This window comes from Bombina bombina, chromosome 3 (genome assembly GCF_027579735.1).
Source record: "Bombina bombina isolate aBomBom1 chromosome 3, aBomBom1.pri, whole genome shotgun sequence".
NCBI lineage: Eukaryota > Metazoa > Chordata > Amphibia > Anura > Bombinatoridae > Bombina > Bombina bombina.
In genome coordinates, this window is record NC_069501.1 from 1,027,016,086 (window position 1) to 1,027,160,264 (window position 144,179).

Sequence of the window (144,179 nt, forward strand, 5' to 3'; positions counted from 1 at the left end):
ACTTACTCGGGCCACACACTACGTGCAGATCTTGACATTGCTACGTTTGTTGTTTGTCAATTGTATCGAGTGTATTTTAATGTTATATTGTTTGGCAACACTAATCATTTCTTTGCAAATCATGCCAGTTTGCCACCCCTGCTTTAAAGGTCACATTTGAGCATATGGAAAGCATAAAAGAAGGTATATGATATATATTAAACAGTAAAAGGATGAGCCATATGGGACACTATTCTCTGCACAGGATGTTGCTTAGCCTACAACCAGCTCTGTGCAAGGAGAAAGCTCAGTTCTTCATATTTGCCATTGAGGGTCTCGGGAAAGCAGCAGATGTCATTTCCACTGCAAAACCTCATAACTATGGAATACATTTGGTTTTGAAAATAAATGCTACAAATGTTCCTTAGTAAATATGCACACAATCTGCTGCTTATACAGCAGTGGGCATAGTGCAGGGGCCACATCACCAGCAAATAGAACCTGCAGAGTTGGTTAATATTGGCACATGTTTACCTCTGAAACAGCTCTGTGTATGTCAATGCTATCACTCGAGCAGTTATTATTTGTAACTGAAGCAAAATCCTTCTCATGCCATTTGCAATGTACTGCTGTGCAATTCAAATACAAACTTTATGTCCCTTTATTATTAAAGGACAACAGTATACTCCCCAGTGTCATAGAGAGGTACAACAAAAACAAAATACAATAAATAAACCCAAACAGAAAGAGCTGATGGTACTAATGCTGTGGCAGTTTACAACAGTTCTATTAAAACAATCACTGCAGTAACATTTACTTGAAGAAATAAAGGACATTTGCAATTAACCTACCCGATCATAGGACATCCCTGAAACACATTTCTACTATTGATTTAACAAAGTAAATCAATAAGAGCACAGTGTTGCAGGTGCAAATTTAGCCTCATGTGATGCATTCAGTCCCCTCCCAATTAGGGAGGAATGCACAGAACAGGATTAAAGAACATTTATCACGTATAGGGGTGGATCACAGTCTTTACAAAAGTGTATGTAATGATTTTCTACAGAAAACAATTATATTGCTATAAACATGCTTGCAAACACTGCTGCCAGATGGCTAAATACATGTGCACGCTCCTGAGCTCACCTAGGATTACTCTTTAATAAAGAATACCAAGGGCACTAAGCAACAATTAAAGCATAAACTGGAAAGTTGTTTAATATGCCATACCCTATCTAATCCATTAATTTTAACTTTACAATTTTTCTTCGTTCTCTTGCTATCTTTATTTGAAAAAAGCAAGAATGTAAGCTTAAGAGCCGGCCCATTTTTTAGTTCAGCACCCTGGATACCGCTTGCTGATTGGTGGCTACATTTAGACACCAATCAGCAAGCGCTACCCAGGTACTGAACCAAAAATGGGCCGGCTCCTATGCGAACATTCTTGCTTTTTCAAATAAAGATACCAAGACAACGAAGAAAAATTGATAATAGGAGTAAATTAGAAAAATGCTTAAAATTGCATGCTCTATCCCACTGTTTTCAAACCTGTCCTCAGGCCCCCTAACACACATGAGGCCATTAACACACATGATTCAGATAGAGCATCATGTAGACAAATCAGTTGATAAACTTTTCTACAGGAACGTGATTGACCCCATCTTGAGATCAGGGGTGTCCAAACATTTAATGTGAAAGTACACAATTAATTTGTATCAAGCTCACAGAGCTGATTAAAATTATTTATAAAACATTATGCTTTAACACAAAAGTATATATTTAAATGAACCAAACTGTAACATGGACATTTGTAGCTACAAAAAGTATGTATATGATATACAAAAAAACAAACTAAAATAAAGCAGTTGCAGAACACAAAAATACTGTGTGTGTTGCCAATATGGAACTGCAGAGGAGGTGCAAACAACGGGTCAACGTTGAGGGCAAATAAAAAAACACTGGTGGTGCACAATGGCCCTGTGTCTTAGAAGGGATGACCCTAGTCCTCATGTTTCCCCAACAGGCCAGGTTTTCTGGATTATCTTGGATGAGAGCAGGTAAAATAACCATGGTTACTAATCAGCACACTATGTAACAGAGCTAAATAGTGCTGGAGGCAGCATATACTTGAATAATTATATACTAATTCTTAATAATGTTTAAGAGGATTAGTGCAAGTTTATTTGAGGTGAATGGAAATTTATATGAGACAAATGTTAGGTAAATTCATTCGTATGAAAGATCAGCATTTACACGTGTCCAGCATACGTTTTACTTGAACAAAAGTCTATTAAAATCTATTTTTTACTTCTTACCCTTACTGGCTGATAAAGACATCACTGGTGAAGAGGGACACCTCTGCAAGAATACAATGATTATTCAGGACAGGAACAGGAGTTTTTAAAAAAAGATAAGGCAAAGAGAAAAATGCTACAATATTGAGAAAGGTATTGTTTTTATTTAGAACTATTTGACTGTATTCAGATTTTAAAAGGTATTTAATTGTGGTTTTGTTGTTATCTATCATAAATAAATTGGATTCTACGCATATATATATATTTCAATTTTTTTATGATACATCACAAATTTTATAAAGTCTCAAACTCTTATTGTGTCAACCTTTAACCTGCAAATCATGCAGCAGCTAGCTACTCTATCCCCAGCAGTTTTTAATAAACCTCTGTTAAAGATAACCTAAAGAGGCCGAGTCTTCATCAATTAATGAAGAGCAGTGTTTCTCAATCGCGGTCCTCAAGTACCCCCCACAGGCCAGGTTTTCATTATAGCTGAACCAGTGCACAGGTAAAGCAATCAGCTGGTCAGTAACACCATGGTTACTAAACTGCTCTCACCCATAAGCTGATTATTTCACCTGTGCACTGGTTCAGCTATAATGAAAACCTGGACTGTGGGGGGTACTTGATGATCGTGGTTGAGAAACAATTATGTAGAGGGCTAGAAATTAGACGGATAAGCGAAAACAGACACCTCTTCTGTTTTTGTGCTATTTTTTCTTTCCAACCTTTATTTATAGAGATGGCATGACAAAATAAAAAAAAAAAAGGAATAGAAGACTTTGCATAACGTCAATCCAGTTTTACCATTAGAATATATACTATTGAGGATAACATAAGTTTTCATAGTCCACCTAAAAGTTATTGTGCAAAAGTCTCTTTGAATCAGTCTTACACTTGTAAATATGAGTCCATATTACAGGAAAATGGAACAAAGGTAACTGTACCATCAGTTTTAACATACTGTATATACACCCACCAGCCACTTTATTAGGTACACCTGTTCAATTGCTTGGCATCACAAATTGCTAATCAGCCAATCAAATGGCAGCAACTCAATGCATTTAGGCATCTAGACATGGTGAAGATGACTTGCTGAAGTTCAAACTGAGCATCAGAATGGGGAAGAAAGAAGATTTAAGTGACTTTGAGTGTGGCATGGTTGTTGGTGCCAGGCAGGCTGGTCTGAGTATTTAAAAAACTGCTGATCTACTGGGATTTTCACACCCAACCATCTCTAGTGTTTACAGAGAATGGTCCGAAAAAGAAAATATCCAGTGAGCGGCAGTGGTGTGGACGAAAATGCCTTATAGATGTCAGAGGTCAGCGGAGAATGGGCAGGCTGGTTTGAGATGATAGAAAGGCAACAGTAACTCAAATAACCACTCGTTACAACCAGGGTATGCAGAATACCATCTCTGAATGCACAACACGTCGTACCTTGATGCAGATTGGCTACAGCAGCAGAAGACCATACCGGGTGCCACTCCTGTCTGCTAAGAACAGGAAACTGAGGCTACAATTCGCACAGGATCACCAAACTACACCAAACAATAGAAGATTGGAAAAACCTTGCTTGGTCTGATGAGTCTCGATTTCATCTGCGACATTCAGATGGTAGGGTCAGAATTTGGCATAAGCAACATGAAAGCATGGATCCATCTTGCCTTGTATCAATGGTTCAGGCTGCTGGTGGTGGTGTAATGGTGTGGGAGATATTTTCTTGGCACAAGTTGGGCCCCTTAGTACCAACTGAGCATTGTTTAAACGCCACGGCCTACCTGAGTATTGTTGCTGACCATGTCCATCCCTTTATGACTACAGTGTACCCATCTTCTGATGGCTACTTCCAGCAGGATAATGCACCATGTCACAAAGCTCAAATTATCTCAAACTGGTTTCTTGAACATGACAATGAGTTCACTGTACTCCAATGCCCTCCACAGTCACCAGATCTCAATCCAATAGAGCACCTTTGGGATGTGTTGGAACGGGAGATTTGCATCATGAATATGCAGCCGACAAATCTCCAACTGCGTGATGCTATCATGTCAATATGAACCAAAATCTCGGAGGAATTTTTCCAACGCCTTGTTGAATCTATGCCACGAAGAATTTAGGCAGTTCTGACGGCAAAAGGGGGTCCAACCCGGTACTAGCACGGTGTACCTAATAAAGTGACCGGTGAGTGTATAAGGAACCTTGAATTTCATTTAAACACATAACTCACTTACATAGAAATTGCAGTAAATTTAAGGAATCACTGATATCCATTCCAGGGTGCCATCCATTTGCATATAAACTATATCTTAAAGTTATTGACATATTATCAGAGAAATCAAGTTGCAATTCACCTCTTAATTGTGTGTTCAGGAGATACATTTTTGTTGCTTCTTTGTTTAATGTACTACTCTACATTCTAGTCTGTTGATAGAATGTGATATTGGAAATGAGTTGGGCAGTTCTTGTCTGGTACTGTCAGGGACTTACCTGGAGCTCCTGGGTTGGGCCCTCCGGTCTCGGCAAACACCAAGAATAGCTTACTTTTCATCTTGGCATCCCAAGTGAAGACATGCCGTGACTCCAGCCTTTTTACAGCTGCTGCAGCCCTCTAGGCACAAGCATTGCATATATTAGGTGCCACACCTCATTTCAGGAACTCCCACCTCGAGGACTCAAGTGTGGGAGTTCCTATAAAAGCACACCCAACCCATCACTCTTGTTTGAGATATTGCCTTACCTACCTTGTTTCCAGGTCCAGAGACCAAACATACTTATCTGATACCTGTATATGCTCACCTTGCTCCAGAGACCAAGCATACTTACCTTGTAACTGCATATGTTCACCTTGTTCCAGAGACCAAGCATACTTACCTTGCACCTGCATATGTTCACCTTGTTCCTGAAAGCCAAGCAGACTAACCAGATACCTGTGTATGCTCATCTTGTTCTTGAAGCTATACCTATCTGGTATCCCGTGACAGTCTCACCAACAGTACCTGCTGGGTATCCTGTACTGCTGAGAAACCTGTGTCTACCATACTATTGACAGTCTTCTTCAAACCAGCATTCTTCTTTAGCCGCTTTCATTTCCTCATTACATATAGACCTTTAGCCAGGAATGGCAAACGGATGCCTTATGCCGTATTGGAGAAAATGAAAAGACTGAATCCGAGCCAAATACTATTCTGCAACCAGAATATTTTCTAGCTAACAAAGCTTCCTTATTGGACACTATTTATCTAAAGACTCTAAACCCTGAAGATACTCCTAGTTCCTCGGAAACTATTCAGCTTTCAGAGTTCCACATTCAAGACAGCAAGGTGGAAGTACCATTCTCTGTAATTCCCGAAGGTTCTATATTATTTCTATGACACCCCTCTGGGAGGACATGGGGGTATCCAGACTCAAACAGTTCTGGTGGCCTGGCATGCAAAAAGGTATTAAATCTTATGTACAATCTTCTCCTGTGTGTATAGTTAACAAAGACTCATGACATCCTCCTTCGGGTCTCTTACAACCTCTTTCTGTGCCAAGCATACCGTGGGCTGATATTGCCATGGACTTTATAGTTGATTTACCCTCTGTTCAAGGATACACTTCAGTTTTAGAGGTAGTAGATCGCTTTTCTAAAATGGCCCATTTTGTTGTCACCAAGGGTGTACCTGATGCAGCGTATACTGTGCTTTCTGAGAAACCTGTGTCTACTATACCAGTGATAGCCTTATTCAAACCAGCTGTGCCTGCTGTACCTATCTGGTATCCTGTGACAGTCTCACCAACAGTACCCGCTGGGTATCCTGTGCCTGCTGAGAAACTTGTATCTACTTTATCAGTAACAGCCTTCCTTAAACCAGCTGTACATGCTGCACCTATCTTGTATTCGGTGACAGTCTCACCAACAGTACCCACTGGATATTCTGTGCCTGCTGAGAAACTTGTATCTACTTTACCAGTGACAGCCTTTCTTAAACCAGCTGTACATGCTGCACCTATCTTGTATTCTGTAACAGTCTCACCAACAGTACCTGCTGGATATTCTGTGCCTCCTGAGAAACTTGTGTCTGCTTTCCTCTCACTAACCATGTCTTGTGTACCTATCATGTATCCTGTGACAACCTAACCCTTTACTGTTCAATTTAAGCACCAAGTGTGTATTCGATGTTGCTGTAGCTTATTTAAGGGCCACTCTTGTCTATTTATAAGTGACCATTCTAGCTCACTTGAGTCAAGTTGATTAATTTAATGATGTGTTTATACAAATTGTTTTACTGTCTTAGTATAAAAACAAATGTTTTTATTCGTCATTTATAAACATATATATTATAATCCATGTTTTATATTTAGCATGTATTTAGCAAGCATTTCCATTTTGTGACCCATTACCTAAGCACCACAACAAGTTGAAATGTATAAAGGATTGAAACATTATTTATAAACAAGTGCTATGTACACAGACAATTGTTTACTAAGTTTTCTGTTCTATTATGTTTTCTGCTGCCCAGGATCAATATAACAAGCTAGGGTGTAGTTATTCAATTACCAATCTAAGAAAGACGTTTCTTACCTAAACAGTTAACACCTAACTCGTCTTGATTGGTCATTCACACCTTTATAGGGATCCTGACCAGCAGAGACTGATATCTCTGATGAAGCGCATGTGCCCATGCGCAAAACGCGTAAGATAGGAGCGTACCTTGTGTCCTGAAGCCTGCTCCTAATAAACTTGTTTATCGACTCCAAGACTCAGCTTTCCTTTTTCCTCATTTGTATGCATCCAGCGGTAGGAGGATCCGCTGTCAGCAAAGTCTTTTCCTGAAGCTGCATACCGCACCAATCGAGATCTTCCAGGAGTACTCACTTTTCCGCCCCGCTGTCGTCATTCTAAGGTCAGCTTATTTTCCATTCTACAGGGACCCGTAGAGCCACGCAATATCTGACCGACACGCTCACACACACTAACGCAAGGAGAGCCCTTTTCCAGTGAGGTCATCGAGACCCGACATGCACTGACGCTTAGGACTGGCAAGCAAGCGAACATTCGCTCACGGAGAACAGACGGCCTTGGGATTATACAGGAGGACCTACTCCGGATCGCAGGTACACTCTGTTTTCTCCCATCTCGATAATATTACATAAGAACTTAGGCTCCAGAATCGGGTTCCCTTGTCACGTCCTACTTTACTGACAGCTAGTGAGCAGCCTGGGACAGAGACTGTCACTTGTGAGTACTTCTGATTTGGCACATACAATAGTACCACATTTAACTCTGCTCTGATGTTGGTGAATTCCACCACTTAATGATACTTCCAAAACAACTTTGTCATCCACTGACTCTCTAGTCAACAGTAATACTGAACTGATACTTACATCGAATCAGTCATCACAGCACATGGACTTGCTCTTTATATTCATCTCAGTTGTGAACTTGGGCTTTTACACCGGCTCATAAAAACGGACTGTGCACCATTATCTAAGAGGAGTATCTATATCTGGCAGAATTCATTTGATTAAAATCTCTATTACAACTATATATTGTCATAGTGTTACTAGTGAAATGGTGAACTATAGGTTCATTAATTATTGAGCAGGTTTGTCTATTACAATTAACAACTGTCTAACAATACTGCATCTTTTATAGGTGTTAATGAAGGGGAAGACTATTTTGAGGCAGTTTTGCATAGATTATTGTTCAAAACCTTAACCAAATAGTCCAGCCTCATAGTCAAAACCCTTTTTAGTCACCATTTGTTTTGATCATTTCTCTAATTGACTATTACCACCACCATTATAAACTATACAAGTCTTATACTAATGAGGGTGGGATCCTGCTATTTTACTCATTAATGCATTATACTAACACACTAGTAACTTTTTCCGAATTACATATTTGAGCTTCTAATCTCATTTGATTAATTATTAATCTTAATCACTTGTATTATTTGTATATTACCACTTGAGTTGCCAACATAACTTTATATATATTGTGCTAGCTTCCAGTTAAGAAACTACATTCTAAGATCCCTGTTTAAGGATCTCTAACCTCTTTAGTTTCTTATATATATTTCTCAGGCTTATTCTAAACACACTGTTTTTCATTAATACTTATACACTGGTATATAAGATATATAGACACATTAGCTTACCATTATGGCTGAAAGTAACATTCTCACAGGAGTAGTAGATATAGATAGAAGAAAGCTCATAATGAGTACAGCATTGAAAGGTAACTCCGCTAGAACAGACGAACCTTTGGAGGGGGAATATCCCTCTTTCGCCCTACACAACCCAATTTTTATGGAGGAATGGAACAACAATTTGACCAACTGCTCCATCATTTTGATGAAGCAGTTGCTCAAACATAAGAAAGAAGAGAGGGATTCCCTATTAATACAGATTGAAGAGATTGTAGAGTCTCTAAAACCATTCGAACAGACCAAGAAATATATAGATTACAAAACACAATTAGATTCTACTATGCAACAATTAGATTCCACACTATCAGAAAGAAAAGTTAGCAAATACCAAAGAGATGTAAAGGATTACGAATTAGATATCGTATATTCCTGGCAAAAAGATAAACCTAATAGACAAAAAAACCACTCCCAACACAATAACCACAAAAACAAGAACAAAAATAAAAGAAAGGGCACCTTTAATCATACACCCAATGCTAAGCGAGTTACATTCTCAAGCATAGATACAGACAATACAGAGGGTTCACAGACCATAGAAGATACTCAAGCACATACTTCTAATGAAGAAATAGTTAGTCACAGTACCCCTGGAGGCAGAACCAAATTATCAACACTAGTACAAACACCTATCACCAGTAGTACACCAAAAAAGGATTTACCCCTACGTTATCCAAGCAGGATAAAAAAGACAACACAGAAGAAGTAGGATCAGTAATAAATCTATCTAACACTTCCCTCACTTGTTCTCAAATCAGTTTGTTAAATAAAGGGTTATCTTTTGCACCTTCCACCCACTTTGATTTGTTTTCCACTATATTGGATGTAAATGCTTTGGTTAGGAAAATAACTTTATACAAACATTTTTCACAAATAACGCACACAACTAATGAACAAGAGAATAGCTCTCTGCTAGTAAATACAGCACAAAAAGAGGAAAACTCCATAGGTTTACAATTCAGAGACTTATGTGACCTGAATACACTTACTTCACTTTAAGCCATAACACTTAGAGAAGCTAGTATCTATGACACAGTTCCTAAACCCAAAACTTTACCACATACTAAATCTTATTTCTACCCAGTGCACAGTAGAAGTGAAGCAATAGAAATGTTCCAGAATCTAGTAGAGCTAGAACTCACTAGTTTGCACTCCACTTTAGAAACTGCCTCTAGTACAACTACCAATCCCACGAGTAAACACAACCTATCTATTAGTGAACAACAAGCACTTAGATCACTCAGTAACAATCAGGATATAGTAGTCACCCCAGCGGATAAAGGGGGAGCAGTAGTAATCCTCAACACTGAAGACTATAAAAGGGAAGCAAACAGACAACTCAATGATAGGGAGACTTATCTAAAATTGACCTATAACCCAACTAATAAATATAAACAAGAACTCCATACTCTATTAGATTCTGCAGTGGAAGAAGGATTTCTAACTCAGGAAACAGCAGACTATTGTCTAGTAGAATATCCTACCATCCCTACCTTTCGCACAGTACCTAAAATACATAAATCACTTATTGACACTCCCGGCAGGCCTATACAGGGAGTGCAGAATTATTAGGCAAGTTGTATTTTTGAGGATTAATTTTATTATTGAACAACAACCATGTTCTCAATGAACCCAAAAAACTCATTAATATCAAAGCTGAATAGTTTTGGAAGTAGTTTTTAGTTTGTTTTTAGTTATAGCTATTTTAGGGGGATATCTGTGTGTGCAGGTGACTATTACTGTGCATAATTATTAGGCAACTTAACAAAAAACAAATATATACCCATTTCAATTATTTATTTTTACCAGTGAAACCAATATAACATCTCAACATTCACAAATATACATTTCTGACATTCAAAAACAAAACAAAAACAAATCAGTGACCAATATAGCCACCTTTCTTTGCAAGGACACTCAAAAGCCTGCCATCCATGGATTCTGTCAGTGTTTTGATCTGTTCACCATCAACATTGCGTGCAGCAGCAACCACAGCCTCCCAGACACTGTTCAGAGAGGTGTACTGTTTTCCCTCCTTGTAAATCTCACATTTGATGATGGACCACAGGTTCTCAATGGGGTTCAGATCAGGTGAACAAGGAGGCCATGTCATTAGATTTTCTTCTTTTATACCCTTTCTTGCCAGCCACGCTGTGGAGTACTTGGACGCGTGTGATGGAGCATTGTCCTGCATGAAAATCATGTTTTTCTTGAAGGATGCAGACTTCTTCCTGTACCACTGCTTGAAGAAGGTGTCTTCCAGAAACTGGCAGTAGGACTGGGAGTTGAGCTTGACTCCATCCTCAACCCGAAAAGGCCCCACAAGCTCATCTTTGATGATACCAGCCCAAACCAGTACTCCACCTCCACCTTGCTGGCGTCTGAGTCGGACTGGAGCTCTCTGCCCTTTACCAATCCAGCCACGGCCCATCCATCCGGCCCATCAAGACTCACTCTCAATTCATCAGTCCATAAAACCTTAGAAAAATCAGTCTTGAGATATTTCTTGGCCCAGTCTTGACGTTTCAGCATGTGTGTCTTGTTCAGTGGTGGTCGTCTTTCAGCCTTTCTTACCTTGGCCATGTCTCTGAGTATTGCACACCTTGTGCTTTTGGGCACTCCAGTGATGTTGCAGCTCTGAAATATGGCCAAACTGGTGGCAAGTGGCATCTTGGCAGCTGCACGCTTGACTTTTCTCAGTTCATGGGCAGTTATTTTGCACCTTGGTTTTTCCACACGCTTCTTGCGACCCTGTTGACTATTTTGAATGAAACGCTTGATTGTTCGATGATCACGCTTCAGAAGCTTTGCAATTTTATGAGTGCTGCATCCCTCTGCAAGATATCTCACTATGTTTGACTTTTCTGAGCCTGTCAAGTCCTTCTTTTGACCCATTTTGCCAAAGGAAAGGAAGTTGCCTAATAATTATGCACACCTGATATAGGGTGTTGATGTCATTAGACCACACCCCTTCTCATTACAGAGATGCACATCACCTAATATGCTTAATTGGTAGTAGGCTTTCAAGCCTATACAGCTTGGAGTAAGACAACATGCATAAAGAGGATGATGTGGTCAAAATACTCATTTGCCTAATAATTCTGCACTCCCTGTAGTAGCCAGCAGAGGTTCACTGTGCGAGAGGGTAGGGAACTGGCTCGATAATATGTTACAACCTATAGTCAAGTCTTTACCCGGGTACATACGTGACAGCACACATTTGATACAACAAATCCAATCAATAACATGGCAGGACAACTATACTTGGTTATCCATAGATGTATCAGCCCTTTACTCTAGTATTCCCCATGAGGCAGGTCTAAAAGCTCTAACATACATGCTAAAGAGACACACTAGTTATCCAGAAGAATGTATCACATTTCTTGAAGAACTCACAAGATTCCTTCTCACACACAACTACTTTGTCTTCGAGGGCCACTACTACCTCCAAAAATGTGGCACAGCCATGGGGGCTAAGTTCACCCCCTCATATGCAAATCTGTATATGGGGTATTTTGAACATCTTTATCTTTTTGGGGATGGACTGGCCCTCAACGACAAAGTAGTTGTATACGGCAGATTTGTAGATGATCTCATCCTAATCTATATGAAAAACACTGAACTCACCATCCAGGAAATCATTAACTATTTCAACAATAACACATTAAATCTGACATTCACGTACCAAAACAATGACCATATTATTAATTTCTTAGACCTTACATTAGAACATAATAGTGAGGCAGAAATAATAACCAGTACTTTTAGAAAACCTCTATCAAGAAATACGATACTTAGAGCAGATTCTTGTCATGCTCCACATATGCAAAGAGGCATTCCTAAGGGCCAGTATCTCAGACTGCGGAGAAACTGCAGTTCCCTCCAATTATACATTAAACAAGCAGATGAACTTACCAACAGACTAATAGCCAGAGGCTACAAAAAAAGTCTCCTTCTTAAAATTAAATCTCAAGTATCAAGAATGGATAGGACAACACTACTAAACAAAAAAGCAGCAACAAGAACATCCATCAGTAATCACAATGACACAAAAAATTCCACATTTAAAGAAGACATATGTTTTGTAACTAAATATAGTAATCAATTTTACACCATCACAAAGATTATTAAGAAATATCTACCAGTTCTCAATAGTGACATCACTTTGAGAAACAAATTACAGAAACACATAAGATTTGAAGCCAAAAAAGCACCAACAATACGTGACAAGATTACACACAAGTTTCATAATAAAATCTCACCGACCATCAGTTAGCTAACTCCCTTAAAAGGGAATTACAGATGTGGTCATGTACCATGCAAAAGTTGCAAATACACTGATAAGTGTCTTACCTTTACTTCCTCACAAACTAACAAATTATATCCAATAACCACTAGAATGGATTGTACATCCACCTACATAATATACCTAATTACATGCTCATATTGCCTACAGCAATATGTAGGCATCACGACACGCTTATTAAAGGACCGTATAAGAGAACATCTCTTGTCTATAGAAGAGGAATTCCCTAGAACACCTGTGGCCAAACACTTTCATACACATGAACAAAAACTTACTCATTTTACATTTAAAGCCATAGAACAAATAACAAGCAATCCATTAGGGGGAGATAGAAACAAGACACTATCCAAAAGAGAAGTATACTGGATATTCTTGTTACAAACTAGGGTACCACAAGGCATGAACAAAAGATATGATGTTAATCTATATATAGAGTAAATAAGGTCTATTCTATCTGTATATTTAAGTTGCTTTCACATTAAAATTCTCATAACATACACACATCAATAGTAATATCAAGCTAAATTTTACATAAACTTAAGTTAGATTTATCCCTCCCTAAAAATTAAACTTCTCATTGGCTCAATATAAAAAAATGTTTTTAACATATTTATTTATTAGTTATAATTTCTTACCCAGCATTGTTATCTCTACCATATAGCTGGCATATTAGTCAATATACTCCAGCTTTCCCCTATAGTATTAGACATTTAGAGTTTACTTCTGTTTTTTTATAATAAACCACACTAACGATGATTACCATACTGTTGTTCACCTATTGCACCTATATAATAAGGTGACTTATACTCATCTGCCTTATACTATTAAAGGGGTTACAAGTACATAGAAGAGTACTTTCTGTAGACTTACAATGCTGGTTACATTTCTATATATACTCTTACAGAATGTTATTAATAATTTTAACTAATAATTATGTATTGTATGTTGCTGTAGCTTGGTTAAGGGCCACTCTTGTCTTTTTATAAGTGACCATTCTAGCTCACTTGAGTCAAGTGGATTAATTTAATGATGTGTTTATGCAAATTGTTTTACTGTCTTAGTATAAAAACAAATGTTTTTATTCGTCATTTATAAACATATATATTATAATCCATGTTTTATATTTAGCATGTATTTAGCAAGCATTTCCATTTTGTGACCCATTACCTAAGCACCACAACAAGTTGAAATGTATAAAGGATTGAAACATTATTTATAAACAAGTGCTATGTACACAGACAATTGTTTACTAAGTTTTCTGTTCTATTATGTTTTCTGCTGCCCAGGATCAATATAACAAGCTAGGGTGTAGTTATTCAATTACCAATCTAAGAAAGACGTTTCTTACCTAAACAGTTAATACCTAACTCGTCTTGATTGGTCATTCACACCTTTATAGGGATCCTGACCAGCAGAGACTGATATCTCTGATGAAGCGCATGTGCCCATGCGCGAAACGCTTAAGATAGGAGCTTACCTTGTGTCCTGAAGCCTGCTCCTAATAAACTTGTTTATCGACTCCAAGACTCAGCTTTCCTTTTTCCTCATTTGTATACCAGTGATAGCCTTATTCAAACCAGCTGTGCCTGCTGTACCTATCTGGTATCCTGGGACAGTCTCACCAACAGTACCCGCTGGGTATCCTGTGCCTGCTGAGAAACTTGTATCTACTTTACCAGTAACAGCCTTCCTTAAACCAGCTGTACATGCTGCACCTATCTTGTATTCGGTGACAGTCTCACCAACAGTACCCACTGGATATTCTGTGCCTGCTGAGAAACTTGTGTCTACTTTACCAGTGACAGCCTTTCTTAAACCAGCTGTACATGCTGCACCTATCTTGTATTCTGTGACAGTCTCACCAACAGTACCCGCTGGATATTCTGTGCCTCCTGAGAAACTTGTGTCTGCTTTCCTCTCACTAACCATGTCTTGTGTACCTATCATGTATCCTGTGACAACCTAACCCTTTACTGTTCAATTTAAGCACCAAGTGTGTATTCGACTGCAAATTACTTAAAGTATTCTGAAACTTGCATTGGACTTTAGTGTTTTGTATAAGGTTTATGTTCAAACTTGCACAGAAAATTAGGGGCACTTTCACTGTGGGCATAGCTACTCCTTTTTAATTGCTTCCCAGGATGGCATTATTCCAATGAATGATTACAATTAGATTTAAATTAATTTGAACTCCCGCTATAGAAGGAGTTTTTTTGAGACAGAGGTGTTTGTGTGTTTGAGCGTGCTTTGCAATAGTAACGTCCTGATATCTTGGTACTTGTGAGTATCAGCAATTTCTACCCGGTTGCATTATTGTTATCAGACTGTGGAGATTAACTCCTTTCTGTCCATCCTAGCTTTAAGCTATTTTTAACTTGTGTGTGTGTGCGTGTGTACAGTCTACCTGGTTTTGCTATATTATTTAATAAAGTTATCTGTATGTATGAAAAACATGCTAATGTGTTATATTGAATTTTTCCCTATTATTTATTTACAAGAATGAGATTCTGTTTCTTGTGTGCAACATCTGTTGCATTTGTGGAAAAGTTGCTATGTTGAAACTTGCTTTTTCTGTGATCTTCAATCTGAACTACTAACTGTTCTTTTTGTTTATCAATTAGTAAAGCTTTCAAAAAGCCTTTTATTGTTCTGTGTATCTTTTCCTGCATTATGAGTTCCACATACCCTAACCTCCTCGCAGGTACAAACCAAAGCAAATAAATAAATAAAACAGTAAAAGATGGCAGAGTCCCATAATTAGAGTGCAAATGAGGAATTGATGGGAAATGTCTCAGTTTATAAATCAGAACATTCCAAGGCTGTATAATATAAATATGTGCCATTAAAATGTATCTCACTGAAAAATCAAAAGCTCCCAAGCATGGAGAGAAATGTTTTTGATTTTTTATTGAGCATTAGATTGTAATGTATGTGTCTCTCCTTCACTCCCTAGAACCCTGCATAGTGAGATAAACAGCTCACAAGCTAAAATTTGCCTTTATGAAATTGTTTGAGGGACCTCGCAGTACTGATGAGACTTCTTAGATAATGTCGCTAGAGTGGAGAGCTTAGATCATCAGGCTCTAAAAGAGAAAGGAAGGTTTCCAAATAAAAGTGGCAAAAGCCAAATGGAAAGCGAAACAATATGGCTGCTGCTGGTGTTTTGTGCTAAACTACTTTATGAATGGAACAAACTGCAAGTGAAAGATGAAGTACTCTCCTGGAAAACAGGATCATACAAGCAGTTAGTATTCCCTCAGAAGCTAAAGCAGAACGGGCTAAAGCATTTCAATGATGGCGTAGGGCAAGTGGGAGCAGATAAATGATCCATCTTGCCTGAGGAAGAGTTCACTGGCCCTTTATGCAGAAAGAAATAAAGGAGTATGTGACAACAAAGTGTACCTGTGTAAAAAAAAAAAGAAGAACGTTAATGTCAAATGAGTTCAGATAGTTTCTTTTTAAACTGCTGCACTGTGTAAGCTTGTGTGAGGACTATCTGTATTGTGGAAAGAAAGCCACAAATATATTTTAGCTTTAACAAATCATTTCACACACTCTGCCCAAGCATACTCAACAAAGTATGAAACAATTTTGTCCCTCACCTATGCTTACCCTGAAAAAATGTTACCATGATCCCACAGGGTGTCTGTTTCCAAAAGATCCAACTCATGAATCACCTATATGCCAGATTTCATGATGATTGGTACTGTACAGTAATTCAGACAGGAATAAATCAAGGTTAAAGGGTAGAAGTCTACATATTTTTAAGCAGTTGGCATATCTTTAAGCTTTCCTGTAATCATCTTGGTGTAGGTCATAGCACAGCATGAAAATACAGCGCATAAGATGCTCATAACCCTTCTAATGCTTAACGGGTGGTGCTGAAGGCTTCTCATGAGGGTTGCTGTAGGCCCCAATGCTTCGGATTGGTTACCTGACGTAGAATTCAGCACAATCTGACATCTGCAGACTCAGCTTAATCTATATATCTCAGAAACCTTGGTTTAAAGCAGCGTTTCTACCGTGTTCCTCAAGTACCCCTAACAGGCCAGATTTTTCTTATAGCTGAACTGGAGCACATGTGAAATAATCAGCTTATGGGTGAGAGCACGTTAGTAACCATTGTTATTACTGATCTGCTGATTATTTAACCTGTGCACTTGATCAGCTATAATAAAAAACATGGTCTATAGGGGGGGGGGGGGGGGGCTTGAGGACCACTGATAAACACTGGTTTAAAGGATAGATGGCTTCACAAACTTCAGATAATTGACAAATTATAGGCAGTCCACACACAGCAACTAATATTGCTACCATTTAAGGTGCTGCCCAGAGACACACCCGAGTAACGAGTATACCATACCCCCCAACTGTCCCGATTTTCGCAAGACAGTCCCGATTTTAGGGGTCTATCCCCCTGTCCCGGGTTGCTAGCCATCTGTCCAGATTTGCCCCAGGCATTAAAAAAATAAATAAATATATATATATATATTTTTTTTTAAATTCTATTGGGCCCATACTCAGAAGCAGCTGGCTTTGCTCTCACAGGGTTAGATACCTGTTAGATTCCCTGTGGAAAAGGAATGGTGTGTGGGTTAAGCAGGAGTAAGAAGGCTGTATACACCCTGACCACGGGTAATGGTGACCTCTCTAACCTACCTCTGGTAGTGATGATGTCTAACCCCTGGGGATAATAGTAGCATGCCTTCAGTTTTATACAATGAGCAGTGCTAATACCAGGGTAACGAACAGTGGCAGCCGCAGACTGCCAGCTAATGTGCTTGCCAACCCCAGGACCCCATACAATGAATTACAGATACCCATATATGATGTAGTGTGTGTGTCTATCTGTATCCATAACTGTGTGTGTGTATCTGTATGTAGAAGTGTGTATCTGCATGTATACGTGTATACTATGTAGTGTCTGTGTATCTGCATGTATAAGTGTATGCTGCATGTATAAGTGTATGCTATGTAATGTGTGTGTGTGTGTATCTGCATGTATAAGTGTATACTATGTAGTGTCTGTGTATCTGCCTGTATAAGTGTATGCTATGTAGTGTGTGTGTATCTGCATGTGTAAGTGTATGCTATGTAGTGTGTGTGTATCTGCATGTATAAGTGTATGCTGCATGTATAAGTGTATGCTGCATGTATAAGTGTATGCTATGTAGTGTGTGTGTATCTGCATGTGTAAGTGTATGCTATGTAGTGTGTGTGTATCTGCATGTGTAAGTGTATGCTATGTAGTGTGTGTGTATCTGCATGATTAAGTGTATGCTGCATGTATAAGTGTATGCTATGTAGTGTGTGTATCTGCATGTATAAGTGTATGCTATGTAGTGTGTGTATCTGCATGTGTAAGTGTATGCTATGTAGTGTGCTACTGTGCATTTTTGCTGACTTTAAAGGCCAGAATCTAGAATATTAATGGTGAATGCAGAGAGCAGTTTTAAAGAATTTATTATTAAATGTCCAATTAAGATAAAAATATTTAGCAATGTCTTTGCAAAGGCTAATTAAATACATAGCTCACATAGCCATACCAGTGGTTTGAGCTTGTGTTTGATTTGCGGCCTAAGTATATTAAAATATATGACTTTATTTAGAATTTTATTTATATTACTTTGGGCTTATGATTTTTTAAGCCCCGCCCACCACATTTCAATTTTTTTGCCCGGGGTGGGGGGGTCCCGTCCCTCTTTTGAATTTTGAAATGTTGGGAGGTATGGTATACTCATTTTATATACAGTATACATATATGAAAAATTAAGCAAGATAAATGCAACTTTTAATTATTTTGAATGTATTAAGAATGATGGAACTTCAAAACATACTGTTAACAAAAGGGGTGATAAACTACTAAAAATATTCAGCTATTTACAGCTCATGTTTAAAATATTTAAAAGATCAATTAACATGGACTCTGTACTAACTGGATTTAATTATGATACTTCCGCATCTAGCTGTTGAGCGGTATACTGAAGCTGCACTATTATAAATAATATGACATTGTACAGTATTTGTAATATAAAATATTATGCACTTTCTCACTTGGATCAGGCGGTGGCGCCCGCATTCAAACCAGGTAAAACTTTCACAATATGAAACTCGAATAGACATGCCTTTAACAAAGATGGCCACCAAGACATCAACGCCATGACGAACTGGGCATGCGCTCTGTGTCGTGGTGACCTTGCTGTAGTGTCACTGTCTCTAGTCTCCTGAAACATGGCGTTGTACAGGACTAAGATGTGCCGGTGTATCCTGGAGGGAGGTAGCCGACGCTTCAAGCCATGTGTTATACTGCTGTGAGTGGACACTATGGTCATTTTGTATACACTGCAAGAGCCAGCGGCACTCATGTTCCTTAAATTGTATTGTGGCATGTTATTATAGATAGACATGGATATCTGGGCTCTTGTTGGTTAACGGTAAATCTATGGATTCACTTCCCTGAGCCGGTTTATAATGCTGCCATGAACCGTAATACTTTTTTGAAGATATACGAAACTTCTAAAGGATCTATAACACTATTAAAATAGCTTGTTTTAAACACTACATTGTTTATTAAAACGTATATAATAATTTTAGCCCAGTCATGCTTGTGCGCAGATATCTTTTGTAATAGTAAAGTGTCACTGTCTAAATTGGCAGATCTTGCAGCCCACAATAACCCACTACAAAATGTTGTCTTCCACCCACCTCAATGACAGATAAGCGGTGACGTGGATTTTAGGTAAAGGATTAATCAGAGTTTCACTGTCACCATGACAATAGAAGCTAAGATATTGTGACAGCCTCGATATTGCATGCTAGACAAAAAAAAATGGTAATGAAGTTCTCTGTAGCAGTTTGCTTATATTTGTATTATCAAAAATATTCTTTGTTTCATTATTGTATAACATACACATTCAGATGTCATATTTGAATTGTTTATGTTTGACTGTAAAGTGGTTTACAGCAACTTTTTAAATGTTCTGAAATTAGAACATCCTAAATATTTTGCTTTATAAAAGGCAATATTTTCTTATTCTTAGCTGCAATGGGATAATAACCTGGGTACTTAAAGGGACAGTCAACACCCAGGAAAACGTTATCCCGTATCTTAGATCCACAGAAAAAGATGCACCGTATCCCATCTTCAATACCACTAACGTTTTTTATTATTATCAGGTATTTGTAGAGCGCCAACAGGTTCCGCAGCGCTATGAACATAGGTGGTATATATAAAACTATTACAGGGATCAAATGGGGAGAGAGAGGGTCCTGCCGAGAGTTGCACTGTTGTAGTCGGCTCTTATGAAGGTGAACTTTTTACTTCAAAAAGGGAAGTAGGGATGATCCAGGAAGCTATAGACCAGTTAGTCTGACATCGATGGTGGGGAAGATATTTTAAGGGATTATATTGATGAGCATATTCGTGTAATCAAGATTATGAGTTCTAATCAGCATGGTTTTATGAGAAATAGATCATGTCAAACTAATCTAATTAGATTCTATGAGGAAGTAAGTAAAAATATAGATAAAGGGGAATCAGTTGATGTGATATACTTAGATTTTGCAAAGGCGTTTCATACAGTGCCACATGAGAGATTAATGCACAAAATTAAGGGACTGGGAATAGCTGAAAATGTTAGTTTATGGATAAATAACTGGATAAAAGATAGGGAGCAACGAGTAGTAGTAAATGGATCATACTCAGATTAGACAAAGGTAATCAGTGGAGTACCCCAGGGATCAGTGCTGGGCCCTATTCTTTTTAATATTTTTATAAATGACTTGGAGCTAGGATTAAATAGCGATATCTCTATTTTTGCAGATGATACTAAGTTAAGTAAGGTCATTAGGTCAGTGCAGGATGAACTTTCGTTACAAAGGGATCTGCAAAAATTAGAAGTATGGGCAGGTAAATGGAAAATGAGATTTAATACGGGAAAATGCAAGGTTCTACATTTTGGAAGTAAAAATAAGCAGGCAACGTATTATTTAAATGGGACAAGACTAAGCCAAACACAGGAGGAAAGGGATTTGGGGGTAGTAATAGATAACAAGCTAAAGATGGGTGCACAATGCAGGGCAGCAGCTTCAAAGGCTAATAAGATACTAGCTTGTATTAAAAGAGGCATTGACTCAAGGGAGGAAAGCATAATTCTGTCACTATATAAAGCCCTGGTAAGACCTCACCTTGAGTATGGAGTGCAGTTCTGGGGACCAATCGCAAAAAAAGATATTGCAGAACTAGAAAAAGTTCAGAGAAGGGCCACAAAGCTAATAAGGGGATTGGAGAATTTAACCTATGAGGAGAGGCTAGCCAAACTGGGTCTGTTTTCTTTAGGAAAAAGGCGCTTAAGAGGTGACATGATTACTTTATATAAATATATTCAAGGCCCATATACAGAGATGGCAGAAGCTCTGTTTATTCCAAGAAAATTGTTTGTGACCAGAGGTCACAATTTAAGGTTGGAGGAAAGGAAATTTACTCTCCTGCAACGGAAACGTTTTTTCACTGTAAGAGCAATAAAATTGTGGAACTCATTACCAAAGGGGAGGTAGTGAATGCCAATACCCTAGATACATTTAAAAAATATTTGGATACATTTCTGTCTATAAACAAAATTCATGGATATGATTGCTAGTATTAAATGGGTCACCTTTTAGTGGGATTATTTAAGCTTAACTGGAGCTTTTTGTATATATTTTAGATTTGTATAGGTTGAACTCGATGGACTTCGGTATTTTTTCAACCTTATCTACTATGTAACTACAAACAGCTGGCCTCATAGGCTTACATGCTATGGGGTTGTAGGGGATAGCAGTGGAGATAGGAAGGTTAGTGTAGGTTGTAAGCGTCCCTGAATAGTAGAGTCTTCAGGGAGTACTTGGAGCTTTTAAAACTAGGGGAGATTCTTGTGGAGCGAGGCAGAGAGTTCCATAAAATGGGAGCCAGTTTGGAGAAATCTTGTAGACGGGAATGTGAGGAGGTAACAAGAGAGGAGGAGAGTAGGAGATCATGAGCGAAGGGGACAGGATGGAGAGTATCTGGAGACAAGGTCTGAGATGTAGGGAGGAGCAATGCAATTGAGGGCTTTGTGTGTCAGAGTGAGAATTTTGTGTTTAATTCTGGAGGCAAGAGGAAGCCAGTGAAGGGATTGGCAGAGAGATGCGCGGCAGATGAAGAGCGATGTGCAAGGAAGATGAGCCTGGCAGAGGCATTCATTATGGATTGTAAAGGAGCTAGGCGGCAGCTAGGGAGACCAGAGAGGATAGAGTTGCAGTAGTTGAGGCGGGAAAGGATGAGAGAGTGGATTAAAATCTTTGTTGTGTCTTGTGTAAGGAAATGTCTAATTTTAGCAATGTTTTTAAGGTGGAAGTGGCAGACTTTAGCCAAGGACTGAATGTGATGAGTGAAAGAAAGATCTAAGTCAAGTGTGACCTCAAGACATCAGGCATGTGAGGTTGGGGTAATGATGGAGTTATCAACAGTTATAGAGACATGGGGGGGTGGAGATTTTGGAAAAAGGGGGGAAAATAAGGAGCACAGTTTTGGAGAGATTAAGCTTGAGGTAGTGAGAGGATATCCAAGATGAGATATGAGAGAGACAGTTAGTGACACGGGTTAGCAAGGAAGGAGATAGTTCTGGTGCTGAGAGTTAGATTTGGGTATCGTCAGCATACAAATGTTAATGAAACCCGTGGGACTTTATTAAGGAACCTAGTGAGGACGTGTAGATTGAGAAGAGAAGGGGAGAGAGGACAGAGCCTTGCGGTACCCCAACAGAAAGAAGTAACGGGGCAGAGGATACCCCAGAGAAGGCTACACTAAAGGTACGGTTAGACAGATAGGAAGAGAACCAAGAGAGAGCTTTGTCACAGATGCCGAAGGATTGGAGGGTATATAGCAAAAGAGGGTGGTCGACAGTATCAAAGGCTGCAGATAGGTCAAGGAGGATAAGTAGAGAGAAGTGGCCTTTTGATTTTGCTGTAAGTAGGTCGTTGGTAACCTTAACAATTGCTATCTCTGAGTGAAGGGGGCGAAATCCAGATTGCAGTGGGTCAAGGAGGGAGTTTAATGTAAGGAAATGGGATAGATGTGCATATACTAGCTTTTCAAGAAGCTTTGAGGCAAGAGGTAGTAGGGAAATAGGGCGGTAGTTGGAAGGGGAGGTTGGATCAAGAGAAGGTTTTTTGAGGATAGGTGTGACTAGTGCATGTTTAAGAGATGTGGGAACTATACCAGTGCTGAGGGAGAGGTTGAAGATGTGTGTTAGTATAGGGGTAAGGTTAGAAGAGAGGGAGGGGAGTAGTTGTGAGAGGATGGGGTCGAGGGGACAGGTAGTGAGGTGAGAGGATAGTATAAGGGCAGAAACGTCATCCTCTGTAACAGGGGAAAAGAGCTGAATGTACGGCTTTGTGGGTTTTGGATGATTGTGAGCTTTTGAGGGGGTGGGAGACCGGTAGTATTTTGAGAGCTGACTTAATTTCTGATGGAGTCGATTTTGTTGTTGAAGTAGCTGGCAAAATCTTGGGCTGAGAGAAAAGTTGAGGTGGGGGTGGGCGGAGAAGAGTATTGAATGTGGAGAACAGACGTTTTGGGTTTGAAGAAAGAGTAGAGATAAGAGTAGAGAAGTAATGTTGCTTATATAGCTTAAGGGCAGAATAGTAAGAGTTCATGATGAACTTATAGTGAATAAAGTCAGCAGAACTCCGAGATTTCCTCCAGTGTCGCTCAGCAGTACGGGAACATCTACGTAGGTACCGTGTCAGAGGAGTATGCCAGGGCTGAGTGTATGTTTTCCGAGCTATGGTAGGTGGGGCCAGGTTATCAAGGACTGATGTAAGGGTGGAGTTATAGTGGCAGATGGATTCATCAGGACAGGAAAAGGAGGGGATGGAAGAGAGAATAGGTTCGAGAGAGCTAGCGAGCTGTTGCTGATCTAATTACTTGATTCTTCTGTGAAGTTTAGTGTGAGGGGTAGAAGGCGTAAGAGTTGTAGGGAGGGAGGTGGTGGTCAGAAAGAGGAAAAGGTGAGTTTGTGAAGTTTGAGAGAGTGCATCAATAACTGAAAATCAGATCAAGGGAGTGACCATTTTTGTGAGTGGGAGAGTCAGTCCATTGTGACAGGCCGAAAGAGGATGTGAGTTGCAGAAGTTGTTTTGCAGAGGAGGCAGTGGGATTATCAACAGGGAGGTTGAAGTCACTGAGGATGAGGGCAGGGGTATCTGAGGAAAGGAAGTAAGGTAGCCCGGCAGCAAAGTGATCTAAAAATAGAGTTTTGGAGTCAGGGGGGCAGTATATGACTGCAACGCTTATAGAGAGGGGAGAGAATAAGTTAATCGTGTGTTTCAAATCAAGAAAAATGTGAGGGAAGAGAAGGGATGTAATTGTTGAAAGGTGCAACAAGAGGAAAGTAAAATACCAACACCACCTCCTTGTCTATTGTCAGACCTAGGAGTGTGGCTGAAGTGGAGACCCCCATGTGACAGTGCAGCAGAGGAAGCAGTGTCTGAAGGAGAGAGCCAGGTTTCTGTGAGAGCCAGAAGACAGAGAGTGGGAGATAAAGAGGTCATGGATAGAAGTGAGTTTGTTGCAATCAGAGCGAGAGTTCCATAGTGCACAAGTGAACGGGGTGGTGGCTTTAGATGCAAGAAGAATAAGATTAAGGTTACCAGAGTTTTGTTTTTGAAGTCTATTGAAGGGCACACATGTATGTGCAAGGCTAGGAAGTTGTGGGGGACCAGGATTAGGGGAGATGTCGCCAGCAGCTAGTATGAGCAAGAGGGAGTGTGACAGGAGATGCGGATTTGCAGTAGTGAGACTTTTTGTGATGAGTTGCAAGGGGGAGAGAGAGTCTTTAGGAATGTGTGTTCATGAGTACAAAAGTAAGGTGAGGTTAAGAGAGATGGGCTAATGAGCAGTGCAGGTCGTGAGGGGTAAGGAGTAATTGAGTAAAGTAGTTTGTTAAACAGACAAAAGGTGGCAAAAAGGGATATTAAGATATTGTGCATTTTTTACAAAATAGTCAAACAGTGGGTAAAATATAGTATTAAAACAGAGCAAAAGGGATCTAAAGTCCCTATAGGAGGCGCTAAAAGCAGTGATAGTTTCCTAAGAAATACAATAACTCTAATATCACAAAACAGATAAGATAATCCTAGTAAACAATAGACAAGCTCTTGTTGATATTAACACCACAAAACCTAGGACCACCTAGTAAGCTAAACGCAGCAAAATGCTATAAATGGTATATACCGTGTATACATGCACAAGTGATACTAGGAAAAAAAAGGTTAATAAATGTTATAGTGGGGTCAAAATGGCTGTAAATCTCTTAAAAATGAAAGTAAATTACTCATACAGAACCAGTCCCTTGAAGGGACAATGTAAACAGTCAATCCCAAAGAAAGTCTTTTTGGTGTGGTATGGATCCTGGGTGATGATGAAAACTTGTATGATGTCCGTTTCAGAACAGGCAGCACTCTAACGTCACCGTAAGTGATGAGGCAATACTAATATGTAGTAAAGGAAAGAGGCGCCGTATGTGTGAATCAGTATAACAAACTGGATGAAAGCACACAGAAGACACAGGGTACTCACATGGTATGAAGGCACCCTCTTGTGCCAATAGGAGCAGGCTGGGGGTGACTGCACCATCGTATCCAGTACATTGCCCTGGTTCAGCTAGCTGGTCTGCTGTTGAAAACCAGCCTGCTTCTATTGGCACAAGAGGGTGCCTTCATACCATGTGAGTACCCTGTGTCTTCTGTGTGCTTTCATCCCGTTTGTTATACTGATTCACACATACAGCGCCTCTTTCCTTTCCTTTGTTATATATACTATTAAAACAGAACTTGCCTTACCCCTTGTCCAATCTTTCTTGAATTCTTGTATAATTCGTTGTGCCTCACTTATAAATGTTCACTTAAGAGATGTGAACAGATGATCTTACACTATTGCTATCGAACCTGCATTGCTAACCCCTGCATTGCTTTCCTCATAGCAGTGTTAAATTTATAGGCCAGAGCATTCAGCAGAATGCAATAAATTAAGTAATGACCTGATCGAAGACAGTCAAAGGCCAATTGGGAAAATTTGATTCAGGGTGAGATAAGTTAAAAATAACAGACAATAGAATTTGGGGGAGGCTGTGGTTAAACCATTCGTAAAATTTATAAATTTAGGAATTAAAACAAGTATTTGCAAGGTTTGAACATCACATAGATAAAGACAAGATATCAGCAGGGTAAATACATAATGAATTTTACAGACAAATGCAAAAAGAGAGGCTTGCATTACAGATGACACAAAAAAACAGGGAAATTGGCAGGATTTGAATGCACGGACCAATTCACATACCAAAGAGAGACTTGTAGTACAAATGACACAAAAAACAGGAAAATTAGCAGGATTTGAATACAGGGACCAATTCACATACCAAAGAGAGACTTGTAGTATAAATGACACAAAAAACAGGGAAATTGGCAGGATTTGAATGCAGAAAAACAGGGAGTTTGGCAGGATTTGAATGCAGGGACCAATTCACATACCAAAGAGAGACTTGTAGTACAAATGACACAAAAGACAGGGAAATTGGCAGGATTTGAATGCAGGGACCAATTCACATACCTGAAAGCAGAAGAGAGAGTCAGTTAACTCCGCATTCCTTAGTAGATGTCAATAGGCAGTTTGTTAGTTAGTAAACAGCAGTGTGGTGAGTATTGTGTAATTCTTGTATAATTCATTGTGCCTCACTTATAAATGTTCACTTAAGAGATGTGAACAGATGATCTTACAACTTTATATGTCTAATCATCGAAAGCCCATACAGTTTTCAGAGGTAGATATGGCCACCAAACTCCTCCCCCTCCTCAGTCCCCTTTTTTTTAAATTCAATCCTCGTTCACAGGGACGCATGCGCAATATAATTTTAGTCCGCTCGTTATTAGAAATAGAAAGTGTCGCTGTGAACGCGTGTAAAGAATCTAGCCAAGGATTTGATTCTGATTGGCGGATGACTTTAAGAAGAAGCCTCCTACGTAACGGTGGGGGGAGTTTGGCGGCCATATCTACCGCTGAAAACTGTATGTTCTTTCGAAGATTAGACACATAACGTTAGTGGTATTGAAGATGGGATGCGACGCAGGCGCATTTTTTTTTTTTTTTTTTTTTTGTGGATCTAAGGTATGGGATAAAGTTTTCCTGGGTGTTGACTGTCCCTTTAACTGTAGGTTTATTCTATGACTTCTAATATTATTTGAATTATTAAACATACCGGAGATGATTATAATATGAAGCATACAACATATAGTCATCACTTGCTTGCCACGCTGTTTATTTTGGCATGCCTAGTATTGCTTGCTTCTAAACCCCCTGGGGCAGGAAACTCAAGTAAATATATCTGACAATTACAACAGCTAGATAGCAAAAACAGATGCAGGAACTACAAATTCAATGCTGTATCTTCAATTTAATTAATACATGGCAGTAGTACCATAATAGCAAAGTTTTGGAGCTCCCGCCCCTTCCTCATTCTCAGTCAACAGCTAGAAACTGGCTTATTTTTTTTAGCACTCACTGATAAAATATAGAACATTACACTCAAAATGTATATAAAAAAATATCTCTGCTGCACCTGCTGACGGATTTTTTTTTTTTTATATACCTAATAATTTAATATAACATAGTGTGCAGTACAACTGCCTTTAAAGTGATTGTAAAGTTTAATGAATAAGTGCCGGTATCTAAAACTAATCTTAAAAACAGGGACACTTTCATTCATTAAACTTTAGAATAAATCAATAAAGCTTCTTTTTTAAAATACTTACTTTTCTTTATGGTAAACAGACCGGCTATCCGCTGCCCGCATCTCCTGCTGTAGTTAGCACAGCGATGACGAATCCGGCCTCCTCCAATCGTTGCTTGCCTCCTTTGGCGTCCAGCTTGCGGGGCCAGGCAACGAATGGAGGAAGCCAGATTCCTCATCGCTGTGCTAATTACAACAGGAGATGTAGACGGAGGATAGCCGGTCTGTTTACCATAAAGAAAGGTAAGTATTTTAAAAATGAGGCTTCATTGTAAAGTTTAATGAATGAAAGTGCCCTTTTTTAACATTAGTTTTAGATACAGGGCACTTATTCATTAAACTTTTAGACGTTTTATTTGCTAGCCTTTTCCAGCATTATTATTGAAGCCACAGGTACATAATGCTTTCTTTATAAGACGGGAAAAAAATACAGACTATTTTTTTTTTTTTTTGGTTTAGAACAATTTTACAGAAATATCTATATAGATAAGAAACTATACTATGCTGTTAGTGGCAGAGGCATAGTATGTGTGTGTGTGTGTGTATGTATGCGTATGTTTGTGTGTGTATATATATATATATACACACACACACACACACACACACATATATATATATATATATATATATATATATATATATGTGTGTGTATGTGTATATATATATATATATATATATACACACACATACATACATACATACACACACACACACACACACACACACACACACACACACACACTTGTTTGCAAATGTTTAGGCACCCCTGACAATTTCCATGATTTTTTAATTTATAAATAATTGGGTATTTGGATCAGCAATTTCATTTTGATCTATCAATTAACTGAAGGACACAGTAATATTTCAGTAGTGAAATTAGGTTTATTGGATTAACAGAAAATGTGCAATATGCATCCAAACGAAATTAGACAGGTGCATAAATTTGGGCACCCTTGTCATTTTGTTGATTTGAATACCTGTAACTACCTAGCACTGATTAATTGGAACATGCAATTGGTTTGGTGAGCCCATTAAGCCTTGAACTTCATAGACAGGTGCATCCAATCATGAGAAAAGGCATTTAAGGTGGCCAATTGCAAGTTGTTGTTATCTTTGACTCTCCTCTGAAGAGTGGCAACATGGGGGCCTCAAAACAACTCTCAAATGACCTGAAAACAAAGATTGTTCAACATTATGGTTTAGGGGAAGGCTACAAAAAGCTATTGCAGAGATTTAAGCTGTCAATGTCCTTTGTGAGGAACCACAGGCACAGTTCTTGTTAAGGCCAGAAGTGGCAGGCCAAGTAAAATATCGGAGAGGCAAAGGCAAAAGATGGTGAGAACGGTCAAAAACAGCCCACAGACCAGCTCCAAAGACCTACATCGTCATCTTGCTGCAGATGGTGTCACTGTGCATCGTTCAACAATTCAGCGCACTTTGCACAAGTTGAAGCTGTATGAGAGAGTGATGCGGAAGACGCATTTTCTGCACACATGCCACAAACAGTCGCTTGAGGTATGCAAACGCACATTTGGACAAGCGAGCTTCATTTTGGAAGAAGGTGCTGTGGACTGATAAAACAAAGATTGAGTTATTTGATCATAACATGGGGCGTTATACATGGCGGCAAAAGAACACAGCGTTCCAAGACAAACACTTATTACCCACAGTAAAATTTGGTGGATGTTCAATCATGCTGTGGGGCTGTGTGGGCAGTGCCGGTACTGGGAATCTTGTTAAAGTTAAGGGTCGCATGGATTCCACTTAATAGCAGCAGATACTTGAGAAAAATGTTGAGGAATCAGTCACAAAGTTAAAGTTATGCCGGGGCTGGATATTTCAACAAGACAACGACCCAAAACACTGCTCAAAATCTACTCTGGCATTTATGCAGAGGAACAAGTACAATGTTCCATCCCAGACCTGAATATCATTGAAAATCTGGGGGGTGATTTGAAGCAGGCTGCCCATGCCCGGCAACTATCAACCCTAACTGAACTGGAGATGTTTTGCAAGGATGAATGGTCCAAAATACCTTCATCCAGAATCCAGACACTCATTACAGGCTATAGAAAGCGCCTAGAGGCTGTTATTTCTGCTAAAGGAGGCTCTACTAAATATTGATGCAACATTTTTGTTGGGGTGCCCAAATTTATGCATCTGTCTAATTTCGTTTGGATGCATATTGCACATTGCACACTTTCTGTTAATCCAATAAACCTCATTTTACTACTGAGATATTATTGTGTCCTTCAGTTATTTGATAGATCAAAATGAAATTGCTGATCCAAACACCCAATTATTTATAAATGAAAATCATGGAAATTGTCAGGGGTACCTAAACTTTTGCATACAACTATATATATATATATATATATATATATATATATATATATATATATATATATACAGTATATAATCTCGAAATTTCAGTTCATAAGCTCCATAATGTTACTCGCCACTTCTGATCCTGCCCACACCACACCCACTACTCCACCCACTCTTTGCATATTTTTAGCTATTGTGAAACACATTATTGTGCATTTAATTTTTTTTTTTTTTATAACTTAAATTAAATAATGCTACATACAGTAATAGATTAACAAAAATAAGTTCATAGCAGATAGCAACATCAACTTGGTGGTTCTGGTTAAAGGGACACTGTACCCAAAATATTTCTTTTGTGATTCAGATTGAGCATGAAATTTTAAGCAACTTTTCTAATTTTACTCCTATTATCAATTTTTCTTCGTTCTCTTGCTATCATTATTTGAAAAAGAAGGCATCTAAGCTTTTTTTTGGTTTCAGTACTCTGGACAGCACTTTTTTAGGACAAGGACAACCCAGGTTGTTCACCAAAAATGGGCCGGCATTGAAACTTACATTCTTGCATTTCAAATAAAGATACCAAGAAAATGAAGACAATTTGATAATAGGAGTAAATTAGAAAGTTGCTTAAAATTTCATGCTCAATCTGAATCACGATAGAAAAAATGTGGGTACAGTTTCCCTTTAAGACAACAGCTGGATAGAAATAGGAAGTTGTTGAAGTGAGAGGGAGTGGAAAAAGAGAGTGCTGACATTCATGGAAGGTCATAGCAGACCTGGAGATTTTCTTTTAATAATTACAATCTCTCCCTTCTCTCTCTTTCTTTCTCCCCTCACTTCTCTCTTCAATCTCTTTTTACCCTCTACCTTATCTCTCAGACCATATCTTCTTGTTACACTCTTTCTTATATCTTTTTACTTTCTTTTTATTCTCTCCACTCTCTAGTAAAGCTATCTTCTCCACTTTTTCTCTCTCTCTTTCTCTCTCTCTCTTTCTCCCTCTTTCTCTTTCTCTTTCTCCCTCTTTCTCTTTCTCTCTTTCTTTCTCTCTTTCTTTCTCTTTCTCTCTCTTTTTCTTTCTCTCTCTTTTTCTTTCTCTCTTTCTCTTTCTCTCTCTCTCTCTCTCTCTCTCTCTCTCTCTCTCTCTCTCTCTCTCTCTCTCTCTCTCTCTCTCTCTCTCTCTCTCTCTCTCTCTCTCTCTCTCTCTCTCTCTCTCTCTCTCTCTCTCTCTCTCTCTCTCTCTCTCTCTCTCTCTCTCTCTCTCTCTCTCTCTCTCATATTAGGGGTGCAATAGTGCTACGTTTAGTTTAACACTAGCATAGTATTCAATAAATACTGTACCTGTAAAATAATGACACTTACTGTAGTACAATTTGCCAGACTATAACACAGAGACACAGATTGCACTGTAATGCTGTAAACAGAGTGAACTAAGCATAACAAAATGGTACCAGTCACTTTTCTCACAGTCTCACAAAGATTACAGCACTGTTTCAAAATCCTTGGAGATGAACTTCTGCTCCACAAAGCGCTGTATTAGCGGAGCGCTGTAAAGTGAAGGGCTGAGAAGTGAGGTATACCTGTATCCCAAAATGTGTGTTTGTCAATACTGCAATAGGAGTGTACATTTTGCATATGTGCTAACTTTGCTACTTACAACACGCCACCAGACTTTGGATCGTGAGTGAATGTTGATTCAACATTCACTCACTAACTTTCACTCGCCACCATTAAATTTCCACTCGCCAATAGCTAGTAAAGAGTTGAAATTTTTATATATATATGTTCCCTGTATTATAGGATCATCTGCGGTAAGAAAGGCGTGACTGTCATTTGTTTATGGTAGGTGACTGAGTTTGTAAATAGTCAGTTTGTAGTGGTACTGTGCAATGTATATTCTTGATTACACATTCTAATTGCACATGCATCTATTATAATACAAAAAAAGGAAATTTTAAACGTTCTCAGTATACTCCATACATTTTATGTTCACAGGTATCAACCTTGCCATTTATCTACAAGTACGAAACCAAAAAACATGTTCTCCTTGATTGCTTCAAAAGCCAAGTATGCCAATGAAAAATACGAGCAGTTTTTGGAAAGAAAGTTTCCAAACTTTTTTTTATTGTATTCAACCTTTATGAAAGGTAAGTGTTATTGAATGTGTTACTTAAGACAATATGCTAATTTTGTAGACCAGGAGTTTTGCATGCTATTAGTGTTTTGCCACTTACAGAGCTATTTAAATATACTTTTTTATTAAAGGGACAGTGTACTGTAAAATGTCCAATGACTTGTTAAACCAGCTGCAGAGTATAAAATTTATGGGGAATGGTTTCTTTAGGTATATTTTTGTATATGACTGTCATGTCATGCAGTGCTATATTGTGCTAGGCTTGTCTCCCCACATACAGAAATGCAGAGAACGCACTTTTTAGAAGAATAGCAAAAAAATCTCCCATTTTATAAAATTGACTAGATATTTTGCAGCGCTTGAAGATCATTTTAGATGATCTCACCTTAGTGGAGATCTTTAGTTTATCAGGGCCTTGGAGAGAACAATTGGAAATTTACATTTTATTACTTATCTCTTCTACCGGGAGTGTAATTTCTTCTACTATCTATAATCAAAAAGCTTTTCTATAGCCAATACTTAAGTATAGAAACTTTCAGTATGGGTAGGGATACAACAGGCAAAATCATCTACATCAAATGCTGATATAAACATAAATGATCTATTTGTACATAATTGAATATACTCCTGGGGTAAACTGTCCCTTTATGGGACCAAAAATCCATATGTATATAAATCTATATATCTTGCTTTGCTTTATCATTCCAAGTAATGTACGCTCATCAAACAATATAAACAAAATACATTTATTGATAAGGTAACATTTCTGGGCCATTCACCCCTTCCTCAGACATTATTGAATAAGAAAGACGTGGAATATAAAGATAATAAACACACTACTCCCAGAATACAGAAAAATTACTATTTAGTTGCTAAGCTAACGGCCAATGTAAATTAACATATAAATGGAACCTGCAAAATAAAGTATTTAGAATACAGCATTAGTCAAAAATCAGAATATAGGAGACTGTAGATCCAATATACAAAGACTGTAATAGTACTAAACGCTGAACATTCATTATGGCCCTTTTTTTATAAAAAAAAAAAAAAGTTTTATTTAAAATATATTATAAGAAGAGGTTTCATGTTACCAAAATAAAAAAAGTCCGATATCTTCATTAAAACTACTTACCAGGATTTCGAATGTTGTTGTCCGAGGCAAAGGAGGTAGGACTTATCAAGAGAAAAATGAAGTACCAAGGACTACAATTTCACCAGCTGCCTTACAGGGAAATGGAGAAACTAAGACAGGTATGTGTTGTATGTAATGTGGGTGGGTGATTTTTATTTAGCTTGGTATGCAGATATAAGTGAATGCATTTTAAGACAGTTTTTTTAGACATTTTGTTTTTAACCCTAATGTAGAACAATTGAGTAAGGTGGAGTAGTTTATTCTTACAATAAGGGGCTTAATTGTGAAGCTGCATTACGAGCTCTTCTGGTGCCACGGAGGCGGCGGATTATAATCACCCGAGACTGATCAGATTGGGGTAATTAATAACCCCTGCTTTCACTTAATTGGTTGCTTTGGGGATGCGGGCGGGATTGCACAAAAGAGTTCTTGTGCAATATTAAAGATCATACTTTGTATATTTCTGTGTATCTTTTACATCTTAAATTGCACATTTTATTTTCTCTTTTGTAAAATAAAATGCAGCTTCAGAAAGTTGGAGGGACAGGGCAGGGTGTGTTCCCTGGGCTGAGCAGGGGAGTAAACAGGGTATGTCTGAAACTTCTTCTGAAATGTTGTAAGCATTTTAAACAAGCTGGTCTTACTGATTTTTCTCGCCAGCTGTATGCAGGTGAAGTTTGTCAAAAATTTACTATACACTTATTTAACTGATGAAAAGGTAATATATACTAAACTAAGTTAAATTATAGTGAAAGCACTTCAGTTTAATATGTAACTGGGGCAAACTGAGCCTTTATATCAACTCCAGGTGTTCTTCAGTTACTGTCTCTCTCCCCTGTAAAATTTTGTATTGCAGAGAGCTTTATTACTTTCTATGGAAGGCATCTCTCATCTTTCTGGGACTCTCTGGGACCAGTTTCCTGCCATTTTTCTTCTAGAATTCATCGAGTTCAGCCCCTGTGGAGTCTGCACTATATAATTTTTTCCCCCAAACTATAGAATCTGCTTATCGGGCCTGTAGAAAGTAATGAAGCTCTCTTCATTACTTTCAGTTTTATTTTAAAAAGAAGAAATACAAAGTAATTTGTAAAATATACACATAAATATACAAAGTATGATCCTAATTAGTTACACAGAAACTGTGAAAGCATAATCTGATTTTGTAAAATTACAATTCAAAATACACTGCTGTATACTAAATAAAATACAAAATCTGAAATGTAAAGTAATATAAAATACAAAACACGAAGTAAATGCAGCAGAACTGTCATGTCAAGCAATGCTATATTGCACAGGGAATGCCCCTTGGAAAAGTATAGCAAAATCTGCATTTTAAGCATTTCACTAGGGATCTTGCAGTGCTGGAGGATCATTTAGATCTCACCTGAGATCTTTAGGCTCTAAGAAAAAACATTAACTGTAAAGGGACATATTAGTCAAAACTGAAGAGTGCATGCGTGCGTTTCAGTTTTGAATGGAGACATTTCTGCAATTCTTCTAGTTAAACTTTCACTGTTTCAGTGGTATACGACCTGTACACCAGCATTCAAACGCCATGTCTGCTTATTGAGTAGGTTGAAGCTTGTATAACATATTAAAGGGACATTACACTGCTGTGTACAACTACAGTAGTATGGTTACTACTCACCATGCTACTGTTTTCCCTCCTGCACCTGCAGCTCTATTTAAAGTTGTTCTCCTATTTTAACTTATTACAGAATCCAGCTGGTAAACTTTAGTATTTTATACTGGATGCCGCCATCTTGTATCATGTCACAGAAGCAGTGCGCTTTTACACATCTGTGATGTCGCTGGGTTTTTCACAGCTTCCCTCACAATAGAGAGCAGAAGTATTTTTGCTCAGTTTAAAAGTTGCGTAACGAATATAAGCTCCAAGATGGCGGCTCCCAGTGTGAAGATCTTCACTGACTAAGATAAGAGATTTACTTTGAAAAGAGCTGCAGGCACAGGAGGAAAAACAATAGCATGGCGAGTAGTAACCATATTACTGTAATTGTACCCAACAGTTTAATATCCCTTTAAGTCCTCAATAACACAACACATGCCACAGCTAGCTCTCTGTGCAGGCGCCTGGGCTTTGCACAGCATGTGTGCATATGGCACTGGAACAGGTAGCCTTTACAGGAGGCATGCTTGGTAATGCAAGTATATTGAAAAATGCTTTGAAGAAGAACATTTCAATTTTGACTATTACGTTTCTTTAATAAAAGATCAATTATAGAGACATTTGTACATCTTATACTTTCTCTTACTGGTTGTTGTCTGTATGTCTCTAGAACATTCTCTTATTTTCTTTTACGTCACCCATTGCGTTCATTAATTTGTTTCTATTTTGTTTGTCTCCTTTTTCACATTTAGTTTCGAAGAGATATTATAAAAGCTGCACCTGTGGTTATCATTTCCATTCCTCCTTTTGCTAACTACCTTGTGTTCCTCCTGATGTAAGTATATGCGCAGAGCTGATTCTGAAAGTGCTCAATTAAAGGGGCTGTCTTCTTGATTTTTTTTATTGTTTAAAAAGATAGATAATGTCTTTGCTACCCATTCCTCAGCTTTTCACAACCAACATTGTTAAATTAATATACTTTATAACGTCTAAACCTCTAAATGTCTGACTGTTTCTAAACCTTTGCAGGCAACCTCTTATCTCTGTGCATTTTATAAGCTTTTTACAACCAAACAGTGCTAGTTCATGTATGTCATATAGATAACATTGTGCTCACTCCCATGGATTTATGCATGAACCAGCACTAATTGAGCTAAAATGCAAGTTTGTAAATAGCAATAAGATAAGGGGGCAGTCTGCAGAGGTAAAAAGTATATTAAAGGGACTTGAAACCCAAACATTTTCTTTAATGATTCAGATGAAGAATTTAAAAAAAGTTTCCAATTTACTTTTATTATCAGATTTGCTTTGTTCTCTTGTTCTTTGTTGAAGAGATATCTAGACAGGTAGCGTGCACATGCTTGGAGCACTACAATGTTTATCAACCTGCGGTCCTCAAGTACCCCCAACAGGTCAGGTTTTGATTATAGCTAAACTAGAGCACAGGTGAAATCATCAGCTGATCAGTAACCATGGTAACTAACCTGCTTTCAACAATCAGCTGATTATTTCACCTGTGCTCTAGTTCAGCTATAATAAAAACCTGGCCTGTTTGGGGGTACTTGAGGACTGCGGTTAACAAACACTGCACTACATGACAGGAAATAGTGCTGCCATATAGTACTGCAGACACGTGTACACTCCTGAACTTACCTTCTTGCTTTTCAACAAAGGATAACAAGAAAACTAAGAACATTTTGATAATATAAGGAACATTTTTCAAAAAAATGAATGCGCCTCCCTAATATCACTAAACAGTGGGAATACTGAAGTGAAATAGCATGTAAACGTGATATTCTATAATCAAAATTACATACAGAATATAAACAGCAATATCAACAAGAATGGATTAGTGTCAGTCACAGGTATCCAATGGCAGGAGCCAGGGATGTAGTAGATGACAATCCAAATTAATTACAATCCAAATAGAATCCCCAAAAAATCAGATAGATGTGCGGTGTCTTCCCCAGACCACAACAGGATAGGAGCCAAAAGCACTGTAATAGCAAAAAAAGAAGAACAAGAGAAGGCGCCACAATGGTGCAATATCATACGGCTGTGTGAAAGGTATATGCAAGATTAATCACATTATACTCACTTAAAAGGTGCCAGATAGGCGCGCTGAACTATCACAAGCTGTTCAGAAAGCTCTCACAGGCGTGTATGCTGCTCCCACGTCTCAGGCAAAATCTCAGCAAATGGGTAACAAATAACGCTGCTAACACAGCTAAGGATCCCCAAATCGTCCGATGCCAAATGAGATTGTAGCAGATAAAGAAATAAGCGTGTCACTTATGTGTCAAAATACAATAAACTTTCTTAAAAGTTTCAAGCAATTGATCAGTTCACAATGCGTTTCCCAGTCTCACCTGAGGAAGCAGTCCATGTGTAGAGTGGGAAACACGTTGTTTAAAATTGTATTTTCTACCTAAACCATGAAAGAAAAATGTTGGGGTTCATGTCCCTTTAATGCTATAATAAAAACAGGTGGGCTCTTTTAACCCTCATTTAACTTATTATAACTGAATCGTTTAAAGTAAATGTAAACTTGAATGCACCGATCCTCCCCCACAGCTCCTGCTTTCTATAGCAAATCGATTACGAATCCGGCTTCCTCCAATCGTGTACCCCCTTTGGCGTCCAGCTCATGGGGCAACGCAACGATTAGAGGATGCAGGATTCGTTCTTACATAAATGATGTCGTCTTTTATATAGGTGGCGAGAGTCCACAAGCTAGTTACTGATGGGATGTAATAGCCAAGATGTGGAAGTCCACGAGTAACTATAGGGGGAGGGATAAAGTAAAAAAGTAAGCATTGAAATAAGCAGAGATATAACGAATGCTGCATATAGCTTTCTAACAAAAAATGAAAAACACAGGGCGATTTTGGGGTGGAGTTTTATCCCCAAACATGTAAAGACATGCCTTTTTTTTTTTTCTTTTTCTTTTTCAGACATGCTAAGACATAGAAAGATATATTTAAAACTCAAACAAACCTGTTTTGCAGCTATAATATATAAGGAGCACTAAACAACCGATTAAAGGTGAATATATATATATATAGAGCCAAGAGAGAGTAAAATATAGGGGCGCTTAGTGAGAAGAGCTAATTATACGTGCATATGGAGAGAAGCTATAGTGATTAAAAAGGTCACAATATAGGACCGCTAGACAATGTATTAGGGAAGGAAAAATATTTAAAAAACAAATGCATATATAGAGCTCTCACTGTATACAGAAAAATATATCAAATATCAAAAGCTATCTATAGCATAGATGCACTAATCTAGCAGATAGTTATATTGTGCTAAAACACCACCGGTGACAGTAATAGTTCACAATGCATACAATCAATACATGCAAATACAAAAGAAAATCCACAAAAGATACATGCAAATAGAGTCCATAAATGATACTATGTGCAAAAAGGGTGGAAATCCCAAAGTGGCGGATCACACTGTCCCCTCAGGGGGTTCTACTTACTCTCCTTAACCTCAATCTGTATGAGGTAAGTGTCGCGTAGGGTAAGTAGAGTGTCCTTCTTTGTAGTGGCGAGTATCCTTAGGCTTGTTGCTGTCTCCCAGAACTTTCACTCACATGGATGGAATGAGAAGAGCAGAAAGACAATAATAGTGCAACCCCGTTTTTATGGTCTAAATGCACAATATTATATAGAATAACACTCACACTAGGCAACCTCAAATCTATATGAGGTATTTTATTGGCATAATACGATAAAACCAGGTAATGGCAAGACCATAGTAGTAAGCAATTGCAGTATCCGCTTTTTGAGGACGGTTTTAACATACATACAAATGCGATACAGATCATAAGCCAGAAAATGGCATCAATAACATAGTACATAAAAGTCCTAGAAGTCCTATATATATATATAAGCTTTACTTAAAAAGTGCCTAATCCATAGCTGAGAGTGTCTTTGTTAAAATAGATACATTTTCATACTTACCTTTAAGACGCCCATCAACATATAGCAGACAGCTAAACCAGTACTGAAACATATCAGCAGAGGTAATGGTACAAGACTATATTTTCAATCTATAAAGGGAGGCAGCAGATGAATCCCTGCAACCGATTTACAGAGAGCCTTATGAAAAGTTTTCCCATAGGCAAAAACATGTTATCATCAAGCAATACTTCCTTCACATCCCTCAAGACAAATACTGCACTTAGAGAGGAACTGGGCTTCAATATGCTTAGAAGCACCTTTCACTGAAGAAATCAAGCACATCATGCTTCACCACCTCCTAAGGAGGCAAAGTTTGTTAAAGTGAGGTATGAGTGAGGTGTATTTATATGCAATTGAGGTTTGGGAAACTTTGCCCCCTCCTGGTAGGAATTTATATCTCATCAGTAAATAGCTTGTGGACTCTCGCCACCTATATGAAATAAATGGGCTGACTCTTCAGCTTTACATTCCTGCTTTTTTAAATAAAGATAGCAAGAGAACGAAGAAAAAATAATAGGAGTAAATTAGAAAGTTGCTTAAAATTGCATGCTCTATCTGAATCATTAAAGAAAAAATTTGGGTTTAGTGTGCCTTTCAGATTATTATTATTTGATACTGGTCTTTAACTCATTAAAGTTTACAATCACTTTAAATTTGCCTGTCTAATGTATGATTATGCAAACACATTTCTTTATAATTTGGCAGTTTTACAGGTACAATCAGTGACTGTAAGTGTTGGAAATTTTAAGTAACTTTACTGAATATTTTAGTTAATTGTTGGGGAAAAGGGTCTATTTCTCCAACATAGGTGTGTCCGGTCCACGGCGTCATCCTTACTTGTGGGATATTCTCTTCCCCAACAGGAAATGGCAAAGAGCCCAGCAAAGCTGGTCACATGATCCCTCCTAGGCTCCGCCTACCCCAGTCATTCTCTTTGCCGTTGTACAGGCAACATCTCCACGGAGATGGCTTAGAGTTTTTTAGTGTTTAACAGGAAGGTCAATTCATGACCACGGTGGATTTAAAGGATGCGTATCTACATATTCCTATCCACAAGGAACATCATCGGTTCCTGAGGTTCGCATTCCTGGACAAACATTACCAGTTCGTGGCGCTTCCTTTCGGATTAGCCACTGCTCCAAGGATTTTCACAAAGGTACTAGGGTCCCTTCTAGCTGTGCTAAGACCAAGGGGCATTGCTGTAGTACCTTACTTGGACGACATTCTGATTCAAGCGTCGTCCCTTCCTCAAGCAAAGGCTCACACGGACATTGTCCTGGCCTTTCTCAGATCTCACGGATGGAAAGTGAACGTGGAAAAGAGTTCTCTATCTCCGTCAACAAGGGTTCCCTTCTTGGGAACAATAATAGACTCCTTAGAAATGAGGATTTTTCTGACAGAGGCCAGAAAAACAAAACTTCTAGACTCTTGTCGGATACTTCATTCCGTTCCTCTTCCTTCCATAGCTCAGTGCATGGAAGTGATCGGGTTGATGGTAGCGGCAATGGACATAGTTCCTTTTGCACGCATTCATCTAAGACCATTACAACTGTGCATGCTCAGTCAGTGGAATGGGGACTATACAGACTTGTCTCCGAAGATACAAGTAAATCAGAGGACCAGAGACTCACTCCGTTGGTGGCTGTCCCTGGACAACCTGTCACGAGGGATGACATTCCGCAGACCAGAGTGGGTCATTGTCACGACCGACGCCAGTCTGATGGGCTGGGGCGCGGTCTGGGGATCCCTGAAAGCTCAGGGTCTTTGGTCTCGGGAAGAATCTCTTCTACCGATAAATATTCTGGAACTGAGAGCGATATTCAATGCTCTCAAGGCTTGACCTCAGCTAGCGAGGGCCAAGTTCATACGGTTTCAATCAGACAACATGACAACTGTTGCGTACATCAACCATCAGGGGGGAACAAGGAGTTCCCTGGCGATGGAAGAAGTGACCAAAATCATTCTATGGGCGGAGTCTCACTCCTGCCACCTGTCTGCTATCCACATCCCAGGAGTGGAAAATTGGGAAGCGGATTTTCTGAGTCGTCAGACATTGCATCCGGGGGAGTGGGAACTCCATCCGGAAATCTTTGCCCAAGTCACTCAGCTGTGGGGCATTCCAGACATGGATCTGATGGCCTCTCGTCAGAACTTCAAAGTTCCTTGCTACGGGTCCAGATCCAGGGATCCCAAGGCGGCTCTAGTGGATGCACTAGTAGCACCTTGGACCTTCAAACTAGCTTATGTGTTCCCCAGGCTGGTAGCCAGGATCAATCAGGAGAGGGCGTCGGTGATCTTGATAGCTCCTGCGTGGCCACGCAGGACTTGGTACGCAGATCTGGTGAATATGTCATCGGCGCCTCCTTGGAAGCTACCTTTGAGACGAGACCTTCTTGTTCAGGGTCCGTTCGAACATCCGAATCTGGTTTCACTCCAGCTGACTGCTTGGAGATTGAACGCTTGATCTTATCGAAGCGAGGATTCTCAGATTCTGTTATCGATACTCTTGTTCAGGCCAGAAAGCCTGTAACTAGAAAGATTTACCACAAAATTTGGAAAAAATATTTCTGTTGGTGTGAATCTAAAGGATTCCCTTGGGACAAGGTTAAGATTCCTAGGATTCTATCCTTCCTTCAAGAAGGATTGGAAAAAGGATTATCTGCAAGTTCCCTGAAGGGACAGATTTCTGCCTTGTCTGTGTTACTTCACAAAAAGCTGGCCGCTGTGCCAGATGTTCAAGCCTTTGTTCAGGCTCTGGTTAGAATTAAGCCTGTTTACAAACCTTTGACTCCTCCTTGGAGTCTCAATTTAGTTCTTTCAGTTCTTCAGGGGGTTCCGTTTGAACCCTTGCATTCCGTTGATATTAAGTTATTATCTTGGAAAGTTTTGTTTTTAGTTGCAATTTCTTCTGCTAGAAGAGTTTCAGAATTATCTGCTCTGCAGTGTTCTCCTCCTTATCTGGTGTTCCATGCAGATAAGGTGGTTTTACGTACTAAACCTGGTTTTCTTCCAAAAGTTGTTTCTAACAAAAACATTAACCAGGAGATTATCGTACCTTCTCTGTGTCCGAAACCAGTTTCGAAGAAGGAACGTTTGTTGCACAATTTGGATGTTGTTCGCGCTCTAAAATTCTATTTAGATGCTACAAAGGATTTTAGACAAACATCTTCCTTGTTTGTTGTTTATTCCGGTAAAAGGAGAGGTCAAAAAGCAACTTCTACCTCTCTCTCTCTTTTTGGATTAAAAGCATCATCAGATTGGCTTACGAGACTGCCGGACGGCAGCCTCCCGAAAGAATCACAGCTCATTCCACTAGGGCTGTGGCTTCCACATGGGCCTTCAAGAACGAGGCTTCTGTTGATCAGATATGTAGGGCAGCGACTTGGTCTTCACTGCACACTTTTACCAAATTTTACAAGTTTGATACTTTTGCTTCTTCTGAGGCTATTTTTGGGAGAAAGGTTTTGCAAGCCGTGGTGCCTTCCATTTAGGTGACCTGATTTGCTCCCTCCCTTCATCCGTGTCCTAAAGCTTTGGTATTGGTTCCCACAAGTAAGGATGACGCCGTGGACCGGACACACCTATGTTGGAGAAAACAGAATTTATGTTTACCTGATAAATTACTTTCTCCAACGGTGTGTCCGGTCCACGGCCCGCCCTGGTTTTTTAATCAGGTCTGATAATTTATTTTCTTTAACTACAGTCACCACGGTACCATATGGTTTCTCCTATGCAAATATTCCTCCTTAACGTCGGTCGAATGACTGGGGTAGGCGGAGCCTAGGAGGGATCATGTGACCAGCTTTGCTGGGCTCTTTGCCATTTCCTGTTGGGGAAGAGAATATCCCACAAGTAAGGATGACGCCGTGGACCGGACACACCGTTGGAGAAAGTAATTTATCAGGTAAACATAAATTCTGTTTTTCCCATCTCTTAATAAAAATGGTTTGCCAAAGCTACAGTACAAAGCTTTATGAAATGTGGCTTGTTGATAGATTTTGTATAATTGGATTTTTTTGCTAAGATATAGTGGTTAAAAAGTCACCTGTTTTGATACATTGCAACACGTTAAGCAAAAAGCTGAAATAACTCATGAAGATGTGATCTATAACAGCATTTTATGTTTGTGGGACTGTTAGTCCAAGTCTTTGTGGTGCTGTAATCTGTAAAGGCTAGTGAACATATGCAGCACTTTGCTTAAGCATGTATGTAATAAAGCAAAACATATATAATATTGTCAGGGCTGAAAAATCAAAGCAACGCCAGAATGTCACTTCTGATCCCACCCATCACCTGCTCACACCCACTGCCCCACCCCCTCTTTGCATATGTTAAGCCATTGTAAAACACCTTTTTGTGCAGTCATTTTATTTATTTTTTATTTTAAACCATAACAAATGAAGTCATTTTAATACAATTTTTACAAATATATACATTTGCTGGTCATTTTGCAGTGTATAGACAGCATTTATCTCCCTCACTCCTTACCCCAGCATAATTTCTACTTGCCCAGGGCAAGTGGAAACTTTAAGCCCTAATATTGGTGGAAGTCACATTATACAAACTTTACAATGGGGCTGCTGCTGTTCATGGGTGACAGTGGTCATTTTTAGAAATCAGTGTTTAACCCCCATTTTAGAGAGCAAAAGTGTTGGATCGGTGATCACATGATGATGTATGTGTAGGAGCCCCTACCCTTGTCTGCATAGGGAAATTGTGTATCAATGAATCTGTTCTGTAACAGTGATTACCTGCAATCTACTAAATTGTTCCCTGCCAAGAAAATTAAAATATTTGCCAGCCAGTTCCTGTGCCTTGATAACAAGTTCTGAAGATAATACATTTATGCATTTTGTATGTAACTTTTTCCTGTCAGAATAAGGAATGTTCTAGAAATAAACTATCTTCTCAAAAGTATTTGGTTGAACAAAGCACTTTGTCATTTCATGTATATAAAGAGGGAAACATTGCAATCACTAAAGGACATTTATTTAACAGAAGTGCATAGCCCACAAAGTACATAGACACATGTAAAAAAAACTCTGGTATTTTCATTCTTTTTAATGTTTGATAAGAAAAAAGTTATTTGCCACTTCAAATTATAAACTCCCATACCTCATATAATTTAATAATGTAATATAGTATATTCTTTTTTAGGAACATTGGCAATGTATTTTTTTTTTTTTTTAATAAAACCATGTTCAGTTTTAACTATGATGATATGTTTGTCCCTCAGAGTAGTAAATAAATTTGATGTGTCCCCTTATGTTTAAGGGACATTAATTAAACTCAATTTATTTACATGTCAGAAATTATTCTTTGCATTGCAAAAAGTTCTTTCTGCAAAATAAATGTATTTAAAACTTGTAAAAAAAAACAAAAAAAAAAACCTTTGCTGTGGGACAGTTATAAATAGTTAAATATATACATGTGAAGCACGAAGAATAAGTGTTGTACAAATATAAACACATACTAAAGTAGGACACGGCAGCACTGAATATAAAAATATTGCTTTAATGAGAACAACCAACCTAAAATCCACCTATCCCTTTACATAAAGACCACGGTACCGAAGTACCTTCCCAGACAGATCAAACACACAGAAATGCATATTCAATTATCCCCACATGCTAGCATGTCCCAAAGCCTGATATAGCAACAGTCAGTGAGTGCACAGTCCGGGCACTCAAGTGTAAAATACGCTCTGGTGACTATCAGCAAGCAGCTTGTGTGTCTAATGGGGCAGCTGTATGACAGATACTAGAACAAATGTCCATATTCCCTGTTAGCCTTTCACCGTGACCTTTCTGATCCAGTGCCCGATGGGCCTCTGCTTTACTCACGGCTCATGTATGATGGTTCCTACGGTGCTTCACTTGCGAATCCACAATGCAAGACTCCAAGCCGCACAACTAACTCACTCGTTGTGATTACAGGTTCCGGTGCCCGATAGGGCCTCCTTTCACTCACGTGGTAGCTGGTGCGGGACTTCACTTGCCTCGTTTGTGGGTAGGGAGCCCATGAAATCCGTGTGAGGAACTGCTGGGCAGCAATAGTAACTTGTTACTGAAAGTAAACTTCCACCATTACGCGTTTCGCCCCTCCTCAAGGGCTGGAATAGAGGCTTTATCAGATGTGTGTAATTACTGTTGGTAATGCACCTTAAATACCTGTTGTGGTGACGTTTCATTATACGCCCCTTATTTCTTAAAGGGCTATACTGCAGCTTTTGGTCTGTTGATAACATATTAATACATTTTCTATTTACATATTGGCATATATTGATTGACGAACAGCGACTGTGGACGGTCGCATCTTCTTGGTGCTCCAGCTGAATATCCAGCAAACCGCCGGTGTAGGATAACTAACACAGTGACTTAATGCATAAAATGACCAGTACTGCTGGATCAGAGATTGGAATATAACAATTTCAGCCAGTAGCTGTATTTTTTAAGCCGGAGCACAGGAACGGGCAGTAAAGGTCTGGAGCAGCGGCTCACGACAGACATCGCTACCCACTCGGTTACCTGTCAGGACTGGACATAGAAAATTAACCCACACTCTCACGGATCTACAAAGCAAGCAGACTCTTCCTGACATAGAGAGCTCAAGCTTACCAGGACAATTGCCACTACGCAACAAACATGGCCGCCGAGAAGTAATCTAGCTACGCATCTCGTATAGACGGCATCCTGGAAACGATAGAACTTCGCTTTCGAGACCTAATGCAAAGGGCTCCATGGGACTATCTCATAAATTTACAACAGTTCAAGCCCAATACAGGGACCAAGCCAGAAGAGACAAAGGTAATATGTGTGGTGGATGGGGCCATGGCAAAGGGCGCCCCCGTCGTCTCCCCTCACATAAGCAGCAAAGAGATTAACCCTGATAAAGCAACACCTTCACTAGTCATGCCACGAGTGAAGTCGTCTCGAATGAAGTCTAGACCACAACCGATCGAAATACAACAAATTACCAATCCGACACTGCAGGCTGTTCCGTTGTCTAAGCGAAAGCAGGCTGATGGTGCGTGTCACACAGCGGCTCCAGCATATCCTAGGAAGCTCAATATCTCAACTCGTGCAATGCTGATGCCTGGCACGCTCTATATGGAGGAAAGATCTACCCAAAAGAACAAAAGAAACTCATGGTACGCTTTGCCTGCAGATAACACTCGCTATAAAACACTAAAGAGTTTGCAACTTCAGACAGACGGGCTTATCTGCCCAGAGGAAGGGAACTCCAATAAACACTCTAACACGGATCCTTGCTGGGACTTCCTAAAACCAGCCTGAGTAATGCTTGATACTGTTATATATATATTTCATCACTGTTAACTTAAGTATGGTAATTGTTTTTTGTTTTAATAGGTGTTCTTCTTATAAAGAGCCTGTACGTTTAAAAGATTTTGGAGTATGCTTAGGAGTTAGTATTCCTCTACTTGTATAATGTCCTGAATCACCTGGTTTCAAGCCCTCCTGTTGTTGCATTAATAGGGTGTAGATAAGCTTTAGAAGTACACGCACACGGATATCTTAAAAGAGGCACAGTAATAGCATCAATACCCTTTTATAATTTTATATGTTTCCTGCGGGGTTTAGGGGGTGGCTCCTAGGGGGACATAACCTTACATCTGAAAAAGGAAAATTTATTATGCACCTAGCCTCAGTTCTTGAAAGAAAAAAGATAGCAAAGTGGGTCACCCATGCGTGGTCTGCGGCCGGGACCGGAGATGGGGAGCCCAGTATATTCCATAAAAAGGCAATACCAAGAACTTAACTCTAACAGAAGGTTTTTAATTGTGTGTTGTGTGCTTTACGTATCAGGGTTTGTACCATATTTTTACGACCAAGAGAGGGATGTATAACAACATATTAAGAGTATATGTTTACAGCCGCCTAAGACATAAAAAAAAACCAAAACATGTTTATCCGCTTTGCCAAGTTGTACAAGTTTATAAAAGATAGTTGCTTGCCTTTGTGAGAGTTGTACAAATATAGTAACCAGTCCTGACTCCTGCATCCATTTTGTATCTATTAAAAATGAGTAGTTTCTTCATATTTTGTTTATATTTTCATGTGATGCAGTTTATTCCTATGTAAACTTTTATTTTTGTTTTATGCTGCACATTAACCCCTTTGGTTTTTCTTAAGCTCCAGAACAGATCCAAGAGTGATCTGCATCACTGTTTTTGGGGACTAAAAAAGGAGGATTTTCAATATTGATGCATAACTATAATCAGATATGATATGTTTAACTGTTCTATTGCATTTACTATATAAAGTGTATGTATCCCATTTCCTCAATAAAATTATTTAAAATAAAAATAGATACTACAACAGAATTGTTACATTTTGACTGAAAGAAAGTGAATACATAAATCCATTCCTTTTTACATCTTTACAGGCAATTGGTTTTCTATGAAATTGTAGGCATATTAATATCTCTCATTGTTTAAACTCTTATATTGTTAAGGCCATTCTTATAACATAGACAAGATATTACAAGAAACAAGAGTGTCTAATTTTTTCATTTAGTCCGTTTGGTGCTTAAGTGTTTAACCTATGCATCCACCTGGATTCATGTTGCAGCAATATTTTATCAATATTACCCCCTCTTCTTTTGGGTTTGATATGTTCAATACCTAGAACTTTTAAAAGAGAGAAGTCTGATCTATGTTTTTTCTGAAAATGTCTAGCTACAGGGCTATCTTGATTATGTTCTTTATCATCCCTCTGTTCCCTAATTCTGTTCTTAAATTCACGTGTCGTTTTCCCAACATAAAAGCTGGGGCACGGGCAGTGTAAAAGATAAATAACATTCATAGTGTTACATGTGATCCTTTCATTGATGAAATATTTGAAACCTTCAGTATTAGTTCCAAATCTTGTAGACTTTTTTACAAAGCCACAGTATACACAATGGCCACATGGATGGCATCCTTTTTGTGGTTGCGATTGTGTTAACCAATTGGTATGAGGTTCTTTCCTGAATTCACTATGGACTAATTTATCCCTAATACTAGGGGTTCTCCTTGCAGAAGGAGAGGGTAATCAGATATATGTTCTCTCAAGGTGTTATCATTAGTTAGTATATGCCAATGCTTTTGCAGGATACCATGTAGCTTACCCCAACGTGAATTATAAAAGTCTTGTATAGGTCTGGTCTTTTTGTGAGTCCCTCTTTGCATATAGCAGTTGATTTCTGGGTGTGCGTCTAGTCCTGACCCAGGCTTTTTTAATCTGATTCTTGGAGTACCCAACGATTTATTCAGAGAGGGTACTCCAAGAATCAGATTAAAAAAGCCTAGATCAGGGCTAGACGCACACCCAGAAATCAATTGCTATATGCAAAGGGGGACTCACAAAAAGACCAGACATATACAAGACTTATAACTAGTTATAATTCACATTGGGATAAGCTACATGGTATCCTGCAAAAGCATCGGCATATACTAACTAATGATAACACCTTGAGAGAACATGTATCTGATTACCCTCTCCTGCAAGGAGAGCATTAGGGATAAATTAGTCCATAGTGAATTCAGGAAAGTACCTCATACCAATTGGTTAACAAAATTGCAACCACAAAAAGGATGCCATTCATGTGGCCATTGTGTATACTGTGGCTTCGTAGAAAAGTCCACATAATTTGGAACTAATACTGAAGGTTTCAAATATTTAATCAATGAAAGGATCACGTGTTACACTATGAATGTTATTCATCTTTTACACTGCCCGTGCCCCAGCTTTTATTTTGGGAAACCGACACGTGAATTTAAGAACAGGATTAGGGAACAGAGGGATGATAAAGAAAATAATCAAGATAACCCTGTAGCTAGACATTTTCAGAAATACCATAGATCATAGACTTCTCTCTTTTAAAAGCTCTAGGTATTGAACATATCAAACCCAAAAGAAGAGGGGGTAATATTGATAAAATATTGCTGCAACATGAATCCAAGTGGATGCAAAGGTTAAACACTTTAGCACTCAACGGACTAAATGAAAAAATTAGATACTCTTGTTTTTTTGTAATATCTTGTCTATGTTATAAGAATGGCCTTAACAATATAAGAGTTTAAACAATGAGAGATATTAATATGCCTACAATTTCATTTAAATCTAATTGCCTGTAAAGATGTAAAAAGGAATGGATTTATGTATTCACTGTCAATATGTAACAATTCTGTTGTATCTATTTTTAACATGCCATTGGATACATTTGTATAATAGGTACTTGTCACTCAATATATGTAAATAGAAAATGTATTAATATGTTATGAACAGACCAAAAGCAGCAGTATAGCCCTTTAACAAATAAGGGGCGTATAACGAAACGTTACCGCAACAGGTATTTAAGGTGCATTAGCAAATGTAATTACACACATCTGACAAAGCCTCTATTCCAGCCTTTGAGGGGGAGGGGAGAAACGCGTAATAGTAGAAGTTTAATTTCAGTAAGTTATGATTGCTGCCCAGCAGTTCTTCACACAGATTTTGTGAGCTCCCTACCCACAAACGAGGCAAGTGAAGTCCCACACCAGCTACTACGTAAGTCTGTGAGTGAAAGGAGGCCCTATCCGGCACCGGAACCTGTAATCACGAGTGAGTTAGTTGTGCGGCTTGGAGTCTTGCATTGTGGATTCACAAGTGAAGCACCGCAGTAACCATCATACATGAGCCGTGAGTAAAGCAGAGGCCCATCGGGCACTGGATCAGAAAAGTCACGGTGAAAGGTAAGCGGAGCTGCTCCCAAGTCTTGCAGTGTGGTTGTAGGAAGCGAAGAGGAAGGAGATTTCTCATCACCCACTAACAGGGAATATGGACATTTGTTCTTGTATCTGTCATATAGCTGAGCTGGCCCATTAGATACACAAGCTGCTTGCTGATAGTCACCAGAGCGTGTTTTACATTTTATTGCCCGGACTGTGATCTCACTGGCTGTTGCTATATCCGGGACATGCTAGCATGTGGGGTTAATTGAATGTGCATTTCCGTGTGTTTGATCTGTCTGGGAAGGTAATTCGGTACCGTGGATTTTAGGTTGGTTGTTCTCATTAAATTCAAATACTATACAGATATGTTCGATGTTAACAACAAAATGTAGAATAGAGCACAATACTCCCCTCTTAGGTGACCGCAGCCTTCTAACAGTCTCTCCCAACAGGACTGTGAGTAGAATATGGAATATGTATATAGAGGCGCTGGTCTTGAATCCTTCTGTGTGTTGTAGTGCACACTGAAGAAAGAAACTTGACTTGTGATTCGCAGGAGTTAACAACAAAATAATGTGCAGTATACTTACTCCGAAAATTTCAGAGTTCAGCTTCTTCATAAGGATCTATATCCTGATTTTCCCATATTGTGCTTTAGTATCTGCAGACAATGGAAATTACACTGCAAGTGATTGTATCTCCACTTCCAATTGTTTTTACTGCTCTTGAAAAAGACGATTTAGTCGTTAAAACGAGTAGAGCCAAAAGAAGAGCTTTTTTAAAATGTTTTAATAAATATTTGTTTGTTACAACAAGTATTTTCTGCTGCCTTTTTTGGAAGTATTTCAAAGTTACCAACCACTTTTGAAGAGCCGGATTCCGAATTATTCGGAGTGAGTATAATGCACTTTATATCATTTTAAGAGATAAAATCACCTGCAGTGTAATTTCCATTGTCTGCAGATACTAAAGCACAATATGGGAAAATCAGGATATAGATCCTTATGAAGAAGCTGAACTCTGAAATTTTCGGAGTAAGTATACTGCACATTATTTTGTTGTTAACTCCTGCGAATCACAAGTCAAGTTTCTTTCTTCAGCGTGCACTACAACACACAGAAGGATTCAAGACCAGCGCCTCTATATACATATTCCATTGTTCTCATTAAAGCAATATTTTTATATTCAGTGCTGCCGTGTCCTACTTTAATAAGTGTTTATATTTGTACAACACTTATTCTTCCTGCTTCATATGTATATATTATTCTTTATTGGGGCTGTAGCACATATATTAATTGCTAAATTCATACATTTTGACTGCGTATACCCTTCATATAGAAATTCAGTTATAAAAGTTATTACACATCAGCCAATCACTGTGCAGCATGTATGAATGTTAGGGTTCTACATTTCACAGCCTCTTTGGGGGATTGTAAATACTGTAATTTTTTAGTTTAATTACAATAAAAGCAGGCAAAATCAAAAATATACTGTGATTATTTATGATGTTTTCTTTATATAGGATTGATACCAATATGTGATATAGAAACAGTCTATTTTTGGTCATTTTCTGTTTGTAATATCATAGCATAGTGTGATAAACAGCAAGGCACTGACTGCACTTCTATAGGTTTCATAGGACTGTAAATACAGACTTGTTTCTGGTTTTCCCTATTTAAGGTATCTCTTTCCCCGGCAGCTGTTAATACGGCATTTTTGGACCTCGAAACAGCAGGAAGAATTTTTGGACATTTACCATGGCATGAGGACAGAGGTCTATGCAGACATATTAGACAACTTGTCAAAAGCAGTTCCCAGAGTACCTGAACAGTTGCTTAGGGAAAAGATGTTCCAGCTGTGTACACAGGTGCTGAATCTTATCCAGCTAGTTTGTTCTGCTGCTGCTTTCTGTGTGATTATAGCAAATACAATACATATAATCCATCAAATGATTTGCTCTGCTCTACTCATACTTGGAGTGCATTTTTTTTTACTGTTGGTCATCTGAGGAGTGTATCCAAAATCTCCCAGTAGGATCTGGAGCACAGAACACAGTATTTATCTGGTAGAAATGTGACATATATTTATTTTAAAAGTCTAATTTGTTAGTGCATATAATTTTAAGACGATCAAACTACCCTACTGTGTGTTTTATCACCGCAAAGGGTTTAAACACATAGAAGTGCCATTTGGACCTGTGGAGCACTGCTGGTCTTAAGCAGAAACTGCCTCTGATTCAATCATCAGCGCCAGTTGCACATCTTAGTCATGCGACTGGTGCTGCTCATTTGATCAGTGCTGGTTTCCACTCTGGACCACCAGTGCTCCACAATAATTTGTTTTGCAAAGGACATGCACACAATCTTTTAAATGCATTTAAAACTGTCCATTTGTCAGCAGAAATTGCATTGTTTTGCAGTCCAGGGACATAGTCTTTGCCATTGTTTATCTTATGTGCTTTGCTGTTGCCATTTAGGGTCAGATATTAGTGAGCTCCTATGGTCCTTGGTCAACCAATTACTGTGTAGAATATTCAGAATCCTGCAAGGTGCAATTAGAGTTAAACTGTGGGTAAAATAATGAATATAATAGTTTATAAAGGGAGTTTTACTATACATAAGTGTTCTATGGGGGGGGGGGTGTACATTTTGAGTTTAATGTCCATTTAATTATTAGTAATTGAAAAAGGATAAAAAATCCAAAGCGCCTATAAGGCCGGGTCTAAAGCTAGTTAAAACAGATTAACAACTATATATAAAAATAACACTTTAATATTTCAAGCATGGATCCATGTTACAATTGATAAACATAAATTAAAATAGATTAAAAAGAATTGAATTAAAACCAAAGGTTGCGCCTTATCAGACCGATCCCCCTATTATGGGATCTTAATCTTCTATCACCTTGCTACAGGTGGGGGTCGCCTTGTTAGGGGCTGGTAGAATACCTTGTATGTTCCTCGGTAACGACCACCCAGAGACTACTTTGAGAATATGATGTGCAGTGGTGATGCAGCAAAAAAAAATTTTTTCTTTTTTCTCAACCTTGCTAAAGGTAGTATTGGATATAATGAACCTAGGTGGCCGTAATGTGAAAAGAAATTTGCAAGTGTGTCCTACATATACATTAGTGTTACCTAATAATCAAAATTAGTGACACTTGTAAGTGGTGTGACATTCAGTGAATCACGTTTGAAAATGTACAATCAATACAAATCAATCAAATCAATCAAAAATAAATGAAAATAGGTTAATAGCAAAAACAAAAACAAAATACAAAAACAAAAACAATAGCAAACAAAAACAGTCCTTGGAAAAAATATAATAATGTTCAATCCAACCAATCCTAACGTGAAAAAAAGAGTGAAGAAACAGTGGCCACTGTAATAAAAAAGGTTGCTGTGTTCCTGATAAATTTCTGTTAACTCCTGTGAAATAGTAGCCGCCTGAAATAATACCAGGTGATGGTGCTGTAAAAGTAAATTTTCATCAAGGGCCCGACCGACCCGAAAAACCTAAAAGTGGAAAACAAACACACAATAGTGCAGAGCGTATAAGTCCCAAAGTAATAAGAAGGAGCTAGACACACCAGTCGACGCGTTTCGGTCTGTACAGTCTAGCTCCTTCTTATTACTTTGGGACTTATACGCTCTGCACTATTGTGTGTTTGTTTTCCACTTTTAGGTTTTTCGGGTCGGTCGGGCCCTTGATGAAAATTTACTTTTACAGCACCATCACCTGGTATTATTTCAGGCGGCTACTATTTCACAGGAGTTAACAGAAATTTATCAGGAACACAGCAACCTTTTTTATTACAGTGGCCACTGTTTCTTCACTCTTTTTTTCACGTTAGGATTGGTTGGATTGAACATTATTATATTTTTTCCAAGGACTGTTTTTGTTTGCTATTGTTTTTGTATTTTGTTTTTGTTTTTGCTATTAACCTATTTTCATTTATTTTTGATTGATTTGATTGATTTGTATTGATTGTACATTTTCAAACGTGATTCACTGAATGTCACACCACTTACAAGTGTCACTAATTTTGATTATTAGGTAACACTAATGTATATGTAGGACACACTTGCAAATTTCTTTTCACATTACGGCCACCTAGGTTCATTATATCCAATACTACCTTTAGCAAGGTTGAGAAAAAAGAAAAAAAATTTTTTTGCTGCATCACCACTGCACATCATATTCTCAAAGTAGTCTCTGGGTGGTCGTTACCGAGGAACATACAAGGTATTCTACCAGCCCCTAACAAGGCGACCCCCACCTGTAGCAAGGTGATAGAAGATTAAGATCCCATAATAGGGGGATCGGTCTGATAAGGCGCAACCTTTGGTTTTAATTCAATTCTTTTTAATCTATTTTATTTTATGTTTATCAATTGTAACATGGATCCATGCTTGAAATATTAAAGTGTTATTTTTATATATAGTTGTTAATCTGTTTTAACTAGCTTTAGACCCGGCCTTATAGGCGCTTTGGATTTTTTATCCTTTTTCTATTATATCCATTGACTACTAGGAGTCAATACCCAAAGCTAGGGTCACTTTGGGGTAGGCGCTGAGTGTATCACCTACAGTTACCATTAATTATTAGTAATTGCCATGAAACATTTTTTGTAGCAGCCAAAAAGAACCCAACTCTCTTGTTGCTTAGGTGCGGTGTGGATCCCATCCAAAGGTTGCGGACATTCAGGCTGTAAGCTCAGTATTCTCAGGTCCTCCTTTAGGACTCAAGCGACTTGATGTCCAGCAAATGGTAAATAGCTGTTCCTTATAATAGAGTGAACACTAAGCTCTCAGGTCTATATAATTGTGCTGTGATTTTTATGTTTCTTGAAATGTAAAGGGGTGTGTGTACAATAACGAGAGCATTGTGTATATCTTGTAAGTTTACAAAACAGCTTGGTTCTTTATCTACTTTACTCAGCTTTGTGGATACTAAACCACATTTTTTTCTTTAATGATTCAGATAGAGCATGCACGCTCATAAGCTTTACATTCCTGCTTTTTAAGTAAAGATGGCAAGAGAACGAAGAACAATTGATAATAGGAGTAAATTAGAAGTTGCTTAAAATTGCCTGCTCTATCTGAATCATGAAATAAAAAATTTGGGTTTAGTGTCCCTTTAATAATATAACGCAGAGTCTATTGTGTAACTTAGGCACATCTTTAATAGTGTTATATAACCGTTATTGTAGTTATATCCTCTGTATATTAGTGAAGTCAGATAACGCATTGTGATTGTCCCCACAGAAATTCTTTAGTCAAATTATGTTCCTCACACCGCACCTTCCAGCTTTCCTTCTCCAGCGTCGGCTTGGTAGCCATATCTGTGAGCTGCACAACTTGGACATTGCCCTGCTGAAGCTGGGTGTCAATGAGCTCTCTGAGGAGGAGGTGAAAAGGGTAAGTAAAGTACAAATTGCACTAAACGGACATCTTTTATTTGAGTTAAGTAAATGGGTTTAAGAGACGGCTTATTTGTGCAAAAACACAGCAGTCTCTAATGTGTGTACATTTGTATTTGTTGAAAAACTTCATTTTTTTATCCCTTTAGAAATCTTTACTAAGGTTACTGTTTTTTTTAGGTAAATTATCGTTTCAACGTGAATAGAATACCCCCATAATAATTAAAGTACAGGTACATTATTACACACTCTGAAACATATGGTGTTTTGCTTCCTCCTGGTGGACAGAAAGTAAAATCGCACATAAGGATAATTTGTTGCCTGTCACTATCATTTGAAAGAGAGCATGATATAGCAATACACAGCTGTTTGTTGCTATGACAGTGACTACATAATATTAGAGACTCTGTTGTCACCACTCTCCTAGGTCCAACTTTATTAACAGGCTCTTTTGAGGACACATAGATTTGATAGTGCTCATCCAAGGTGATTTGTTGTATTCGTTGCATAAGATAGCAAAGTTAAAGGGACATTCTAAATTACATTTTCTAATTCACAAAGGGCTAAAAAATAAAGCTTAAGTCTCAATGCAGCCATTAAAATTTTTGATCAGAACATGGCCGATAAACCAGTCTGGAAGATCAATCGCATGCTGTTGAGGAAGCGATCACCAGTAGCATCCTGCTCAGGTGCTGCAGTTAGTCTCATTTACATAGGCAGAATATTGAGCAGTACCATTCAGGGCATGATGTGGGTATATAACATGAGCAGCATATTGAGTACCACCATGCAGGGCATGATTTGAGTATATTGAGTAGTATCATTCAGAGCATGATTTTGGTATATAACTTGCGCAGTATATTGAAGAGTACCATTCAGGGCATGATTTGTGTATATTACATGGGCAGTGTAGCTTCAGGGCATATTTTAGGTGTATTACATGGGCAGCATATTGAGTAGTACCATTCAGGGCATACTTTGGGCGTATTACATGGGCAGTGTATTGAGGAGTACCATTCAGGGTCAGGGCATATTTTGGGTGTATTACACGGGCAATGTATTGAGGAGTACCATTCAGGGCATATTTTGGGCGTATTACATGGGCAGCATATTGAGTAGTACCATTCAGGGCATATTTTGGGCGTATTACATGGGCAGTGTATTGAGGCGTACCATTCAGGGCATATTTTGGGTGTATTACATGGGCAGTGTATTGAGGACTACCATTTCTGGGCATATTTTGGGCATATTACATGGGCAGTGTATTGAGGACTACCATTTCTGGGCATATTTTGGGCATATTACATGGGCAGTGTATTGAGGACTACCATTTCTGGGCATATTACATGGGCAGTGTATTGAGGACTACCATTTCTGGGCATATTTTGGGTATCTCTGTAAGTCCAACATAAAAAAAAAGACTTTTCTCAGGTTTTATCATGTAAGTAAATGTTTTTTTCTTCATTTGTCAGGCATGTTACATCAGAGGACTGAATTCTTCTCATCTTAGTATAGACGATTGCAGAAGGTGGTTGCAATGCTGGGTTGAATTATCCTGCAAATTAAAAGGTAAAACTAGTAGATTATCATGCTTTTTTATATAAAAGGATATAAGGTTATTTTAAGAGACTTAGCAATCACAATGAAACATTCAGCTCAGATAGCGTACAATTATTTGGAAAAAAACATTTACTTCTGTTTTCAAATTTACTTCTTACTTTTCCATGACAGGATATTCAGGTAGGCACAGACAGGAGTGTGCACGTCCTGATCATTATGGGCTAGATTAGAAGTGGAGCGCATTTGGTAGCGTAGGGTGTTTAATCTTTTGTGCAAGTATACACAACAAATAACACACATACTGGGTACTACAAGTTGGTTAAATATTGTAACCAAAGCTTCTTCATGTGGCTGAATCCTTTTTAGCACTACCTATACAAAATACATGAACATATTTATATATATATATCAAGAACATTCATAGAGTAGAAAGAAGCAGAGAAAATACTTTGCTTCAAAAAGACAGGGAATTCAGCACTCTTTTCTAGAGAGATACACAACTCTATATTAAACAAAGTATCAGTTTATTGATACAGAAAATTCGCTACTAGGACACATTTCATCCTCTGTGGAATAGACAAGACAGTAGTAGGTTGAAGCGCAGGCCAACATAGCAGAAACCATCATGCAAGATAACAAAATATTATCATAGATAACAAAAATGAAACCTGACCGGTCAGGTATGCAAAGTACCATAAAGTGTATTACCACAATATAGGTTTAATGTAGATGTATAATTAGGAAAACCACACCCAACTGCACACAGGACCCCCACAGTGGTAAGTGGAGGATATAACCTGGGCAGGTGAACCATGGGATCTAGGTTTCCAAAACTACACTCTATACGTTGAGCTTGAAATGATGCAGTGATAATAAATATTAGACGTTTAACATGCTATGTATATAGTCAAACATGAAGGGACGACATTAGTATATAGAGTGACATAGTAATCCACCCAACTACACCCTGCTGCTCACAGACCCCTATATAAGTATGGATAGGGTATAGTCTGGGCAGGTAAAGTATTGGGATCTAAGTTGTGGGGATAAGTCACTCTGTATTGAATAAAATGCAGCCTAATATTGATACATATTCAGTAAGCTAGCAGTTATAACATCAAAAGACACTATTCATGTGTATATACATTCTCCTTGCGGCATCCAATAAAAGTTCTTTGCAACAAAAGTGCCGATTAAAGTATGGAGGAAATCATGAACAGTTCTCCTGTTTTGCTTTAAGAACAATGCATGGAGCTGCATCTCATAAGCAATTACTGAGGCTGTAAGGTGTCAGCTGAATTTGTAAGCTGTCTTCCTGTCAGCAAGAATATCGCATGATACTGCACCTTGAAAGTTCCAGATATTGCTGTTGCGGCAGGAGCGGCCGTGAATCGCCTTGCCTCTCCTTATTCATCCGTATGAGCTTCCGACCTTGAAGCTTTTCCAGATTCCGTTACCAGCAGCAAAAAACGCTCAACATTCAAGCAGGATTGTGGGAGGTACGATGCGTCCCGTGTTCCAGTCAGCTGATGCCGACTCGCGTTTCACCCCATCGACTTGTCAGAAAGGCGGGGCTTCATCAGGGCGTATAATTCAGGTAAGAAACAAGCTCTTTTATACAGGACAGGTATATCTGCCTCTTGACAGGTGAAAAATAGTAGCTGTTACTCAGTTCAAAAAAGTGTCTTCTTTACCATAGTAGAGGAACTATTGTTAAATCATATATGCATAGTTAATTACAAATCTTAAATTACAAGTTAAAAACGATATGGAATATACATGTTGGTCTGCGCATCAGAGTACTCACATATGCTCAACGCACACAGCATGAAGTATACATCCCAAAGAAAACCTAAAAAAAGGGGGGAGTAGAATGTGTATATATTTCTTCTGTTAAGTGTGATCAGTCCACGGGTCATCATTACTTCTGGGATATTACTCCTCCCCAACAGGAAGTGCAAGAGGATTCACCCAGCAGAGCTGCATATAGCTCCTCCCCTCTACGTCACTCCCAGTCATTCTCTTGCACCCAACGACTAGATAGGATGTGTGAGAGGACTATGGTGATTATACTTAGTTTTATATCTTCAATCAAAAGTTTGTTATTTTAAAATAGCACCGGAGTGTGTTATTATCTCTCTGGCAGAGTTTGAAGAAGAATCTACCAGAGTTTTTGTTATGATTTTAGCCGGAGTAGTTAAGATCATATTGCTGTTTCTCGGCCATCTGAGGAGAGGTAAACTTCAGATCAGGGGACAGCGGGCAGATGAATCTGCATAGAGGTATGTAGCAGTTTTTATTTTCTGACAATGGAATTGATGAGAAAATCCTGCCATACCGATATAATGTCATGTATGTATACTTTACACTTCAGTATTCTGGGGAATGGTACTTCACTAGAATTACACTGTAAGAAATACATAAAGCTGTTTAATAACTAGAGATTATGTTTAACGTTTTTGCTGGAATGTAAAATCGTTTTCATTTACTGAGGTACTGAGTGAATAAATGTTTGGGCACTATTTTTCCACTTGGCAGTTGCTTAATCTGTTTTCTGACAGTTTCTGTTCTCCCTCACTGCTGTGTGTGAGGGGGAGGGGCCGTTTTTTGGCGCTTTTACTACACATCAAATATTTCAGTCAGCAACTCATTGTATTCCCTGCATGATCCGGTTCATCTCTACAGAGCTCAGGGGTCTTCAAAACTTATTTTGAGGGAGGTAATTTCTCTCAGCAGAGCTGTGAGAATTATAGTTTGACTGAGATAAAAAACGTTTATTCTGTAATTTGTTTCCTGCTTTCAGAATTTGTTATCTTTGCTAATGGGATTAAACCTTTGCTAAAGTTGTGTTATTTACAAGGATTGAGGCTATAACTGTTTCAATTTATTAATTTTCAACTGTCATAGATCTTCTGTGCTTCTTAAAGGCACAGTACGTTTTAATATTATTCTAATTGAATTGTATTTCCAAGTTACAAGTTTATTTGCTAGTGTGTTAAACATGTCTGATTCAGAGGATGATACCTGTGTCATTTGTTGCAATGCCAAAGTGGAGCCCAATAGAAATTTATGTACTAACTGTATTGATGCTACTTTAAATAAAAGTCAATCTGTACAAATTGAACAAATTTCACCAAACAACGAGGGGAGAGTTATGCCGACTAACTCGCCTCACGTGTCAGTACCTACATCTCCCGCTCAGAGGGAGGTGCGTGATATTGTAGCGCCGAGTACATCTGGGCGGCCATTACAAATCACATTACAGGATATGGCTACTGTTATGACTGAGGTTTTGGCTAAATTACCAGAGCTAAGAGGTAAGCGTGATCACTCTGGGGTGAGAACAGAGTGCGCTGATAATATTAGGGCCATGTCAGACACTGCGTCACAGGTGGCAGAACATGAGGACGGAGAGCTTCATTCTGTGGGTGACGGTTCTGATCCAAACAGACTGGATTCAGATATTTCAAATTTTAAATTTAAACTGGAAAACCTCCGTGTATTACTAGGGGAGGTGTTAGCGGCTCTGAATGATTGTAACACAGTTGCAATACCAGAGAAAATGTGTAGGTTGGATAAATATTTTGCGGTACCGACGAGTACTGAGGTTTTTCCTATACCTAAGAGACTTACTGAAATTGTTACTAAGGAGTGGGATAGACCCAGTGTGCCGTTCTCACCCCCTCCGATATTTAGAAAAATGTTTCCAATAGACGCCACCACAAGGGACTTATGGCAAACGGTCCCTAAGGTGGAGGGAGCAGTTTCTACCTTAGCTAAGCGTACCACTATCCCGGTGGAGGATAGCTGTGCTTTTTCAGATCCAATGGATAAAAAATTAGAGGGTTACCTTAAGAAAATGTTTGTTCAACAAGGTTTTATATTGCAACCCCTTGCATGCATTGCGCCGATCACGGCTGCAGCGGCATTCTGGATTGAGTCTCTGGAAGAGAACATTGGTTCAGCTATTCTGGACGACATTACGAACAGGCTTAGAGTCCTTAAACTAGCTAATTCATTCATTTCGGAGGCCGTAGTACATCTTACTAAACTTACGGCGAAGAATTCAGGATTCGCCATTCAGGCACGCAGGGCGCTGTGGCTAAAATCCTGGTCAGCTGATGTTACTTCTAAGTCTAAATTGCTTAATATACCTTTCAAAGGGCAGACCTTATTCGGGCCCGGGTTGAAAGAGATTATCGCTGACATTACAGGAGGTAAAGGCCATGCCCTGCCTCAGGACAAAGCCAAAGCCAAGACTAGACAGTCTAATTTTCGTTCCTTTCGTAATTTCAAAGCAGGAGCAGCATCAACTTCCTCTGCACCAAAACAGGAAGGAGCTGTTGCTCGCTACAGACAAGGCTGGAAACCTAACCAGTCCTGGAACAAGGGCAAGCAGACTAGGAAACCTGCTGCTGCCCCTAAAACAGCATGAATTGAGGGCCCCCGATCCGGGATCGGATCTAGTGGGGGGCAGACTTTCTCTCTTCGCCCAGGCTTGGGCAAGAGATGTTCAGGATCCCTGGGCGCTAGAGATAATATCTCAGGGATACCTTCTGGACTTCAAATACTCTCCTCCAAGAGAGAGATTTCATCTGTCAAGATTGTCAACAATCCAGACAAAGAAAGAGGCGTTTCTACGCTGCGTACAAGAGCTCTTGTTAATGGGAGTAATCCATCCAGTTCCACAATCGGAACAGGGACAGGGGTTTTACTCAAATCTGTTTGTGGTTCCCAAAAAAGAGGGAACTTTCAGACCAATCCTGGACTTAAAGATCCTAAACAAATTCCTAAGAGTTCCATCGTTCAAGATGGAGACTATTCGGACAATTTTACCTATGATCCAAGAGGGTCAGTACATGACCACTGTAGATTTAAAAGATGCTTACCTTCACATACCGATTCACAAAGATCATTATCGGTACCTAAGGTTTGCCTTCCTAGACAGGCATTACCAGTTTGTGGCTCTTCCATTCGGATTGGCTACAGCTCCAAGAATCTTCACAAAGGTTCTGGGTGCTCTTCTGGCGGTACTAAGACCGCGGGGAATCTCGGTAGCTCCATACCTAGACGACATTCTGATACAAGCTTCAAGCTTTCAAACTGCCAAGTCTCATACAGAGTTAGTGCTGGCATTTCTAAGGTCACATGGATGGAAGGTGAACGAAAAGAAAAGTTCACTCGTTCCACTCACAAGAGTTCCCTTCCTGGGGACTCTTATAGATTCTGTAGAAATGAAGATTTACCTGACAGAGGACAGGCTAACAAGACTTCAAAGTGCTTGCCGCACCCTTCATTCCATTCAACACCCGTCAGTGGCTCAATGCATGGAGGTAATCGGCTTAATAGTAGCGGCAATGGACATAGTACCCTTTGCACGCTTACACCTCAGACCACTGCAACTGTGCATGCTAAGTCAGTGGAATGGGGATTACTCAGACTTATCCCCTTCTCTGAATCTGGATCAAGAGACCAGAAATTCTCTTCTATGGTGGCTTTCTCGGCCACATCTGTCCAGGGGGATGCCATTCAGCAGACCAGACTGGACAATTGTAACAACAGACGCCAGCCTTCTAGGTTGGGGTGCCGTCTGGAATTCTCTGAAGGCTCAGGGACAATGGAGTCAGGAGGAGAGTCTCCTGCCAATAAACATTCTGGAATTGAGAGCAGTTCTCAATGCCCTCCTGGCTTGGCCCCAGTTGACAACTCGGGGGTTCATCAGGTTTCAGTCGGACAACATCACGACTGTAGCTTACATCAACCTTCAGGGAGGGACAAGAAGCTCCCTAGCTATGATGGAAGTATCAAAGATAATTCGCTGGGCAGAGTCTCACTCTTGCCACCTGTCAGCAATCCACATCCCGGGAGTGGAGAACTGGGAGGCGGATTTCTTAAGTCGTCAGACTTTTCATCCGGGGGAGTGGGAACTTCATCCGGAGGTCTTTGCCCAAATACTTCGACGTTGGGGCAAACCAGAGATAGATCTCATGGCGTCTCGACAGAACGCCAAGCTTCCTCGTTACGGGTCCAGATCCAGGGATCCAGGAACAGTCCTGATAGATGCTCTGACAGCACCTTGGGACTTCAGGATGGCTTACGTGTTTCCACCCTTCCCGTTGCTTCCTCGATTGATTGCCAGAATCAAACAAGAGAGAGCATCAGTGATTCTAATAGCACCTGCGTGGCCACGCAGGACTTGGTATGCAGACCTGGTGGACATGTCATCCTGTCCACCTTGGTCTCTACCTCTGAAACAGGACCTTCTGATACAGGGTCCCTTCAAACATCAAAATCTAACTTCTCTGAAGCTGACTGCTTGGAAATTGAACGCTTGATTTTATCAAGACGTGGGTTTTCTGAGTCAGTTATTGATACCTTAATACAGGCTAGGAAACCTGTTACCAGAAAGATTTACCATAAGATATGGCGTAAATACCTATATTGGTGTGAATCCAAAGGTTACTCTTGGAGTAAGGTTAGGATTCCTAGGATATTGTCTTTTCTACAAGAAGGTTTAGAAAAGGGTTTATCTGCTAGTTCATTAAAGGGACAGATCTCAGCTCTGTCCATTCTGTTACACAAAAGTCTGTCAGAAGTTCCTGACGTCCAGGCTTTTTGTCAGGCTTTGGCCAGGATTAAGCCTGTGTTTAAAACTGTTGCTCCACCATGGAGTTTAAACCTTGTTCTTAATGTTTTACAGGGCGTTCCGTTTGAACCCCTTCATTCCATTGATATAAAGTTTTTATCTTGGAAAGTTCTATTTTTAATGGCTATTTCCTCGGCTCGAAGAGTCTCTGAATTATCAGCCTTACATTGTGATTCTCCTTATTTGATTTTTCATTCGGATAAGGTAGTCCTGCGTACTAAACCTGGGTTCTTACCTAAGGTAGTTACTAACAGGAATATCAATCAAGAGATTGTTGTTCCTTCTTTATGCCCAAATCCTTCTTCAAAGAAGGAACGTCTACTGCACAACCTGGATGTAGTCCGTGCTCTAAAATTTTACTTACAGGCAACTAAGGAATTTCGACAAACGTCTTCTCTGTTTGTCATTTACTCTGGGCAGAGGAGAGGTCAAAAAGCTTCCGCTACCTCTCTTTCTTTTTGGCTTCGTAGCATAATTCGTTTAGCTTATGAGACTGCTGGACAGCAGCCTCCTGAAAGAATTACAGCTCATTCTACTAGAGCTGTGGCTTCCACTTGGGCCTTCAAGAATGAGGCCTCTGTTGAACAGATTTGCAAGGCTGCAACTTGGTCTTCGCTTCATACTTTTTCCAAATTTTACAAATTTGACACTTTTGCTTCATCGGAGGCTATTTTTGGGAGAAAGGTTCTTCAGGCAGTGGTTCCTTCTGTATAAAGAACCTGCCTATCCCTCCCGTCATCCGTGTACTTTTGCTTTGGTATTGGTATCCCAGAAGTAATGATGACCCGTGGACTGATCACACTTAACAGAAGAAAACATAATTTATGCTTACCTGATAAATTCCTTTCTTCTGTAGTGTGATCAGTCCACGGCCCGCCCTGTTTTTAAGGCAGGTAAATATTTTTTAATTTATACTCCAGTCACCACTTCACCCTTGGCTTTTCCTTTCTCGTTGGTCCTTGGTCGAATGACTGGGAGTGACGTAGAGGGGAGGAGCTATATGCAGCTCTGCTGGGTGAATCCTCTTGCACTTCCTGTTGGGGAGGAGTAATATCCCAGAAGTAATGATGACCCGTGGACTGATCACACTACAGAAGAAAGGAATTTATCAGGTAAGCATAAATTATGTTTTTCTCTATTTTCCTTTATCCTATTATCTAAGGATTATGATATGGATAGGGATGTATAAACTGGTAGAAGATTAATATTATTCATAGTCAGAAAGAAAATCGTTTTTTCACAGAAAGCAGGCCATGTCAAGTTTGTCATTCATACCATTGGGATACTGAGTACCCAAGGTTTATATCCACCTGCACTCTTTTCTGAGGAGTGTCTTATCGTTGTCACCTCCTCTGCCATTGACAATGCCTCTGTCAATGCCAATGAACTGGAGAGAGTCAGGATTTTGAGTATGAAATTCTTCAAAATGTTTAGTCACATTACTTTTTTGATTGACATTTTTTATGTCTTCACGATGTTCAGTTATGCAATCTTTGATCATTCTTTTGGTTTTTCCCACGTAATAACGGGGACATGAACAGGAGAGCAGGTACACAACCTCCTCTGAATTGCAGTTTGTAAAATGTTTGAGTTTATAAATCTTACCACTATTTGCAGTAAAGGATTTTGTTTTTGTCATATATTTGCATGCCACACATTTTCCACATGGGTAATTCCCTACACGTCTATTTTGAGTAAGCCAGTTTTGTTTTTTAGGTTGTGGGGAAAAAAACATAGCCTCGCTCTACAAAATTTTCTTCCTTGTCTATTCCACAGAGGATGAAATGTGTCCTAGTAGCAAATTTTCTGTATCAATAAACTGATACTTTGTTTAATATACAGTTGTTTATCTCTCTAGAAAAGAGTGCTGAATTCCCTGTCTTTTTAAAGCAAAGTATTTTCTCTGCTTCTTTCTACTCTATGAATGTTCTTGATAAATTATTCTAACGGTCTGCACCATAAGCATCTATTTGGCTATAGCTAGGGGCATTTCTAATAGTACTACTTATACTTATTTACCCCTTCTGTGCTCAGTACAGCTCTCATATAGAATTTGCTTCCCACTTTGTTTTATGCTTGTTAAAATTCTACATGACCCTGTTTATTTAGGCCTAGTTGCCCAACACTCAGGGTTTCCTTTAGTGGTTGATCCATAGCTAGAAATTTGATCTACAATATCAGTACCTTGGGGTACGGACTATCCAGTTCGTGACCATATTCCATCCTTTCTGCAGGATGGCCTCTACTTTGTCAGAAGAAAATTGGGAAGCAGAATTAACTGCCAGCCTGTCTATGTCCAATCTGGTAGAGCGTCAGGATAAAAATAACACTCCTATTAACACATATGGAGCATTTAAAGACTATAAAAAGTTACTTGTGAAACAGTTTAAACTTAGAGCAGAAACATCAAGCTTAAAAAACTATAAAAAAACTGAAATAATTCCTAGAGGTCTAAGATTAAGACTCGATCCAGGAACAAACCTTAGGGAAGATGAAGGTGAAGAGGAATTCATGGAAGACTGGAATTCCAGTCTTTCTGAATGTTCTATATCACTTATGAACAAGATGGTAACACATAATAAACCAAGACTTGGCAAAACTATAGTTCAGGTAGAAGAATCTTTAAAAATAGTCAATAACTTCAAAAGTAATCCCAATTTTGGGAAACTCAATGAAGAAATAAAAGAACAGATTGCCAGACTACAAACGGATATCAAACTAAGGAAGGGTCGGAAATTTTCAAGAGACAGTGATGACTACAAAAATAATAGAGTATACAGCTATTAAACAGTAAAAGGGTCTTATGACTCTGGGACTGATGGGTCTGATATTGAATTAGAAACCCCTAAAAATGGAACAAGTAATACACAAGGATTTTTAGGGGTAGAAGAGGGGGCAGGAAGAGACCGGGGGGGGGGGGGAAATATAAACTCCAAAGACAGGAGATACCCCTCCAGACAGAGGCGCCAACAGGACCCTTATCAGAACCAGGGGACCTTTCAACAGAATCGACCACAGAGATACCGGGGGCGCAGGGGCTATTAAAATCTCAAACTACAGATTTACAGGTAGTCAATCTGTCTTCTTTCAAACTCAATCTAGCACACTTGAGTGTTTTGAAGAAAGGCTTATCTTTTTGCCCCACAAATAACTTTGATAAATTTAACTTTCTTAAAGACCTGCATCTATATGCGAGACGTATTGTTCGCTCTCAAATTATGAAAGGTAAAAGCAAACACCTAGTAGAACATGTAGCCCTAACACAAGAAGACAGAATGGCTATCCTTGATCTGCAAGAACTCCTGATGGACACTGAGGGTAGTAACCAAAATCTAACTCCATATGTGGAAGAATACCCACAGAAGAAAGCTATTTCAAACTTTAAACCTAAGTCCAGATATATGCCCCAGCTTTCAATGGTACCTGCAGTCAACATTTTTGTTAAGCAGGTAGAGAAAGACATACAAAGAATTCCTAACTTTGGTCTAGTTAATGACAACCTAACTAAAGCAGAAAGAAAGGCTTTAAATGAACTATTGAATTCTAGTGAGGTGGTCATAAAACCGTCGGACAAGGGCGGGAACCTTGTATTGTTGGATGAGAAAAAATATACTCTAGAAGTGAAAAGACAACTCCTAGATAGAGATCAATACAACCCCATTCCTTCCCTACAATCTATTCTCTTCAACATACTAAATGATGCTAAAATGGAAGGCATCATTAGTCTTGCTGAACTAAAATATATGTATCCAGACTTAACAATTATGCCAGTGTTCTATTGCATTCCCAAGATCCACAAGAACCAGCACAATCCACCAGGCAGTCTTACTGAGAATCTGGTTAATTATGCAGATTCCTTTCTTAGGCAATTCCTAGGCACAATGCCATTGTTTGTACTAGACACAGCTGACATTTTGCGGAAAATAGATGGCTTTGAGATCCCCCAAGGAGCTCTTTTGGTTTCGTTGGATGTTGAGCGGCTATATTCATCTATTCCCCACGAGATTGGCATACAAGCCTGTGAACAATTTCTCTTGACTAGGGGACAATCTTTCCATAACCATGCAGAGTTCATAATCAGATTGCTAAGATTCATTCTAACAAATAACGTCTTTACGTTTGATGGCATAGTCTACCAACAGCTTAGAGGAACAGCGATGGGAGTCACCTGTGCACCCACGTATGCCTGCCTACACCTTGGATCTTGGGAAATGTTGGAGGTGTATCCCAACCCTCTCTTTGAGAATAGCGTCCACATATGGCTTCAATATGTGGACGTATCTGTCTTAAATTCAAATAAAAAAACATCATACTTACAGTACAATATAGCAAGGTTGAAATAGCCTTTCTTGATGTAAAAGTTGGGGTTGAAAATGGAACCCTAACTACTGAGAATCATAAGAAACAGACAGCTACAAACAGCCGCCTCCTGGCTTCTAGCCACCATCCTAGCCATCTCAAAAAAAGCATCCCTGGAGGACAATTCCTAAGACTCCGTAGGAACTGTTCCTCCAGGGAAAAGTACTTGAAACATGCGGCTGTAATGGAAGAAAATTTTGTAGAGCGAGGCTATTCAAAGAAAGTTGTAAAGGGGGCCAAAAACAAGGCGGCACATATGAATAGGGACAACCTGCTATTTCCAAAAGTGAAAGACACAAATTCTACAATTAGATTCATTACTGAATATAATTGTCAATGGAATGGTCTTAGGCAAATCCTTGCAAAAAACTGGAATTGTTGAGTGATGAGAGTGTAGCCCGTGAGGTAGGTGACAATCCATGATTGACAGCAAGAAGAGCTCCAAGCCTGCGTGATATATTGGTGAGGAGCCAGTTCATATCACAACCTAAAAAACAAAACTGGCTTACTCAAAATAGACGTGTAGGGATTTACTCATGTGGAAAATGTGTGGCATGCAAATATATGACAAAAACAAAATCCTTTACTGCAAATAGTGGTAAGATTTATAAACTCAAACATTTTACAAACTGCAATTCAGAGGAGGTTGTGTACCTGCTCTCCTGTTCATGTTCCCGTTATTACGTGGGAAAAACCAAAAGAATGATCAAAGATTGCATAACTGAACATCGTGAAGACATAAAAAATGTCAATCAAAAAAGGAATGTGGCCAAACATTTTGAAGAATTTCATACTCAAAATCCTGACTCTCTCCAGTTCAACTAACTAGTGACAACTATAAGACACTCCTCAGAAAAGAGTGCAGGTGGATATATACCTTGGGTACTCAGTATCCCAATGGTATGAATGACAAACTTGACATGGCCTGCTTTCTGTGAAAAAACGATTTTCTTTCTGCCTATGAATAATATTAATCTTCTACCAGTTTATACATCCCTATCCATATCATAATCCTTAGATAATAGGATAAAGGAAAATAGAGAAAATATATACACATGCTACTCCCCCCTTTTTTTAGGTTTTCTTTGGGATGTATACTTCATGCTGTGTGCGATGAGCATATGTGAGTACTCTGATGCGCAGACCAACATGTATATTCCTTATCGTTTTTAACTTGTAATTTAAGATTTGTAATTAACTATGCATATATGATTTAACAATAGTTCCTCTACTATGGTAAAGAAGAAACTTTTTTGAACTGAGTAATAGCTACTATTTTTCACCTGTCAAGGGGCGGATATACCTGTCCTATATAAAAGAGCTTGTCTCTTACCTGAATTATACGCCCTGATGAAGCCCCGCCTTTCTCACAAGTCGAGGGGGTGAAACGTGCGTCAGCATCAGCTGACTGGAACACGGGACGCATCATACCTCCCACAATCCTGCTTGAATGTTGAGCGTTTTTTGCTGCTGGTAACGGAATCTGGAAAAGCTTCAAGGTCAGAAGCTCATACGGATGAATAAGGAGAGTCAAGGCGGTTCACGGCCGCTTCTGCCGCAACAGCAATATCTGGAACTTTCAAGGTGCAGTATCATGCGATATTCTTGCTGACAGGAAGACAGCTTACAAATTCAGCTGACACCTTACAGCCGCAGTAATTGCTTATGAGACGCAGCTCCATGCATTGTTCTTGAAGCAACACAGGAGAACTGTTCATGATTTCCTCCATACTTTAATCGGCACTCTTGTTGCAAAAAACTTTTATTGGATGCCGCAAGGAGAATGTATATACACATGAATAGTGTCTTTTGATGTTATAACTGCTAGCTTACTGAATATGTATCAATTAGGCTGCATTTTATTCAATACAGAGTGACTTATCCCCACAACTTAGATCCCAATACTTTACCTGCCAAGATAATACCCTATCCATACTTATATAGGGGTCTGTGAGCTGCAGGGTGTAGTTGGGTGGATTACTATGTCACTCTATATACTAATGTCATGCCTTCATGTTTGACTATATACATAGCATGTTAAACGTCTAATATTTATTATCACTGCATCATTTCAAGCTCAACGTATAGAGTGTAGTTTTGGAAACCTAGATCCCCTGGTTCACCTGCCCAGGTTATATCCTCCACTTACCACTGTGGGGGTCCTGTGTGCAGTTGGGTGTGGTAATACACTTTATGGTACTTTGCATACCTGACCGGTCAGGTTTCATTTTTGTTATCTATGATAATATTTTGTTATCTTGCATGATGGTTTCGGCTATGTTGGCCTGCGCTTCAACCTACTACTGTCTTGTCTATTCCACAGAGGATGAAATGTGTCCTAGTAGCGAATTTTCTGTATCAATAAACTGATACTTTGTTTAATATAGAGTTGTGTATCTCTCTAGAAAAGAGTGCTGAATTCCCTGTCTTTTTGAAGCAAAATATTTTCTCTGCTTCTTTCTACTCTATGAATGTTCTTGATAAATTAAGGGTCTGCACCATAAGCCTCTATTTGGCTATAGCTAGGGGCATTTCTAATAGTACTACTTATACTTATTTACCTCTTCTGTGCTCAGTACAGCTCTCATATAGCATTTGCTTCCCACTTTGTTTTATGCTTGAAAAAAAAGCATATATATATGATTCAACCCGGAAGTTTACAAATCAAACCCTTCCGGTGTCAGAACGGCCTATTCTAATTACCTAGTGTTCAACATCAAATACTTTTATTAACATATTCCATCTCAACAATAAGCATATTCCTGTGTCCAAACCCTTATGCATCAACTCAAAATATCAAAAAGCAACTCTTTGTGACCCTTACCTCCTCCGTGATCACTACATACTACTAGCGTGCATTCGGAATCGGACGTTACGTCACTTCCGGTTTCGGTAAGTGCGGAGAAACGTCAGTGCTGACGTTATTCTGGGATGATGATTATCAACATTCTCGTGTCACGTTCGTTCCTCATAATCATCACAAGTGTCCTAGATGAAAACGTTTACACCTAAACTGAACAGGTAGTATAATATCAACAATTCACTCGTGGAACAGTAGGAATGGTGACAACGAGAATATTGATAAACATCATCACAGAATAACGTCAGCACTTGCGTTTCTCCACACTAACCGGAACCGGAAGTGACGTGACTTCCGATTCCGGATGCACGCTAGTAGTACACTCTATGTTCTGAGGAAGGGGAGGTTCACTCCCCGAAACGTCAATAAACTTGACTCACTTTGAAGAAATCCTGGTTTGTTTGCTGTCATTGCGAAGCTATAGCATTTACACAGAACATCCGGGTGGTTGGCCTTTGGAGGGCGGATTCACATCAAGCAAGACACTATATATATATATATATATATATATATATATATATATATACATACATACATACAGGGAGTGCAGAATTATTAGGCAAATGAGTATTTTGACCACATCATCCTCTTTATGCATGTTGTCTTACTCCAAGCTGTATAGGCTCGAAAGCCTACTACCAATTAAGCATATTAGGTGATGTGCATCTCTGTAATGAGAAGGGGTGTGGTCTAATGACATCAACACCCTATATCAGGTGTGCATAATTATTAGGCAACTTCCTTTCCTTTGGCAAAATGGGTCAAAAGAAGGACTTGACAGGCTCAGAAAAGTCAAAAATAGTGAGATATCTTGCAGAGGGATGCAGCACTCTTAAAATTGCAAAGCTTCTGAAGCGTGATCATCGAACAATCAAGCGTTTCATTCAAAATAGTCAACAGGGTCGCAAGAAGCGTGTGGAAAAACCAAGGCGCAAAATAACTGCCCATGAACTGAGAAAAGTCAAGCGTGCAGCTGCCAAGATGCCACTTGCCACCAGTTTGGCCATATTTCAGAGCTGCAACATCACTGGAGTGCCCAAAAGCACAAGGTGTGCAATACTCAGAGACATGGCCAAGGTAAGAAAGGCTGAAAGACGACCACCACTGAACAAGACACACAAGCTGAAACGTCAAGACTGGGCCAAGAAATATCTCAAGACTGATTTTTCTAAGGTTTTATGGACTGATGAAATGAGAGTGAGTCTTGATGGGCCAGATGGATGGGCCCGTGGCTGGATTGGTAAAGGGCAGAGAGCTCCAGTCCGACTCAGACGCCAGCAAGGTGGAGGTGGAGTACTGGTTTGGGCTGGTATCATCAAAGATGAGCTTGTGGGGCCTTTTTGGGTTGAGGATGGAGTCAAGCTCAACTCCCAGTCCTACTGCCAGTTTCTGGAAGACACCTTCTTCAAGCAGTGGTACAGAAAGAAGTCTGCATCCTTCAAGAAAAACATGATTTTCATGCAGGACAATGCTCCATCACACGCGTCCAAGTACTCCACAGCGTGGCTGGCAAGAAATGGTATAAAAGAAGAAAATCTAATGACATGGCCTCCTTGTTCACCTGATCTGAACCCCATTGAGAACCTGTGGTCCATCATCAAATGTGAGATTTACAAGGAGGGAAAACAGTACACCTCTCTGAACAGTGTCTGGGAGGCTGTGGTTGCTGCTGCACGCAATGTTGATGGTGAACAGATCAAAACACTGACAGAATCCATGGATGGCAGGCTTTTGAGTGTCCTTGCAAAGAAAGGTGGCTATATTGGTCACTGATTTGTTTTTGTTTTGTTTTTGAATGTCAGAAATGTATATTTGTGAATGTTGAGATGTTATATTGGTTTCACTGGTAAAAATAAATAATTGAAATGGGTATATATTTGTTTTTTGTTAAGTTGCCTAATAATTATGCACAGTAATAGTCACCTGCACACACAGATATCCCCCTAAAATAGCTATAACTAAAAACTACTTCCAAAACTATTCAGCTTTGATATTAATGAGTTTTTTTGGGTTCATTGAGAACATGGTTGTTGTTCAATAATAAAATTAATCCTCAAAAATACAACTTGCCTAATAATTCTGCACTCCCTGTATATATATATATATATATAATGTGCAATCTCTCAGGCTTTTTGCTAGGTAAAGCTCATTCCGGGGCAAAATCAAAATTCATTAAAATTAGGGTGGAGATAAAAGCATGAGGTTAACCCCTTAACGACAAGCGCCGTACCCTGTACGGTACCTGGGCGGAATTACCGATTCTAACCTTTTTCTTTAGGAAAACCAGACTGACGATCCTCCGCCCGCTTCTCCTGCTGTACTTAGCATATCGATGATGAAACCGGCTTCCTCCAATCGTTGCCTGGAGGTAGCCAGTTTCGTCATTGTGGTACTAAGTATAGAGGAGCTGCGGGCGGAGGATCGCTGGTCTGGTTTTCCTAAAGAAAAAGGTAAGTATTTAAAAACAAAACAAAAAAAAAAAACGCTTCAATGTAAATTTTAATGAATGAATCATCTTGCGGGTCTAACTTATATATAAGGGTTAATATCTCCTGAGGGGGGTTTATAATCATGTTTGTTATGTGATTCAACCTGCTTATGTGCAATGTTTATTGGGCTTGTGGTGGAACTTTGAGGCTTTTGGAAGTGACGCAGCCTTTTGGTTGTGCGTGCTTGTTTTGGACTGTACGGTTCACCTTGTGTTCGGACGTGGCTACTTTCCGTTTTTCCATTTCCGCATTTCTGACCGCGTGGCGAAGGAAAATTTTCTAGTCCGCAGGGGTCTTGGTCATAGGAGGTGGTGAGTGCCCCAGCCATTGGGGGTGTCAGGTGCCGTTTTAGTTTTTACTACTTTAGTCCATATTTAAATATCCTCTATCCAGTTATGGAGGATTCTGATGCTGAGACTGTGTTAATTTCAGATTCAGTTACAGAGGATTCTGATACTGAGACTATTTTGATTTCAGATTCTGTGTCCGGTGATCAATCCGGAGTGGCCTCTTTGACGCCTGTTTTGTTCCGTATGCCATTTCAGAGAGCCTGGTTCCTCGGACTCAGGGAATCAAGGGACTCCTGAGCCATCTACCTCTGGTGGTCCTGTCCTCCGAGAGGCGAGTTCCCTACCAAATCATACTTCTGCACATGCAGGTAACCCAGTTTATGGTTCCTCCATGCAAGGTGGCGTGTTCCCCCCCCCCCCACCACCATAGGTTGCAGCACGTTTTCGCTTCCACATAATGTTGGCGATTGTTCGTCTGCAGAGTCCAGACGTTTATTTGAGGATGTGCTCATGTCCTATTGTCCCGGGCCTTCCGCCTTGGGGAGGGCCTCTACAGTTCCCTCGTGGGGGTATCTGTCCCTGAGTGTTGTGCCTTCCATTACAGGATTGTGCGCCTTTGCGTGTTGCTCAGACATGTTTTTCAGTTATTGAATGACCCTATCGTTACCAGAATCGGGGATTTTCAGTCTGAAAATTCGAATGGTGCACCTTATTAGACATGTGGGGATAAAGTAATCTCTCTCAGTTTTGTGAGATAGGGCTCCGTTTGGCTGGTCCTGCGGGTAGGCCTGTGTCTTTTTGGGCATTAACCTCCGGTTTGCCTTATATTTTATTTATATCCGATGGGATGTCTTTTATTAATTTTTGTTTCCTTCGGAAACCTGGGATTGATACTCTTTATTACTTCTTCGGAAGTTGTTGGACATGTTAGTCCTCTGTTACAAATGTCGGTTTTCTGTTTTTTTTTCCAGTTTTTTCCCCTACGAGGGAGAATTTACCCAGCCTGCCGGGTTGAGACTCTAGGTGCAGGTTGGTCCTGTCAGGTTCATTCAGTCTTGCGGCTGTTCAGACACGTGGCACTGTTCTGCTCGGCTGGTTCGGTAGAAGCGCTGAGTGCTCAGGTTATCATTGTTTGTTTTTCATGTTAAGCTAAGCATTCGAGAGGACCTGTGGGTCCGTGAGGTGGGAAAGATTGTTTCAGTCATAAATGACCGGGCAGGAGAGTTTTTCCACTGCGTCAGTCTGACATCTGATTTCATCAGAACTTAGTTTCCTCCCCCATTTGGTGGAGGGTGGGAGGGCTTAATGCCCCTTACTGCTATTGAGCGGTTTGGCCTTCATTCTAGGCCTCTGGATTTGTCCTTTTGGGCTTGATTCAATAGCTTGTACAGTATAGTTGTCTAGCATGCGGAAAGTTTGCAGTTTGAAACCTGTTGCAGCTCTTAACACCTTGCAGGTGTACACGTAAGCTGTTTCTAGTGTATCTAGATGCAGCTCTTACTCTTGACTGAGTTATAAGTGGCCTTTTGGGTCTTCTTTCATTGCCTCCGGGTGAGTGGATCTCCATTTAGGTTTCCGGGTGATGGTTGTTCCCTGCGGGGATTATTGTTTAGCTCTGGGTTCTCCGGAGCTGGGTAGGCTTCGTGCCTTCTCTGCCTTTTGTCCTCTGCTTGTGCGGAGGTGTTAGGGAGACTAGTCTTGTTAGTAGGATTTTTTGACCTTGAGGTATCCCTGGGTCGTCCTGAGGCTCTGAGAAGTATCTTAAGACGACTTCTAGCCTTGCTCCTTGGAGCGTTGAACTTTAGCTAGGGGTGATTCCTTTCTTTGGTCGGGGCTTTCGAGTTCTCTCGCTATCTGGATTTTCTGGATATGAATCCATACCCTTGTGTCTGGCTTTTTGGCCAGTTGGGGTGTTTAGTTCTAGGGTAAGGTTTGCCTGAACTATTGGGTACCGGACCTGTTTTTCTCCCTGAGACTTCCGGTTGCTGAAGCTTTGCTTGGCCTTTTTACAGACCCAGTCTGGGTGGTTTTGGAATCTTGGATCTCAGGGCTGGTCGGGGGGTTCCACGGTAGTGGGAACTGGGGCTATGTCCTTGCTCATTCTACCTAACCTGGTCATGGTTGGCCAGGATTTCTGAGTATTTTTTACTCTTTGCCACAGAGTGACCCTTGTCCTCTGGTGGTTAGCTGTGTGACTTGAGCCTTAAGGGTGGTTGGTTCATACCCAGCTGCTGGCGTTTGATGTCCAATTTCTGGTGCGCCTTAGAGTTGAATTTCCCTGTTTAGCTTGCCAGTGTTCCCGTTGATTCCCTGCTCTGCAGGCGAATAGGTTGGCTATGCCTCTGCTTGGCAAGCTACTTGTAGGGGGGTCCTTTTCTAGGACATCTGTGTTGGGAATTTCTCTTCCCATTAGCCGGTGCCTTTGGAGCCTTGAGGACAGTTGTTGCTCTTCTGACATCAGGTGTGCATAGAAAAAGTAATAGAATGGGAATAGGTAAATCCTATAAATGCTTTTAAATATTTTCCATATCACATTTTATTTTAATAAATACAGTTATACATTTGCATTAAAGAGCATAGAAGAAGGAAGAACAGACAATTCCCATAGAGAGAATAAAAATCCTCCTAAAGCCTTTGTTCCCATAAGAATATTATATCAGCTATGAAATCACGTTTGCCTATATAACAATAATGCAGTTTCTCAAGAGTGAGGGTATGGTCCACTTCTGAGACCCATTGTGGAAGGGTAGGGGCTTGTTGTGTTTTCTAGAGTCGAGGAATTACTCTTTTGGCACAAGTTAGCATTATTTGTAGCAGCTTTATGCGATAAGCGTAGCCAAGGCGTGGGGTGTGATTAAGGAGAACAATGCTTGGGGTAAGAGAGATATTGGTACTAAGGACTTGATTTATATTTTGTTCTATTTAAGCCCAGTAGTTAGTGATATTAGGACAAGACCACCAAATGTGAGTCAGTCCCTATTTTGCGACATCGTCTCCAGCAGTTAGATGAGGCATTAGGATAGATAGTGTGTAGTCTTTGGGGCGTGAGATACCATCGAGCCAATATTTTATAATTGAGTTCAGAAAGGGTTAGAGAGATAGAAGAATGAGCTTGTTTGAAACATCGTTTTTAGTCACTGTCATCTAAATTCATTAGAAATTCTGCGTTCCATTTTCTTATAAATGTGGGTCGATCCATAGGAAATGATCCTCTAAGTATTTTATATATTATTGACAAATGCGCCTTTGGGATAGTGGTAGTAGTGCATAGCTTTTTGAAAGATTTAAGAGGTCTTAGAACACTCAGCTTATATGGACTAGTGTTAACTGCGTGTCTTATTTGTAAATTTGAGTACTAACTATGGAACGGATGAACTAGTTCTTCCTGTAGTGAGATCCTATCCCTAACGGAGCTAGAATCAGATATTAAAAATATAGTAAGATTATGGAAATGTTCAATCTTGTTGGTATGGGTGAAGGAGTGGTGTTGTAGAAAAAGATGGTTATTCAGTAACGGGGTCAGGGGAGAGATCGGAGTGGATATTCCCTTTGTGTGTGCAATGACATAATCCCAGACCTCGAGTGTTGCCTTAATGTATCTATTGTTTATTAAAGTGTTTGATCTGGCTGATTTGGGGAGCCAGTTGATATCCCTCATATATATAGTGTTAGATAAAGAAGCTTCAATTTTGATCCATAGATTGGAGGGGCATGCATGATTCCCCTCTATTATTCTAGTTAAGTGTGCTGCTCTGTAATAATTAGTTATATTAGGGAAATTAAGCCCTCCATCCTCCCTGCTGAGATATAATGTGTACTGGGCAACTCTTGGTTTTTTTAAAGACCAAATAAAGGAGTTTATAATTTTTTGTTGGGTTTTCAGATAGAAATAGGGTAGAGCGATAGGTAACGTTTGGAATAAGTACAAATACTTAGGCGCAACCATCATTTTAACAGTGTTTATTCTACCCATCCAGGATAAATGGCCCTGTTTATGCCAGGTTTCCAGAAGTTTCCGTATATTGGCTTGTAGTGTTATAAAATTAATGTGGAATAGGTTGCACGCATTTTTGGGGATTATCAGTCCTAAATATTTGAGTTTGTCGGTAAAGGTGAACTTGGTGTTATGGGTTACGTATTCTAGATCTGGTGGTGGTAGGTTGATTGGCATACGTCCAGATTTCCCCATATTTATGGAGAAGTTGGAGGCTTGCTTATAGTTTTCTAAGGTATGTATCAATGCCGATAGAGAGGTGGATGGAAATTGAAGACTAAGGATGATATCATCCGGGAACAAAAAGCATTTTTGGTGGAGGTGGTCATATTGTATACCTTGAATAGCTGGGTACTTCCTAATTTGTATTGCTAGAAGTAAGGACAAAAAGTAACGGGGACAATGGCAGCCTTGGCGTGTACCATTAGAAATGGGAAATAATTGTGAAATGTTATTATTAACTTTAATTCTCACACGGGGGCAATTGTATAAGGCTTTAATTCTGGTGATAAAAGTATTCAGGAAGCCGAATTTCGACAGGGTTTTCCACATAAAATGTCAGTCCACCCTGTCGAAGGCTTTCTCTGCGTCTGTGGAAAGAAGAGTAAGGGAGATGTTGTTATCTGCAGCTAGTTGTAAAGAATGTAGGACTCTAATAGTATTATCCTTTGCCTCTCTACGTTTTATAAACCCCACTTGATCACCTTTGGCAGGATTACATTCATCCATGTCGCAAGAATTTTAGCATATATTTTCATATCTTAATTTATTAGGGATATAGGTCTGTAGTTCCCTACTTGGTCTCTTGGTTTGTCAGATTTAGGAATGACCATTATTAACGCAATGGTTGGGAAAAGGAATTGCCCTGGTCAATGGAGGTGAAGAGATCAAGTAAATGTGGTTCAAGGTGATTTTGTAAGAGTTGATAGAATTTCCCTGTGAGGCCATCTGGACCAGGGGATTTACCTATTGGTAATGATTTTATTGTGGTTTTAATTTCTTGAAGCGTAATTGGAGTGTCTAGGGATTGTCTATCCTCTTCTGATATAGAAGTCTATCCTCTTCTGATATAGAAGGGGTTTCGAGCATCTCAAGATATTTTTCTATATAGGTAATTTTGTTGTGTTCCCCTTTTTAGGGACCTGTGTGCAGGTCCGGTGACTTAGGTTGCCTGGAGCGTGCCCTCTGTTTGAGTCTGTTTCTTGCTTGATTGCTTCTTCCTCGCAAGTATTCTCTGTGTCGTCCTGTTATGGACTCTGTGTTTTCAAACTTGGGGTTCTCTCCTGGGTGCATTACACACTTTTTCATGGTCGAATGCCTTGCTATTCTTGACACTGGGAGGACTTTGCCTTTTCGGTTGCAATGCGTACTTGCAGGATGTTGGAGAGAAGTCTGTTCTGTCACTGTGCCCAGTCTTATCCCGGGTTTCACTTGGTATAGGCGTGGGCCCCTTTGGGTCTCTGTGAGCTTGACTTACTTGTGGAGGTGTTCTTTTTTGTATTAGGGGACCTTTCGGTTTCCTTGGTTCTCCCTTGCCTTGTTCCCTTGGGGGTTTTCGGCTGATGTCTCCTTCATTTGTGGAGATGAGTGTTGGGTGACGGTGTCTCCTCGAGGACTGTTGGCTGCTATATAGCTCCTCCCCTAACTGCCATATTCAGTCATTCTCTTGCAAGCCTCAACATAGATAGGAGGTCGTGAGAGTCTGTGGTGCTTTCTACTTAGTTTATTCTTCAATCAAAAGTTTGTTATTTTTAAATGGCACCGGAGTGTGCTGTTTATCTCAGGCAGTATTTGGAAGAAGAATCTGCCTGCGTTTTTCTATGATCTTAGCAGACGTAACTAAGATCCATTTGCTGTTCTCACACATTCTGAGGAGTGAGGTACTTCAGAGGGGGAATGGCGTGCGGGTTTTCCTGCAGATAAGGTATGTGCAGTAAAATATTTTTCTAGGAATGGAATTGACTAAGAAAATACTGCTGATACCGAAGTAATGTAAGTAAAGCCTTAAATGCAGCGATAGCGACTGGTATCAGGCTTATTAATAGAGATACATACTCTTATAAAAATGTGTTTTAAAACGTTTGCTGGCATGTTTAATCGTTTTTTAACGTACATTGGTGATAACACTTTAATGTTGGTATAGCCTTAAATGCAGTAAAAGCGACTGGTATCAGGCTTATTAATAGAGATACATACTCTTGTAAAAATGTGTTTTAAAACGTTTGCTGGCATGTTTAATCGTTTTTTAACATATGTTTGGTGATAAAACTTATTGGGGCCTAAGTTTTTTCCACATGGCTGGCTTAAATTTTGCATAGAAACAGTTAACTGAAGCTTCCCACTGTTGGCTGTGGCAGTTTGTTGTGTCTGTTTTTAAAAACGTCTGTCGTTTTTTTTTTTTTTTATCTGTTTTTTGCATTAAGGGGTTAATCATTCATTTGCAAGTGGGTGCAATGCTCTGTTACCTTATTACATGTACTGTAAAAATTTCGTTTGTTTTACTGCCTTTTTTTCACTGTTTTTCAAATTTTGACAAAATTTGTTTCTCTTAAAGGCACAGTAACGTTTTATATATTTGCTTGTTAACTTGATTTAAAGTGTTTTCCAAGCTTACTAGTCTCATTATTAGTCTGTTCTAACATGTCTGACATAGAGGAAGCTCTGTGTTCATTATGTTTTAAAGCCATGGTGGAACCCCATCTTAGAATGTGTACCAGATGTACTGATTTCATGTTAAACAATAAAGATCATTTTTTGTCTTTAAAAACATTATCACCAGAGGATTCTGTCGTGGGGGTAGTTATGCCGACTAACTCTCCCCACGTGTCAGACCTTTTGACTCCCGCTTTAGGGACTCACGCTCAAATGGCGCCAAGTACATCAAGGGCACCCATAGCGTTTCTTTTACCAGGGGATTCTGTCGAGGGGAAAGTTATGCCGACTAACTCTCCCCACGTGTCAGACCCTTCGACTCCTGCTTCAGGGACTCACGCTCAAATGGCGCCAAGTACTTCAAGGGCGCCCATAGCGTTTATTTTACAAGACATGGCAAAGGTGGTGAATAATATTCTGGCAGCAGTATTAGTCAGACTACCTGAAATTAAAGGAAAGCAGTTAGCTCTGGGGGTAGATACAGAGCATACAGACGCTTTAAGAACCATGTATGATACTACCTCACAATATGCTTAGTCTGTGGGTGATTTTTTTGACTCAGGGAAGATGATTTAACCTGATTCTGATATTTCTACATTTAAAATTTATGCTTGAGAACCTCCACTTGTTGCTCAGGGAGGCTTTGGCTGCTCTGAATGAATGTGTACAATCGCAGGCCAGAGAAATTGTGTAGACTGGATAAATAATATGCAGTGCCGGTGTGTACTGATGTTTTTCCAATACCTAAAGAGGTTTACTAAAAAATTTTTTTTAATAAGGAATGGGATAGACCAGGTGTGCCGTTCTCTTCCCCTCCTATTTTTTAGAAGAATGTTTTCTAATAGTTACCACCACACGGGACTTCTGGCAGACAGTTCCTAAGGTGGAGAGAAGAGTTTCTACTCTAGCTAAGCGTACCTCTACCTCTGACGAGGACAGTTGTGCTTTTTAGATCCAATGGATAAAAAATGTTTATTCAACAGGGTTTTATCCTGCAGCCCCTTGCATACATTGCTTCTGTCACTGCTGCTGCGGCGTTCTGGGTTGAGTCTCTTGATGAGGCTTTACAGTTAAGCGACTCCATTGGATGAATATATTTGACAAGCTTATGCTAGCCAATTCCTTTGTTTTCTGATGCCTTGTTCATTTGACTAGACTAACGGCTAAGAATTCTGTTTTTTACTATACTGGCGCGCAGAGCGCTATGGCTTATATCATGGTCCAGCTGTCGTGACTTTAATAAATAAGCTACTTAACTTCCCTTCAAGGGGCAGACCCTATTCGGGCCTGGTTTGAAGGAGATTATTGCTTATATCACTGGAGGAAAAGGTCATGCCCTTCCTCAGGATAGGTCTAAATCAAGGGGAAAAAAAAAAAAAAAAAGTCTAATTTTCGTACCTTTTAAAAACTCCAGGGCAGGTGTGGCATCCTCTTCCTCTAAGGCAAAACAAGAGGGAATTTTTGCTCAGTCCAAGGCGGTCTGGAGACAATCGGACCTGGAACAAAGATAAGCAGGCCAAGGAGCCTGCTGCTGCCTCTAAGGCAGCATGAAGGAACGGACCCCTATCCGGTAACGGATCCTATAGGGGGCAGACTTTCATTCTTCGCCCAGGCGTGGGCAAGAGATGCCCAGGATCCCTAGGCATTGGAATTTATATCCCAGAGATATCTTCTGGATTTCAAAGATTCCCCCCCAAAAAAAGGGGAGATTTCGCCTTTCACAATTATCTGCAAACCAGATAAAGAAGGAGGCATTCTTACATTGTGTACGAGATCCATCCAGTTCCAAGAGAGGAACAGGGACAGAGTTTTTTACTCAAATCTGTTTGTGGTTCCCAAGGAGAGGGAACCTTCAGACCTATTTTGGATCTAAAGATCTTAAACAAATTCCTCAGAATTCCGTCATTTAAGATGGAAACTATTCGTACCATCTTAACTATGATCCAGGAGAGTCAATAGAGGACTACAATGGATTTGAAGGATGCTTATCCTCACATTGTGATGCATAAAGATCACCATCGTTTTTCCAGGTTTGCCTTTCTAGACAGGCATTACCAGTTTGTAGCTCTTTCCTTTGGGATATCTACAGCCCCAAGAATCTTTATGGAGGTTCTGGGGTCGCTTTGGCGGTCCTTAGACCGCGGGGCATAGAAGTGGCCCCTTATTTAGACGACATCCTGATACAGGCGTCAAACATCCAAATTGCCCAGTCTCATACGGACGTAGTACTGGCATTTCTGAGATCACATGGGTGGAAAGTGAACAAGGAAAGAGTTCTCTATCCCCAATCTCAAGGGTTTCCCTCCTAGGGACTCTGATAGATTCTGTAGAAATGAAAATTTACCTGACGGAGTCCAGGTTGTCAAAGTTTCTAAATTTCTGCCGTGTTTTTTTCATCCCATCCGCGCCCTTCGGTGGCTCAGTACATGAATGAAATCGGCTTAATGGTAGCGGCAAGGGACATAGTACCGTTTGCACGTCTACATTTCAGACCGCTGCAACTATGCATGCTCAGTCAGAGGAACGGGGATTACACTGATTTGTCCCCCTGTTAAACCTGGACCAAGAGACCAGAGATTCTCTTCTCTGGTGACTATGTCGGGTCCATCTGTCCAAGGGTATGACCTTCCGCAGGTCAGATGGGACAATTGTTACAATAGATGCCAGCCTTTTAGGTTGGGATGCAGTCTGGAACTCCCTGAAGGCTCAGGGATAGTGGACTTAGGAGGAGACCCTCCTTCTAATAAATATTCTGGAACTGGGAGTGATATTCCATGCTCTTCAGACTTGGCCTCAGTTAGCAACTCTGAGGTACATCATACTCAGTCGGACAATATACACGACTGTGGCTTACATCAGCCATCAAGGGGGAACAGAAGTTCCCTAGCGATGTTAGAAGTCTTACAATAATTCACTGGACAGAGACTCACTCTTGTCTATCAGCTATCCATATCCCAGGTGTTGAGAACTGGGAGGTGGATTTTCTAAGTCGTCAGACTTTTCTTCCGGGGGAGTGGGATTTCCTCCGGAGGTCAAGACCAAGCAGGAGAGGGCTTTGGTGTTTTTGACAGCGCCTGCGTAGCCACGCAGGACCTGGTATGCAGATCTGGTGGACATGTCATCCTTTCCATCACGGTCTCTGCTTCTGAGACAGGTCCCTCTACCTCAGGGTCCTTTCAACCATCTAAATAGAATCAATCTGAGATGGACTGCCTGGAGACCGAACGCTTGATGTTATCAAAGCATGGCTTCTCCGAGTCAGTCATTGATACCTTAATACAGACATGAAAGCCTGTCTCTAGGAAAATTGAACATAGATATGGTGTAAATATCTGATTGTTATGAATCCAAGGGGTTACTCATGGAGTAAAGTCTGGATTCTCAGGATATTATCTTTTCTCCAAGATGTTTTTGAGAAAAGGGTTGTCAGCTAATTCCTTAAAAGGGGACAGATTTTTACTCTGTCTATTTTTTGCACAAGCGTCTGGCAGGTATTCTAGACGTTCAGGCATTTGGTCAGGCTTTGGTTAGATCCAAGCCTGTGTTTAAAACTGTTGCTCGCCATGGAGCTTAAACCTGATTCTTAAGGTTCTTCAAGAAGTTCCGTTTGAACCTTTTTTGTTCCATAGATATCAATCTTTATCTTGGAAAGTTCCTTTTGGGTAGCTAATTCCTCGACTCGTAGAGTCTCCAAGTTATCTGTGTTACAATGTGATTCTCCTTATCTGGTCCTTCGTACGGATAAGGTAGTCCTGCGTACCAACCTGGGTTTTTTCCTAAGGTGGTATCTAACAAGTACATCACTCAAGAGATAGTTGTTCCATGCTTGTATCCTAATCCTTCCTCAAAGAAGGAACGTCTATTACACAATATTGGACGTGGTTTGTGCTTTAAAGTTTTACTTACAAGCTACTACAGTTTTCATCAAACGTTCACCTTGTTTGTTGTCTATTCTGGACAGAGGAGAGGTCAAAAGACTTCAGCAGCCTCTCTCTCTTTTTGGTTAAAAAGCATAATTCATTTAGCTTATGAGACTGCTGGACAGCAGCCTCCTGAAGGGATTACAGCTCATTCTACTAGAGCTGTGGTTTTCACTTGGGCCTTTTTTTTAAATGTGGCTTCTGTTGAACAGATTTACAAGACGGAGTCTTGGTCTGCGCTTCATACTTTTCAAATTTAACAAATTTGATACCTTGCTTCTTCGGAGGCTATTTTTGGGAGAAAGGGTTTTTTTACAGGCAGTGGTAACTTCCGTTTAAGTACCTGCCTTGTCCCTCCCATCATCCGTGTACTTTAGCTTTGGTATTGGTATTCCATAAGTAATGGATGATCCGTGGACTGGATACACTTAACAAGAGAAAACATAATTTATGCTTACCTGATAAATTTATTTCTCTTGTAGTGTATCCAGTCCACGGCCCGCCCTGTCACTTTAAGGCAGGTAATTTTTTCATTTGAACTACAGTCACCACTGCACCCTATGGTTTTTCCTTTCTCTGCATGTTTTCGGTCGAATGACTGAATATGGCAGTTAGGGGAGGAGCTATATAGCAGCTTTGCTGTGGGTGGACTCTTGCAGCTTCCTGTTGGGAAGGAGAATATATTCCATAAGTAATGGATGATCCGTGGACTGGATACACTACAAGAGAAATAAATTTATCAGGTAAGCATAAATTATGTTTTTTCTCGGGTAGAGGTGCAGGCTTGGTGCCCTCAGTATGGGCCGCCTATGTACCCTCCCGTCTTGGCATTCAGTGCCCTCTATAGCTTGGGTATTGTTTTCGCAAAAGTAATGAATGCGGCTGTGGACTCTCTCCATTTAAGAAGAAAAACATAAATTATGCTTACCTGATCATTTCCTTTTCTTCTAATGGAAAGAGTCCACAGCTCCCCACCCGTAATTTTATGTGGGGCGTCCTTATATTCTTCTCGCACCTTTCACCCTGATATTTCTTCTACTGTTCCTTGTTCCTCGGCAGAATGACTGGGGGATGAGGGGACTGGAAGGAGTATTTAAGCCTTTGGCTGGGTTGTCTTTGTCTCCTCCTGGTGGCCAGGTTCTTAATTCCCAAAAGTTATGAATGCAACTGTGGACTCTTTCCATCAGAAGAAAAGGAAATGATCAGGTAAGCATAATTTATGTTTTTATATATATTGAACTATATTTTAAACAATATTGCTAATTTTTAACTATAGCTTTTTCCCAAAGCTTTCTTATAGCTACCCCTTCTTACAATAATCAGTGGCTAGGGGAAGGCCGTTTATTTTCTCACCTGTAGAAAAGGGCTATCAATTGCTTAATAGTAAATAGGGCCTGTCTGTGACTATTCGTTTGTAGTTTAGTTTCTATCTTTGGGAGACCCCAAAGATCCACAATCTGATTGAATTCATCCTTGTGAAGAGACCACTCAACTGGATTTAGAGATTGATGACTGAGAGTCTGCCTCCCAGTTCTCTACCCCTGGAATATGAATCACAGAGAGAAGCCATAAATTGGTCTATGCCCATGAGAGAATTTGAGACACCTCCATCATTGCTAGGGAACTGTGAGTTCCCCCCTGATGGTTGACATAAGCTACTGCTGTGACATTGCCTGTCTAGAAATGGAGATTAGAGACTCCTTTTCAACAGAGGCTAAACTTAAAGAGCCCTAAAAATTGCTTCTAGAACATTTTATTGGTAGTCTCGCCTCCAGAAAATCCAAAACTCCCTGTGATCTCAGAGACCCCCAAACAGCTCCCCAACCTGAGAGACTTCATCTGTTGTGATCACACGCCAGGTAGTTCATCTGTTGTGATCACACGCCAGGTAGGATGAGCAAAAGAAGCCCACTGAATAATAAACTAATGAACTAGTCACTAAGTTAGAGACTAACTTGTACTGGGATCCAAAATTATCCTTTGAGACAGCTGAGAGACCTCATAAAAAAGTCCAAATGGATTTGCATCTGAAGCTGCAATCATGAGACCTTGGACTTCCATACAAAGAGAGACTGAAGGTTCAGACAAGTTGACACCAATTTTAACCACCTCTGTTCTGTTATAGAGAGACTCATGTAGATTGAATCTATTGAAACCCCCAAAAAGTTACTTTTGTTTAAGGGACCAAAAACTTTTTGGAAAATTGATACTCCAACAAGAAGAGTTGGTTGAGAAAAGATGGAGCTTGAACCAAGAAGTCGTCCAGGTATGGAAACACTGCACTCCCCTTAGACTATTATCACAGACAAAAGGGCACCCAGAACATTTGTGAATATTCTTGGAGCTGTGTAGCCAGACCAAATTACAGGGCAACAAACTGAAAATGCCTGTCCAGAAAGGCAAACCTGAGAAACTGGAAATGATCTTTGTGAATTGGAACATGAAGGTAAGCATCCTTTAAATATTTTGTGGACATAAACTGACCTTGCTGAACAAAATGCAGAATAGTCCAAATAGTTTCCAGTTTGAAAGATGGAACCCTTACAAACTTGTTCAGAGCTTTCAGATCCAAAACTAGTCTGAAAGTACCTTCCTTCTTTGGAGCAATAAAGAGATTTGAATAAAATCCCATCCCCTGTTTCTGCAAATGAATTGGTACAATCACTCCCATAGCTTCCAGATCTGAGACAGACTTGAAAAAAACTTAAGCTTTTACCGGATTCCTTGGGACATTGAACAGAAAAACCTTCCTCTGGAAGGCCTTGTTCTGAATCCTATTTGATATCCCTGAGAAACTATATTCAGAACCCAGGGATCAGGAACAGACTTAAACCAGACCTCCTGAAAGAGGCTTAATATGCCCCCTCCCAGAACATCTGGATCGGGGGCCGCACCTTGATGCAGTCTTTATAGTAGGGATGGATTTCTTACCCTGCTTTGACTTGTTCCAGTTAGCAATAGGGCTCCCAGACTGAACCAGAGGAGCATTGTTTTTGAGCAGATGAGTCAACCTTTTTTGTTCTTTACCTTCAGTAACAGTAGATATAATCTAAATCAGAACCAAACAACTTTTTTCCCTGAAAAGGAAAGAGATAATAATCTGGATTTTGACATATCAGCAGATGAGGGTTTAAGCCATAAGGCTCTCCTGGCAAGAACTGCCAAATACATGCTTTTGACATTAATATCAAATACAGCATCACAAATCAATATTAGCATCAGGTAAAGGATATAACTTTTTAAATCTTGCAGGAGGAGTAAATGCATTACCTGGCTTAAACCATTCCCTACAAATCATGTCAGAGACAGCATCAGGAATAGAAAAAACCTCAGGAGATGAACAGCAGTTTTTAAAAACTGAATTTAAATGATTACAAAGCTTATCAGAAACTTTAGAATCTTTAACCCTTAAAGTAATTAAGACCTCCTGTAAAAGAGAACAAATTTGTTCATCTTTAAACAAAAAAGAGGAAATATCAGGTTCAACATCAGTTGAAGATTCCTCATCACCAGAGGAAACTTCACCATCTGAAGACATAACCGTATCCCTGGTTTCGGGGCTCATAGAACTTGTAGAACTTTTATTCCTGCTTGAAAGCAGGAGAGCATTCAGAACTTTAGAAACTGTAGCCTTGATAACATTTTTAACAGTAGGTGAAACAATTTCAATATTCTCCTGTAATGAACAAACAGAAATTAATACCCAAAGAAAACAGCATTAGGTTAGTAGGATTGCATTAATATTTCTAAACATGAGTCACATTAATGAGCTAGAGAAGGCACCTCAGCTTTTTTACAAAAAGCACACCTAATAATGGTAGAAAGCTGTTGAGGGTACTTAGTTTATTGGGTGTATTTAGGGACAAAATCAAACTGCTCCATTATAGCATATGACAAAGCAATGCAATAAACACTATAACCCTTTACAAAGCTCTTGAGGAATGGAAATGGCTTACTCCCTCAACTTAGCTTTTTAAATAACTCACAGGTACAATGCACGCTAAGCTGAACTGCAAAATAAAGCAGGAGACTTTAACATAACATCTTAAGAGCAGATAACGATCAACAGGGAGAATCAACGCGTGCAAAAAAAACTAACCGCTTTATAAGGAATTTAGCATGCCAAAAACCCAAAGTGCGCTAACCCAACGTACGTTAAACTGTCCGATGCAAAAAGAACTATAGAAAGACTAAAAGGGACGTGCGTCAACCCGACATGTGCAACTGCCACACACAAAATTAAACTAAGTGCGCAAAAAAGCTGAAGCGCAAAACAGCAAGGTAATAGTGTAAAGGATTCTGTCCCAGGGCTTATATATTAGCAAGTATATACAAACTAAAAAGTGACCATAACATAACTACAGAGTGTCTACGTGATACTTACCAATAGACAATTATCTAGCAGCAAAACAACAAGTAGAAAGCCAAATTAGTAATGAAACACATCAGCAGTGGTTAAAAAATATGAGTATACTAGTCCTAAAGCCCGTTCACACAGGCCATTTTTTGCAGTACAGTGGTCCCACCCCTTGCGTTCTCTCCCTCCCGCTCTTTTGCTTTCTCCCCCCCCCCTCTCTTTTTGCGCTCTCTCTCCCCCTCTCTTTTGAGCTCTCTCCTCCTCTCTTTTTAGCTCTCTCTCTCCCCCTCTCTTTGCACTCTCTCTTTCCCCCCTCTCTTTTGCGCTCTCTCTTTCCCCCTTCCTTTTGCACTCTCTCTTTCCCCCTCTCTTTTGCACTCTCTCTCTCTTCCCCCCTCTTTTGCGCTCTCTCTCTCTCTCCCCCCTCTCTCTCTCCCCTCTCTCTCTCCATCTCCCCTCTCTCTCTTTCCCCCCTCTCTTTCCCCCCCTCTCTTTCCCCCCCCTCTCCCTGTCTCTCCCTCTCTCTCTCCATCTCCCCTCTCTCTCTCTTCTCTCTCGCTCCCCCCTTTCTCTCCCCCCTTTCTCTCTCCCCTCTCTCTCTCCTCTCTAGCTCCCCTCTCTCTCTCTCTAGCTCCCCTCTCTCTCTCTCCCCTCTCTCTCTCTCTCTCCCCTCTCTCTCTTTCTCTCTCTTTTTCTCTCGCTCCCCTCTCTCTCTCTTCTCTCTCCCCCTCTCTCTCCCCTCTCTCTTTCTCTCTCTCTCTCCCCCTCTTTCTCCCCCTCTCTCCCCTCTCTCAACCTCTCCCCCTCTCTCTCTCCCCCTCTCTCTCTATCTCCCCCCTCTGTCTCTCTCTCTCCCCTCTCTATCTCCCCCCTCTCTATCTCCCCCCTCTATCTCCCCCCTCTCTCTCCCCTCTCTATCTCCCCCCTCTCTCTCCACATCTCCCCTCTCTCTCTCTCTCTCTCTCTCTCTCCTCCCTTCCTCCCTCCCCCTCTCTCTCTCCTCCCTCTCTCTCTCCCCTCCCTCCCCTCTCTCCTTTCCCTCTCTCTCTCTCCCCCCTCTGTGTCTCTCTCCCCCTCTCTCTCTCTCTCCCTCTCCCCCCTCTCTCTCTCTCCCCCCCTCTCTTTCTCTCTCTCCCCCCTCTCTTTCTCTCTCCCCTCTTTCTCTCCCCTCTTTCTCTCCCCTCTTTCTCTCCCCTCTTTCTCTCCCCTCTTTCTCTCCCCTCTCTCTCTCCCCCTCTCTCTCTCCCCTCCTCTCTCTCTCTCTCCCCTCCTCTCTCTCTCCTCTCTCTCTCTCTCCCCCTTTCTCTCCCCTCTCTCCCCTCTCTCTCTCCCCCCCCTTTCTCTCCCCCCTCTCTCTCTCCTTATCCCCCCTCCCTCTCCATCTCCCCCTGTCTCTAGTGCGCATGACAGCTTCGGACAAACACACTTGGCCTTTTATAGTATAGGATTGTAGATCCATAAAGGGAGGCAAAATACAAGTCCCTGCAACCAATTTTAGAAGGTTTATAAAAAAATTATCATGAGGTGAAAAAGAATCACAAATCATACCCCCAATATACATCCCACTGACAAACACTTTACTCTGAGGGGAAACCAGGCCTCAATATAGACTGAAAACCCCTCTCTCTGAAGAATCAAAGGCACATCTTCATTTTTTAACCACATACAGCAGAGGCAAAGTAAAGACACAGGTATATGTGAGCTGAGATAAGTTCTATAGGGCTGTTGGGGTTTGGGAATCTTTGCCTCCTCCTAATGGTAGAGTAGACTAATTCCCAGTAGTAATGGATCATGGACACTCACCACCTATATGAAAGAAAGCTTACTTCTGGCGGAGTTAACACGCAAGCAATAAATAGCACTCCACTTGTAATCTGTGTTATTACTAATACAGGGCCAAAACTTGATATGTTTTATAAATACTATAATTAACCAACTAATATTCATATAAAGTTTCTCATTATTTAAACACAAAGTTATCCAAGCTTTCTTAATGCATTAATGTAAAAAAAAAATTCTACAACTTAAATGGATATTTATACACTAGATTTTTCTTTGCATAAATGTTTTGTAGATGATCCATTTATATAGCCCATCTGGGGGTGGTTTTGTAAAAATGTGTAGTTTAGCTTATTTTTAAATAACGTGCTGATTTTCAGACTCCTAACCAAGCTACTGATGTATATAGTTATAGACTCCTGTTTTAAAGAGACTTTATACACACAAACAATATGGGCTACTTAAATAAAGAATTCATAGAAGATAAAGTTTGTAATTGACATGTATTTGCAACTTTGCTGCTAAAGCTTCTAAAAATGATAAACCTTGCAGTTCTTTTACTGCATATGAATACGTATTTTATACACACTAGCTAGAGAGCAAGAGTTTTTCCCTTAATCCCTAACTAGTGTCCTTACAGCCAGCCCCCATGCTGGAGCTATATACAGATAGTTAAAAATATATTTTAACTCCTAGTGTAGGGCGCTCAAGTGCACAAAGCTAATATAGACAAATCAGAATGAACGCAAACAGTGGGAAAATATCCTCACTAGATATATAAGCACCTTATAATAATGTATACAAAATACAATAGTCCAAACTCCCTAAATATAGGGCACAAGTAGAACCAAAAAGTTCCGATACCCACTATAGTAGTGAGCTGTCCAACTTTCACAGTGACCTCGGTCTTCAGTATGTCCAATAGAAGACAGATGTTATTTTTCTTCCAACACCTTAGTCAAAGGTTGCTGCACTCTTCAAACACGATCAGTGTAAAAACTTCTAAAATATACAAAAAAAAAAGAAGAGGCACCACATGTGTGTATCATTCAATGGACAACAACCAATCTGATGACTCTGATACAGGGCACTCACATTTGAAGCAAGGACCCCATAGTGCTATACAATGCAGGCTTACTGAACTATGGAATACTGGAACACTTGGATCTCAAGTTCCTGTTCAAACTCAAATAGGCAGCTATGGCTCAAATGTGATTTAGCGGTTTAGAGTTAAAATAAATACAATTTATTAAAAACAAACAATACATTTTTTTTAAAAACAAATGAACGGAATATAGTTCGAGGGTCTGGTAGCTCACCCTCTCAAGGCTCTTTAATGCGTTTCATCAGGCATATTGAATAACACTAGTTTGGCCTTTAAATTAGCAATTTCTACCGATAAGTTTACATGATACACCCCTAGGGGTGTGTACATATTAATCCTTTACCTTTGTTAAAAAGGCGTGTCTTAAAACTCCAGTAATCTTAAATGTATAGTTATAATTAAAATGTATCACTATGACTGGGGTCTACAAATAATCCCAAAGGGCAATGGGAATCTAATAACAATGTGTCGTAACAATACCATATAAGAACTTACTCAAATCCTAAGGGTAAACGATATATAAATGTATTTTGTATCCGATGCGTGCAATGACATTGATCATTCGCAGAGGAACGTGGTGTGTATACACCTACTTATTGATGATTGGCTAAGAACGCCTCAACTATCTATCTCCATGGCAACTTACGCCAACTAGACGTGGCTGTTGATATTGAAAATGTGCCCGATAATCATAAGCAAAAATGCATAATTTAGACACTCCTACTAAAAAGTGATTGGTAATGGAAACCCCAACTGATTACCACCATCGGGTTGGGATGCCTGCTGACATACTTGAGCTGTCTGTGTAATGTGGAAACATTGTAAAAGCTGCTGATATAAACTAACAGCATTCAGCCGTTTCTCCCTCTCTGTTCCACTGTGTAGGGATCTCACTCCCCCTCTCTCCTCACTTTTACTATGGCAAAGTTGTGTGTAAAATGTTCAGCTCACTTATGTTAAACCTTGAACATCTAATGTGGGAGCAATTTGTGTTTCCTGGCAATCAGTTTTTTGGACCAATATGATTTATACAGTACAATCCACTTTTTATTCTTCTTTATAGTAGTGTCTATTACATGCAGTTACATGGAAATTGGTGTATACTGTCCCTTTAAGGCATCTGAAACAAATGTAAACCTAACTTAAGAATGTACATAGGTTAACTATAAGTAAACTTGATTACATAGGTAGGCACAAGAGACCTCCATACATGAGCCAGCAGCAGTTGAGATGAATCGGCCAAGAGTGATATAAATGATATGCAGCCATCGTCATCTGAAAATGAATTAAAAATGACAAAAGGCAACTGATTATATATAGCTATAGGTGCCTTAGTGAAATTCCATACTGATTAATGCAACCTGCGTCAAGGCACTCAGTTAAATACCACATAATTTGAAATATTAAATTACCTGCAAAAATGGATGTAACTTACTGGATATCTGCAGTTATAGTGTTATGTACCTTGATTTATTTATTTGCCTACAGATGCAAATAGAGTAATTAGGAACATATTATAAATCTTCAGCCTATACTAGAATCAAAGAGAATTAAGGGGTTATAACTAAATGTCCTCAAACACAAGACTAACATGTAACTACAACCATGTCTTTATACATAGTAAACAAGGATATTACATATGGAGTCTGTACCTCACAATTATTTTCTAAAGTAGAGAATGCAATATTAACAGGGAACCATATATCACTGTAAACTGACATAAGGTTGAAGATGGGTAAACATATACATGAGGGAAAAGAAAAATTAGTGTCAGCTGGGGACTGGTAAACTACTATAGAGTCCTGAAGTAGAAGGTCGTGGGCATATGGAACACAGTACGGAATAGACCCTACAGGGCAACAGCCACAGACTTATCCCACTAACCACAAAGTAGAATATTAAAATAATATTCCACTTGACTACCAATGACTCCCAGATTTAGTACAATTTTTTTAACCGGTCAAGCTTGAGCAATTACATCTAATATCAAACACAAGGCATTAAGCACCTCACCTCTCCAAATATTCCCCCTAAATGCAGGTTTCAGTGTTTCAAATAGTCCGATTTTCATTTAGCAGAGAAAAGACATCTATGACAGAGAAGTGGTTGCATAGGTAAAAAGCATCTGAAGTAGCACTCGGGATGCCATACCCTACCAGTAACATTTTTAACCCACTCCAGTCCTCGGTATGTGACACAACACGCTTTTCAAGTAGGAAGGTTCAATATAGTCCAAGGCAGATCCATAGGTTTCAACACAGAGCAAAACACTCCTGCTACAATGTCTTGTCACCAGTAAGCCCTCATGGATCTCTCAGCCTATGGGCAAGCTGCCTGTCTTCTTGCCTTGTGCCTCCATTGGTGTTGGTGTCAGTAGATTCTGTTGCAGGGAGACAACTTTGATGGGGCTCGGCTCCAGCCTCCATCTAAAGGACTCTTACGCTCTGAATTTCTAACCCCTCCAGAACTGTTGATGTATAGTGGTTCTGTTACTGTAGCTCCTTGAGAATCTATAGGGAATGCAGGGTCAGACCTCTGATGTGGACCCAAATGCACTCTCAAACACAAAAAAACAGCTCCTGACATTGTTCCTACAAAAGCTGTGCAATTTACCTTAGAATATCACTGAAAGTCCCCTCCATAACAACTAAACAGAGTAACAGTAGGTATTAAGGTACAAGGTTATAAAGCAGCAATACATCTGGAGCCCAAAGACTCTTGCTTGAGGATGGATGCTGCAGCCTCAAGCTATACTCCAGAATATTAGAGAGGCTAGACTTAGCCAACTCAGTACACAGCATAAAGGGACATGAAACCCAGATTTTTTTCTTTCATGATTTAGAAAGTACATGCAATTTTAAACAACTTTCTAATTTACTTCTGTTATCTAATTTGCTTCATTCTCTTGATATCCTTTGCTGAATACCATATCTAGATAGGCTCAGTGGCTGCTGATTGGTGGCTGCACATAGATGCCGCGTGTGATTGGCTCACCCATGTGCATGATTATTACTTTAACAAAGATTTCTCCAACATTGGTGTGTCCGGTCCACGGCGTCATCCATAACTTGTGGGAATATTCTCCTCCCCAACAGGAAATGGCAAAGAGCACAGCAAAAGCTGTCCACATAGTCCCCCCTAGGCTCTGCCCACCCCAGTCATTCTCTTTGCCGCTGAACAAGCAGCATCTCCACGGAGATGGTGAAGAGTATGTGGTGATTAGTTGTAGTTTTTTATTCTACTATCAAGAGTTTGTTATTTTAAAATAGTGCTGGTATGTACTATTTACTCTGAAACAGAAAAAGATGAAGAGTTCTGTTTGTGAGAGGAATATGATTTTAGCAGCAGTAACTAAAATCGTTTGCTGTTTCCACATAGGACTGTTGAGATGAGATAACTTTAGTTGGGGGAAACAGTTGGCAGACTTTTCTGCTTAAGGTATGACTAGCCATATTTCTAACAAGACTGTGTAATGCTGAAAGGCTGTCATTTTCCCCATCATGGGGACCGGTAAGCCATTTTCTTAGCCTCAAACAGAACAAAGGGCTTAATATGGGCTATAAAATTGGTAGACACTTTTATGGGCTAGATCGATTGCTTTATTTGGGCATTTTATACAGCTTGATGTTGAAATTCACACTTTATAACTTTGGGGAACGTTTTTTTACGTCAGGCACTGGTTTAGACACCTTCCCAGTCAGGAAGGGCCTTCTATGTAGTAGGCAGAGCCTCATTTTCGCGCCATTACTGCGCAGTTACTTTTGAGAGCAGGACATGCAGCTGCATGTGTGTGGGTCTGGAAATAGTTGAAAAGGTTCCTGAAAGGCTTCATTTGGTATCGTATACCCCCCTGGGTTTGGTAAAGTCGCAGCAAAGGCTGTAGCTGGGACTGTAGAGTGCTTAAAACTTTTTTAAGGGTTAAAGGTCTGAAATTTGGGGTGCAATGCTTTGAATGCTTTAAGACACTGTGGTGAAAATTTGGTTAAATTTGAACAATTCCTTCATAGTTTTTCACATATTCAGTAAAAAAGTGTGCCCTGTTTAAAATTTAAAGAGACAGTAACGGTTTTGTTTTAAAACGGTTTTTGTATTTTATTGACAAGTTTAAGCCTGTTTAACATGTCTGTGCCTTCAGATAAACTATGTTCTGTATGTATGGAAGCCAATGTGTCTCCCCCTTCAAAATTGTGTGATAATTGTGCCATAGCGTCCAAACAAAGTAAGGACAGTACTGCCACAGATAGTAAAGTTGCCCAAGATGATTCATCAGATGAAGGGAGTAGACATAGTTCTACATCTTCTCCTTCTGTGTCTACACCAGTTTTGCCCACGCAGGAGACCCCTAGTACTTCTAGCGCGCCAATGCTTGTTACTATGCAACAATTGACGGCAGTAATGGATAACTCCATAGCAAATATTTTATCCAAAATGCCTGCTTTTCAGAGAAAGCGCGATTGCTCTGTTTTAAACACTGTAGAGCAGGAGGGCGCTGATGATAATTGCTCTGTCATACCCTCACACCAATCTGAAGTGGCCATGAGGGAGGTTTTGTCAGATGGGGAAATTTCTGATTCAGGTAGAATTTCTCAACAGGCAGAACCTTATGTTGTGACATTTAAATTTAAGTTAGAGCATCTCCGCGCACTGCTTAAGGAGGTGCTATCTACTCTGGATGATTGTGACAACCTGGTCATTCCAGAAAAATTGTGCAAGATGGACAAGTTCCTAGAAGTTCCGGTGCACCCCGACGCTTTTCCTATACCCAAGCGGGTGGCGGACATAGTGAATAAGGAGTGGGAGAAGCCCGGCATACTTTTGTCCCCCCTCCTATATTTAAGAAATTATTTCCTATGGTCGACCCCAGAAAGGACTTATGGCAGACAGTCCCTAAGGTCGAGGGGGCAGTTTCTACACTAGCCAAGCGCACTACTATTCCTATCGAGGATAATTGTGCTTTCAAAGATCCTATGGATAAAAAATTGGAGGGTTTGCTTAAAAAGATTTTTGTACAGCAAGGTTACCTCCTGCAACCTATTTCGTGCATTATTCCTGTCACTACAGCAGCGTGGTTCTGGTTCGAGGAACTAGAAAAGTCGCTCAGTAGAGAGACTCCGTATGAGGAGGTTATGGACAGAATTCACGCACTTAAGTTAGCGAATTCCTTTATTTTAGATGCCGCTTTGCAGTTAGCTAGATTAGCGGCAAAAAATTCAGGGTTTGCAATTGTGGCGCGCAGAGCGCTCTGGCTAAAGTCTTGGTCAGCGGATGTATCTTCCAAGACAAAATTGCTTAATATCCCTTTCAAGGGTAAAACCCTTTTTGGGCCAGAATTGAAAGAGATTATCTCAGACATCACTGGGGGTAAGGGCCATGCCCTACAACAAGATAGGCCTTTCAAGGCCAAGAATAAGTCTAATTTTCGCTCCTTTCGCAATTTCAGGAACGGACCGGCCTCCAACTCTGCAGCCTCTAGACAAGAGGGTAATGCTTCGCAAACCAAACCAGCTTGGAAACCGATGCAAGGCTGGAACAAGGGTAAGCAGGCCAAGAAGCCTGATGCTGCTACCAAAACAGCATGATGGAGTAGCCCCCGATCCGGGACCGGATCTAGTAGGGGGCAGACTCTCTCTCTTCGCTCAGGCTTGGGCAAGTGATGTTCAGGATCCCTGGGCACTAGAAATAGTTTCTCAGGGTTATCTTCTGGAATTCAAGGAACTACCCCCAAGGGGAAGGTTCCACATGTCTCACTTATCTTCAAACCAAATAAAGAGACAGGCATTCTTACATTGTGTAGAAGACCTGGTTAAAAATGGGGAGTGATACACCCAGTTCCAACTGTGGAACAAGGACTGGGGTTTTTACTCAAATCTGTTTTGTAGTTCCCAAAAAAAGAGGGAACCTTCAGACCAATTCTGGATTTAAAGATTCTAAACAAATTTCTCAGAGTGCCATCGTTCAAAATAGAAACTATTCGAACGATTTTGCCTTCAATCCAGGAGGGTCAATTTATGACTACCGTGGATTTAAAGGATGCGTATCTACATATTCCTATCCACAAAGATCATCATCAGTTCCTAAGGTTCGCCTTTCTGGACAAACATTACCAGTTTGTGCCTCTCCCATTCGGGCTAGCCACTGCTCCAAGGATTTTCACAAAGGTACTCGGGTCCCTTCTAGCGGTTCTAATACCAAGGGGCATTGCAGTGGCACCTTACTTGGACGACATTCTGATACAAGCATCGTCTCTTTCAAAGGCAAAGGCTCACACAGACATCGTTCTGGCCTTTCTCAGATCTCACGGATGGAAGGTGAACATAGAAAAAAGTTCCCTGTCTCCGTCGACAAGAGTTCCTTTCTTGGGGACAATAATAGATTCTTTAGAAATGAAGATTTTTCTGACAGATGTCAGAAAGTCAAAACTTCTAACGCTTGTCAAAGTTCTTCACTCTGTTCACGGACCTTCCATAGCTCAGTGCATGGAAGTAGTAGGTTGATGGTTGCAGCAATGGACATAGTTCTTTTGCGTGAATTCAAGACCATTACAACTGTGCATTGCTGAAACAGTGGAATGGGGACTATACAGACTTGTCTCCAGTGATTCAAGTAGATCAGAAGACCAGAGACTCACTCCGTTGGTGGCTAACCCAGGATCACCTGTCCCAGGGAATGAGCTTCCGCAGACCAGAGTGGGTCATCGTCACGACCGACTCCAGTCTAGTGGGCTGGGGCGCGGTTCTGGGACTCCCTGAAAGCCTCAGGGGTCTATGGTCTCGGGAAGAGTCTCTTCTCCCGATAAACCATTCTGGAACTGAGAGCGATATTCAATGCTCTCAGGGCTTGGCCTCAACTAGCATAGGCCAGATTCTTAAGATTCCAATCAGACCACATGACGACTGTTGCTTACAATCAACCATCAGGGGGAACAAGAGTTCCCTGGCGATGAGAGAAGTGACCAAAATCATAAAATGGGCGGGAGGATCACTCCTGCCCACCTATCTGCGATCCACATTCCAGGAGTGGAAAACTGGGAGGGCCGGATTATCTGAGTCGTCAGACATTCCCATCCGGGGAGTGGGAACTCCACCCGGAGATATTTGCCCAGTTGACTCAATTATGAGGCATTTCCAGACATGGATCTGATGGCGTCTTGTCAGAACTTCAAGGGTTCCTTGCTACGGGTCCAGATTCCAGGGATCCCAAGGCGACTCTAGTGGATGCATTAGTAGCGCCTTGGGCCTTCAACCTAGCTTATGTGTTCCCACCGTTTCCTCTCATTCCCAGGCTGGTAGCCAGGATCAAACAGGAGAGGGCCTCAGTGATCTTGATAGCTCCTGCGTGGCCACGCAGGACTTGGTATGCAGACCTGGTGAATATGTCATTGGCTCCACCATGGAAGCTACCTTTGAGACAGGATCTTCTTGTACAGGGTCCTTCGAACATCCCAAATCTAGTTTCCCTCCAGCTGACGGCTTGGAAATTGAACGCTTGATTTTATCTAAGCGTGGGTTTTCGGATTCTGTGATAGATACTCTGATACAAGCCAGCAAACCTGTAACTAGAAAAATTTACCATAAAATATGGAAAAGATATATCTGTTGGTGTGAAATCCAAGGGATCTCATGGAGTAAGATCAAAATTCCTAGGATCCTTTCTTTTCTTCAAGAAGGTTTGGATAAGGGATTATCAGCGAGTTCTCTAAAGGGACAGATTTCTGCTTTATCTGTCTTGTTACACAAACGACTGGCAGCTGTGCCAGATGTTCAAGCTTTTGTTCAGGCTTTGGTCAGGATCAAGCCTGTTTACAGACCTTTGACTCCTCCCTGGAGTCTGAATTTAGTTCTTTCAGTTCTTCAAGGGGTTCCGTTTGAACCTCTACATTCCACAGATATCAAGATGTTATCTTGGAAAGTTCTGTTTTTGGTTGCTATTTCTTCTGCTAGAAGAGTTTCTGAGTTATCTGCTCTGCAGTGTAATCCGCCCTATCTGGTGTTCCATTCAGATAAGGTTGTTTTTGCGTACTAAACCTGGTTTCCTTCCAAAGGTTGTTTCCAACAAGAATATTAACCAGGAAATAGTTGTGCCTTCTTTGTGTCCGAATCCAGTTTCAAAGAAGAAACGTTTGTTACACAATTTAGATGTAGTTCGTGCTTTAAAGTTCTATTTAGAAGCAACAAAGGATTTCAGACAAACGTCTTCTCTGTTTGTCGTTTATTCTGGCAAGAGGAGAGGTCAAAAAGCTACTGCTACCTCTCTTTCCTTTTGGCTGAAAAGCATCATACGATTGGCTTATGAGACTGCCTGACGGCAGCCTCCCGAACGCATCACAGCTCACTCTACTAGGGCTGTGGCTTCCACATGGGCCTTCAAGAACGAGGCTTCTGTTGATCAGATATGTTAAGGCAGCGACTTGGTCTTCCCTGCACACTTTTGCCAAATTCTACAAATTTCATACTTTTGCTTCTTCGGAGGCTATTTTTTGGGAGAAAGGTTTGGCAAGCCATGGTGCCTTCCGTTTAGGTAACCTGATTGGCTCCTCCCTTCATCCGTGTCCTAAAGCTTTGGTATTGGTTCCTACAAGTTATGGATGACGCCGTGGACCGGGACACACCCAATGTTGGAGAAAACAGAATTTATGCTTACCTGATAAATTACTTTCTCCAACGGGGGGGTGTGTCCGGTATCCACCGGGGGGGGCCCCCCCTGGTTTTTTAATCAGGTTTGATGAATTTCTTTCTTATAAACTACAGTTCACCACGGCACCCTATGGTTTCTCCTGTTTACTTCTCCTGTCCCGTCGGTCGAATTGACTGGGGTGTGGGCGGAGCCTGAGGGGGGACTATGTGGACAGCTTTTGCTGTGCTCTTTGCCATTTCCTGTTGGGGAGGAGAATATTCCCACAAGTTATGGATGACGCCGTGGACCGGACACACCGTTGGAGAAAGTAATTTATCAGGTAAGCATAAATTCTGTTATCTAAATAAAGATGCAAATTATATAATAGAAGTAAATTGGAATGTTGTTCAAAATTGTTTTCTCTACTTGAATCATGAAAGACAAAATTGTGGGTTTAGTGTCCCTTTATGTGATTCAGAAACACCTTGTAGAGTGACTGCTTGAAGTCCTAGAGCTGGATGAGCTCTTATAACACAGATTTTAAGCAGAAAATATTGCAACCTAAGATGGCCGCAGCCTGGAAGTTCCCCCCTTTAAAGGCACAGTCGAGTCAAAATTACATTTTCATGATTCAGATATTTAAGCTCATAAACTGATTTCTAAGCTGTTAAGGCCGCCTCTTATTTTGACAGTTTTTCACAGCTAGACCGTGCTAGTTCATGTGTGCCATATAGATAACATTGTGCTCACTTCCATGGAGTTTATTTATGTGTCAGAATTTTTTGGCTAAATTACAAGCCTGTCAAAAGAACAGAGATAATGGGCAGTCTGCAGAGGCATAGATACAAGGTAATCACAGAGGTAAAAAGTGTATTCATATAACCGTGTTGGTTATGCAAAACTAGGGATTGGGTAATAAAGGAATAGTAAAGTAGACTGTCCCTTTAATTAGTTATTTCATGCAAATTAGCTTTTGTTTTGCTGCAGCCCTAGCTACAGTGTTAATAAAAAGTCTACCATTTATGTTCATAATGGGCTAACATGAAAACTAATCTATTTTGTGTCTGTATTTCAGTTTCAGAGGCATCCCTGTTGTTGCACAGTATGGTTCTACTCTCTACTAACTACATCCAGTCTGTGAAGAGATGATTGCAGACCACTCGTTGACATGGTTAACTGCTTTTATTCCTGCAGAGATTAGCCTCCGGCATTAGAAAACAGCATTTTTGGATTTTGGAGTCTCCGCCTGTTCATATTGTTATAATGCTCATCAGGTCTTTTGCTTGATTGAAGCCGTTCCGGTTTAAAAGACCCCTTAGGGCTCTTATAAGATATAAGGTCACTAAATTAACGGGGTTTTTTTAGTTTGTTTTTTTACTTTAAACAAACAATGGTACTGGGACCAAATAAAGTCATTAAACCAATATGCAGTTTAGTAAATACTCACTGGATACAGCAAGTCATGTAATAACCACTGTTTCTCCCATTCTTCGGTTTTTGTTTTTGTTTGGCCAAACTTCTCAAGATGTAACATTGCAATTGCACATAATGGGACACCTTGCCAGCAGTACAGAAGGGGACTTGTTGGGTTCTGTCTTTGAGCATAGTAGAAGGAACTCTGTAGGACTTTGTCTGCACTAAATTTGGACTGTTGGATAATAAATAACCTAATGGTGGTTTTGATGTTCTGTGGTAGTCTGGTCCAAAGTACTTAAGTCTCTCAGTAAAGGAAGTGAGCTGTCTTGTCAACTAAAATGACATAATGTAAATAAAAATGGGGCTTTTTTTCTTTACATTTATTTTACAGATACATTTTATATCTCAGAGGATATATATATATATACACACACACTCTTTATAAACAGAATGCTGGGGTAAATTGCCCTACTCTAAACTTTAATGCCCCTCTACAGTTGTCACAGCTATCTGCTTTTGTTTGTGGCACTAACTGGGGAAAGTCCTTGTGTTAGTCATGGATTTGCAAAGCTTTAGTACAGTGATACGTTTCCTTCCGGCTCTTTTCACTGCCTTCCAAATGTTTGCTCCTGTATTGGCTCAGGACTGGCTGAGAGTTTGCATGCAGTTTTTCTATATTATAACAATAAAAATCCTGCTTAAGTAATAAAGGTACATTTATGTACAAGAAAAAAAGGTTGAGTTGGAAAAAAAAAATGTACAACAGGTTTTCTATTATTTATTTGAAAGATCCGATTTTAAAAGTAAAGGGGCATTCTAATGCAAATTGAAAGATATAATATTTGCATTAGCTTTTTTCTTGTAACTTTGTATGACCCTAGCAAAGGGATTAAATACATAGTGACACTTTTGCTATTTTGCAGCTCCTGAGCAGGACACAGCTGGTGATGGGTGCTTCCTCCACGTATCACTCCTAATTGGCTCACCAGCTCCTGAGTGGCAGTTTAGCTGTTTTTAACCCATTTGCACAGGGGATACACACACACAGTATGCAAGAAACACTGGTGCAGAAATTGTGTGCTCTAACCAATTAGAGCTTTTCATTTTTGCATTGAATGTCCCTTTTAAATGTTTTATGAATGTGAAAATTTGTGAAAAGTGAATGTTTAAATGTTGGCCTTGAATTCAACTGCATGTAAATACTAAGCATACTGCTTGTATTATATCAGTAAAGTTGTGTAAACTTTATATCAGTTTCATGTTCCAAGTCTGCTGTTGAAAATGTTGGCTCTCCATTAGGGTCTTCGAAGTCAAATTTGATAATAGAAATAAAATGAAGTTGTTTAAAATTAGATGCTCTATCTGAACTATAAACGTTTATTTTTACATGTCCCTTTAAGTAATCCTATTTATTTTAGTTTGATTCATAAGAATTGTGGTTGTTTTCTGAGTGCTAATTTTTTTACTTTTGATATATAAACTACTTGAAGGCATGTTTGTATATATTATGTTTTTCTGTACAATGTATGTATAAATTCTATAAAAAAGTTTGTGTTTGTTTTTTTAATGGGCAAATCAATTATAACTGGAAACACCTGTCTTTATTTTATTCCCCCGAAACCCATTTTCAAATGCCATTGTTTGACACTTAAATGTATTAAAGCATGAAAGAGTTGCTTGTTGTACACATGCTGCACATCATTTTAAGATTTATTGGTATCAGAAAAGGGATTCTAGCTGCTTGTTATGCTATAAAGAGCAACATTCCAAAGGGGGATTTCCCCATCCTCCAAACACTCATCTACTGAAATGATATACATTTTTAGTCCATTTAAAATTATGTAAAAAAATAAAAGAAATTAGGCCATGCACTCCTACAATAATGATTTTAATATCTATATCTGTTTATATATTTAAAAAAAAAAAATCCTGGTCTGTATTTACTTAAAGGTATAGTTAACACCTTGATATTTGTATACAAAATGTTTGGTTATAAGTACTCAAATAACTTTGCAGATGTTCTAATCATCAGAGCTGGAAATGCACACTACACACTTAAGGCTGACACTGCTACATATATTTCCCTAATTGGCTTTAGCTAATAACTGCAAAAACAATATACTTTATATTAACATAACCGTGGCTAGCATTGTCAGCTGCAGGCTCAAGACAATATTGGCTCCTACAAATAGCGCAAGTGGTAGGTGGAGTTTGTCATTGAAATCGATTATAATAGATAATCGATTATAAAAATAGTTGTCAACGAATCTCATAATTAATTAGTTGGTTTGCAATCAGTTGGTTTGTGCACGGCACCAGCTGCTTCATTCCAATGAACTCCTGCACATGGTATTGTGTTTTATGGTTATGCCCTACAGACATTTACTTTTCACTTCTTAGAACAGTATAAGTTTACCACTACTCATCATTAGTCATCATTTGGATTGTTTATATTAAATCCGGTGATTTGGGGACTATGCTTTGCATGATATAGTAGTGGTGAGCTTATTATTTACACCTAGCCCTAGATTGATGGGATTTGTTATTTGAATTGATGTGCACTATTATCTGTTTGCACAATTATTAGCTGATTGCTTGCTATTGCTGATTATATGTACTATATATAGAAATGTGTAAGGCTTTGTCCTGTTATTAATATATAGTCTGTAGAGCTTTTGACTTTTTTTTTTTAATATTTGTAATTAATTATAATATGTACCAAATTCAACCTCTATAAGTATATATCTGTTATTCCCATCTTAATGGGAGGAGAGTCCACGGCATCATTAATTACTTGTGGGAATTAAGAACCTGGCCACCAGGAGGAGGCAAAGACACCCCAGACAAAGGCTTAAATACCTCCCCCACTCCCCTCATCCCCCAGTCATTTGCCTTTAGTTACAGGAGGTTGGCAGAGAAATGTCAGAAGATTCAGTGTAGTCTCTTATGGAGGGTGGTACTCTTTGGAATGGGACTGGAGTTTTAAGTAGTCCTGTCAGCCTCTCAGTGAGAACATGGGTAAAAGTTAGAGTCCAGAGGTGCAGGAAGAGTCTTTCTGGGAAACCATCCTGACTCAGATTAACAGCTCCTTAAGGAATCAACATTGACCAGTTTTGCTGCCTGCTTTCTGCACTCAAATCCATGTCAGGAGCGATGCTACTACCCTGTCACACTTGAAAGGCCGTGTTCCACAGAATAGATTCTGGTAAGATTGTTTCATTTTTACACATATAACGCAAGACTGGGTCACAGTGTTGCTCCTTTTATCTGTATAGAATCAAGGATTAATATCCCCGGAAAAGGAGTTATATGAACAGGGGGAGATTTATGCATAATATTCTTTATTGTGTTTGATGCTGCGACATGTGTGGGATGAGGCTCTGGCAATGTGCGAACAGTCAGGTTTTCTTGAGAGATTTCGGCGTGGCCTCTTTTTGGCATGTTTTTCTCTGTAGTGCAGGGGCGGTCCTGCATGGCAGTCCATGTGACCGGGTGTGGCCTCTTTAACTTCCTCTTTCTTGATCGGCAGTTGCAGGAGACAAAACGGTTTCTCTGTGGTCCGGGTCATAGGAGGTCGTGAGTGCCCTGGCCATTGGGATATAAAGGTGCCATTTAATTCTATCTTGTCCGTAATAAATGCACCAGCTATGGCGGACTCTTATATGTTAGAGGGTACACCCTCTTTAACCAGATTTAATACCAGTTTATAGAGAGGAGGTTCTGGTAGATCCACCTACTCAACTATGTTGCACATGCTTTGATAAATTTGCAATATCTAAAATAGATATTTAGTACAACTGAGCCGTCCACCTAGGTGCCTTTCCTACATTCATGTCCAATTACACATGCAGCTCCCCAGGGCACTACTAATCATCCTACATGAGGGGCCCTTTGGCCGTCAGATTTTCGCTGATCAGTTGCAAACTGCGATCACTGCAGCCTTCAATGCCTTACCACACCCTGCTAAGCAGAAGGTGGAATATAGCTCTCCATACCAGGGGTCATCAACTCTGTTGGATGTCTCTGACAGATTATCCACTGATGAAGACGACTCGAACTCCTCGGGGGACGCTCTTTCTGGGTCGGAATCGGCGAAATCTAGACCTCCGGCTGCGGAGGAGGCAGACTTTAAGTTTAAAATGGAGCATTTGAGCTTCTTGCTGAAAGAGGTGCTTGCTACGTTGGAGGTTCCGGAACTGAAACTTCCAGTGGAACCTTCGATCCCTAAGCTACATAGGGTCTACGAAGACAGGGTGGTGCCTCAGACCTTCCCGGTTCCCATTAAGATGGCTAATATTATTAAGAACGAATGGGAGAAACTTGGTTTGTCCTTTTCTCCCTCTACTTTAAAAGACTGTTCCCCATTCCGGACTCTCAGCTTGAGCTGTGGGGGGCCATACCTAAGGTGGATGGAACTATCTCCACGCATGCTACTCAAGGATAGTACGTCGTTCAAAGAGCCCATTGATAAAAAAATTCTAATCCATGTTGAGAAAAAATGTTTCAACTCACAGGGTTTGTATTTCAACCAGCAGCGGCGGTCGCTGTGGTGGCTAGAGCTGTTACCTACTGGTGTGACGCTCTGGTCGAGGTGGAGACTCCCCTCGAGGAGATACACGAAAGAAGGGTGGCTAATTTGTTTATCTGTGATGCTAATATGCAGATTATTCACTTGAATACCAAGACATCAAGGGTTCTCTGTTCTAGCCTGTAGGGCTTTGTGGTTAAAGTCGTGGTCTGCTGACATGACTTCCAAGTCTAGATTACTCTCCCTCCCGTTTCAGGAGAAAGTTCTTTTTGGTCCAGGCCTGGACTCTATTATGTCCACGGTCACTGGAGGCAAGGGTGCTTTCCTACCGCAGGATAAGAAGAATAAGCCTAAGGGGTCTACTTTTCCTCCCTTTCGTTCGGAAAAGTCCCAACGTCGGCAACCTGACGCAAAACCCGAGCAGTCCAAGGGATCTTGGAAACCTGCTCAATCTTAGATCAAAGCCAAGCAGAGCAAGAAGCCTGCCAAGACAAAATCGGTTTGAAGGGGTGGCCCCCAATCTGTCTCTGGATCATGTAGGGGGCAGACTATCGCTTTTCACAGAGATTTGGATGAGAGACGTTCAGGATCCTTGGGTTCTGGAGGTCAACGCCCAGGGATACAGGATAGGGTTTAAGACTTATCCGCCCAGGGGCAGATTCCTTCTGTCAAATCTATCTTCAAGTCCAGAGAAGAGAGATGCCTTTCTAGAGTGCGTGAGGGATCTCTCCTCTCTCGGAGTAATCGTACCAGTACCTCCAGCGGAAAGAGGTCTTGGGTATTATTCAAACCTTTTCGTGGTCCCAATGAAGGAGGGCACGTTTCGCCCGATTCTAGACCTAAAGTGCCTAAAAAAATTTCTGTCACATCGTTCAAGATGGAGACGATCGGGTCCATTCTGCCCCTAGTTCAGGAGGGAAAGTTCATGACTACAATAGATTTGAAGGATGCTTAACTTCACATGCCAATCCACAAGGATCACTTCAGATTCCTAAGATTTTCATTCCTAGACCAACACTTCCAGTATGTGGCCCTACTGTTCAGTCTGGCGACTGCCCCAAGAGTCTTTACAAAGTTTATGGGAGCGCTTCTCTCGGTAGCGAGAGCCAGAGGTATTTCAGTGGCAACTTATCTGGAAGACATCCTGGTCCAGGCTTTGTTATGCAGTCTAGCAGAAGATCCCTTCTTCGATCCCATGGATGGAAGATAAACGTGGGAAAGAATTCCCTGATTCCCAGCAACAGAGTGGAATTTCTGGGCACGATCATAGATTTCATATCCATGAAGATTTTCCTTACAGATCAGAGATGTTGCAAGATTGCATCCAATTGTCTTGCCCTTCAGACCTCCTTAAGGCCGACTGTGGCCAGGTGCATGGAGGTGATTGGGCTCATGTTATCCAGCATAGATGTCATTCCATACGCCAGGTTCCATCTCAGATCTCTTCAGTTGTGCATGTTGAGAGAATGGAATGGCGATCAATCAGATCTATCCCAACAGATCTCCCTGGACAACTGAACGAGGGAATCCCTCTCTTAATGGATCTGCCTGGGCCATCTGTAACAGGGGACATCCTTCTTGAGACCATCCTGGGAGATTGTGACCACGGATGCAAGTCTGTCAGGATGGGGAGCTGTTTGCGGTGCTAGGAATGCACAGGGCAGGTGGACTTGAGAGGAGTCCCGATCAATATTCTGGAACTTCGAGCGATCTTCAACGCTCTGAGGGCATGGCCCCTCCTGGGGTCGCCCCGATTCATCAGATTCTTATTGGACAACATTACCTTGGTGGCTTACATCAACCATCGGGGGAACGAGAAGCTCCCTAGCCATGAGGGAAGTTTCGAAGTTTTTTTAATTCTGGAATGGGCGGAGACCCACTACTGTTCGCTATCTGCGATCCACCTTTCGGGTCTGGACAACTGACTGGGAAAGCGGATTTTCTCAGCAGACAATCGTTTCATCCGGGGGAATGGTCTCTTCATTCAGAAGTGTTTGCAGAGATCTGCAAAAGATGGGGGATGCCGGAGATAGATCTCATGGCATCCACACTCAACTTCAAGCTGCCCAGATACGGGTCGCGGTCCAGGGATCCCCAGGCAGAGCTGATAGATGCCTTAGCAGTGCCTTGGGAGTTCAATCCAGTCTACATATTTCCACCGTTACCACTTCGACATCGAGTAGTGGCCCGCATCAAGCAGGAGCAAGCTTCGGCTATTCTGATTGCTCCGTCGTGGCCACAGAGGATGTGGTTTGAGGATCTGGTGGGGATGTCATCGTCTCCTCCATGGAGGTTACCTTGTCGCAGAGATCTGCTGGTTCAGGGTCCCTTTCTACATTAAAATCTCGATTCTCTGAGGCTGACTGCATGGAGATTGAATGCTTAGTCCTAGCCAAGAGAGGATTTTCTGAGAGAGTGATTGATACTCTCATTCAAGCCAGGAAGCCGGTCACTCGTTGCATCTATCATAAAGTGTGGAGGACCTACTCTTCCTGGTGTAAGGAACGTGGATATCCCTGGTATAAGGTTAGGGTATCCAGGATCCTGTCCTTCCTCCATGATGGGTTGGAGAAGGGAGTTGCCGCAAGTTCCTTAAAAGGACAGATTTCGGCTTTATCGGTACTGTTACACAAGAAGCTTGCGGAGCTGAATGATATTCAGTCCTTTGTTCAGGCTCTGTCTAGGATCAGGCTTTTCTTTAGAAATTCCACTCCCCCTTGGAGCTTAAACTTGGTACTTAAGATTTTGCAGAAGGCTCCGCTGGAGCCTGTGCATTCCCTTGACATTAAGACTCTTTCTTGGAAGGTTCTATTCCTACTGGCTATTGCATCGGCACACAGAGTCTCTGAGCTGGCAGCCTTGCATTGTGAGCCTCATCTGTTTTTTCACGCCGATAAGGCTGTTCTTTGCACTGGGTTGGGATTTCTTCCCAAGGTTGTGTCGAATCATAACATCAATCAGCAGATTTCGGTTCCTTCCTTGTGTCCTAACCTTCCTTCAAAGAATAGGTTGCTTCATCATTTGGATGTGGTTCGAGCCTTGAAGTTCTATCTTCAGGCCATGAAAGAATTCAGAAAAACTTTCTTTATTTGCTGTGTATTCGGGGAAGCGCAGGGGGCAGAAGGCCTCTTCCACTTCCCTATCCTTTTGGTTGAGGAGCTTAATTCGCTTGGCCTATGAGACAGCGGGACATAAGCCTCCTCAGAGGATTACGGCTCACTCAACTAGGGCTGTGGCCTCTTCATGAGCCTTTAAGAATGAGGCCTCTATGGAGCAGATTTGTAAGGCGGCTACTTGGTCCTTCTTACATACTTTTACAAATTTGATGTTTTTGCTTCGGCGGAAGCAGCTTTTGCCCTCAGATTATGGTCTGCCTCTTTGCCCTCCTGTTTTTTTTCCATTCAGTGTCCTCTAGAGCTTGGGTATCTGTTTCCCACAAATAATGAATGAAGCCGTGGACTCTCCTCCCATTTAGATGTAAAACATAAATTATGCTTACCTGATAATTCCGTTTCTCCGGTGGGCGGACCTAAATTTATTTTTGATCTTCTGGCACTATTTTTTACCTTGATATTTCTCCTACTGTTCCTTGCTCCCTTGGCAGAATGACTGGGGGATGAGGGTAGTGGGGGAGGTATTTAACTCTTTGCCTCCTCCTGGTGGCCAGGTTCTTAATTCCCACAAGTAATGAATGAAGTCATGGACTCTCCTCCCACAGATGGAAATGAAATTATCAGGTAAGCTTAATTTATGTTTTTAAGAGCGGACTAGATATTTTTTCCCCTAAACCTTTAGCAGATTATTTACCATTGCATATAGATATTCAAGAAGTTTTTTGAGGTAACTAAACTCCCTGATATCTTCGCGAGCCCTAGACCACGCCCCCCCCCCCCCCCCACACACACACACACACACAACATGACAAGCTGGAGACCATTGTGATTAATTCCCATTCTAATTGAATTAATTGGGACAGGTTGGAGTGCCTGAGTTAAAGTGGACACAAATTAAAACGTGCAAACAGAAAAGAATCTGATGCTGCCACCATCAGACCCAGTACCTCCATGCACTGAGAAACTGGAGTGTACAATAGTAACTGGAGATTCCAGCAAGCAGATTGCAGTTAAAGCTTGTGTTGATCTGTCAAAAAAAGCCTGATGGAGACCGAATATATGATCACCACAAGAAAAGAGATCCATGTAAGAGGAATTAACTCTTGGCCACGTTTACTTTCCAGCCATGACTGTGAAGAAACACGAGTAGTTTTGCTGTGTGAACAGTTGCTAAGTAAAGATGTTACTTGAATCAAAATATCCAGGTAGGTAGATACCAGCTATTCCCTACACTCTGATGACTGAAATAAAAGCACCCAAACCTTTTGTAAGGATCCTTGGAGCTGTAGCAAGACCAAAGGAAGACACTACAAACTGATGTTTGTCCAGTAAGGCAAACAAAAAAAATCAGTGATATTCTTTAGGAATAGGGATATGCAGACAAGCGTCCTTGAATTCTATGGTTATGAACTGACCCTGAAGAATAGATCGATCATGTTCCTTGTTAAAAGGATTGCTTGTTTTTCTGGGTTGGACTGACCTTACTCTGCGGGATCAGACTGATATACTTCAGGAAAAATCTCCTTTGTGAAAAAGCACAATTGGGCTAAAAGAGGCTGCTCCTAGGTGGTAACTTGCAATAGAATAAGCTACTGAGCTGTTGTTCATTCCTAGTAGAGTGCTTCTCTTTCTGTATGCATTTGTATTATGACCCTGAGGAAGGCTCCCTAAGGGTGATGGGGAAAACCAGATGTGGACTCCTTGCCCAATATGCTTAGAGGAATATGGCTGCACCCCACTGACGAGGGCCAATGATGGCCAAAATGATTGTCTAAGGTTGTCATGTTCCTTGTTCAAAGAAGGATTGCCTGGTATTTTGGGGCTGGACTGACCTTACGCGGTGGGATCAGACTGATCTACTTCATGAGAGTTGTGTGTGTCTAATATTGGGTCAGTGACTAAAATCTGTGTCAGGTTTGTCCTTTATATACCATTTACCTTATTTAAATAATGATACTTGCACCAGTCTTATAAAAGGATGAATTTATTAAATTACAGATCTATACATGAGTGGTGAGAGAAGCATCTAACATATAAGGCTTTATTCTTCTATCTACACTATAATGTGTGCATGCAAAGGAAGATAAAACCTCCTTCCAGATCGGCCCTTTCTAGCTTCTTGTCCATAGGTTTTCTAAAATAAGTGCTGTGTTCCAGAGAAATTCTGGATCGTCTAGCTAAGGTAGAGATAGCACCATCCACCTTAGGAATGGTTCTCCCAAGTTCCAGATTAGAATCTGGAATAGGAAACTAACTTGTCCCATTGCTTAGAAATTATGTATGTAACTAGGGCAGGAACTAGAAAAACTTAAACTTAGCTTTAGGTTTGAAGTTAATATTGTTTAAAAGGCGTAGTCTCAGCTGGCTTAAGGTCCTGAACTGCTAAAACCTTCAAAACTTCATTTAAGGAAGAGTCTAATTAAACTTTCATGATTCAGATAGGGCATGCAGTTTAAAACAACTTTCCTATTTACTTTTATCATCAAATTTGTTTTGTTCTCTTGATAATCTTTGTTGAAAGCTATACCTATGTATGCTCATATGCTAATTTCTAAGCCCTTGAAGGCCGCCTCTTATATCAGTGCATTTTTCACAACTAGACAGTGTTAGTTCATGTGTGCCATATAGATAACATTGTGCTCACTTCCATGGAGTTATTTATGAGTCAGCACTGATTGGCTAAAATGCAAGTCTATCAAAAGAACTGAGATAAGGGGGCAGTCTGTAGAGGCTTACATACATGTTATCTCTCAGTGGAATAAAAGTATATTAACATAACCATGTTGTTTATGCAAAACTAGGGAATGGGTAATAAAGGGATTTTGTATCTTTTTAAACAATAACAATTCTGGAGTAGACTGTCCCTTTAAGTAAGCAACGTAGACTGCTCCATTTCCTTATTTGAGGTGAAGGACAATTCTCCCTCAGAGATGGAAGAAGATTCATCAGAGTGAGATAACTAAACTTGCTTGGTAGCCAAAGGAACAGTGGATACCTTTCCCCTAGAAGAGGAACTTGAGACAATATATTTACACTTATGCTTGCTCAAAGGTGGCATAACTCACATAACTTTAGAAAAAGCGAACTTTAAATGACACTCTAAGTCTAAGGAAAAGTCAGTAACGCCACCCTGGGTAGTATTCACAGACGGAGGTCACTTTATTGATAGCATTAGAAGTAGACTTGAGATTTTAAAACAGAACATAGGCAAGTACCGCAAAGTTGAGCTGTATGATAGATAGTAACTAATTTGCAAAACATACATTTGTTTGTCAGGAAAGCAAATCAGTGAATCTGCCCTCTATTGGGTCTAGCCCAGCAACGTCGGATCCATGCCTAATTTAGACAAATACACACAAATTTATTTATTTTCCACGCAAACACATCCATACACTTCTGGATCCAACAACATTTTACTGCAAAACATTTGGGTCCTTTCAGAACCAGCACTTTTTTTACAGAAAAACAGCCGGATCCTGCTAGATCCATGCCTAATTTAGACAGATACACACTAATTTTTTTTTTTATAAATATTTTATTGAGGTTGAGAACAGACTACGACATACATGCTATGTTACAAGAGGTATACCAATAAAGAAAAAAAACAAAAAGCAAAATCATATCTGATATACATTTAGGGATATAGCCATAGCCATTGTATCACAGAAAAAATTTAACCATACAGGATAAACATCTCACATTTTCAGATTTAGTTTTGCTTTAAAACATTCTACAGATACAGATATGCATGACTACTTTTATAACAGAGAGAGGTAAGGAGTCCCCTGACATCTTGAAACATTCTATAAATATCTACAACTCATAATACAGCATAAATGAATCCAAGAAAAACTACATCAATACTTGTAAAACTTAGGGGAAACATTCTGTAGCCATGCATAACCAGCTTTGCAATAGAAAAAAAAATTGACATATATATCTTGTGTTACAGCTTAAATGAAATAAAAGGAGGTCAATTTAAGGTTGCAGTACAAGCAAGATAGACCACTTAAGTAGCCCTTCCAAACAGGGAGGTACATTATATGGAAGTGGGGGGGGGGGGGGTATTTAGGCATGGTAGGTAGTGTAGACTAAAAGTTATGACAATGAAATAATAGGTGATAATAATTATTAATGAGGATAGAGCTCCTCCTGTAAGCCAGCTAAAGTGGTCTACAGTATGAGTGTGTACCTTATGATAGGATGGAGGAAACCAATTATAATAAAAGTGTACAGTGAGAACTTGACTGGACAAACCGGGCTTAAGTTTATGAGAATATATGAAAAGGGGACCTGATTAAATGGCAGCATATTGGATATGGAGTGGGTTAGCATAGGAGACATATGTATTTGCCGTAACTACTTGACAGCCATATATAGTACATTGACACCTTCCCTAGAACCCTGTTACAAGATAATAGCATCACTTATATAGGGTAATTTTTATTGCGATGTGAGGCTAGGTCCAGAACTCTGCCATATACTAATATAATACAGGCTTCACGCTGCCCTGGCCGCAGGCAGCAGTGCGCCTCACTCAGGAGCTATATCCAAGCTCCAGGAATGAGTATGATACATAAAAATCTTCTTTGAAACAGAGACCTAGCTAGGGGGGTGGTGATCAAACCCTACATAAGTCAGCATAAAGGCATATTTAGATAGTGCTAAAGTTGCCGTTTTCACCAGTTTACAGAAAACTATTACAGAACCACTCATTTGAAGGCAAACATTTTACACATAGCAGAGCTAGTAAACCGTTTGTGAACTAGTAATGTGAAATGTCTGTTGGTACATGTCTTTATCCAGTGCCGAATCTAACTAGAAGGCATCACCAGCTCACAATATACCACACTAGGATATCATCAAAAAGTTTACCGTATGGATTTAAGCTAGATGACAATCCAAGAAGGCATACCAATGAGCTGTATATATATATATATATAAACATCAATAGTATACATGTGGAGGATATAATAAGCATTAACAACAGGAAACAGGCTTAACATAATACTAATAAACAGATTTAAGATGAGAGATACAAAAATTGGCAGTACTACTAATATTCAACAAGCGCTTATCAATCTAAACTTGTGCCCCAACGTATAACCAGCTAGTTAAAGATCACTCGTTATGAGCAGTTTAGCCAATACCTAACTTGTCGCTAGCTTGCCCTAGAATCAATATAAACCTATGGTGCCGGATACCGTTGGGGCAGTTATTCTGTGAAACAGAGCTAATTAAATGTCTCCTGCTATGAAGCTGGCTGCAGTCCATTAATGTAGAGTGTCCGTTATCCCACATGGTCTCTCCACACAATTTGCACACAGGCCAGAAACAGTCTTTGCAGGTCTGAATCTCCATGCTTAGCACTGACCTGTCCACAAACATGTTGCTGCAAGAAGCTCCCAACCAGTGTACAGTCCACTTCAACTTCGTGCTGCCCCATAGGATTAAAAAACTCCTCCGGTCTAAGGCTCCTATCTATGTGATTAGCGGCAGCAGACTACAGACCATCCTCAACATCACCCGGTAAAATAGTAGCTGCCAGGCAGTAGGACTCCATCAGGGAAGAGCTGAGAAACCTCTGAGACTGGAGGTCGGGTAAGAAGAAAGATGGCGGCCGCTGGGATCCCAAACCAACGCTTACTTGGGGCTCACCGATATGGCCGTTACTGGCAATCTTTGGGAGGGAGGGTGGTAACGGGTGAACAGTCAGCTGTTGTGAACGATGATATGAAGGCCTCTCGATATTGCTGTAACAGGGAGCCTATCTCCCGCAGCATTGCAGTAGGTTCCATAATTTACAATAATCCCCGGACCTAGATAGAAGTAGATAAGTATCTTAAGGATCCAGCAGCAGGGTCTCTCCTCAGTGTACTAGTCTTCCCAAGTGCAATATAGGAAACTAGTATTCAGGTTCCATGAATCTCGGCAAAAGCTTTGCTGATAGGAAGGTTGATATGCTCAGTCACCTCGTGGTTACAGAGAATCACAAAAGTAATGGCTGAAATCTGAATGAGAGCTTCAAATCTTGGCATAACATGTCATAGATCGGTGTCTTCTGTTATTTAGGTATAATCTTAGGATAATACACTTTATGTGAAAAAGCCTTAAAATCTAGAAAGATTAGCGGGAGCTCTTACTCCATGCTACCTATCTCTTCCACAGTTGGCTCCGCCCCTCAGATACACACAGATAGTGTTTTCCACACAAACATATCCAGACACTTCTGTATCCAACAACATTTTACTGCAAAATATGTGGGTCCTTTCAGAACTTTTTTTTACAGAAAAACAGCCGGATCCTGCCGGATCCATGCCTAATTTAGACAGATAAACACAAATGTAATTGTTTTCCACACAAACACATCCAGACACTTCTGTATCCAACAACATTTTACTGTAAAACATTTGGGTCCCGGTTTCCTCCACTATACAAGAGATTCATTTTAAACTCTTGAGCCGTTGGTATCTCACTCCAGTCAAGCTTCACAAAATTTTCCCCTCGCTGAGCAACTCTTGCTGGAGATGGTGCAGAGGTGAGGGATCATTGTCATATATATGGTGGTCATGTCCCAAATTGAATAATTACTGGGCAAATATTATCCCTATCATGTCAAACTTTTTAAATACCCCTATACCAAACTCCCCAGAAAGCATACTGTTTTGCTCCCTACCCACCATTAAAGACCCTGCTAAACTGGTCCTTCTGTTAATAATGATTACAGGAGCAAAAAAACTCATTCCCAAAAGATGGAAAACCCAAGTAGTACCATCAATAGAGGAGTGGAGGCTGGAGGTTATGGAAAAAATTACCCTTGAGAGATACCACTATCTTAAGATAAACAAACTTGATAGTCATGAGATGATTCAGGCAATCTGGAACGGTACTATTAAAATTGACCTGTATCCCTTCCTTCTCCTCTCCCCCCTACCTCCCCTCCCATCGTCATTTAACTGGAAACCGGGTTTTGTTTTGTTTTTTCCCCTCTTCTCCCCTCTTTCTTTCTCACATTACTTCTTCCCGTCTCTCCTCTCAACTACAAACAGCTTTCTCTACGTAACAGCTGTGCTGATAGCTGAAGCAACAACACTAGGTATACCTCACAATTTGTTGGTACCTCACATTTATAACCTTGGACTTTTGAAGACTGAAACATAAGTTTCCTGATGTTATATTGCAAGACAATTTGTTTATAAATTAAAAAAATAAAAAGAGAAAAGAGATATGTATTCATGTATACACAGGTTTGAATGACTGTAAGTTACTCTATTCGTTGTACTGTAAGCCTGGTTATGAATACTGTAAACCTTTCTTTTATTCAATAAAGCTCTTTTGAAAAAAAAAAAAACATTTGGGTCCTTTCAGAACCAGCACTTTTTTTACAGAAAAACAGCCGGATCCATGCCTAATTTAGACAAATACACACACACTTAATTGTTTTCCACACAAACACATCCAGACACTTCTGGATCCAACAACATTTTACTCAAAAACATTTGGGTCCTTTCAGAACCAGCACTTGTTTTTTACAGAAAAACAGCCGGATCCATGCCTAATTTAGACAAATACACACAAATTTAATTGTTTTCCACACAAACACATCCATACACTTCTGTATCCAACAACATTTTACTCAAAAACATTTGGGTCCTTTCAGAACCAACACTTTTTAAAGAAAAACAGCCGGATCCATGCCTAATTTAGACAAATACACACAATTTTAAGTGTTTTCCACACAAACACATTCAGACACTTCTGTATACAACAACATTTTACTCAAAAACATTTGAGTCCTTTTAGAACCAACAGTTTTCCGTAAAAAACTGTTGTTTCTGAAAGGACCTAGATGGATGTGTTTGTGTGGACAAAAATTAAATTTGTGTATATCTGTATAATTAAGAAATGGATATGGTAGGATCAGATTATTTTTGTGTAAAAAAATGTGTTTGTTCTGAAAGGACCCTGATGGTTTTGTGTAAAATACGGATGGATCAGAAGTATCTGGAGGTATTTTTGTGGAAAATACTTACTTTTGTCTATATCTGCCTAAATTAGACATGGATCCGGCAGGATCTGGCTGTTTTTTGTGTAAAAAAAGTGTTGGTTCTTAAAGGGACCAGATTTTTTTTGTAAAATATTGCTGGATCCACAAGTATCTGGATGTATTTGTGTGGAAAATACTTACATTTTTCTATATCTGCCTAAATTAGACATGGATCCGGCAGGATCTGGCTGTTTTTGTGTAAAAAAGTGTTGGTTTTTAAAGGGACCAGATTTTTTTTGTAAAATATTGCTGGATCCACAAGTATCTGGATGTATTTGTGTGGAAAATACTTACATTTGTGTATATCTGCCTAAATTAGGCATGGATCCAGCAGGATACGGCGTTTTTATGTAAAAAAGTGTTGGTTCTGAAAGGACGCAGATGTTTTTGTGCAAAATATTATTGGACCCAGAAGTGTCTGGAAGTGTTTGTATAGAAAATATTTAAATTTGAGGATATCTGTCTAAATTAGACATGAATCTGGCAGGATCTGGTTGTTTTGAAGCAAAAAACATAATTATGTAAGAACTTACCTGATAAATTCATTTCTTTCATATTAGCAAGAGTCCATGAGCTAGTGACGTATGGGATATACATTCCTACCAGGAGGGGCAAAGTTTCCCAAACCTCAAAATGCCTATAAATACACCCCTCACCACACCCACAAATCAGTTTAACGCATAGCCAAGAAGTGGGGTGATAAGAAAAAAGTGCGAAAGCATAAAAAACAAGGAATTGGAATAATTGTGCTTTATACAAAAAAATCATAACCACCACAAAAAGGGGTGGGCCCTCATGGACTCTTCCTAATATGAAAGAAATGAATTTATCAGGTAAGTTCTTACATAAATTATGTTTTCTTTCATGTAATTAGCAAGAGTCCATGAGCTAGTGACGTATGGGATAATGACTACCCAAGATGTGGATCTTCCACGCAAGAGTCACTAGAGAGGGAGGGATAAAATAAAGACAGCCAATTCCGCTGAAAATAATCCACACCCAAAATAAAGTTTAATTCTTATAATGAAAAAAACTTGAAATTATAAGCAGAAGAATCAGACTGAAACAGCTGCCTGAAGTACTTTTCTACCAAAAACTGCTTCAGAAGAAGAAAACACAAAGAAGACCAAGTTGCTGCTTTGCAAATCTGATCAACCGAAGCTTCATTCCTAAACGCCCAGGAAGTAGAAACTGACCTAGTAGAATGAGCTGTAATCCTTTGAGGCGGAGTTTTATCCGACTCGACATAAGCAAGATGAATTAAAGATTTTAACCAAGATGCCAAAGAAATGGCAGAGGCCTTCTGACCTTTCCTAGAACCGGAAAAGATAGCAAATAGACTAGAAGTCTTTCGGAAATTCTTAGTAGCTTCAACATAATATTTCAAAGCTCTAACTACATCCAAAGAATGCAATGATCTCTCCTTAGCATTCTTAGGATTAGGACACAATGAAGGAACCACAATTTCTCTACTAATGTTGTTAGAATTCACAACCTTAGGTAAAAATTTTAAAGAAGTTCGCAACACCGCCTTATCCTGATGAAAAATCAGAAAAGGAGACTCACAAGAAAGAGCAGATAATTCAGAAACTCTTCTAGCAGAAGAGATGGCCAAAAGAAACAAAACTTTCCAAGAAAGTAATTTAATATCCAGCGAATGCATAGGTTCAAACGGAGGAGCTTGAAGAGCCCCCAGAACCAAATTCAAACTCCAAGGAGGAGAGATTGACTTAATGACAGGTTTTATATGAACCAAAGCTTGTACAAAACAATGAATATCAGGAAGATTAGCAATCTTTCTGTGAAAAAGAACAGAAAGAGCAGAGATTTGTCCTTTTAAGGAACTTGCAGACAAACCTTTATCCAAACCATCCTGAAGAAACTACAAAATTCTCTGAATTCTAAAAGAATGCCAGGAAAAATGATGAGAAAGACACCAAGAAATGTAAGTCTTCCAGACTCTATAATATATCTTTCTAGATACAGATTTACGAGCCTGTAACATAGTATTAATCACAGAGTCAGAGAAACCTCTTTGACTAAGAATCAAGCGTTCAATCTCCATACCTTTAAATTTAAGGTTTTGAGATCCTGATGGAAAAAAGGACCTTGCGACAGAAGGTCTGGTCTTAACGGGAGAGTCCACGGTTGGCAAGAGGCCATCCGGACAAGATCCGCATACCAAAACCTGTGAGGCCATGCTGGAGCCACCAGCAGAACAAACGAACATTCCTTCAGAATCTTGGAGATTACTCTTGGAAGAAGAACTAGAGGCGGAAAGAGACAGGCAGGATGATACTTCCAAGGAAGTGACAATGCATCCACTGCTTCCGCCTGAGGATCCCTGGATCTGGACAGATACCTGGGAAGTTTCTTGTTTAGATGAGAAGCCATCAGATCTATTTCTGGAAGTCCCCACATTTGAACAATCTGAAGAAATACCTCTGGGTGAAGAGACCATTCGCCCGGATGTAACGTTTGGCGACTGAGATAATCCGCTTCCCAATTGTCTATACCTGGGATATGAACCACAGAAACTAGACAGGAGCTGGATTCCGCCCATACCAGTATTCGAGATACTTCTTTCATAGCCAGAGGACTGTGAGTCCCTCCTTGATGATTGATGTATGCCACAGTTGTGACATTGTCTGTCTGAAAACAAATGAACGATTCTCTCTTTAGAAGAGGCCATGACTGAAGAGCTCTGAAAATTGCACGGAGTTCCAAAATATGATTGGTAATCTCACCTCCTGAGATTCCCAAACCCCTTGTGCTGTCAGAGACCCCCAAACAGCTCCCCAACCTGTCAGACTTGCATCTGTTGAAATTACAGTCCAGGTCGGAAGAACAAAAGAAGCCCCCTGCACTAAACGATGGTGATCTGTCCACCACGTCAGAGAGTGTCGTACAATCGGTTTTAAAGATATTAATTGAGATATCTTTGTGTAATCCCTGCACCACCGGTTCAGCATACAGAGCTGAAGAGGTCGCATGTGAAAACGAGCAAAGGGGATCGCGTCCGATGCAGCAGTCATAAGACCTAGAATTTCCATGCATAAGGCTACCGAAGGAAATGATTGTGATTGAAGGTTTCGACAAGCTGAGATCAATTTCAGACGTCTCTTGTCTGTCAGAGTCATGGACACTGAATCTATCTGGAAACCTAAAAAGGTTACCCTTGTCTGAGGAATCAATGAACTTTTCGGTAAATTGATCCTTCAACCATGATCTTGAAGAAACAACACAAGTCGATTCGTATGAGATTCTGCTAAATGTGAAGACTGAGCAAGTACCAAGATATCGTCCAAATAAGGAAATACCACAATACCCTGTTCTCTAATTACAGACAGAAGGGCACCGAGAACCTTTGTAAAAATTCTTGGAGCTGTTGCTAGGCCAAACGGCAGAGCCACAAACTGGTAATGCTTGTCTAGGAAAGAGAATCTCAGAAACTGATAGTGATCTGGATGAATCGGAATATGCAGATATGCATCCTGTAAATCTATTGTGGACATATAATGCCCTTGCTGAACAAAAGGTAGGATAGTCCTTATAGTTACCATTTTGAATGTTGGTATCCTTACATAACAATTCAATATTTTTAGATCCAGAACTGGTCTGAAGGAATTCTCCTTCTTTGGTACAATGAAGAGATTTGAATAAAACCCCAGCCCCTGTTCCAGAACTGGAACTGGCATAATTACTCCAGCCAACTCTAGATCTGAAACACATTTCAGAAATGCTTGAGCATTCGTTGGATTTACTGGGACACGAGAAAGAAAAAATCTCTTTGCAGGAGGCCTTATCTTGAAGCCAATTCTGTACCCTTCTGAAACAATGTTCTGAATCCAAAGATTGTGAATTGAATTGATCCAAATTTCTTTGAAAAAACGTAATCTGCCCCCTACCAGCTGGGCTGGAATGAGGGCCGCACCTTCATGTGGACTTGGGAGCTGGCTTTGGTTTTCTAAAAGGCTTGGATTTATTCCAGACTGGAGATGGTTTCCAAACTGATACCGCTCCTGTGGGTGAAGGATCAGGCTTTTGTTCCTTATTGTGACGAAAGGAACGAAAACGATTATTAGACCTAAATTTACCTTTAGATTTTTTATCCTGTGGTAAAAAAGTTCCTTTCCCTCCAGTAACAGTTGAGATAATAGAATCCAACTGAGAACCAAATAATTTATTACCCTGGAAAGAAAGGGAAAGCAAAGTTGACTTAGAAGACATATCAGCATTCCAAGTTTTAAGCCATAAAGCTCTTCTAGCTAAAATAGCTAGAGACACATACCTGACATCAACTCTAATGATATCAAAGATGGCATCACAAATAAAGATATTAGCATGTTGAAGAAGATTAACAATGCTATGAGAATTATGATCTGTTACTTGTTGCGCTAAAGCTTCTAACCAAAAAGTTGAAGCTGCAGCAACATCCGCTAAAGATATAGCTGGTCTAAGAAGATTACCTGAACATAAGTAAGCTTTTCTTAGAAAGGATTCAATCTTCCTATCTAAAGGATCCTTAAAGGAAGTACTATCTGCCGTAGGAATAGTAGTACGTTTAGCAAGAGTAGAGATAGCCCCATCAACTTTAGGGATTTTGTCCCAAAACTCTAATCTGTCAGATGGCACAGGATATAATTGCTTAAAACGTTTAGAAGGAGTAAATGAATTACCCAAATTATTCCATTCCCTGGAGATTACTTCAGAAATAGCATCAGGGACAGGAAAAACTTCTGGAATAACTACAGGAGATTTAAAAACCTTATTTAAACGTTTAGATTTAGTATCAAGAGGACCAGAATCCTCCATTTCTAATGCAATTAAGACTTCTTTAAGTAAAGAACGAATAAATTCCATTTTGAATAAATATGAAGATTTATCAGCATCAACCTCTGAGACAGAATCCTCTGAACCATTATCAGAATCAGAATGATGATGTTCATTTAAAAATTCATCTGAAAAATGAGAAGTTTTAAAAGACCTTTTACGTTTACTAGAAGGAGGAATAACAGACATGGCCTTCTTAATGGATTTAGAAACAAACAGGAACACTCTGAGTATTAGATGTTGACGGAACAGCAACAGGTAATGTAACATTACTAAAGGAAATATTATCTGCATTAACAAGTTTGTCATGACATTCATTACAGACAACAGCTGGAGGAACAGATACCACAAGTTTACAGCAGATACACTTAACTTTGGTCGATCCAGCACCAGGCAGCGTTTTTCCAGAAGTATCTTCTGACTCAGTGTCAATCTGGGACATCTTGCAATATGTAATAGAAAAAAACAACATATAAAGCAAAATTGATCAAATTCCTTAAATGACAGTTTCAGGAATGGGAAAAAATGCCAGTGAACAAGCTTCTAGCAACCAGAAGCAATAAATAATGAGACTTAAATAATGTGGAGACAATAGTGACGCCCATATTTTTTAGCGCCAAAAAAAGACGCCCACATTATTTTGCGCCTAAATGCTTTTGGCGCCAAAAATGACGCCACATCCGGAACGCCGACACTTTTGGCGTAAAAAAACGTCAAAAATGACGCAACTTCCGGCGACACGTATGACGCCGGAAACAGAATTTTTTTTTGCGCCAAAAAAGTCCGCGCCAAGAATGACGCAATAAAATGAAGCATTTTCAGCCCCCGCGAGCCTAACAGCCCACAGGGAAAAAAGTCAAATTTTAAGGTAAGAAAATTTTTTATTCATATGCATTATCCCAAATATGAAACTGACTGTCTGAAATAAGGAATGTTTGAACATCCTGAGTCAAGGCAAATAAATGTTTGAATACATATATTTAGAACTTTACATAAAAGTGCCCAACCATAGCTTAGAGTGTCACAGAAAATAAGACTTACTTACCCCAGGACACTCATCTACATGTAGTAGAAAGCCAAACCAGTACTGAAACGAGAATCAGTAGAGGTAATGGTATATATAAGAGTATATCGTCGATCTGAAAAGGGAGGTAAGAGATGAATGTCTACGACCGATAACAGAGAACCTATGAAATAGACCCCGTAGAAGGAGATCATTGAATTCAAATAGGCAATACTCTCCTCACATCCCTCTGACATTCACTGCACGCTGAGAGGAAAACCGGGCTCCAACCTGCTGCGGAGCGCATATCAACGTAGAATCTAGCACAAACTTACTTCACCACCTCCATAGGAGGCAAAGTTAGTAAAACTGATTTGTGGGTGTGGTGAGGGGTGTATTTATAGGCATTTTTTGAGGTTTGGGAAACTTTGCCCCTCCTGGTAGGAATGTATATCCCATACGTCACTAGCTCATGGACTCTTGCTAATTACATGAAAGAAAAAAAGTGTTAGTTCTAAAAGGACACAGATGTTTTGGTGTAAAATATTGAAGGATACAGAAGTGTCTGGATGTGTGTTGTGTGGAGAACACTTACATTTGTGTATATCTGTCTAAATTAGGCATGGATCCAGCAGGATCTGTCTGTTTTTCTGAAAAGAAGTGTTGGTTCTGAAAGGACCCAAATGTTTTTGTGTAAAATATTTATGGATCCAGAAGTGTCTGGATGTGTTTGTGTGGAAAACAATTAAATTTGTGTGTATCTATCTAAATTAGGCATGGATCCGGCTATTTTTCTGTAAAAAAGTGTTGGTTCTAAAAGGACCCAAATGTTTTTGAGTAAAATGTTGTTGGATCCATAAGTGTCTGGATGTGTTTGTGTGGAAAACACTTAAATTTGTGTGTATCTGATTAACTTAGGCATGGATCCGGAAGGAACCAGCTGTTTTTCTGTAAAAAAAAGTGTTGGTTCTGAAAGGACCCAGATGTTTTTGAGTAAAATGTTGTTGGATACAGAAGTGTCTGGATGTGTTTGTGTGGAAAACACTTAAATTTGTGTGTATCTGTCTAAATTTGGCATGGATCTGGCAGGATCTGGCTGTTTTTCTGTAAAAAAGTGTTGGTTCTGAAAGGACCCAAAAGTTTTTGAGTAAAATGTTGTTGAATCCAGAAGTGTCTGGATGTGTTTGTGTGGAAAACACTTAAATTTGTGTGTATCTGTCTAAATTAGGCATGGATCTGGCTGTTTTTCTGTAAAAAAAAGTGTTGGTTCTGAAAGGACCCAAAAGTTTTGCAGTAAAATGTTGTTGGATCCAGTAGTGTCTGGATGTGTTTGTATGGAAAACACTTGCATTTGTGTGTATCTGTCTCAATTTAAAACAATTAAATTTGTGTGCATTTGTCTAAATTAGGCATGGATCCGGCAGGATCCGACTGTTTTTCTGTAAAAAAGTGCTGGTTCTGAAAGGAACCAAATGTTTTGCAGTACAATGATGTTGGATCCAGAAGTGTCTGGATGTGTTTGTGTGGAAAACAATTAAATTTGTGTGCATTTGTCTAAATCAGGCATGGATCCGGCAGGATCCGGCTGTTTTTCTGTAAAAAAGTGCTGGTTCTGAAAGGACCCAAATGTTTTGCAGTAAAAAGTGTCTGGATGTGTTTGTGTGGAAAACACTTACATTTGTGTGTATCTGTCTAAATTAGGCATGGATCCGGCTGTTTTTCTGTAAGAAGTGCTGGTTCTGAAAGTACCCTGATGTTTTTGAGTAAAATTTTGTTGGATACAGAAGTGTCTGGATGTGTTTGTGTGGAAAACAATTAGATTTGTGTGTATCTGTCTAGATTTGGCATGGATCCAGCAGGATCCGACTGTTTTTCTGTAAAAAAGTGCTGGTTCTTATAGGACCCAAATGTTTTGCAGTAAAATGTTGTTGGATACAGAAGTATCTGGATGTGTTTGTATGGAAAACACTTAAATTTGTGTGTATCTGTCTAAATTAGGCATGGATCCGGCAGGATACGGCTGTTTTTCTGTAAGAAGTTCTGGTTCTGAAAGGACCCAGATGTTTTTGAGTAAAATGTTGTTGGATACAGAAGTGTCTGGATGTATTTGTGTGGAAAACACTTAAATGTGTGTGTATTTGACTAAATTAGGCATGGATCCGGGAGGATCCGGCTGTTTTTCTGTAAAAAAGTGTTGATTCTGAAAGTTACCCAGATGTTTTTGAGTAAAATGTTGTTGGATACAGCAGTGTCTGGATGTGTTTGTGTGGAAAACAATTAAATTTGTGTGTATTTGTCTAAATTAGGCATGGATCCGGCAGGATCCGGCTGTTTTTTTGTAGAAAAGTGCTTGTTCTGAAAGGACCCAAATGTTTTGCAGTAAAATGTTGTTGGATACAGAAGTGTCTGGATTCGGTAAGATACGGCAAGATCCGTCTTTTACCCACACCCCACTAAAAATTACGTTCCTAAGCAGCGTCTCAAATTTAAAGGGGCTGCAATATGTAAAAACTGCACCACAATATAAGTACCCAGGTCTACATGAATATATATAATGTAAATCATGTCCCTTAGAAACCTAAGGTTAATAAGTGATTCCACTGCCTTGGCAAGGTAAAAATGTGCACAAACCCTTCACTGGAAAACATTGTTCCCCCAGTATAATAGACTAGTAACCCAGCTGATTTAAAAAAATGCATTGCAGATGTGTACTGTTAATGCGTCTTGCTATGCTTATATCAACCGCGTGTTTTAGTCTGAGGTATCTGCTTATGTGCTATGCTGCTGTGACCTGGCTATGATGTACATTAGTACATGTACCTACCGATAGCCTGTGGGCTGTATGAGACATTCAGGTGCTTACCTAGCAACTAGTCTTGAGGTTACAGTAGAGAGCTCATCCTGCACTGTAACTAACAGTAAAGTATATACTGAGGGAGTACATCTATATGCCCCACCAGGAGGAGACCAAAGGAACTTCCCAGTGACGCCCGTGGCAGGCGTATGACTACAACTCAAGCAAGGAGATTTACATTGCACAGCCAAGTGCTCTCCTAAGTCGATCTCTTCCAGGAGCTATCCATTGAGGGAAAATTTGGAATTTCTATCCCTGAAATTCTTCAATAAATGCTGAACACTTCTATCCTTGCCTTCTCCTTGACAAGGAAGAGAACCACTGGGAGGGAAAGGGAAATAGAAGGGATACTTAAAGCTCTGGTGCAGGGTGTTTTTGCCTCCTCCTGGTGACCAGGAGATGAATTTCCAACAGTAAGGTATTGTGGAATCTTGCCACTATAAGAAAGAAATGTTTTGTAATTACAGGGTGTTTATTGCCTTTTACATGCGCAATCTCAGAACATACATAGATTCTGATTGATTTATACTCATATTGAATTAATTTGATCTGCAAGAGCATATATGGTCTATATGCATAAATTGTCATATCTGTATGATCCAGTTGTGTGTAAAAGGGTAGTAAAAGTAATATAGAAGTAGATTCTTAATCACAATTTTAATGTTACAATTATGCTTCAAGGGTTTACTAGTGACATATTTGAGTTTCATGTCCCTTTAGTAATCTCTGTAGACAGCTAGCTAAGCTACCTTAAAAACATAGCTGAGGATACAGTGACACAGACATTGTCAAACTGCCCCTTACAATCACAGAAAGATAAAATGAAGTACCTGGGAGTTTACCTTGCAAAGATCAAGACACCTTATTTCTAGCTAATTATAAAGAACTCGGGAGGTCATTGACAAACGATCTCTCAAGTTGGAAAAATAAAAACCTCTCCTGGCTGGGTAGAATCAGTGTAATAAAAATGAACATCCTCCCTCGCATCTTACACATTTTACAGACCCTACCAATATCATTGCCACACGATTATATTGAGAAGTTACAGAAAACCATAGAAACATTTATCTGGAATGGGATAAAACCTAGGACACATAAGCAAACACTATATTTACCCAAGGAAAAAGGCGGACTAGGAGTACCCAATCTTTCACTATACAGACAAGCAATAATGACACAAAGACTAGTAGATTGGTGCACAAATGACCCAAAGAAACACTGGATACAAATAGACAGATCTATTCTGACTACTCACAATCCAGGTTCCCTGGCATGGACAATAAAAAAAGATAGGCCGGCTACAGTAAACAAATACCCACTACTAAAAGAGCTTTTTGTTGTCTGGGACAGGATAACACACACCTCGACTCACATTTCCACACCAATATCACCATTAACTCCTTACAAAAACAACCCGGCTTTACCGTTAAAAATAATAAAAGATTACACATATATGGGGCACCAGATAGAGACAAACACGTTTCACTGTTTATCCCACCAAAACAAACTAAAAAGTTTCACAGAAATCTCTACCTCCAACACTGACCCATCACTGACTTGGCTGTCATATGCACAAATAAAACACTTAATCTCCTCCCATAGACACAAAGACTTAATATTTAGATCGACAACTAACTTTGAAAAGCTATGTTTGAAGACATCAACCCCAAGCCACCTAATATCAATCCTTTACAAATTGATCCTTGATCAGGGAGAAAACCAACTCCCTAACTACACTAAAGCATGGGAGAAAGAGCTAGATACAGAATTTACACAAAAACATGGAATAAAATATTCCTTAACACCAAAACAGATTCTATCTCAGCGCAAGAAACAAATTACAAATACCTAATGAGATGGTACCTTACTCCAGCAAGGCTAAATGTAATATATCCTAACACTACAGGTAAGTGCTGGAGTGGCTGCTCTGATGCTGGAACTATACAAAACATATAGTGGGATTGCCAAAGGCTTCAAGAATTCTGGACGAATGTGATAAACCACATGTGCAAAACAATAGAAGCTATGGTACCAAGGGATCCAAAGATTTTATTGTTCACCACCCTACCTAAGTTAAAAAGCTTAGACAAACACAAGCTGCACAAATATTGTGATTCCCAGACACTGGAAATCCTCAACGGTCCCTTCTCTAGAAGACTGGATCGCACAGGTAGATCAACTCTTACAACTAGAAAGATATTATTATATAAAAATCGGGAAGGTTGAAACACACGAGTTAATGTTAAACACTTGGGCGAATAGTAAGAAACAATGATAACCCCCTACAGCTCTTTATTTCACCTCAACTTACCACACTCACTTTGCCTTCCCCCATAGGCTGATAGCGACTCTAAGATAGTTTATCACATAACCAGGGAATTAAGGGGATTCAAGCTGTATGTGATGGTGTCACTGTGTATCTATTTGCTTTGATTTGCTTTCAACACTGAATGTATAATATTGGAACCTTTATTGAAATACCTGTCGTTGTTATGGAATTTTTATAATGGACAATTTTGTTGAAATGTTTACTGTTATAGCTATGGTTGATTAATAGGACTATGAGAACAACCTCACCCTGTGAGCCTCAAGTTGATAATGTGTAATAAGCACCTGGAACTCAATACGAACATTAAGCAACTCACTTAAAGATAAAGAATAGAAAGGACATATTTTACAGATGGAATGTACAAAGAGCATTTGCTCTACACTAGTGGACTTAACTTTAATTATTGGACCCAACGTCCACCTGTTTGTTGCAATGGTTGCTCTCACATTGACCTTTTTTGTTTTTGTATTTTTGTGGATCAGACGATCTTGAAATGTTAATTTACCTTATTCCAACAATAAAGCTCTTTTGAAAAAAGAAAAAACAAAACAAAACATAGCTGAGACCTAATATAGAGACACATTAATGGGCAGCATTTAATAAAACATACAAGAAAAGAATTTTTAATTAAAATTGTAAATATAATAGGGATACACTGTGCAGGTCCCTTAAAGAACTTAAGAAAGGCACATTTTTAGCTTCAGGAAAGACATACAGTTGCAAGAAAAAGTTTGTAAACCCTTTGAAATTACCTTGATTTCTGCAATGACTACTTAAACTGTGGTCTTATCTTTAAGTCAAGTGCAGGCTGGAAATTGCAAGTGAAACTATGTGTTAACAACTTCTCCAAAAGTTATTTGGAGTCAGGTGTTTTAAGGGGATGAGATTGAATATGTGGGTTGCACAGGTGCCCTGCCATATAAACACAGTTATTCACCAGAAAGATTGGTTAGTATAAACCCTACCTCAAGCCCAACAATTATCACAGGACCTTAGAAGATGCCCAGGTGTTTATCAACCAAATTGTCTACAAATAAAAAAAAAAAAATCTGGACTGTTGCTACTCTCCCTAGGAGTGAAAGTCTTGCAAAGATCACTCCAAGAACACAATAGGCAACCATGAAAGAGGTCAGAAAGTACCCAAAGGTAAAAATCCTCCAGAAAACTCTTAATTTTTCCACTGTCTGATGGATGGACATCACAAAGGAAGCCACTGCAGTCTAAAAAAAATATATGGCATGTCTCAAGTTTGCCCAAGACCACCTGGATGAATTCAAAAGTGTATCAAGACATTTTACATGACAATATCAGGGCTGGTGTCTATGACCTTAAGTTTAATAGAGGTTGGGTTATACAACAAGACAATGACCCAAAGCACAAAAGTAAATAAACTAAAGAAGGGCTGAAGAGATAATATGATTTGTGTTTAAATGGCAGTCAGAGTCCTGAACGTAACCCAATTGAGATACTGTGGCATGACCTGAAGAGGCTGTGCAATCAAGACAACCCAGAAATATTGATAAACTAAAACAGATTTGTAGGGAGGAATGGTCCAAAATCCATCCTAAATATTAGTTATTATTTATTTGTATAGCACCACAAAATTCCATAGCACGTTTTATAAGCAGCTACAGGAAATGTTTTGCGGAGGAGGTTGTTAGTTACTACATTTTAAGGGTTTACTTATTTTTCCCAGTCTGCACTGTGAATCATCACTCAATGTCTTAAAGGGACATGGAACCCACAACTTTTCTTTAATGATTCAGACAGAGCATACAAATTATTTTTTTCCCAATTTACTTCTATCAAATTTGCTTCATTTTTTATGTTATTTTTGTTGACGAGATATCTAGATAGGTAGCTTGTACGTCATGACAGGAATTAGTGCACCCATCTAGTGATTTTGCTAATTTATATCATTATTGCAAAAATGCTGCTATATAATGCTGAAGACACGTGCACACTCCTGAACTTTTCAACAAAGGATAACAAGAAAATGAAGAAAATGTGATAATAGAAGTAAATTGGAAAGTTGTTTAAAATTGTATTTCTTTCATACAGGTGAGAGTACACTATCCATTACTCATGGGAAATACAATGTGCAAAAAGAAAAATAACTAACTAAAGAAAAACCATTCAATTAATGGTCTAAGGTATATTACATATGCAAATCATTCATTACCCAATAGCACATACAGGGATCCCCATTAGTATAATCACACAGCAAAAAGCTATCAATATAGCTATAGCATAGTCCCACTTTCATGGATCCTAAAGTACATCAAAATAAGTGATACTAATAAAGAAGGGTTGGAGGTGGTTAATCTGTCAAAAAAGAATTAACAAAATCTCACATTGAAGTGTTGAGTAAGGGACTAACTTTTTGTCCCAACAATAATTTGGACAAATTTACTGCTTCCAAAGACCTCCACTTCTTTGCTAGGAAGGAGGTTTTGAGGAAATTAAATATGGGTAAAATGGCTGATGAAAAGTTTGATATGCATGATAAGATTCCAATAGAAAACTTAGAAATATTATCTGAGGAAAAAACTGAAGCAGAAAACACTAGCAGTATTGGGTTTAGTGATTTAAAACCAAAATCTTCATATATGCCATCGCTATCTATGGTACCGAATGTCACAACATTTGTTAAATTAGTAGAAAGAGATTTGAAAGGACTCACTACTACTACTAATAATAAAAAAGACAATTTATTATTAACAAGAATAAGTCGGAAGGGATTAAGACTTCGATTTCATCTAGGGACTATCAGGAATGTAAGGCATATAGTTCATTCATCTGGAAAGAAACCTCTTTAAAATATCTGGGGGTACAATTATCGGCAGATGATACACAACTCTTTTCTGATAATTACTTTAAACTATTTACTAATCTTCAAGTAGATCTTAAAACATGGAAGTCGAAAACCTTATCATGGTTGGGGCGGATACACACAGTAAAAATGAATATTCTTCCACGTATCCTATATGTATTTCAGACAATTCCTATTAATATTCCTTACACTTACTGCATTAACCTCCAGAAAATTATTAATTCCTTTATTTGGAAACAAACTAAATCTAGAATTAAAGCTTCTATTCTTTATATGGAAAGAAAAAAAGTAGGATTAGGAGTACCAAATATTAAGAACTATCATAGAGCAATAACATTACAAATGATATTAGATTGGCATATTAACTATAAGAATACAGCATGGATTCAGTTAGAAAACAATTTATTGCCACAACAATCAATAAAACATAATTTATGTAAGAACTTACCTGATAAATTCATTTCTTTCATATTAACAAGAGTCCATGAGCTAGTGACGTATGGGATATACATTCCTACCAGGAGGGGCAAAGTTTCCCAAACCTTAAAATGCCTATAAATACACCCCTCACCACACCCACAAATCAGTTTAACGAATAGCCAAGAAGTGGGGTGATAAGAAAAAGTGCGAAGCATATAAAATAAGGAATTGGAATAATTGTGCTTTATACAAAAAAATCATAACCACCACAAAAAAGGGTGGGCCTCATGGACTCTTGTTAATATGAAAGAAATGAATTTATCAGGTAAGTTCTTACATAAATTATGTTTTCTTTCATGTAATTAACAAGAGTCCATGAGCTAGTGACGTATGGGATAATGACTACCCAAGATGTGGATCTTTCCACACAAGAGTCACTAGAGAGGGAGGGATAAAATAAAGACAGCCAATTCCTGCTGAAAATAATCCACACCCAAAATAAAGTTTAACAAAAAACATAAGCAGAAGATTCAAACTGAAACCGCTGCCTGAAGAACTTTTCTACCAAAAACTGCTTCAGAAGAAGAAAATACATCAAAATGGTAGAATTTAGTAAAAGTATGCAAAGAAGACCAAGTTGCTGCTTTGCAGATCTGGTCAACCGAAGCTTCATTCCTAAACGCCCAGGAAGTAGATACTGACCTAGTAGAATGAGCTGTAATTCTTTGAGGCGGAGTTTTACCCGACTCAACATAGGCAAGATGAATTAAAGATTTCAACCAAGATGCCAAAGAAATGGCAGAAGCTTTCTGGCCTTTCCTAGAACCGGAAAAGATAACAAATAGACTAGAAGTCTTACGGAAAGATTTCGTAGCTTCAACATAATATTTCAAAGCTCTAACAACATCCAAAGAATGCAATGATTTCTCCTTAGAATTCTTAGGATTAGGACATAATGAAGGAACCACAATTTCTCTACTAATGTTGTTGGAATTCACAACTTTAGGTAAAAATTCAAAAGAAGTTCGCAACACCGCCTTATCCTGATGAAAAATCAGAAAAGGAGACTCACACGAAAGAGCAGATAATTCAGAAACTCTTCTAGCAGAAGAGATGGCCAAAAGGAACAAAACTTTCCAAGAAAGTAATTTAATGTCCAATGAATGCATAGGTTCAAACGGAGGAGCTTGAAGAGCTCCCAGAACCAAATTCAAACTCCAAGGAGGAGAAATTGACTTAATGACAGGTTTTATACGAACCAAAGCTTGTACAAAACAATGAATATCAGGAAGAATAGCAATCTTTCTGTGAAAAAGAACAGAAAGAGCAGAGATTTGTCCTTTCAAAGAACTTGCGGACAAACCCTTATCCAAACCATCCTGAAGAAATTGTAAAATTCTCGGTATTCTAAAAGAATGCCAAGAAAAATGATGAGAAAGACACCATGAAATATAAGTCTTCCAGACTCTATAATATATCTCTCGAGATACAGATTTACGAGCCTGTAACATAGTATTAATCACGGAGTCAGAGAAACCTCTATGACCAAGAATCAAGCGTTCAATCTCCATACCTTTAAATTTAAGGATTTCAGATCCGGATGGAAAAAAGGACCTTGTGACAGAAGGTCTGGTCTTAACGGAAGAGTCCATGGCTGGCAAGATGCCATCCGGACAAGATCCGCATACCAAAACCTGTGAGGCCATGCCGGAGCTATTAGCAGAACAAACGAGCATTCCCTCAGAATCTTGGAGATTACTCTTGGAAGAAGAACTAGAGGCGGAAAGATATAGGCAGGATGATACTTCCAAGGAAGTGATAATGCATCCACTGCCTCCGCCTGAGGATCCCGGGATCTGGACAGATACCTGGGAAGTTTCTTGTTTAGATGAGAGGCCATCAGATCTATCTCTGGGAGCCCCCACAATTGAACAATCTGAAGAAATACCTCTGGGTGAAGAGACCATTCGCCCGGATGCAACGTTTGGCGACTGAGATAATCCGCTTCCCAATTGTCTACACCTGGGATATGAACCGCAGAGATTAGACAGGAGCTGGATTCCGCCCAAACCAAAATTCGAGATACTTCTTTCATAGCCAGAGGACTGTGAGTCCCTCCTTGATGATTGATGTATGCCACAGTTGTGACATTGTCTGTCTGAAAACAAATGAACGATTCTCTCTTCAGAAGAGGCCAAAACTGAAGAGCTCTGAAAATTGCACGGAGTTCCAAAATATTGATCGGTAATCTCACCTCCTGAGATTCCCAAACTCCTTGTGCCGTCAGAGATCCCCACACAGCTCCCCAACCTGTGAGACTTGCATCTGTTGAAATTACAGTCCAGGTCGGAAGAACAAAAGAAGCCCCCTGAATTAAACGATGGTGATTTGTCCACCACGTTAGAGAGTGTCGAACAATCGGTTTTAAAGATATTAATTGAGATATCTTCGTGTAATCCCTGCACCATTGGTTCAGCATACAGAGCTGAAGAGGTCGCATGTGAAAACGAGCAAAGGGGATCGCGTCCGATGCAGCAGTCATAAGACCTAGAATTTCCATGCATAAGGCTACCGAAGGGAATGATTGTGACTGAAGGTTTCGACAAGCTGTAATCAATTTTAGACGTCTCTTGTCTGTTAAAGACAGAGTCATGGACACTGAATCTATCTGGAAACCCAGAAAGGTTACCCTTGTTTGAGGAATCAAAGAACTTTTTGGTAAATTGATCCTCCAACCATGATCTTGAAGAAACAACACAAGTCGATTCGTATGAGACTCTGCTAAATGTAAAGACGGAGCAAGTACCAAGATATCGTCCAAATAAGGAAATACCACAATACCCTGTTCTCTGATTACAGACAGAAGGGCACCGAGAATCTTTGTGAAAATTCTTGGAGCTGTAGCAAGGCCAAACGGTAGAGCCACAAATTGGTAATGCTTGTCTAGAAAAGAGAATCTCAGGAACTGATAATGATCTGGATGAATCGGAATATGCAGATATGCATCCTGTAAATCTATTGTGGACATATAATTCCCTTGCTGAACAAAAGGCAATATAGTCCTTACAGTTACCATCTTGAACGTTGGTATCCTTACATAACGATTCAATAATTTTAGATCCAGAACTGGTCTGAAGGAATTCTCCTTCTTTGGTACAATGAAGAGATTTGAATAAAACCCCATCCCCTGTTCCGGAACTGGAACTGGCATAATTACTCCAGCCAACTCTAGATCTGAAACACAATTCAGAAATGCTTGAGCTTTCACTGGATTTACTGGGACATGGGAAAGAAAAAATCTCTTTGCAGGAGGTCTCATCTTGAAACCAATTCTGTACCCTTCTGAAACAATGTTCTGAATCCAAAGATTGTGAACAGATTTGATCCAAATTTCTTTGAAAAAACGTAACCTGCCCCCTACCAGCTGAACTGGAATGAGGGCCGTACCTTCATGTGAACTTAGAAGCAGGCTTTGCCTTTCTAGCAGGCTTGGATTTATTCCAGACTGGAGATGGTTTCCAAACTGAAACTGCTCCTGAGGACGAAGGATCAGGCTTTTGTTCTTTGTTGAAACGAAAGGAACGAAAACGATTGTTAGCCCTGTTTTTACCTTTAGATTTTTTATCCTGTGGTAAAAAAGTTCCTTTCCCACCAGTAACAGTTGAAATAATAGAATCCAACTGAGAACCAAATAATTTGTTTCCCTGGAAAGAAATGGAAAGTAGAGTTGATTTAGAAGCCATATCAGCATTCCAAGTCTTAAGCCATAAAGCTCTTCTGGCTAAGATAGCCAGAGACATAATCTAACATCAACTCTAATAATATCAAAAATGGCATCACAGATGAAATTATTAGCATGCTGGAGAAGAATAATAATATCATGAGAATCACGATTTGTTACTTGTTGCGCTAGAGTTTCCAACCAAAAAGTTGAAGCTGCAGCAACATCAGCCAATGATATAGCAGGTCTAAGAAGATTACCTGAACATAGATAAGCTTTTCTTAGAAAAGATTCAATTTTTCTATCTAAAGGATCCTTAAACGAGGTACCATCTGACGTAGGAATGGTAGTACGTTTAGCAAGGGTAGAAATAGCCCCATCAACTTTAGGGATTTTGTCCCAAAATTCTAACCTGTCAGGCGGAACAGGATATAATTGCTTAAAACGTTTAGAAGGAGTAAATGAATTACCCAATTTATCCCATTCCTTAGCAATTACTGCAGAAATAGCATTAGGAACAGGAAAGACTTCTGGAATAACCGCAGGAGCTTTAAAAACCTTATCCAAACGTATAGAATTAGTATCAAGAGGACTAGAATCCTCTATTTCTAAAGCAATTAGTACTTCTTTAAGTAAAGAGCGAATAAATTCCATCTTAAATAAATATGAAGATTTATCAGCATCAATCTCTGAGACAGAATCCTCTGAACTAGAAGAGTCCAAAGAATCAGAATGATGGTGTTCATTTAAAAATTCATCTGTAGAGAGAGAAGATTTAAAGACTTTTTACGTTTACTAGAAGGAGAAATAACAGACAAAGCCTTCTTTATGGATTCAGAAACAAAATCTCTTATGTTATCAGGAACATTCTGCACCTTAGATGTTGAGGGAACTGCAACAGGCAATGGTACATCACTAAAGGAAATATTATCTGCTTTAACAAGTTTGTCATGACAATTAATACAAACAACAGCTGGAGAAATAGCTACCAAAAGTTTACAGCAGATACACTTAGCTTTGGTAGATCCAGCAGGCAGTGGTTTTCCTGTAGTATCTTCTGGCTCAGATGCAACGTGAGACATCTTGCAATATGTAAGAGAAAAAAACAACATATAAAGCAAAATAAATCAAATTCCTTATAAGACAGTTTCAGGAATGGGAAAAAAATGCCAAACATCAAGCTTCTAGCAACCAGAAGCAAATGAAAAAGAGACTGAAATAATGTGGAGACAAAAGCGACGCCCATATTTTTTGGCGCCAAATAAGACGCCCACATTATTTGGCGCCTAAATGCTTTTGGCGCCAAAAATGACGCCACATCCGGAACGCCGACATTTTTGGCGCAAAATAACGTCAAAAAATGACGCAACTTCCGGCGACACGTCTGACGCCGGAAACGGAAATGAATTTTTGCGCCAAAAAATCCGCGCCAAAAATGACGCAATAAAATGAAGCATTTTCAGCCCCCGCGAGCCTAACAGCCCACAGGGAAAAAAGTCAAATTTTTGAGGTAAGACAAAATATGATAATTTAAAGCATAATCCCAAATATGAAACTGACTGTCTGGAAATAAGGAAAGTTGAACATTCTGAGTCAAGGCAAATAAATGTTTGAATACATATATTTAGAACTTTATAAATAAAGTGCCCAACCATAGCTTAGAGTGTCACAGAAAATAAGACTTACTTACCCCAGGACACTCATCTACATGTTTGTAGAAAGCCAAACCAGTACTGAAACGAGAATCAGTAGAGGAAATGGTAAATATAAGAGTATATCGTCGATCTGAAAAGGGAGGTAAGAGATGAATCTCTACGACCGATAACAGAGAACCTTATGAAATAGACCCCGTAGAAGGAGATCACTGCATTCAATAGGCAATACTCTCCTCACATCCCTCTGACATTCACTGCACGCTGAGAGGAAAACCGGGCTCCAACTTGCTGCGGAGCGCATATCAACGTAGAATCTAGCACAAACTTACTTCACCACCTCCCTTGGAGGCAAAGTTTGTAAAACTGATTTGTGGGTGTGGTGAGGGGTGTATTTATAGGCATTTTAAGGTTTGGGAAACTTTGCCCCTCCTGGTAGGAATGTATATCCCATACGTCACTAGCTCATGGACTCTTGTTAATTACATGAAAGAAATAAACTTATATGGACCCCAATAAGAGGAAGGCCCTCTGGCATTAAGCAGTTTTCGATGATTAATCATACTTTTAAAAATTGGGAAAAAATTATAACAGAGTCTCCTAAAATTTCAACCATTCCCTCTCCTTTACTTCCGATCACAAGTAATGCTGAATTTCAAGGGGGTCATATTCCTCCTAGTTATCATAACCAACAAAAGCCATATCAAACTATACCACTAATTCAATTTATAGATAATGGTAGGCTTAAACCACAACAGGATCTAATGATTCTTGCCGAAGGAACTTATGGTAAATGGCTAAAATATTTACAAATGTATAACTTTCTGGAACACCACCCAGAAAAAGATAAACTAACTCGGCAATTAACCATCTTTGAAAAAGTATGTTATAATGAGACCCCTATAAGAAGTACCATCTCATTTAGTTATAAACTTCTCAATACATCAGAAGAATACATAAAACATAGATATATACAAAAATGGGAAAATGAGACAGGGCTACAAATAGAGGACTCAGAATGGCTGTATATATTTTCAAATATATAGCTAGATCTTCCTCCTCTTCTAACATTCAAGAACTAAATTATAAAATCCTTACTAGATGGTTTTTAACTCCGGCTAGATTACATAGTATATATCCTAATGCTTCCAATCAATGTTGGAGAGGTTGCGGAATGACAGGTAACATGCAACATATATGGTGGGATTGTTCCATGGTAATAAATGCATGGGGAGAAATCTCCAGATGCATTCAGCATATAAGTGGGAAGGAAGATCTACAATTGAATATATATACTGCCTTATTAAACAAACCCATTAAAGGTATATGTAAAATAAGAGCTACACTTATAATGTTTGTACTAAATGGAATAAAATCTTTATTAGCTAGAGGGGCGGAGCCGGAAGCTGCCATGAGTGCAGTGTAAATCCAGAGCTCCGTACAAGCAGCCCTGAGAAGTTAAAAAATCTGGCATCACACTAGCTACTTTGACGACACAGCATGGGATATAAATGCTGAACCTCTGGGGTACATGATGAGGTGACTTACATAACGCTACGGCCAAAATTGTGGTAACTATCAGATTTAACAAATACGCAGCGCTCCCAATCGGAAGTGAAGCCCAACCGCAATGGGAAATTTTTGAGCAACAAAGGAGAACAGCCTGTTATTGCATCTCGCTTACCGGAGCAATTTTTAAACGAACAGGCTACTCTGGAGATCAACTGGAACAGGCAAAGTACCCAACATAGGAAAACCCACACAGAGGGGTAAGCAAGTAAGCCACGTGGCGACCGAAATACTTTCATCACTTAACCCTGAATAAGCACAGTATTAAAGCGATCAGGAGGGGGAGAGTCACAGAATAACCCTGTTGCATATCTTTGGCAACTGCGTCATAGACCGCAGCTTAAATGGTACTTCACTCACTTGAACTTTCTTTAAAACATAAAGCCTAGAACAAGCACAGTAAGACAGCATAAACCCAGCTAGAGAGACTGCATTTGGAATACTCCCCGGATCAGCCCATCGATCCCTTTTGAGAGAGCTAGAAAGGCCACGCAGCCATAAACATACACTGAGAGACTCAGAAACTTTATCTTTCACGGCAGCTGTTGTCTTGCTAGCACTGAGGGCTCTAAACTATGCTCTGATTGCTTATACGGCAAACTTTTGTTGCATACTGCAGTTGTGGATATATTCTTATACAGCAAGGAGCTACAACAGTTGAGCACTTGACAGCTTCAGCAGGATTAACCTGTGGCAGACATAGTGCAACGACCTGAACACCCATAATAGAAATAATGGCGTCTAGGCATACAGTTAGACTTGACAAAGCTGCCAAACCTACTACCACTAAGATTTTGACTATGTCTTCCTTCTTACAAGCCACGGACCCGGCTGATAATGTGCGAACGCACGCTGGCATGGGGGAAAAAATCTCCTAATCCAGACTCTCTGCAAGATGAAAATCCTCATTCTCAAACACCAGAGTCACAACTTTCGGCTTCACTATTATATAATCTGCCATCTAAACAAGACATAGCAAACATAGTGCGCACATGTATAAGAGAAGAGCTGGCCACCATGGCGCAAGACATACATACCCTGGGATTTCAGATGGAATCACTAGAAAGTAATCACGATCAACTTAAAGAAGAAGTACATGCCTTAACTGAACAAGTTTCATCACAGTAAGATATTATATATAGCCTTCAGGAAAAGTTAGAAGATTTGGAAAATCGTAGTAGGCGGAAAAATGTAAGAATCAGGGGAGTACCTGAGGATATTTTACCCCGTGACTTTCCAGTATATTTACAGGCATTGTTTCAGCACATTAAGGAATCATCACATACCACTGACATACAATGGGTGAGAGCACATCGGTCCCTTCGCCCCAAGCCTCCAGCTACGGCACCACCTAGGGACATAATCATAAGGTTTAAAAATTTCTTGGAGAAGGAAATGCTGTTGAATCAGTCCCGAAAGAACCAGCCAATCAGATTCAGGGGTACAGTTGTCCAGTTTTATCAAGACTTATCATATGAAACCCTCACGACGTATCTGCGGAACAAAAAGATCCCATACAGATGGGGATTCCCAACACAAATATGGGTTCTCAGCAACAATACCAGACTTATCTGCAAGACACCGGAGGACACCTCTGCTTTTTGTCTATCTCTGGGACTAGATCCAGTAGAAACAGTCTCTGCGGCAGATAAGAACTTGCCTACTGCCAAGCGCCCGCCTGAAAAAATCCTACCTGGCGCATGGTACCGGCCAAGAAAGGGAAAGCCGCAACTACTACACCACAAAGGAATAATGACTCTAGTCCAAGTCACTCCAGTATAACATCTTGAACCCATACGGGCACGCAAAATTCAGATGTGCCTAGAGAGGATTGAATGATTGAAATGTTGAAAACCAATGCTGTTTGTTTGTCTGTTTGTTTACCTGATGGTTATATAAGTTTATAGATTGTGTGACTTCATAGTCCATAATGTTAACTAGCCAGAATAGATAACTACCACTTAGCTATGACAAAAGGGCTTGCAATTACAATTTATTGTTGAAACCCTCCAACACCACTCTCAGTATGCCCTATATTAGGAAGAGAGTATTGAATTTATGTTCAAGTTATAATTCAATATCATGTCTGTTTGTTTATGTTGTTTGTATTAACTGTTTACAATGTTTATTTATTAGTGGATTTGTTTTACAGAAAAGCTGTTCTCCTAATGATACAACGCACAGACTACGTACCAGGTGCCGTGCCAACCACCAAGCGCTTATGCTTGTTACTTAGGTTAAGATGTCGCCAGTTGTAAGTAAAAATACATGTTCACTCACGTTATTGACACAGAATGCTAAAGGCCTAAACTCGCCCCACAAATGCTCCAAAGCCATACTAGACTTATCCAAAAGATGAGCTGATATACTTTTCCTGCAAGAAACGCATTTTCAGTATAATAAGGAACCCAAATATTTTGGGAAAACATTTACAACGCATTACCATAGCTCTGGGCCTAATAAAAAAGCAGGAGTAAGTATATTAATTAGGAAAAATCTTCCATTCACACTAACCAACATAAGCAAAGATAGGGATGGCAGATTTCTAGGGATAATGGGACTTTTATACAGTAAACCTGTTACATTGATAAACGTATACGCCCCAAACATCAAGCAGGCTTCTTTCTTTCAGAATATATTTAAGAAAATATTAGACCTAGCTGTTGGCCCCATATATTTAGCTGGGGATTTCAATACCCCTCTACAGCCACAAAAAGATAGCTCCAACCCCAAAGTTTTGGTATCCAAAAAACTTTCCATGATCTTATGGAAAAACTTGAAAGATCTCAATCTATATGATATATGGCGATTTATACATACAGAGAAAAGGGATTATACTTTTTTTTCTGCTCCTAACAAATCCTATAGCAGACTGGACTATATATTCACTAACCAAAAGGGCCTAGCTAATGTTCACCGCTGTGAGATCTCGCCAACCTCGTGGTCTGACCACTCCGCAGTAACACTAAATTTCTCATGGCCTGAAACATAGCCAGAAACCTTTAGTTGGAAATTAGATGAAACCTTATTGAATAACCCAAACTCCTTCAACAATATATCCTCACTTATAACAGACTATTTTACACATAATGTCAACTCAGTAACAGACAACTATATATTGTGGGAAGCACATAAGTGTGTAATTAGGGGAGAATTGATAAAGCTCAAAGCTCAGCACCAACAACACATTCGCCAACAATATGCAGAACTCACAGAAACATTCACAAAATTAGATCACGCATTAAAATGCAAACCCAGCAATCACCTATTAGCACAAGATTACCATGAAGCCAGAAAAGCATTAGATATTTTTTTAGAAATCGAGTACCAAACTCTACATAAAAAAACTAACTGTAAGTTTTACTATGAGAATAATAGAGCAGGTAAGCTACTAGCACGAGCGTTAAAAAAGAAAAGATTCAAATAATTTATCTATGAAATACATAGGCCAGAATGTAAGACCCCTCTTTACACTACTAGAGAGATTCTCCAAGTCTTTAGACTACTACACAGAACTTTATAATATTTCCAAAACCCCCCTAACTGAGGAACACCTTTCTAACCTCAACAATTATGTCGATCACTGCCAGGTCCCCAAGATAACTTCAGAACAGCTGCAAACCCTGAAATGCCCATAACCACACAGGAACTTCAACATGTAATATCTGACCTACCTAATGGGAAAAGCCCAGGCCCAGGTGGCCTATCAGCTAAATATTACAAAGCTTTTTCCTCCATTCTTGTCCCTCACCTGGTCCAATTTTTTAATGAGATTTCCGAGGAAAATCCGTTTCCACCCTCAATGCTTGAGGCGCAGGTCTCGGTGCTCCCAAAGCCGGGCAAACAACCAAATAGACCAGCAAATTTTCGCCCAATTTCTCTACTTAATGTGGATATTAAATTATACGCAAAGATTTTTGCGACCCGAATCAATCTGATCCTTCCAACTTTGATACATATAAATCAAGCTGGGTTCACGCCTACACGTGAATCCAGAGACAATACCAGAAAAATGTTGACTCTTATGGAGTATGCCCACAAACATCAGGTTCCCTCCGCGTTCATTTCTATGGACGCGGAGAAAGCGTTTGATAGGCTTGACTGGACATTTCTGAAACAAACCTTACTAAAATTTGGATTTGACCAAGAACTAATCATGAAATTATTTGCACTATATAATACGCCTCAAGCAAAAGTTAAACTAAATGACTCCTTCTCATACCCTTTTCAAATTAATAACGGAACCAGACAAGATTGCCCTCTCTCACCCCTCCTTTTTGTCCTGTCAATAGAAATCCTGGCATCTTATATAAGTAATAATAGCACTATTACAGGACTTCAAATAGGTTCAGTAGAATATAAAATCACACTATATGCAGATGATATATTCCTTACCCTTACAAACATAGACTCTACAATCCCCTACCTCATGAATACCTTAAAAGAATATGGGAAATACTCAAATTTTAGTATAAACATTACAAAGTCTGAATTGCTACATGTTAATCTCACCCCAGCCACTTTAGCTGAGTCTACATAACCCCCAACATCCAAGATGTTGTAACTCTAAATTACGAAAGCCTTATTCTAAACATTAATTCATTGTTAAGAAGCTGGAATAATAAATTCCTATCATGGTTGGGGAGACTTAATGCAATCAAAATGATTATATTGCCCAAAATACTTTATATTTTACAAATTTTACCTATACCCCTCCCTGACTCACTCATTCATAGACTACAGAAAGCATTAAATACCTTTATTTGGGCAAACGCCCACGTATAGCCACAGCTACATTATATAGACCAAGAGAACTTGGAGGCATTGGAGCGCCCAATATACAACTCTATAGAATAGCCACTTTTATGTCGAGGGTGGTAGACTGGTGTAAGCATGCTTTAAATAAAGAATGGGTCCAACTGGAAAACCATTTGATAGGTAATGATAATATATGTGGGAACTGTTGGCTCTCCCCCAACCAGAGAGCGCTTTCAGATGCTACCTCAGTTGGAACCCCACACCACATTTGGTGGCAGTGCCCGAAAGCTAAATACTACTGGGAAGCAATTAAGAAAGAGGTTGAACGAGTTTTGAATGTATCTATACCCTTCGAGATAAAGGTCTTGCTCTTCAACCACTTCCCTAAGATAAAATGAAAGTTAAGATTATCACTTCTAACAATAATGGTAAACACAGCCAAAAGATTAATCCCGTTACATTGGAAAAAACTGGATCTACCCACAATAGAAGTCTGGAGGCATACAGTCACACATAATCTAGAGCTAGAAAAATATCATTACACACAAATACATCGACAAGATGATTACCATTCCATATACTTTCTGTGGGAGGAATACTTGAATACGACGTTAGCCGAGACCTAGATTATACATAGCATATACTGGTACATTAGTAGTTCTTGTAGTACTCATATGCAGTTATCAATATTGTGCATTGTCATATAGACAAATGTTTTCCACTATAACGTTTGACTTTTGTATACATGACTTGATAACATGTTCAAGTTATAATTGACTAAATCTAAATGTATACAGATTTATTTTCTTTAATAAAAACGTTTTAAAAAAAAAATAAAAATCTTTATTAGCTAGAAATTGGAAAAAAACAAATGTCCCTGATAAAGAAATGTTATTTTCAAGAATTAATGAATTATTAACGTTGGAATAATATGCCTATTTAAGATCTAAGAGAGAACATGTCTTTCAGATGATACGTTTCCATTGGGAAGAATTCACACATAAAAATCAAGTAAAGGAATATAAAAGTCCCATGTATAATGGAGGAGAGCGGAGGAAGGATTAGGGTTTGTGTCCCCCCCCCCCCTTTTTTTTTCTTTTCTTTCTCCTAATTGTTATGTGATTTTTTTGGTTTTGTTAGGTATAAATATTAATAGGTCTTTTATAGAGAGTGTTAGCCTAAAGGGCATTACACCTGTATATTAGAAATATTTTATCTTATATAAGGAATTGTGTTTTTTAAAATATGTGTATGTATACTCATTTTGTTTATAATAATACAAAAAAAAAAAGACAATTTAACTAAAAAAACAACGCTTGGCATTAAAAGATTTGATTATGGATAAAACTATTGTGGCGAAACACCTTTGGACAAAGGAGGCAATGTGGTTATCCTCAATGTCCAGGATTACAAAACAGAGTGTGAGACAATTGAATAATACAGCCCAGTATGAAAAATTAAAATTGAATCCAACTGATCAATACAAAGAAGAGTTTTGTATTGAACAGCATTTTAGCTAGAGCTCTTACTGATGGCCTTATAAATAAAAAATAACTATCCTTCATGCAGGTCAAA

At 39.7% G+C, this 144,179-nt stretch overlaps 1 protein-coding gene across 1 annotated transcript; it reads left to right on the plus strand.

Annotated features, from left to right (window-relative positions):
* The first annotated feature begins 18,998 nt into the window (after positions 1 to 18,998).
* Positions 18,999 to 102,619, plus strand: LETMD1 (LETM1 domain containing 1). Its single transcript, XM_053708219.1, has 9 exons — positions 18,999 to 19,084; positions 31,901 to 32,052; positions 33,175 to 33,290; positions 35,551 to 35,633; positions 51,164 to 51,350; positions 54,151 to 54,252; positions 54,750 to 54,902; positions 56,377 to 56,473; positions 100,604 to 102,619. The coding sequence occupies exons 1-9, from the start codon at positions 19,005 to 19,007 to the stop codon at positions 100,675 to 100,677; spliced, it is 1,044 nt and encodes a 347-aa protein (XP_053564194.1). The 5' UTR covers positions 18,999 to 19,004; the 3' UTR covers positions 100,678 to 102,619.
* Positions 102,620 to 144,179: the final 41,560 nt, after the last annotated feature.

Excerpts from the sequence above, each read along its gene's own strand:
- LETMD1 (XM_053708219.1), top strand. The coding sequence starts at position 19,005 with ATGGCGTTGTACAGGACTAAGATGTGCCGGTGTATCCTGGAGGGAGGT. Across the intron at positions 32,053-33,174 it reads GTATTCAACCTTTATGAAAG|GATTTCGAATGTTGTTGTCC; the intron begins GTAAGTGTTATT and ends ACTACTTACCAG. Across the intron at positions 56,474-100,603 it reads ATTATCCTGCAAATTAAAAG|TTTCAGAGGCATCCCTGTTG; the intron begins GTAAAACTAGTA and ends TCTGTATTTCAG.